General features: G+C 44.1%; 5 protein-coding genes across 10 annotated transcripts; 1 reads left to right on the top strand and 4 right to left on the bottom strand.

Annotated features, from left to right (window-relative positions):
- Window positions 1-1,530: 1,530 nt before the first annotated feature.
- On the top strand, window positions 1,531-32,908 carry CLSTN1 (calsyntenin 1). Of its 5 annotated transcripts, none has more exons than XM_015882645.2 (19): window positions 1,610-1,776; window positions 9,359-9,481; window positions 14,227-14,256; window positions 15,664-15,859; window positions 18,064-18,272; window positions 19,004-19,153; window positions 19,247-19,432; window positions 19,750-19,998; window positions 20,550-20,671; window positions 22,190-22,352; window positions 23,467-23,517; window positions 25,330-25,487; window positions 26,129-26,277; window positions 26,741-26,967; window positions 27,349-27,519; window positions 28,092-28,237; window positions 28,731-28,866; window positions 29,409-29,593; window positions 30,277-32,908. In XM_015882645.2, the coding sequence occupies exons 1-19, from the start codon at window positions 1,710-1,712 to the stop codon at window positions 30,469-30,471; spliced, it is 2,913 nt and encodes a 970-aa protein (XP_015738131.1). In that variant the 5' UTR covers window positions 1,610-1,709; the 3' UTR covers window positions 30,472-32,908. The 5 variants fall into 5 exon arrangements, with proteins under 5 accessions (XP_015738133.1, XP_015738134.1, XP_015738132.1 ...); XM_032448754.1 differs by lacking the exon at window positions 1,610-1,776 and adding an exon at window positions 2,371-2,392 and having other exon boundaries at window positions 30,277-30,594; XM_015882647.2 differs by lacking the exon at window positions 23,467-23,517 and having other exon boundaries at window positions 1,531-1,776; window positions 30,277-30,594.
- PIK3CD (phosphatidylinositol-4,5-bisphosphate 3-kinase catalytic subunit delta) lies at window positions 31,947-55,180 on the bottom strand. Its single transcript, XM_015882644.2, is given in 24 exon segments — window positions 31,947-35,685; window positions 35,951-36,083; window positions 36,368-36,513; window positions 37,511-37,634; window positions 38,052-38,219; window positions 38,751-38,829; window positions 39,255-39,364; window positions 39,610-39,788; window positions 40,646-40,745; window positions 41,003-41,146; window positions 41,310-41,431; window positions 41,809-41,976; window positions 42,167-42,226; window positions 43,101-43,231; window positions 43,629-43,725; window positions 46,497-46,718; window positions 47,073-47,162; window positions 47,463-47,512; window positions 47,515-47,611; window positions 47,922-48,101; window positions 48,740-48,969; window positions 49,231-49,459; window positions 50,661-50,824; window positions 55,095-55,180. Coding segments are annotated over 23 exon segments (3,138 nt in total). The 5' UTR covers window positions 50,802-50,824; window positions 55,095-55,180; the 3' UTR covers window positions 31,947-35,547.
- A 13,496-nt stretch (window positions 55,181-68,676) lies between these two features.
- LOC107323258 (forkhead box protein L1-like) lies at window positions 68,677-71,908 on the bottom strand. Its single transcript, XM_032448753.1, has one exon. It carries the CDS (start codon window positions 71,773-71,775, stop codon window positions 70,786-70,788), a length of 990 nt encoding a protein of 329 aa, XP_032304644.1. The 5' UTR covers window positions 71,776-71,908; the 3' UTR covers window positions 68,677-70,785.
- Window positions 71,909-72,105: 197 nt separating this feature from the next.
- On the bottom strand, window positions 72,106-95,771 carry TMEM201 (transmembrane protein 201). Of its 2 annotated transcripts, none has more exons than XM_015882676.2 (11): window positions 95,589-95,771; window positions 90,841-90,961; window positions 90,108-90,302; window positions 89,842-90,018; window positions 88,848-89,239; window positions 88,159-88,362; window positions 78,784-79,001; window positions 78,405-78,476; window positions 77,471-77,758; window positions 76,877-77,008; window positions 72,106-72,210 (listed from the first exon to the last, which is right to left on the bottom strand). In XM_015882676.2, the coding sequence occupies exons 1-11, from the start codon at window positions 95,690-95,692 to the stop codon at window positions 72,155-72,157; spliced, it is 1,959 nt and encodes a 652-aa protein (XP_015738162.1). In that variant the 5' UTR covers window positions 95,693-95,771; the 3' UTR covers window positions 72,106-72,154. The 2 variants fall into 2 exon arrangements, with proteins under 2 accessions (XP_015738162.1, XP_015738160.1); XM_015882674.2 differs by lacking the exon at window positions 72,106-72,210 and adding an exon at window positions 72,921-76,443.
- A 2,853-nt stretch (window positions 95,772-98,624) lies between these two features.
- On the bottom strand, window positions 98,625-114,043 carry SLC25A33 (solute carrier family 25 member 33). The gene is given in 7 exon segments (XM_015882812.2): window positions 98,625-99,622; window positions 100,228-100,511; window positions 101,866-101,932; window positions 103,599-103,699; window positions 103,957-104,034; window positions 107,881-108,060; window positions 113,828-114,043. Coding segments are annotated over 7 exon segments (921 nt in total). The 5' UTR covers window positions 113,836-114,043; the 3' UTR covers window positions 98,625-99,419.
- Between the last annotated feature and the right edge of the window lie 7,853 nt (window positions 114,044-121,896).

Here is a 121,896-nt window from a genome sequence, read left to right as displayed (position 1 = left end):
TTTTCCATGCATGGAGTCAGTGAGGGAGTCATGCTGAGCTGGACAGCCCTTCATACAAAAGAAAAATAGATGATGTAGCACGCTGTCAGCTGAAGCTGCGTTGGCAGAATGTAAGGACTCAGCTATCTGGCAACAGATGGGCTACAAGCTTCTTCTGACACGATCTGCCATCCAGCATATGTTAGGCTGAGAAACCAAGGGGGTTTAAGGCTTGAGGCTTTACCTTTAAAAAAAGAAAATGTCTTTGCTGCTGCTGAGCAGGTGGCCTACAGCATGCAGTCAATGGAACGGACTGACTGCTTGGTTGCTTGGTGAGGGGATGGCTTTGTAGCACAGGACAGGACCTGGAGCACCATTCATTGCAGCGGACCATGATGTATTTATCTTGAAATTCCTCTTCTCTGCACATCATCATAGTGGCAAATGTAGGTAAGGGTGGCTGGTTTTAAGGATGGAAAACCCTTGGTGCAGCCTCAGGAATATCCAAAGGCATCGTTTTGCCACTTTGACCTCCTGCAAATGGTGTCTTGAGATTGAAGTCACAGTGCTTTAGAATACACACCTCATCTCTGGGATCTTGAATGTTCTGGATTTTATTGTTATTTCCCTGTGGGAGTGGAATAGCCAATAGGTATGAAACACAAGCAGTTGTATCTAAGTATGATTTGGTTAAATTTACACCGTCAAAACTCTGTCTATGGCGTTTCTTCTCTTTAAGCACCTTCTAAGTGCAACTCTTGGCCGGAGAGCCAAGAGCTTTCCTATTACAGCACAGGTTCCATGTGATTTATTCCTATTCACTGCTATTTGTCTGCACTACTTTCAGATTTTCCCAGACAAAACTCTCAGCTCTGTGCCTCGGTACAGCTGTGGGTTGGAGGGTTGGCACGGGGGTAGCTGTGCACGGGGGCTCCATCGGGGCAGGGCCACCAAACACACACAGAATCACAGAATGACCCGGGTTGGAAGGGACCTCAAGGATCATGTAGTTCCAACCCCCCTGCCTGGCAGGGCCGCCAAACATACACCTTTACTAGATCAGGTTGCCCATGGCCCCGTCCAACCTGGCCTTGAACACCTCCAAGGACGGGGCATCCACAACGTCCCTGGGCAGCCTGTTCCAGGGCCTAACCTCTCTCCTAGTGAACTTCCCCCTAACATCCAACCTAAATCTTCCCTCTTTTAACTTAAAACCATTTCCCCGTGTCCTGCTATTGTCAGCCCTATCCAAGAGTTTACTCCCCCCTCCTGGCAGTAAGTTCCCTTCAGGTACTGAAAGGCTGCAATGAGGTCACCCCACAACCTTCCCTTCTCCAGGCTGAACAAACCCAACTCCCTCAGCCTGTCCTCATAGGGGAGGTGCTCCAGCCCCCTCATCATCCTCCTATGGGCTGTCCCTCGCCCCCCGCCCGCTCCGTTGGTTCGCTCCCTCCTCTTGGTAACGGAGCGCGGTGTGTGTGGGGGGGGGCGGCCGCCATTTTAGGTGCCGCGCAGCAACGAGGCGGGGGAGGGCGGGCGGGAGGGAGGGGAGGAGAGAAAAGCCGAGCGGAGCGGGGCAGCGCAGCGCTTCTCCTCCCTCCCCTTCCTCCTCCTCGGGGCCGAGCAGAGCCCTCCGCCCGCCGCACGCAGAGCGGAGCCCGGACCAGCGGGGGCGCCCCAGCCTCCCCGCAGCCGGGGCTGCGCGCTGCCCCTGCCCGCTCCGTGCTGCCATGCCGCCCCCCGCCCGCTGCCTCCTCCTCCTGCTGCTGCTCTGCGGAGGAGCCGCGGCCGCTCGAGGTAAACAGAACCGCGGGGGAGGCTGCGCTGCACCGCGGGGGAAAGGGGAGGGCGAAGGGTGCGTGATTCCCCCCGACATCGTGTGGCTGCGGGGCTGAGGGAGGCGGGGAGCGCGGTGTCCTCCGTGTCCTTCGTGTGTGCGGGGGGTGGGGGCGGCTGCACCTGCGGCGCTGCGCTGAGGGAGGGGCGGCAGCGCTCACCTGCACCCACAGCCCGGAGGTCGTTGGGTGCGGGCCGGGCCGTTACGTAACGCCGCCTCAGCAGCAGCACGGGCTGAGCCCCGCACTTGTTGCGGGGAAGGTGAAGCGACGTGCCCGCACTGTGCCGGGGTTAACGCTCCTCGAATGGGAATCAGCTCCTCCAGCCCCCGGGGAGCGTAACCTTGAGGCTTACGTAAAGATCGCCGTGCGGCTGTGGGCGATACAACCGGCACGGAGCCGCTCGGTTGGCGGTGGCCTTGTGGCCATCGATTGGTGTGGCGGAGCCGAGGCGCACATACGCATTGCGGGGCTGAGCCCGGCTCACGCACCTGAAGGTTATCCCGGGACCGTGGGTCGGAGCTGAGAGCCGGCATTTGGCTTGAATGCAGATTAGGAGCGTGGCTTTAAAATGGCTTGTGAGTGGATGGAGGGGAAGTTCCTTGATCTTAAAGGCAACTCGCTAGGGATGCGTCTTGCTGCAGTTTCCCCACGGAGGACCGAGAAGCTGTGTCTGTAATGAAGGAGGCTGCCAGCTGTGTAAATGTGGCCATAATTAACCTGCACAGCATCTCTTTAAATACAGCCTATTTATCCGTCGCTCTTCTTGGAGACAGATTTTTTACCACCCCAATGTGGAAACATGGCATTGCATTAATGTGCTCCAAAACTGCCCTAAAGAAACCTCAGTGTATCTGAAGGTGAAGGATGAGCTGAGGGAGCAGCTCTGTGCATCAGCCCTTCAGCTCACCCCAGGCTGTGCCTTCTATCTGATGCCCGGGGCTGCTCTGCATGTTTTGTGTTGCTAAACTTCATCACACACGGTTAAACTTCATCACACAAACCTGAGTTACCCAACGAGCCCAGGTTTAGCCCGATGCACACTGTTGCCTTCATTCTGTGGTGCTTTGATAGGCCTGTAAGGAGTGTTACAAGAAGCTCTATGTAATGGCAAGGGAACTCTGGAGAATAACAACATGAGGGAGAGCTGCTAGGGCTTCTCGCTTTCGTTTCCATGTTGTTAGGAGAAACATTTGTTTGGAAACATTTATAGCAAGCTTCCAGTTTTGTGCTGTATTGTTGGTTCCATTTCCTTCGAGCACAGCTCCCTCTATTTATAATCTGTGGTTTTAAAAGTCCTCGGAAATGAGATAATTCAGATTTATTTTACGTGGTAGAAAGTGAGTTGTGCTTGGCTTGGTAACGAGCAGAAATGGAGTAGAAATACTGGATTGGGAAGGTGAGTTAATTCTCAAGTCCTGTATAGCCCTGTGAATGGGGCAGAGTGGTGAAAACCATTTCCTTTTGTGATAAGGGAAAGGAATAGAAAGAGCTTTTGGTGACATTGAGGTATTTTCTATCAAAACGGAGTAATTTATCAGCAGAACTGAGTAAGAACTGGCATGGAATGGCTCTGCAGAGAAGGCAATGCCTCTGATGTCTGTCTGCGTCTTCCATCAGTTCAAGTGTTATTCCTCTGTGCTGCTTGGACCCCATCTCAGTTATCCTCATTTAGGCACAGTGTTTATTAATCAAGGTAACAGTATCTGAAGGAAGCTTTGCTACTTTGTGATTTATTTATTTGTTTTTTCAGGAAGTTACTTGGTGCTATGAAAGTCTTCAATCCAAACCACAAACCACACTGTTGCTACCGCTGCTTTACTGCAGATGTTTCTTTGGCACAGTAACAGCCTGTGTAATGTGGGGCTGGTGGGGAGATTTCCTTCTCCCTTTTAGAGGGAGGGGAAGGTAAGAATACACAAAAGCATAACGAGAAGACAGTCTGGGAGGATGTTGGGTTGAGTTTTTCCCCCTCTAAGCTTTTATCAAGGCAAAAAAACACTGAGAAGAGGCAGAAGTAACCAATGCCAAACCTTCATGTGATGCACGTTCTTAGAAAGGCATGGCGGAGAATCATCTGTTCAAACCAAGCAACAAGCAGAAAATATATCTGTTTTTTTCTATTCATTATATGTAAAACATAACTCTGCTATGGAAATTGAAATGGAGGAGATGTGGTGTTCTGAGCTAGCATAATGCACTGCGTGTTTGGAATGCTACAGTGCCAGTTGTCTTCTCCCAGATCATTGAGCTGCAAGCTGTGCTGTCTGCCAAGTTATCAGGAAAATTTATCAATAGGAACATGGCTGGACTCTTAGTTATGGCTTTGGCTCAAGATGTCCATGTTTTTGTAGGCTTTGGATCGCCATTTTCAGATCATTGGAAACATCCATCTCTCTATCTATTTAAAGGACAGAAGCTAAGCTCCGGGACTTCTGTTTCTAATGGAAGTTAGAAGGCCTGAAGTTAAACCCAGGCCAGGCCTCAGGACAGCATAATATGATGACCTCATCCCAGATAGTTAGAATTCTGGTATTTGGGTTAAGACAGCACTTGGTACTGCGAAGATGTAAATATCTGATAGTTTGGTGGCTCGTAGCTATGAAACTGTTTTGCAGAGCAGGAAAAAAACTTAAGCAGTCATTGACTTTTTCTGATCAAAAGCACTTACATGTTTTTCTGACCCTTATCTCAATACTTGTATTCCAAGAAGTCTGTATGAAACATTGTTTGTGATATTAAGGAGCATCCATCTTGTTGCATTATCATTATCGTCAAAGATAGAAGTGATATCTTGAAACATGAGAGAGTTCATTGAGTGAGAAGCCTTGGTCTTAAATCTTGTTTTGCACTTCTGGTTTCTTTGACCGGTGCTGCTTGACTCCCATTGGCTTCCATAGGAACTAAACCTCCTTAGGAGCCTTAAGAATGGATTATTAGAAGCCTCAGTGCCTTGGAAGAGCTGTCTTTCTGTCCTTTGTTTGGAGTATTAGGCCTCATCTCCCTGGCTTTTTGTTTAGACTGAGAACAAGTTGCTTCTAAAAGGAACGGACAAGTAGAGCCAGAAGTGCTGGCTGTACTGAGGTGATGTTTGCCCTATTTGTAAATAAGATTGCCTTCCAAGGAGTGAAGTTTGAAAATAGGACCTCAGAAAGTGATTTCTGCTCCTGCACTGTAACTAACAGTTATGGTTAAGGGGTTATGTTTTCTGTTCTTACAGCCCTTGGTCTGAATATAGTGCTTGGAGGATTATTGTTAATTATGTGGATTCCAGCCATAAGCACTGATAATTCATAAAGGTTAGTTACCTCATGCACCCAGTGTGTGACAGTTCAGCCCCCAAAGCATAAACTACAAGGGCTCCTTGTAGGGATCTGAGACAGAGATCTGGAATTGTGGGATCACTTGTGTTCAGTTTTATCCCACTGTTTATATGTGGCTAGAAGACGAGTTTGGGTAAAATTCTAGCTCTGATAAGACCTACTTAAAGAAAGAAATCTTTTCATTATCGCTGATTTATTTCACGTTGTTTATATGCAAGGTTAATCCTCACCCTTTTCTGCTAGAAAATGGAGGCACAGCCGTGAATTGCAGGCTGGTGAGGCTGGGGCAGAACAGAGCACGCCGCAATCAGCCCATGCTACACCCTTCCTTAAACTTTGCTTTCAGGGTGGAGAAAGTATGTTTTCCTTTCTACATCCTTTCCTCCTTGGCTGAGCTGCATTTTCCTCTGGTTACCTACTACACAGCCCTTGTTCTCTTACTGATATTGCTTGCAGTTTCATCAGAGCAGTACTGACTTATACATATTCAAGGTAAGGCCTGTGGAGGTTTCATTGTCTCTGGAAGGCTTGTGTTCTGTTGCACCAGGAGGCTGGTAGTTGTGCAGAAGATGCTCAGTAATCAAAAATGTGTGTCAGCCCTTGAGGGCAGGAATCAAGGACTGCTTACTCAGTTCATTGAGGGCAATTCATCTGAATCGACAGGGAATATCTTTCTCTTCTTGTGCACTTCTGGAATTTTCATGAAGTCTTTGAGCTGGATTTTAAAAGCAAATGTTTTAAGTTCATCCAGCTGTCAGCAGGTGATGAGAGCGGATGGAGATGTGTAGCTGTCAAACACTAACTGTTGTTATTGAGTTTGTGCAATGTGTTTTATCACTTAATTCACATGAATTTGTTTTGACATCGTCTCGATCTAATTCTGAAGATATTTACTGTGACTAAGCAGCACCATATACTTGAGATAATTATCCAGCAGGAGAAAACAAATATTGTCAGCTGCATTTCCTTCTGGTTGAGGTGCATCTAAATCTCCAGTTACGTAGATGCCAGATCCCACTTAAGTCAAGTGAACTTTTGACCACTTCTAAGGAGATAACTGAAGTCTTCGGAAGGGACTTAAAGGAGTACGTTTAACTTTAGTATGTTTACGTTCAAATAGTAGAACTGAATTCATTCCGTTAATTTAAGACTGTAGCTTTTGCCTGGAGTTTCCTTGCTAGCCCTGAACCCCACTGTCTTGTCAATTCGAGTTCTTGAATTCTTCTAAACAGCAGGAAAAAATGCTGCTAATTGATCTGATGGTTGTGTTTTGTAGCGTCAGCCATTGCTGTTGGAGGTGCATCCTTCCTTTAAGAAACATCTCCTTTCTGAGAACAGTCACGAGTTGTTCCAGTTGATATTAGTGAAAGTTGGTCTGTTCAGTATCATGTGGAACTGGATACATTCACTTGGAGCGAATGGTATTTAAAAGCCCCATGTTCAAGGCACGTATTCTTTCTCTTTCTTCCTCTGGCTTAGCAGCAATTATTTTCAGGTCAAATTGGCCAGGCTGCTCGTGCTCACCTTGCAGATGCACATTCAGCCATTGCCTGGCAGCAATAAAAGCTCTGGTGTGAGCTGTACTGCTCAATTTGCTGCTGGGGAAAAAGAGGTCGGCTATCTGTTCTGAAAGACATGTGGTCACTAACTGCTAAGTAGAAGGCAACTTGCCGTGATGTGCCAGGGAGGCTTCCTTCACTCGACTACATTCAGTGCTGGTTGGGATTTACAGCAGATTCCAATGGAGGTGCTCACAGATAGCGTGAATATTGTATTTCAAGGGAAGCAGCGTAGTTTATCCCACTTACATGGCAGGAGATTAACAGCTCAGGGCACTAAGTGTCAGGCTTGGAACAGACTGACTGTTTCAGTTTGCAGTTAACAGTGTGGCTGTGGACAACTTTCTCTGCAGGTTTCAGGAGTTTTGTAATGCTTTCAGAGGGGAAAAAATAAAGTGAGAGGGTAGTTGTCAGTCTAACATTTAATGTTATTTAAGCCAACTGACATCAGAATTGTTCTTGCTTCAATTCTGCAGTTGTTTCACGGGAAGCATTAATGAATTACTCATTAGCTTGGCCTCATCTTTCAAATGCCAGCTTGAGAATGTCTTACACCATGTGGTTATGCTGGAGTCAGGAGATCACAAATACGGATAAGGGGCCTTTCCTGGATATTCAGCAATTAGTTTGGTGTGCGATTTAAAATCCAGTGATGTTTAACCTTCATAAACACAAAGGGATTTAGGCTTTATGTTTTAAAATCCGGCGACGTTTTAGCCTTCCTAAACACAAAGGGGTTTAAGCTTTATGATTTTATTGTCTGCAGCACAATAAAATGACATGACTTTGCTTTTAACTGGGCCTGTTTGAAGGTTCGCTAGGCTTTGCAGATGCTTAGCGTGCTCATCATAATTGTGTTCATATGTGGTTATGGTACTTTAAGCTTTTTGTACAACTCCCTGTCCTACCGTAACGAGATTTATCATAGCTTGCTAAATTAGGAGAAGTTTTCTTAGTGCTTTAAATATATATATATGTATATACATAATCTGTACTTATACGCAGCTCCTCGTGTTTCTAACTACCAGAGCTGTATGAGTGAAGCACTTCTGTTATAGAGCAGGTTTGGATTAGGAGATGTGCTTCAGTTAGACTTAGACTGTAACAGACATCGGTGCCTTCCCTCCCAGGGCAGAATGATGTGTTGGACCCTTCGAATGTGAAGAAGTTTGCTTTAAAGCACCAAGTTCCTCCGATGGCGCTGCAGTTGACATTTAGCTGGCTGTGTGCTATGCTGAATATTGAAATCATGCCTGTGTGAGTGTATTGAGGCCATAAAGATAGCGTTGCCATATTGAGTAAAACCACAAGGCAGTAATTAAACACTCTTTGTGTTAAAATAGTTCATTGTGAATTCTCTTGCTGCCTTGTTGTATATGAAGAGGTTTTATCCTCTATCAGTTTGTTGCCACTAACCAGTAAAAGATGGCAGATGAAAGTGGATCAAGAGAATGTTATGGTTTCCTATGAGTTCCCCGCATCTACGTTTAATCATTTCCGTGTCCTTTTATCTCTCTTTAAATTTCTCAGGGTAAGTGCATGACAGACATCTTGAATGCATTTTGGTGTCTAGGTTAACACTGTGTCTCTGCCACTTCGACAGTCCACTTGTGTAATTCTGCAGGGTGAGGAAGCAGGGCTGAACTGCATAGCAGAGTACTTTCTTTCATGCAGACTTGGTTGTGATTGCACAGGCTCTTATTTTAGAGGTTGTAAGTACTGTATCTCATAAAGACCAAAATCTGGATGTTTTTTGCATGTTAGAACCTCTAGCAAAGCTGGGCAGTGCTTGGGAGGAGCTTCTCTGTCTCCTCAAGCAGCTACTAAACAGGTGATACAACAGATTGGGATACAACTTACTTAGATTTCAAGGCTTAGATATCAGAAGGGGCCTGAGGTTATGGTCCCATGCAGATGTTTGCAATCTGCATTGATCATATGCTGGATTAAACAAAACTAAAGTGCAAGTCCTGCAAAGCACAGAGGCACAGAACACTTGCTTTGCACCTCTGCAGCACAGATATGGAAGTGCTGTACTTGCTCCTTGTCCTTTTTTGTACCCTCTCCTGCCTTGTTTCCTTGCACTGACACAGCTCCACAGCTTCAGCAGAATTCCTGTAGCTCTCCTTTTGATCTCTATCTGCTCTCTTAGTGATAATAATAATAAACACACACAGGAAAAAAAAATGCTGAAACCATGCGTACTGTTGACTATTAGTTTCTGTTCCCTGCAGAATAATCCACCAACCAGATGCCAAGTTTTCCAGGCTGGAGGGAAGCAGCCTTTCAGTAGCCCCCTGGTGTCTCCTGTTGGCCAGTCTTTTCCTGTCTGCTGCTGAATATGGCTTTTTATGGCGTGATGTTTGGCACTGCTGAGAACAGCTCCCATCAATGTTAAAAGGTTTTTGAATTGCACTTCAGGGCCATCTTAAATCCCAGCATATTTAAAAGAAACTTATTTAGATCTGAGTTACTTTTGGGAAGCCTACAGGGACAGTGGACTCTTCTGAACATACCTGGCCAGGAATTTGTCTCAATGATTGAATTTATTAAAATACTGCTTCAGATTCAGAAAACAAAAATGAAGGTGGTGTTATAAGGAGCTTTTGAAAAGTCCTTAGTTTCCAAAATGTTAACCTGGATTTTCCTTCTTCCCTTTCAGTTAACAAGCATAAGCCATGGATTGAAACGACGTATCATGGGATAGTCACAGAAAATGATAACACAGTTCTTTTGGACCCCCCTTTAATAGCCCTGGACAAAGATGCACCTCTGCGTTTTGCAGGTAAATAAATAAGAAGTGGGATGCAATACAAACCTTGATGGCAAATACTGTGTATTTTCCCTAGCAACAGTGTCGTGTTTGTAGCTTATAGATCCTGGGAAATACCCATGCATGGACCATGGTTTTATTTGATATTTACAGCCCTATTCACATTCCCAAGTGGTGAATAGTGTATATTGCAGATACTCTTTCAATTGCATGTGTGTTACTTTTTCTGAGTTCTTTTGCATAGCATCTAACTGTTTCTTCAGTCCTTCAGGTTCCATATTTTGCAGCGTTGTTTGGAGCTCCAAAATGCATGTTTCCTTCTCATTCTGAACAGTTTTCTTAGAGTATTCAATTTGTGTCTTAATAGGCTGAGAAGACATTAGTAGAATTAAGATTGCATTTCCATTCTGCAGTATTCAGACCATGAGTTTCTGTGAAAATTCAGGCTTTCTGTGATAAGTTTGTGTAGCAGTTTGGAGAGTTTTAGTAAATGGAAAGCCTCTTCTACTCAAAGAATCACTGATATTTCACAGCTTGATCTGTATCAGAGAGCAGAGGTGCCAAAAGAGAACATGATTCTCAGTACTCTTTTTTTTTTAATTTCAGAAATGTGAAGCTTGAGACTTATTTAATGATGTAATGTATTTTGAGGCTGAGGTTCCTTTAGCTATGAGGTAGTGCTAGGAATCTGACCTCTGTTTAATTTTGGGAGGAACAGTAGTTTGAAACTTGGCTCTTTTGAAGTCTTCCGAAATATAAGCAGGTTCCTGCATCTGGGAAGGGTCTGAATGTTGTGAAGTGGGTTTGAGCCAGACTTGCTGCTGTGCAGAATATCTTCTCTGATAATGGAGTTTTTCACTGGTACCAGCTTAATACTGCCTGAGGAGATGTGGAAGCAAGCTGACTGTTCATAATCTTACAATCTCGTGTTAGATTACTGGAGTAGAGTTGAAGAGGTCTTTTCTTGTAGGTGCTGTTCAACTACATGAGCAGAGCCTCTCTGGACTGAGATTTGCAGCCTGAATAATGCAGATGAAACATCATTCCTTTTGCTTTATTTTTTTCTGGTTCAGATCAGAACACTAAAGCACAGTTAGTACTGTGTTTGCTTGAAAATGATGATTCAGGTCTCCTATCTCCTGTATATCTCAGTGGTTTAGCACTTTGAAGGTTTTTTCTCCTCTAACAAAGCATATAGGAGATGATACAAAAGTCATTTTCGGAATGTATGGTAATTTTTCACTTTTGACATAGGAGTGACAGCCAGCAGTTTTCTTACAAAATTCTGCTGTAGTGTTTGCTTGTTGTTGCTGTTTTTTTCTGGAATCTACCATGCAAGAATATTCATTCACTAACTGGATCCATTATTATGGAAAGGTGTTCCAATGGTTTGCAAGGAAAACCATGTTTGAAGAGCACTAACCAGCATCTGCAGGTATTTAACAGTGGTCAACACAGGCTTAAACTCTACACTTGCAGATTAGGTGGTTAAATAAATGTTTTTTATGTCTACCATGCAATGGAACAATACTTGAATCCGTCTTTGAGGAGAGCAGATGTGGGAGTGGTGTTGAATCAGCATTACCACTTTTAGTTGGTGGTGTGATAGCCATGTCCTAGAATGGAGAATAGTGTTGTTATTGTCCAGCAGCATCTATGTGGGTGTTTACGTGTGAGAAACCCATTAGGTTAGTGACAGCATGTTCTCACAGCAAAACAAAGCATTTTCAGGATTAAATGCCAATTTCAGCCCTAAGTAGTATATGGGTATTGCAAATCAGATTTGTTCACGCTTCAGAAGGTTGGATATTTTAATTAGCTGTGCCTCCTAATTGAGCTATCAACCCTTCTGAACTGTCTGTAGTTTTATAATATTTTAAATAATCTTTTGCTTCACTTTAAATTTCAGCATGTCAAAATATCTTGAAAATAGTTCATTTAAATGCTCTGTAGTACATGAACTGTGGGGCAAGGAGGAGGGATATCTTAGTACTTTACTCTGCTGCGGGTAGGATCCTTACATGCAGATATGCAAAAATACTGTTACTTAGACATCTATCTCTAGGATAACTTGGTGAGCTCTTGCATCTGCAATAATACATTTTTGAAGGCAGAATTTGAATTTAGATGTGCTGGGCCTGTGTAATTCATAGGGACCCTCTGGCATCAGTGTTTTGTATTTGTTATGGATCTGCCTGGGAAGACAATGACCTTTCTAGCTCTTCACTGGAACTTCTCTATGTTACAAATTGAGTCATGCTGGAATTTGATCATAAAATAAAGGGCAACAACATTTTCTATTGTATGTTAGCATAATTTATGTCTAAAATCAGTTTAATGTTTCAAACTCTTAGTACGGATTTTCCATTCACTGTGCAAAATAGAATTGACTTGGCATTGCATTTGAAACAAACTTGTATATGAATGTATATTGCTGAGGGTCTTACTAGCCAAAGGTTTGAAGTGTTTCCTCTGTGGAAGGAATCTGTCATAAGGTTCTTATTTCCCCCTGCCCTCCAAAACCTGGGGAAAAACACAGTCACAATACGATAGCTTACTCTTAATGATCTGGAACACAAGAATTATTTTTGTGGGGGTTAGGAATTTTTAACTCAGAGCGTGAGTATGAATAGAGCTTTAAAAATGGTCTTGCAGAATCTCAGTTTGTTCTCTTAAAATCAAATAAAATCCACCAAGCCTTTTGAGAGTCAGCCTCTCCCTGGAGATGTATAGTGCACATGGGCTGGTGGGTGAGCACCGCATTTCCACGCTGTGCTGCCAGCCCTTGTTTGGTTAGGGCAGGGAGCTGTGCTGACATCCTGTCTGCAGCAGGCCAGCATGAATGCAGTGCTCAGCTGGAATGGTGGCTGTAAGGAAACAATATGTGGAGAAGATGAATGCCACTGTGTAATCTGTGGATTTGATCTTGTCACATCCAAGGAGTAATTCAACAAACGTACATCAAATGCGGTATGCAGCCATATCTGTGAAGTGAGATAATTTTTCAACTGTAAGTACAGCTGAGTCAGAACACTGTGAAGTAAAGTTCTGTCCCACTGACATGGCGTTTAGCTGAACGGTTCCCAGTATATCAAATAAAAATCCAATTACAGGTCTATCTTTATTCTTGGAAAGGATAAGGAGAGAGAGAGAAATTCATTTCAGCGGTGCATCTCAACTTCAAGGTGAAACAAGAATAAGTGACGTGCATATATGACATAGCATGAAACCTTAGGGAGCATATTTGCCACTAAATACCTTGCATAGTACAAAGCTTGCTCAGTGGCATTATGCGTTTTATAACTGAGATGAAAAAGAACATCATCCATGTGTGGGATTGTTCATTTGTAAAGTTGTCTTAATTGTCTTGAAACAGTTCTAAATCAGTGTGTAATATTTTGAAGAGATGGAAGCTGTGCATTTGCTCCTTTAGTGCAATTTTCCCATAGGTAACCCTGTAATTCTTAGGTACTGTAACTTGTCCAGCTTGAAGTACTTTGCCCATGCAGAAATAAAAGGGATTTTTGTTAATCTCATTAGCGTGAAGTGGAAAATACAATTATGTTGGGTCAATTGTTGTTCTGGGAAATATCTGGCAGGCATTGATCTCTAGTACACCTTGAGCAGAAGCTTTGTGCCCTAAAAAGCATCTGGAGACAGATGGATATTAACTGAAGAGCTTGTTTTATGTCTTTGCTTGAAAGCCTGAATGTCTTAAAAGCCAAAATTGGAGTTGGTGCCTGAGCTAAAGTCCACTTCAGGTGGTTATGAAGTGACCAGTTGTTATCCAGCCTCCCTTTGTCCCACATGGGTAACTGCTACATTAACACACTTCTCCCTCTTCCTCCCATTACCAGGCTTTCTGCTTTCGTGTTCCCTTCATATATTTTTTCAGTAACCTTCATGTTTCACACCCAGTGTGTGCTTCTCAAGGTTAGAGGTCCTGGAAGGCGCAGGAGATTCCTTGCAGGTGGATTGTCAGTTATCATAAAAGTTGTGCAGCCTTTCAAGGTGCCTCATACAGTCATCTTACATCAGTAAAATGGTAGAGAGTGTTGGCTGGTCATTGAACCTGGAAAAGAAATGTACTGCAGTGAAAATACAAAGACTCCTCCTACATGCCCAGATTTCATAAACTAAAGCTTTTGTCTTCATTAGGGTCATAGCTGAGTGTGTCTATCTTTAATTCAGAACTGTTGCAGCACCGTCACTTTGAGTTTGATGCAGTACTTAAACTTTGCAAACGCTACAGCATATACTGATAAAATACGGCTTGGAAGCACAAACATCCAGTGACTGTTGTTTTTATCAAAACAGGAATACAAACTGGTTTTGGTTTCAGGATAGTAGCCAGAAGTTTGTTTCAAGTATCTACCCTGTCTGTAGATAGAAGAGTAGCGGTAAATTTTGATGGAAATTCAACTTTATGGATAATTCTCTATCAACATGAAATTTTGAATGTTTCTTGTTTAGCAGCTGAATTCTTTAAAGAACAAAAAGCCTTTAGATAAGCCTGCAATGTAAATCTCTCGCTTCAGAATTCTGCGAATGACAAGCTGGAGATAAAAGGTTAAATCATAATTAACATAACTAAAACTCTAAAATGGTAACAGTTACAACAAATCACTACTGGAATTGTAAAAGACTTTTTGTCCCAAAGTTTTTCTGTGTAATGTGTGCATCTTTGCCTTTTCCTTATTTGTTCCTTTTTCAACCTTTCCTGTATTACTGACTTGGGTTTATCTTTTCTCCTTTAGAGAGTTTTGAGGTGACAGTCACCAAAGAAGGTGATAAAGGGTTCTTTCTATCCCTTTTATGAATATTAACCCACTAACTTTGGTTATGAAATGGGGAATCAGCACTTAAACAGAAGATCCTGTCATGCTCTTTGTCCCATTTATTCTCCCAGTTCTTTTCTATTTTAAAGTATATCGATAAAATTGTTATGTAACCAAACCCTTGGTTAGAAATATCTGTACATCAGACATCCATTTGAACCACTGGGGATCATTGTACATTATGCAGGCACTGATGATTTGGGGAAAAGGAACATTTTCTGATGTTTTCACAGATAGTTTCCTTTTTTGGACATTGCTTTTTGATATGCTTGGTAAAATATAATGGTGCCAAAGCATTATTAACACCTTCTGTGCAGTGTGTTTCTTTTAGTATGTATTTAATAGCTTAAAATCTGAATCAAGTACATTTTAAAAATGATTGTAGGTGTATCTATAGTAGGAATGTATTCTTGGTACTGTGGTTCCACTGCAGTTATAATAAAATAGTGGTTTATGTTGGTAGAAGAGAATCCCTTTCATAACAAGCTATGCAGGTAAAAACGCAATACAGCTGATCAAAGGTTGAGCGGCTTTTGTTAGTGCAGCTGGATCAGCAAGGGCTCAGTCCTCATTACCTGCTGACAGATTGACCCAACTGCGCCAGCAAGGTGACTTGTAACGTAATCTCAAGCTCAGACGTGTTTTAGAATGATGTACAAGGAGCTTCATTTCAAGTGCATTAGGATGAAGAGATTGAATGGAATAGAAAGCCTACCAAATTGTCCCTTGTGAGAGCTTTCTCGATTAATAAATTTGGTCTGTTAGTAGATAGCTGTTGAAATGGATGCCTGAGAAGTTGGTATTTCTACCTTTCTCATTCGGTAGTTTATTTTGATTCCCTAATTTTAGTCAGGTACATTGCACAGGAAGACTTTGTTCATTGATCTCTTGACAGAATTTCTGTAATTAAGGTGCTGAACCTGTCCTTGAAGCTTTCTCATCCCTTGACTTGTAACTGTGCATTTTAACCTTTTGCTCTGGTCAAAATAAACAAGCCGCCCAGCTATTCCCAGTAGCTTGGCATAGAAGAGATTACAAGTGGCCTTGGCTGTGTGCTCTCATAAGTTCTACTCTTACCCTAGAGCTATCTCAAGTACTCCTGTGAAATGCCTGTCTACATTTCTCTTTTTCTCTTTTGTATTCCTGCATGAATGGATGCAAGTAAACGAGTTGCTTGGAAGGCAGACGTATGCTTCTTTTTACTAAAGTTCCCAGAAATCACCCATTTTAAAGCACAGTGCTCTTGCTTTGTCCACAGACCCTCACAAACCCTTGGCTGCAAACTATTTGGTCATTCATTTAAAAAAAGCGTCGTGATTTTGACCAGTTCTAACCTCTGTTGCTTTGAATCTGTAGGTGAGATTTGTGGATTTAAAATTCATGGGCAAAATGTCCCCTTTGAAGCAGTGGTAGTGGATAAATCCACTGGTGAGGGAATAATACGCTCCAAAGAGAAACTCGACTGTGAACTGCAGAAGGACTACACGTTCACCATACAGGCCTATGACTGTGGGAAGGGACCAGATGGAGCAAATGCAAAGAAATCCCACAAGTAAGTGAATCTGTGGTTGGCTGAGGGGAAGTTTGGTTTCAACTGGTCTCCTGTTCCTGGTGATTTACATCCTGTGTGTCTGGAGTAAATGCAAACCAAGTGTTAATAGTGGAAGACTTTTATATAATGGCAATATAGTATCAAAATGGAAATGAACTGTTTTGATATCTGTAACTGTATTCTCAGTGGTACTGCTTTGCCCTCCACATCTCTGTTGACTCTTGAAATATTTAAAATCAGGCTTGAATTGATACAAAGACTCAACATGGGTTACCAGTTATAACATTGTTTCAGAATTCAGTTTCTAAGACAAAAATCCAGGTTCAATAAGCCTTGACAAAGTGGAAAAGAATACATATTGCTTTGGTTTCCGTCGGCCTCACCCTAAAAAGCAAGATCAATAGCATAAGGTTCTTCTCTGCCTAGATTAAAGGATGGGAACAAAGCAATCTTTATCTAAAGAATAAACCACAATTTAATTGCTCTCTGGAAATTGACTTGCAAGTAACTGTATAACACCCTGGTGTCAACATCTGCCAAGCATGTGAAAGATTACTATCAGTGCAAAGCAAAGAGGGACACGAACAAGATGAGGACTAGTTTACCAGCAGTCATCTTGGTGACAAATACAGTTGCTATTCTATAGCTCTATGCTTCAAATACACAGCAGAAAGTTGTCTTGCTAAGGCTTACACTGATGGAAAATAGGTATCCTTGTTGAATTTTACTTTTGAAGAAAGATATGAAACAGAAAGATGGCAGTTATCATTTTGTTTGGTTGGCTGGAGTTGCTCAGTTCGATGTTGTAATACAGTTCCTTCTCCTCACTGTACAACTGAAATGTGTTTTTGTGCCTGTGCAGGTTGGTTGAGATGTAAACATCCTTCTTGATAGATCCAGAATGATGTATATAAAACTAAAATATGTTGTGCTAAAATATGTAGTCTAGAGAAATGTTAACAAAAGTAGAATTGGGAAAGTTCCTAATAAAAAAGCAGCCATTCAGTCTCTCTGGTACATATTCAGAAATACCTTATTTTAGGCATCTCAAGTAAGTGCATGAATGGTAAATAAATAGTTGAACTGTCTGGCACACAGGTGGCTGATCTTCTGCCTTTCTGAGCAGGCAAAGCACAGCTTCCTTGGTAGAGGTGTGATGTGTGTGGTTGCCAGGTGATGCAGTGTTATGGCTGTGCAGATTTCTCTCTGGGTAGTGAGCTAAGATGGCTGAGGTTGGTGAAGCTGTCATTGCAGCACTGCTCTGTGATCCAGGACTGTGTTCTGCAGTTCTTCTTTTGCTACAGAAAAATAATGGGGTTTCTAAAACCTGTACCTGCAAACCACTGCTGCTATTCCCTGCCTTGTGGCTGTTACTTTAGTGAGGAATACAAGCAGTGTTTGCTATAGAAAGCCTTTTATTGGTGCAATTGTTTGGCTATACAGGATAAAAGGAAACCTAAAAATACTTCTTAAAAACAAGCATTTTAAGTCTTTTGCTTTTACATAAGGACCACAAAGATTGGATTCTTTATTTACATTTCAGATACTTCTCAGTATTCACCTTTTCTTGACCCAGTCTGTGTAAGATTATTTAGCTTGCTGTAGGTGCTACAGTGCATCTTCCTATTGCAATTTTTCTTCTTCCATTTAAATTGTCTGATCTCTCAGTCCTACATCCAGGAAATAAATCAGTTTTCACTGACGTACAGCACTCAGTGCTTCATTATCAAAAGAAAGCTAATCAAAGGCACTTGACTGAGCTCCTAGCCTAAGACTAGTCATGTCTGTCATTCACGTGAAATAAAAATTGGATGTTTGTGTCACATTCTCTGACAGCAAAAGAGAGCTGAAAGAATTGTAGTGCTATCAGAACTAAATGCCTATTTTGTCACAGCTGTACTTTGTTATATTTCTGGAAAGTGGCAGCAACTCAGTAGTTGCAATGTTGGTTACCTGATTTTAAACAGCAGTAGTAAACAACAGCTTGGAACTACACAGAATTACATAGCAAAGCACATGGAAAATATTCGCTGCTTTTCCTGTTCGGGTACTTGAGATTTTTAGTCTCGTTAGTAGTTGGTGACATCCCTCAGGGAGCTTAAATTCTAGAGGTTTCATCTGTAAACGAGGTGTTCTGTCAGACTCCACACAAGAATGGGAGATCTGCAATGTAAAGAAAACTGACTTTGGTGTTTTATTTCCAGAGCAACAGTACACATTCAGGTGAACGATGTTAATGAGTATTCTCCCGTGTTCAAAGAGAAATCATACAAGGCAACCGTTATTGAGGGGAAGAGGTATGATAACATCCTGAAAGTGGAAGCGGTGGATGCAGATTGTTCACCTCAGTTCAGCCAGATCTGCAGCTATGAAATCGTAACTCCGGATGTTCCTTTCGCTATTGACAAAGACGGTAAGAATGTGATGCAAGACAGAGTTGGAATTACTGTCATTCACTGCCTTAGGCATAGGGCTTCAAATTGATCAGCATAAAACTGCAGCAACCCTGCTTTAACTCTTTCCTGTGATGCTTTCAAAAATAGGATTCTGTTAGTGTGTTTTTTCCATGTGAGATGTTTACATGTGGCTCTGAAGTTTACAGTGTATTGGGGTTGAAGTGTAGTGTAGTGTTTTGTTTTGTTTAGGTCATTTCCATTCAGTCTGTGATCTGTGGACTATTTCCAGGAGTCCAGGGGACCTGGCCAAGCAAAACAAGACAGTTTTTATCTGACTTTAGGTTGAATTTTTGAGGTATTCACATTTCTGAAGGTCTGCAGATGAAACAGATATCTGATAAAGTTTATTTACCAGTTACCACTTGTGAATAGTTTAATTTGGAGTAATATAATACTGTTAAATACTATATATATGTATATTATATAATGCAGTATAGTATACTGTGATGAGCCTGATAAGTATATACTTGTTGTTCTGTATATTTATACTTATCTTCTGTATATATATGATTTTTAAATATCTGGACCTTATGTCTAGCACTGAAAGCACAGGTAGTGAAAGTCTATTGTGTGTTGCTGCTAAAGTCTTGTTACCAGTATAAAGTACATAGGGTGGGTACCTGTATGGATTTAACACAGCAGTGACCCTGAAATATTCATTTCTTAATATCACCTTTTTTTTTTCCAGGTTATATAAAAAACACAGAAAAGTTAAGCTATGGCAAAGAGCACCAGTATAAACTGACAGTAACTGCATATGACTGTGGGAAGAAGAGAGCTGCTGAAGATGTATTGGTTAAAATTAGTATTAAGCCTACATGCAAGCCTGGCTGGCAAGGTTAGTTTGAGCTCCTTCCTATCTGCTTTGGCAGTGCCTTCAGTTAAACAGGAGGGATTTTTTTTAATGTTTTTTCTTTGAATAATTATACAGGTTGGAGCAAAAGAATAGAATATGAACCTGGTACTGGTTCTTTAGCACTCTTCCCAAGTATGCGTTTGGACACATGTGATGAGCCAATAACCTCAATTCAGGCAACAGTTGAGCTAGAAACCAATCATATTGGGAAAGGCTGCGATAGAGACACCTATTCTGAGAAATCCATTCACAGACTCTGTGGTAAGGATGCTTTTGTTCTGATAAAGTGCTTATTATGGGCTGAATATTATGTTAGAAGATGTGCAGTTTTATTAGTCGATGATGTGAGAGGGGATGCTTGGGTTCACTGTGGTGTTCTCATGCAGATCTCTTCAGCTGGTAATATTAGATATGTTTAATGTTAATGCCACATTATTCAATAGGAGATTTGCCTGATATGTGATGATAACACATAATACTGGCAGTAAAACTAATGCTCATTAAAAGCTGTTAGATATGAAGCTTGCTGTGATCTTTCTAGTTACTACCTTGTTTTCATGTGAGCATTTTTATTGTAGGTGCAGCTTCTGGCACAGCTGAATTGCTTCCTTCTCCAAGTAGTGCTGCGAACTGGACGATAGGACTTCCTACTGATAATGGTCATGACAGTGACCAAGTCTTTGAGTTTAATGGCACACAGGCTGTGAAGATTCCAGATGGTGTTGTCACAGTCAATATGAAAGAACCCTTCATGATTTCAGTGTGGATGAGACATGGCCCTGGAACCAAAGAGAAAGAGACAATTCTTTGCAATTCAGACAAGACAGGTTTGTCGATACACGAAGTATGAACAATCTAATTTGTTTTGGTTTTATATGCTGTGATAGCATCTGTGGGAACTTTAAGTGTTTTCTATAGATTTTTCTAGGTTTTTCTTGGAAGTGAAAGGAAGTGAACTGCAAAGCTGTTCTTTACTGTATTTACCTGTAGAGGTGTGCACTTAAATTACCTAGCTTCAGCTGAAATGAGTTAGGCTTGTTTATCTGACTTTATTTATGTTACGCATTTCATTTCATCATAGTAGGTGTGTTATTCTGGCAAAGAAATCTAATTTTTATATCTCCACAAATAGCCTTATTCTCAGTACTGCCAAAAATCCTTAAGATACACGTATCAGGCTTAGTGACAGCATTGACTGCAGTATATATTTTTTTCTAGATGGAGATACTGTCTCTCTTAACATATCTGGTTTGCTTGTGCGTTTTTTTTATCAATTACTGTCCATTTAAATAGGAATATTCAGAAATGGTGAATTTTATTTTTTTTTTTTTGAGTGCCTAATACTTAGAGAATGACAATACTTGAAACTCTTGTGCAGATATGAATCGACACCACTACACACTGTATGTGCACAACTGCCGCCTTGTTTTCCTCTTCCGGCAAGATCCTTCAGAGGGAAAGACATACAAGCCTGCAGAATTCCACTGGAAGCTAAACCAAGTAAGTTTGGAATGACTGGTAAAATGATAGAATACAGTGAAATACACTGGAGCCTGAACTCTCTAATGAGGTAATTATTAAGAAGTACTATTTACAACTCCAGACTCCTGATACTGACTTCTGTAGAACCCAGTGGTATTTACTTTGTGATGAGTGTCAGGGATAGATGCCTGTTCAACTTGATTTTAACTTGCTACTTGCTTTAGTGTTTTAATTAAATCCAATGGGATGCTCATGAAATAAAGTCCGAGTCATTGTCCTGAAAGGCAGCGAAGTGTGGATTTATGTATGAAAGTAAAATGCCAAACTTCAGCTGTTGTGTTGGTTATCTTCACTAAATACACTGTAACACAATGAATATGAAAACAGGAGGCATATGCATTCCAGTTTGTTTATAACAAAATTACTTCTGAGCATGCAGCGCTGTTGCTGATCAAAGTGTTTAATGGGATAAAAGAAGAACGTCTTAATACTTCCTCACACTGGAATAAAATCTGTGACCTTTTACACATTGCCAGAAGTAGGTACATATATTGTAAATAGAGATGAGCCGATTTGCATAATTTGGTATTTACTGCACAGAAATAGAGCAATACTCCTCTTAGGGATGCAGGTACTTTCCCCTGTTTGGGATAAGAGCTGTCTGTGTTCTTTCTGTTTGTCTAATCTTAGTTTTTTTACATTTGAAAGCAGGTGCTATAATGCCAAGTCTTTCCTTTGGCATTACTACAGTCTGCAGAGTTTATTTCTGTGAATTAATGATGATTACAATAGTGAAGAATCAGACAAAAGGGACTAAATATTTGATGTGCTTTTCCAGCCCTCTGGGTCTCACCAGAACTGACATGAGTTACGTTCTGAGATGGTTTGAAATATCCTGCTATGTTCTGTACAGAGCAGTGTATATTGTTTTAATGGTGAATGTCTACATGTGGATGTTTGCAAAATGTGCATCAGATCCANATATATATATATATATATATCACAGAATCACAGGGGTTAGGAGAGACTTCCAGAAGTCAACTAGTCCACTTTCTTACTAAAGCAGGTTTCTTTACAGACTGCCCCTCTGCTGCTGTCTGTCACACAGCAACAAAATGGAAAAAAAATATTGGCAGGAAGGCTCAACTATCATACCACTAATATCTGCCTCTGATGTTGTGGACCAACAAAATAAGGTAGGAGGCACTGCTTTTGGAGAAGCCCTCACAAATAAATATAAATATAAATATAAATATAAATATATTAAAATATTTTTTATTTAGATATAGATCCAGTAGGGAAAACTTAAAGGCTCTTGAATGAAATTTTCAGGTACTATTTGTAAATCTGTAAATGTTTTGAGGTGTCAGCTACCTGCTCTTATGCTAGAGCCACTACGAACTGAAACTTAATGTTGCAGCTGTGCATACAAAGAAGTTATAGATGTGTGTGTATATTCAGCTCGCAGAATATACTGTAATCCTTTTTTTTTTTTTTTTTAATATTAAAACAATTTTTCCTACTTCTTTTATTTAGGTTTGTGACAAGGAATGGCACCATTACGTCCTCAATGTTGAATTTCCTGCAGTAACACTTTATGTAGATGGTGTTTCATACGATCCTTTCCCAGTGACTGAAGATTATCCACTTCATCCTTCGAAAATAGAAACTCAGCTGGTAGTTGGAGCATGCTGGCAAGGTAACTGCTTACAATTGTTAATACATTTAATTAGCTTGTTTATTTTAATGCTATCTTTGTGGTTAGACTAGCAATGTGTAGCTAATCTTTCTGTTGCATGAAAGATAACTTCTGATGTTTATTGCTGGATATTTTGGGGTTTTATTTTTGTTATCTGATATTTCTTCTCTTTGACATTTTTTCCACGGGTTGGTTAGTTTGTTTACTGACTGTGTGTGTGTATGAATGGCAAAGCTACTCACAAGTAGTTCTACACAGAATTTTCTCTGGTATGTGGGACGATATGGATAGGTAACTTCTTAAGAACTAATGTAAGGTCCATCTTATACTTCACCTTATTATGGAAAACACTAATATCAAGTAGGTTGAATGGTGTGTTTTAGAAGAAGTGTTCTCATAAATGGAAATGTAACCAGTAGACAATTCAGCTAAAAGCAACACAGTGATGCTGTCTCTTGGGCATTTTATCAGTTGCTTATAGAAATCTGCTTTATTATGTACAGACTCTGGTTAAATGACAATATTCTGCAAGCTGTAAAATGCTGATTCATATTCTCTAGTTCTTGTGAAGTCTAATCTGCAAACCTTGAAGAAAAAGGTAGCAAGCATCTGACTGTGGAGCACTGATAGCTGCTTGCTAGAGATCCTGTAACAAAGCTCTTGCTTTGCAGTCCTGAACTGAAATGTTTGTCTTGCTGACTAAATTACATCCTATATGGTATGAATTGATCTTTTGGGTCAGAGAGAGAGCAGTGCTGAATCATTCCTGTTTTATTGTAGTTCAGAATGTAGACTGTAGTTGCAGTCTGCCATAATGCAGAGAAGTATCTTGTGGGTGATTGACAAATGGAAAACTTGGGACATTTCTATCAATTTAATGGTCTCAGGTTCTGTAATGTCTCCTAATGTCTCCTCCATCCTAGAGGATGGCTGTGTTGGTTGTTAGACCTGCATCTCATTGGTGATCTCATCAATAGTGAATTGTCTTGTCATGAATGCTACTTCTGAGGGACAGTGGTGGTGTGTGTTTACTGTGACCCAAGAGAGAATTTGCCAAACTGTAACGACCTGGTTGCTTCCCTCTTGTCCTGTTCTTTGTCTTGCTTTTCTACAGAATATACAGGAAACGAAAATGACAATGAAACCCTGCCTGAGACCTCTGCAGGTTGCTGGAGTTTTTTCCCTACTGTTTTATTTCATTTTTAAGCCAAGACATTGCTTCATCTCACACACAGCATGAAATGCAGGCATTGCATTCGGGCCATTGACCTTCACATAATCCTCTCCTAGGCTTGTTTCTTCATTTTGCCTTTATTTCCAGAGCTTTGCCAGATGATCTTTTTTCATTGTTTTTGTTTTTGGTTTTTTTTTTCCAATCAGTTGCACACCCATGTACAAATTTGCCACCGTTTGATTGCAGTGAAGTGGTGTAAAATAAGTTGCTGATGCAAAATTTATTTAGCTACAATTTGTTTAATCCAGTTTTGTTAAAATACAAATACACCTCATCCTATATGCATGTACATATATGCATAAAGGTTTGTTTGTGCCCAGCATAGAGTCAGTCTGTAGTTTGGAAAGGATCATTGAAATTGGATAATCCTGCTCCCTACTCAAACAATTCCTAATTCGCATCAGATTGCTGATATATAAACGATTCCCTCTCATAAATGACAGCAGATTGGATACTGATTTGGTGAGAAAACCCTTTTGCTCCCATTTAGGTCTGATTGGCTTCAGGGTTTTATTTTCTTAGACATTTATAGTGATAGTTCAGTGGATTTTTTTTTCGTCTTGATTTGAGGCAAATTTGTTCTGTATAGTTTGAATATCCTGAAATGATCTAAATAAAAGTGAGATGAGATTTCTAGCTGTGCAACATGTTTTAGTTTGGCACGGATGTGACTGAATCCAGGAGCTGGATTCTGGAGCTGTGCAAGTCTAAACTGGAAATAAGATTTGTAACATAGCAATTAACTACTGAAAACTTCTGAGTTATGTCAGGGATCTTTCATCGCCCAGAATCTTTAAAACAAGCTTAGACAGTCTCTTAGTTTATTAAGTGATGACTTTGAAATACAAATTTCCAGGTGGAGTCCTATGGCTGCCAGATCAGTCAGTGATCATTTGGTGTCATCTTCAAGAAAATGAAATATGTTGGATGCTTGGAAGACTGCAATTAATGTAGATGTGTAAAATTAAGTTACTTTAGTTTAAAATCCTCACTTTAATTCCATGCAGAGAAGGCACAGAGAGGACTTGTTAACTCTTAGATATCTCCTACAGGATGAGATGAATCATAGAATTGTTTGAGTTGGAAGGGACCCTTAGAGGCCATCTGGTCCAGCTGCAGTGAACAGGGATACCCACAGCTCAATCAGGTGCTCAGAGCCAGGTCCAGCCTGACCCTGAGTGTTACCAAGAATGGAGCACCCACTGCTTCTCTGGGCAACCTGTACCACTGCCTCACACCCTGAGTGATGCTGTAAAGTTTATTTCTCTCCTTTAAGTGTAAATAGAGCCTGAAATGATTGGCTTAGTCTCGAGAGCTAACAGCTTGAGGACTGGCGCTGTTGGCTCCTACCATGGTAGGCACTTCTGCTTTTATAAAGAACTCTGTATTTGGAGTTAATGCCTCATTGGGAGAATTCAGGATTCAGTTTGTTTAATTGGTTCTGAACACCACCTCGCTGTATGAGCAAAAGAAATTTTTGTTATGGAAGTAACAGTTCAAGATGGCTACACTGTCATGTTTTGAGGCCATATGCATGGTGAACTGTTTTAATTCTTTCTTTATGCTTGAACATAATGACAAGGTTAACACCCAGAATGGATGAAAAACTAACATGCATGTCTATAATGTACTGTGGAGCCACAAAGCAAATTTGTTGTTTTACAAAGGAAAAAATGGGGAAAAAAAATAATCCCTCAAAAAAACCAACATCTTTAAAGATTCTTCCTTTGTTTCTTTATGAAGGTGGTGAACTCCGCATGGCTCAGTTCTTCCGAGGCAATCTGGCAGGTTTGATGATTCGTTCTGGTAAACTGGAAAACAAGAAAGTGATCGATTGCCTGTACACCTGCAAGGAAGGACTGGATTTGCAGATTGCTGATGGTGTTGGCAAAGGCGTGAAGGTAAAGTCACACATTAACGAAGGGGGCTGTGTATGTTGCTCAACTGACTATAGATGCAAATTTTGTAGGTAGTTAATTAGGGCCATCCTAACTAAAATAAGCTTATTTAATTGTGACATACTGCATTAAAATTACATGAAAACTAGCAAATCTTTCTAGTGTGGACATGGTCATAGCGGATTTTAAGAGTAAACATTACTGTGTTCTCTGGAACCTGAGAAAAGAAATTGGATATTTGAAAGCCTCTGTTTTACCAGCTGCACCAGACAGAGATTCTTACCAATCAGCTTAGTAGAATTAATCCGACTTAGATATCTTTGTTCTAAAAATTGTTATTTTTCGTAGTAAGGTTGCATGAACAAAGCTGAATTTTTCTTTAATATTAGCTGTCTGTCTTATTACTTCATATCAGAACTGTCACAAGGGCCTATGTTTTCCTCCTGAAGAACAAAATACTCAATGTATTTGACTGGAAGAAGGAAATGAAGCACAAGACCCATAAATAACGTCTTCACTGCTTTGAATACAGCTGTAATTGTCCCCGCGCTTACCTGACTAAACAGGGCTGAACTTCTGTTTTAATTACCTGATCATTTTTCTGTTTGTGTTCCCTTTTTTTCCTCTCCCTTCTGTAATTTCAGATCCACATGAACCCTAGTCAGTCAGCAGTGACCATAGAAGGGGATGATATTGACAGAGTTGATAAGGCCATGCAGCACATTTCCTATCTGAATTCTCGCCAATTCCCAACACCTGGAATCCGGAGGCTTAAAATCACCAGTACTGTCAAGTATGTTCTAGTGCTGAAATAATTCTTCTCTATATGGTGATATTAAGGCCTGAAAGGAATGTTGATGTATCTCAGTTCTGATACACTAAAGACTTTTACTGTATGTACTGTCATATTTGAATATGGCAGCTGTTCCCAGTACTGCTGTTTTCTTCCTAAAAATATGGTAAGGAAGATGTAAGAGATGAGAGATTTATCACTGAGAGGACATACCCAGTGTCACAAGCTTCAATAAAGTTATCTGTAACTGTTAGTCATAGCAGAGAAAATGGGGCAAAATGTTAAATGTAAGTAAAAATTAATTGTAAGATTGTTCCCTTGCTGGGGAATTCTTCCAACACAGTTGATGATCTAAGACTCTTGGGTCTGAGATAGAGCTTTTTTTAATTTATTAAGCAATTACTGTGCATAATTGTGCCTCCCTTTCAAACAGCTGCCTTGACTGTGCTTCTGTATCTCTTAGGTGTTTCAATGAAGAGGCCTGTGTCTCCATTCCTTCTGTGGAGGGATATGTAATGGTCTTGCAACCAGAGGAACCAAAAATCAGCCTGAGTGGCATCAACCATTTTGCCCGGTCTGCTTCAGAGTTTGAGAGTTCTGAGGGTATTTCCCTCTTCCCTGAGCTTCGTATAATAAGCACCATTACACGGGAGGTGGAACCAGACGGAGATGGGGATGAAGATCCTACAGGTAACATCATTTCTGCTTGAAGCTCTTGCTTACCTTTATTCTATTCTGTGATCATGTTGGAGGATCTTCCTCTTGCAAAGTGGCATGGATTTCTCCTGCAGTAAGAATCTAGTAGGGGAAACAAGATGTGTGTTGCTTGGGAAGAAGCATAGGTACGCTGCTCTGAGCTAAATGTAAATAAGTCCAGGCCTTTACTTCCATGTAAATAATTCCTTATTTATCATTATACCTTGAATACTTGGTCTCTTTACTTCAGGCCCAGATCTCAATGTTTGACTTGAAAGAAGAGTTCTGTCTGCATGGGATATTTTATGGTTTGTGGACTCTTGTCTACTTTCCTTTGTTTCTGCTCATCTCCTTGGCGATTCCTCTACTTTTCAGTACAAGAATCTTTGGTTTCTGAAGAAATCATGCATAACCTGGATACGTGTGAGGTGACAGTGGTGGGAGAAGAATTAAATCAGGATCAGGAAAGCCTGGAGATTGACATGACACGATTACAGCAGAAAGGCATTGAGATGAGTAGTTCCAACCTTGGCATGATCATCACAGGTGGGACTTTATTCTTTTGCTCATGCAGGAAGGGTGTGAAGTTGGTGTGCTCAATAGATGGGTTGTAACACCTTACTCGAAACAGCTCATTTTTTAATTGGAGTTTCAGGCTCAGAGGTGTTTGCACTGTTTTGTGGAAAACTGATTCTAGAAAATAGGTCATTCTAGAATCTCCTTCCTTTGGAGGTTTGGTGTCCTATAAATTGCAGGTTACTTCCTAACTGTAGAAATGAAGTATACTTTGTCCCCTAGAAAAGGCTTTCTTCTTGCACAGATAATACAGTGCTGTGGAGTGTGCGTCATTCCTTTCTATTTTGTTTTCAGAGTGTGCTATGTATTCAAAAGAAAAGATTTTACAGATTGTCTGAATCTTGGATTTTACCACAAAGTAAACCCAAAAATCTCAGTAAAGCCACGTGTGTCTGTCTGTCATAATGGTGTTACTTTTTATTCTGCTGACTGAGAATCTATCTGCCAAGAAAACTTGTTCAAAGAAAGGGAGGATGATTTGTAGAGTGTATGGTGTTGTGGTAGGCTTTTGCAAAGTAATTGTTTTTCTTGTTTCTCTGCAGGAGTTGATACTATGGCCAGCTATGAAGAAGTTTTGCATCTGATACGCTACAGAAACTGGCACACCGCTTCTCTTTTTGACAGAAAGTTCAAATTGGTTTGTTCTGAGCTTAATGGTCGCTATGTCAGCAATGAGTTTAAAGTAGAGGTATGTAAGCTCTTCTCATTGCTCGGGGAGGTGCAGAGTCTGGAGGGATGGATGGATGATAGTTGTTGCCTCAACTGATGGATTATTGATCAATATAAATCATTAAGATTTTTGTCCTGTAGATATTAATACTTGTGCATCTTAAGCAGCATTTTATATATGTGATCTTAATCTTACATTTCATCTTTAAGTGAGGCAGCCTAAACGGAGGTGAAGCAACTGTGGGAACTATTGTGTTGTAGCAGAAGTGATAGCTCAGTGTGTTTGGCAAGGAAACATGAAATATACTATGTGACAGAGAGCTTGCAGTTGTTAGAAGCCAGCTATGCTAAGCATGGGTTAAAATGTAGAGGAAAGTTTTACCTTAATCCTTGGTCTGTAATACAGATTTTCTCTTTGTTGTTAGCTGAAGATAAGCAGCAGAATAAGAAAAGGTGTGTCTTGAAAGGTCAACTTGTATTTCTGGAGTTTAACTGTTTCCTTTTGTTCTTAGGTGAATGTTATCCACACAGCTAACCCTGTTGAACACGCTAATCACATAGCTGCACAGCCACAGTTTGTACACCCGGTGCACCACACGTTTGTTGATCTGTCTGGTCACAACCTGGCAAACCCTCATCCATTTTCAGGTAAGAATTCTCAGTCACAGAAGTTCTGCTGATTTTTTTATCTGGTGTTAAACTGATGCCAAGGCTTCTTGTTGCAGAGAGACTTCTTTTTTCCCCCCCCAGAGTTAAACCAGTGTGTTGGACTAATACATGTAAGCAGCTTCTTGATCCCATTCTGCTGTTGCCCAAACAAGGAGCAGCAGCTTGCTAGAGACTTATGAAATATCTCCCTGCCAGGAGGGCAGCTCTCTGGTGCACACATTGGAAAACAGGAGGTGTACTGTTCTTAGCAGGGACTGTAAGACCTAGATAAAGGTCTGTGAGGAACAGGGACGTTATTTCTTACAAATAGCACAAGGAAAGAATTGCAGCAATTCCCTCAGTGAGTTCTACAGTCTTTTTAGTGGCCTTATGCAAACTGCCTCTGTGAAGTCTATAGGCCTATAATCTTTTCATAATGCCATTTCCCTCTTGGAGGTGATGGGAACACAGAGTTAATTATTGTCATTATGTAAAAATAGCATATCAGTATCATTGAAGAAACTCCTTTTTTGTTGTTGCAGTTGTGCCGAGTACAGCCACTGTTGTGATTGTAGTTTGTGTGAGTTTCCTGGTTTTTATGATTATTCTGGGAGTGTTCAGAATCCGAGCTGCACATCAGCGCACAATGCGTGACCAGGACACTGGAAAGGAAAATGAGATGGACTGGGATGACTCTGCATTGACCATCACTGTGAATCCTATGGAAGTAAGCCTGGTGTCTCAGCACTTCACAAAAAGTGCCCTCTTCCAGTTGTAATTGATATGACTGTACGTGGACAGAGAGTAGAGCAAAAGCAACCATAGAACACAGAGAGGGCAGACATTAGCACTGTTAGTCTTTAATTGATGCTCTAAAATGACAAATAACAGGAGCAGTTATGTCTGGGGCATGGCAGGAATCGCTGGACTCCAGCATCAGGAGTTACAGGTTGGTGTCTAACACTGATGGTTCGGTGCTCTATGCTGCCTTCCTCACCATCAGCTTTTTATCCTGAAGTGTTGAAACACCATCTGTATTTCTGTATTTATGTTTCTGTCTGCCATGCTTGACATCTGGATTTTTAGAAAATCACAAGACAAATGTGCAACCTTAATGTTACTCATGCAATCATACCAAAAGATCCCTTTCTGGTAGAATTGGAAGTACTGGATTGTACTCAAGAGTGAGTTTGCTTAGAGTGACAGGACTGGTGGGAATGGTGCAGAACCAGAACTATTTTAATGAGCTTGCTTAACTTTTTATTTGCTAGTTGCCTAATTACTGCTGAACTTTTCAAAATATAATAAACTAATAGCTCTTTCTCAATAAGAGTACCTTGTGCTCAAATTGACAAGAATTAAAGGAATTATGGCCAGAATGGTATCAGCAGCTGATTTCTGTCTTAACAGACTTACGAGGATCAGCACAGCAGTGAAGAAGAGGAGGAGGAAGAGGAAGAGGAAAGCGAAGATGGAGAAGAGGATGACATCACTAGTGCAGAGTCTGAAAGCAGTGAGGAAGAGGAAGGCGAGCAGGAGGAGGACCAACAGAATGTTAATAGACAGCAACAGCTGGAATGGGATGACTCTACCCTCAGTTATTGATTCTAGCTGTTCCCTTTGTCTTTGTTTCTGCTCTAGAAGACTCCACTGTAATACACTCCATTGTTCCCAAGGATTCATGGTGTTTAAAAAAAAAAAATCATTCTGGCCAGTAGATTCAACCAACACACCCCAGTGTTTGTGTTCTGTCAGCTTGTTCTGGTGCTGTTTCTAGAGTTGTAGTTAGCACCTCTTTTCCCTCAGCCATGCCTCAGTGACTGGATTTTTTTACACTATGTGAGGAACCACCTTGCACTTTTTCGTCATGTCATCTCAGCTGAGTGACTGCAGATCTGTAGCCATTGCACATGAATTTCTGAACTTCTTTTTTTTGCTCTGTGAAACAATTCCAGCTTTGTTCCTTTTTGTCCTTCTGAAAGATGCAAAGATTTGCTTGTTGACAAAGGGTAAAGCTGCTCATTTCAGCCTGTTGATTTCTTTTAATTTTTTTCCCAAGTTAGTGCATGTGTAAAGTGGCAGAATGAGGTTAATATGTAGAAGATTAACAGACTTTTTAATATTTTGTAAATATATCGGAATTATGTAATTATGTCATTTGTGGTAGTGAAAACAGGGATTGGGGTTTAAAACATGCTAAAGTACAAAAAAAATCATGAAGCATGAAATAATACAAGTCTCATACTGCTGCAGCAGGAGCACGGGCACAGTTATCTAGTGTAGATGTGTCAGTAATGCAGTGTCCTTGGCCTTGACTGCCGTGTTCACTCATGCCCCGCTCTGGTTTTTCTTTTTTTATTTGGTCTCCAATTTCCTTTATATTGCAGAGGGAACAGACAAGCTTGTGAGAAACTGTAAAGGCTTTTAGGAACTTCTGCAGAGGTTCGACTGCCCTGCCTAACAGTTTGTTGGCTCGTTTTCTTGTTGTTTTGTCATTTATTTTTTAAATTTTCCAGTGAAGTTTTAGCAGAAGCACTGTTTTAAGTTATTGGGAGAAGAACACTACGTGGATGGTGGGCAGATCAGGCTGTGGTGTGCTGCCACAGCACCTGCTTACAGCGAGGCCGCCTGTGGTGCAGCGATGGGTCTGTTGGAGTTGCTGGTAGGGTGTATTTTGTTTAGTTGGTTGGTTGTCCCAATGGTAACTGAAGCTGGAAAGCCTGCGACCTGTGTACCTGCACCCCTGGGCTACCAGTCTACATAGATGGGTATTGAGGTTTTTTTTTAACTGTTCAGTTTTTCTCATTTGGGAATGGGAGGATTTGGGGCATAGCTGATACCATTCTATTAATGCACTCCTGCTCATTCCCTGTAGCTCCTTGTACAGTAACTTGGACTGTTGGTGTATTAAGCCTTTGTTTACATTTAGTAATTGTGTTTTCCTGCTGGTGAAACTATAGAATAAATTATCCAACCAGAAAACCTTGGGAATCACATTAATACTATTCCAAGTCATGGCTGATTTTGGTTGTTTCCAATGAAAGTTTGAACTTGGAATTGCAAAGGACTTTTTTAAAAAGAAATGACTGAAAGGTACGAAAAGTAAGTTATGACCCCACAGCAGAGAGCGCTCGTTGTCTGTAAGGCAGGACTTGTCCGTTTAACTTTATTTGTCCTATGCAGAGCCTGGAGTAATGAATACCTGCTTACTTGATTTGTTTTTTTTTATGTTTGGAAGTGGATTAAAGAGTAACTTGTTTTGCTTGTAACAGGAAAATAGGACTCCGTTCACTCCTCAGCACGGTAAGCAAAGTTCCATTCTTTATTTTGTATGTGATCTGCCCATGTTCCAGGTGCACACAGCCCAACTCACAGCAGGCTCAGTAGTGGCCAGCAGTACCAGCAGGGAAATGCTGCACTGGATAAGCCTGCTAGAGGAGCAAACCAAGTGGTGGGAAAGGAATGGGAGGAGAAGGGTCATAACTCAAAAAGGTAAAGGTTGGTCTGGATGTTTATAGTTTTGATTTTCAGAACAGATCTCTTCTCTAGCACGCATCTCGCCTCCTGATGTATGTAATGGGATCTAATGGTGGGTTTTACCTGGGGGTAACAGACTTGACTCTGTGGAGTGCCTTTTACAATACTAGATGGACCTGGAAGCAGGAGGGAGAACCCACCCAACGAGCTTACTGTTTTTTGTGTTGGTTTTTTTTAATGTAAAATTTTAGATTTCTAAAATGGGGAAATGGTTTTGACTACTTATGTGGTAATATAACTGCTAGTTTTAAGTTAACTGGGAAACTTTTAACTTATGTCTGACAGTTGTCTTGTGTTAATGTGTAGAAGACTTATCCTTCCATATACTGTCACTGTAGCTGCTGTATTTTAGACTAAAGCTGATCATGAGTTAATGGTAATACTGAGAGGTTGTGAACGTCCTGATGCAGTTAGTAGCCACTGTGGGTATAACTCTTCAGATGCATATATTGGTAAAGGGTCAGTTTGGAAAGTCTATAAGCTACAATAAATTTCTGGTTCTAAAGGTTGCTTGTATTTATTTCTTCCTGAATGGAATAGGATTGAATCACATCACCCTAACTGTGTATTTGTTGGACTAGAAGTAGAGTTTGGTTTTATTATTGCTGACCTCTATCACATGGAAGAGCACTTGGGCATCCATTGGTGTGCAATTTAATCCTCTTTTATTTATTTACAAAACACGTACCTGGAGCAACTGAGAAGTGAAACATGTAAACACGATCTTGTTACAGAACCACGGCTTGGCTTAAAAAAATACTTTTCTTTTTCAAAGGCAACAGAATAAGAACAATCAGTTTATACAGAGTTAAAATCACAAAAAAAACCATCTCTGAATAAATAGAAGGGAGGATCACGGAGCCTATTTATAAAGCAGAAGATACTTATTTACAGTGAAACATAAGACCTTTGAAAATGATTTAAGTTTTCATCTTCGGTGCAGTTCAACTTGCTGGGAAGCATCAGGTGAGCTGTTGTGTAAAGCTGGAGCCAGCAGCTCTTTGCTGCCCAGTGCAGCCATTCAAGATGCTGTCCCAGGGGTGTACAAGGGAGGAAATCCACTCAATGACTCATCAACATTTTTACTGCTTGGAGGGAAGTCAGCTTTGTTGATGGCGTAACCGAGCTGTAAAACTGTGCTGAATTGAGACACCTTTGGAATGGCTCAGCTCTAGCAGTTGATGCTGATACAGCTTTGTTTTATTGCACTTTTACAATGGAAGGACAGATGACAGGAGCCACTGCTGCTTTGTACTTCTGTAAGCAGGAAGGAACCGCTGTGAGCCTGTGATCAAAGTACCTGAGCGCACCCAGGGAACCTGCAAGGTAAGACTGCCTTGCTGCAGTATGACACGGGATCCAGGCTTCCCTGCTTACAGCAGTGTAAGATAACTGTGTTTATGTTTATGGTTTTGTAGCATGTTTTTTCCTCCCATGAGATTACTGTGGTTGCGCTGCCTCTCAGTTTGCTTGTGGCCTAATATTCCTGCACACTGTCTGCACCGTGAGTTAACTTAATAAGGAAACAGCAATGATGATAGCACCTCTTGAGGAATGTGATGATGTGAAGAACACAGGGAATGGAAGGGAAGCACAGCAGGGAACTGCTAAAGGAAGCAGATACTAAACAGACTACTTATCTTCCAGCATGACCCGTAGGCTGCAGCCTGTTTGATGCACCTCAGTTTGCTCATGGGAGGCAATGAGGGACAGCAGTGGCTCCTGTTCATCTGTCCCTGTGCAACACCAGTGCTCAGAACTGCCCACCAGGTGAGGACATTGGCTGGAGACAAAAACATGACACAGGAGAAGAAATACATTAATGGCACCTTGTGGGAGAGGGGACAGATTCTCCTTGGTAAAGAGACAGAGGCAGCTGTGACAACAGGAGAAGGATGGAGCAGTTTGTCCAGTGTAGGTACCAGCACAGATGACTGCACCTTGCTCTGTGGCTGAACTCCCCACTCACAGTCTTTGCACCCAGCTGTAATAACAAACAGGGCTGTGTACCTTAGCTGAGAGCATATGGCTGAAGAGAGCAGGGAACAAACTTCAGATGAACTGAGATGCAATTTTTCAGTACTAAACCCACTCATCTGGCACGCATCTATCTTTAAACAGGCAAGTAGACTGGCCAAATAACTTTACTTAAGCACCGAGTGGTACCATCTATCCCATCTGACACTGGGTTACAGTGTTGTATCCCAGTAAGTACATAAGTGCAGGCCAGTGCCCTCCATCTATGCATCAGAGGGAAACCAGGTGGCCAACCAGCTGTAACACCCCACCAGGAGGTACGAACAGCACCCAATGGTATGTTGGCACAATGCAATTTTAATGTTTTCAGGCTTAAAAACAGAACAAATGCAGAAACCAAGAAACTGGCTGGGTTTAACCTAAGGTCTGCTTTAAGGAAGCAAACAAATGTACCTAACTCAACTTAGGCCAACCCAAGCACCTCATCTTGAGGCATGAGATTTTAGGCAGCATTTCAAAGCTCTCTGGTCTCTGCAACAGAGACAGTGATGTGATGGTATGGATTTATTTTTTTTTTTTTTCAATTCTATCACAATGCAGAATAAAAAGGTTGTACAAGTTGGTTTCAGAGGAGATTTAGGCTGACCTACCTTGATATACACTGAAAATGGGTAGGACTGATCACGTAGTGAGTTAAAGCCTGAGCTGTAATGGTAGAGGCCTACAACAGCCGTGCTATAAGAGCTACAGCAGAGTATCTGTTCAGTGTTTAGCTGAATTGTCAAGAAAATAAAAATAGACATATTAGCACACTTACTGACTTAAAGTGTATTCAAACTGCCTGAACTCTTCCATTAGAAGATGTATTTGAAACTTAACAAGTTGTTAAGGATACGGCGCAACTACCTACCTTTCACTGCTGGCAGTAATTTGATTGCCTTGTGCCTCTCCCTTGTCACACACAGATCTAGTGCAGGCATGAATTGGGTGCTGATGGCAGTCCAACACCTCTCAGTGATGCAGAAAGGTGCGATCTCTGGGACCACAGGTGAGGGATCTGAACACGGCAACATTCATCAGTCTTATAAAACCAGTCTACAATGGTTGGATTCAGTGCAAGTGGTTGTACATTCTCTTGGATCAAGTGTGCAGGCTGACTCCATGTCTCTACTGTCTGTTATCTTTGGATACGTTATGTGCCAGCCAGTTCACTTTGGTTTTCCAGCTCTCTCGGAGGGCTTCATTAAACTTGAGTCTGAAGTGTTTTAGTGCCTCTTCATCTGTTTTACCAAGAGCGAGGGAATCCTGAAGGTAAGAGGCAGAATTCAGCATAGCCTCACTCAAAGTACAGCTGAGCCATCAACTGCTGAACTACCCAAATATTTACTTGTTAAGAAATTAAGTATTGAAAAATGCCCTAAATAGGAGACAAATAGCCATTAATTGTTTTAAACAGTTATCAGAGTCGCACACCATGGACATTTACTCATTTTTTGCTGTTCGGGTGCTTCAAAGAATCTTCCACCCTGATCTACACAAAGTTTCCAGCCAAAAGCTCTGCTCTTCTTACCTTCAGGTACTGAATGTCCTTAGAGCAGCTGAGCTCTGGCAGGCCAGCAGCTTTCATCAGTGCAAAGAGGTGCAGGAAGAGAGGACCGTGGCGCCTCAGGATCATGTAGGCTTTTTCACAATAACCCCTGAATCTGTTCAGAAAGGAAGATGAGGCACCAGTCCCTTGTGAAAGCCCTCTGTACCCCAAACAATGAGCATCACAAGGCAACAGTGTGCAGAATTATGTTTGCTACCACATCCTAAATGCTTCCAAAATGAGTAATGAGAACCTTACGTTCATTTTATACTAACTTCTGTATTCCAGAATGGTTGTTATTCTGCTCTGTACATAGCTCTAATGGTGGAAATAGTGGAAGTAACTTCAGAGAATTCACACCTTGAAAAGCTTACACCAAATTAAACTGCCAACACTTACCTTTCAAACTTCTCACTGTTGTTGGTTTTTCCTTGCTGGATGACGTGCACAAAATCATAGGTTAAGATGAAAGGAACTCGTTCTCTATTAATACCAAATTTGGTCTTGAAGTTCCCCAAAAAGTGACCAAAATCAATATGGAACAGCTGGAAATAAGGAAGAAAAAATTGTTTAATTGTGTTATTAGAGGTACCTGCCTCTACAGGACTTGGGATAGCTGAACAAAACGTTTTAGTTCTTTTTAATGCTGTCTTATCCCAGCAGTGCAGTCTGCAGTCCTGGACTCCATGTGAAAATAAGGTCTGTTTTGAAGCTGCAACCAAACATTACTTCTGCAGGTATGGCTTCCCCCAGAAAACAAACAAAAACTATAAAGCAAGTGAAGCATTCTCATCACCAGTGCCATGATGGGAAGGAAGGGCACAGCACAATCATGTACCGTTTGCAGAGCTGCTGTTAAAATATGTATACAAACCCCAAGCCTGCATAAAGCAGAGCATCAGCTCCCCCATGTGGACAAATAGCTGAGCAGCCCTGCATTGAAGAAAGCTGTGTAAGCTTCTTCTTCAGCGCTGTTTTTCACATTGCCAGAAGAGGAAATCCTCGATAAGGGCTGCTGCCAATCATTGCCCAGGAGGGGAGGTCACTGTCTGGTTAGGGAATGACACAATAGCTCTGCATTTCTTGTAGTGTCAGTGTGAAATTAAAACCATATTGATCACATGCAACCAAAGTCTTAAGAAAGCTATAAAAATCTTGGACAAATAACTGAGGCTCTTAGTGAACAACTACCAGCAGTCTGTAGTTCTGCTGAAACCAAGTAAGTCATCAGCCTGCTGAGTATACACAGCTCAGGTTGTATCTGCAAATGATTTTCAGTCTGGGGCTGCAATTTCAAATAACAGCAGCCAAATAAGAGATTACTGTGACGGCTGGTTGCAGTGACACCTGCTTAGAGAACATTCAAATTCTGAAGCTGTATTTACCCTCTCTGTGATGGAAGCTATTGAGAATATTTGTCCAGTCCGCCTCTGTTGGAAGCTGCACCCCTTGGCAGTAGAGCTGCACTGGGATGTTTCCATCCATTGCTAAGCAGCTTTCATTCACCTATTCCAGTACTTGAGCAGCAGTGAAGCCCCATACCTGCCCAGTTTCCCGGATCATGATGTTGTCACTGTGCCGGTCACCGATCCCCAGCACATAGGTTGCCACACAGTAGCCAGCACAGGAAAGAGTGAACTCCTCTATAGCTTGTTCTAAAGCATCACTAAGGAGGAAAAGATGAAAAGGGAATTTTACTTTGAAGACCAGTAGTTCACAGCTGGAAAGGCTGGTTTTAAAGCTTCTCCCCCACCCCGCAGACCTGCAGAAGGTCAGAATTACATGCCTGAATTACTTTCTGTAGCACTTTCCAGTCAGTGCAGCCATCCGTGCTACACAAGGAGCAGCTGGAGTAAAAACTATCCATAATTGGAGAGGTCAGGGTAATAATTCTGTCCCCAATCTCAACTGAACTAGTCCATATTAACTCAGATCCTCTCTGCTGGTTGCAGAGCTGCCAGGGATCTCACAGGGCAGGCTGGAAACACACATAACTGAAGGATAACATTGAGGAAAGCAGAAGCAGCTTGTCTCTCACTGGAAGGAAGCAGAGCAGCACTGAGTAAAAGCTAAGCCCACATACCCTGGGTTCTTGGATTTCAACCAGTTTAGCAGTGCGTCCTTGTTGAAGGCTGCGGTGGCGGCCATGTTGCTCTTGTTCAGCTGGATGTTAGCGATGGTATCAGAATGCATGACTACTTCTATCAGCCCAGTCTTGTCTCCTGTGGAGAGGCAGCCATAAGGAGTCATCCTGCAGAGACGAAAGAAACCCTTCTGCTGAAACCTCGCCTGCAATTGGGACATCTTGATTTTCCAGCTTTCCCTTATCTGCCATATCAAGAGCAAATTGGTAGAGAAAAACTGTCCTTTGACCTAAGCTTCAAATTGGAACCAAGCAAAATCCTGCAGTTCTTCAGTGTGTTGAGCCAGCAGATGGAACTGCATCACTGAGCACCCAACCACCTTCACCTCCTGTGCTTCAGAAGGGCAAAGGCAGCTGGGATGGAGGATCTTCCTTCTGGCAGCTTGTCTAAGCCAACTACCAAGCACTGATTTATTCTTCTGTCTTAAACTTCTCCCTCATAGTGCATTTAGTAGGGAATTCCCAGTGTCCCAGCTCTTCCTCCCCCCTTCTCACTACATTTCTACTCCTCAGCACCTTCAAACCTGACCATCTCACAATACTGACAGACCTGACAGAGACAAAAGCAGCTTGCAAGCAAAACAGTTGTACCCACATGACCGATCATTGCAGCCAGACATCTGTAAGCACATTACTCACCTCAGGTCCAGGCCCTCCTGCTTCCACAGGACATCCATCAGCTGGATCATCTGCAGAGTCAGCATGTCCTGACGAAGATCTACGCAGCATTACAAAGGAAGAAAGGTTCATTAATACCTCCCTATTTTCTCCTCCTGTTCTTTTGCAGGCTAAACTTGTTCTGCTCATGCAGCAGGATGCCAGAAGGGCCTTTGCCACCTCTGTCTTGCAAGCAAGGAATGTCTTCACAGTCGAATAATGTAGTACCAGTAAAGCTACTGCTATTCCTGAGTTGATCTATCTAATGGAGATAAACACTGCTTCACTTTGCCACCGCTCTGACCAAGTTTCTGAGCAAGTGAAACACAGACCAGAATTTACTGCACCTCCAGCCTGTCAAAAACCTCCAACACTCTGACAGTGTTTGTTGACACCACGTCTTAATGGTCCATCTTAGGCCCATTCACCACCATAAGCACCTGAGACCATAATGCCCAGAAAGCACATCCTTAAAGAAAGACTCACCATCTCCATTCTTGAAAATGATACCCACTCCACCTCCACCTGTCTCTTCATTATTAAAAACAATCCATAAGGGTTTCATTTTGGAATCCATAAACGTGCACTGATCCACACTAAAGGAAACAAAAATACTATCAGTGTTTCTACCTATTAGAAATCTTTGCATCTAAGCTGAAGTTTCAACAGCATCCAGAATTGCTAACAGACAGAGACAGCATGAAAATGGAAAGTCTAAGAGCTGAGAACCAACTGCTGTGAAGAAAGAGGGCCTCAGTGTAACCAGAAACCTGGCTCCACTGCTGAGCAAAACCTGCAGCACAGGAGGAGGATGAGATGTAGCTGTATTTATATGACTTACCAAACTTCAGTGAGGATAATACTGGGGTTCAGAGGGGACTGGAGGTGGGAAAGTGCTTCGAGGTAAGTTTCCTGCTTCATGCACACATGCATCATCTCCTTGGCTTGAGGCTTGGTGGCCTTCGGAGAACTCAATTTAACAAACTCATTCAGAGCTTTCATCTTGCTGAGTGCTTCTCCCTGCAAAGAAATGGATGAATAGAGTAGGGTTAATAGATAGGAAATGCCCGAAGAAAGTGCAAGAATTAGAAAAGTCCACTGTGAAATGCAGCAATTGCCTTCATCTCTTATTTGCTCCTCAGCGTGTGGCAGATTCACGAATTGCAACAGAACAAATTGAAACTTTCTGCCTTAGAGAAGTTCCTAATCAATTATGGGTATTTTGCTGAGCACAAATGCATTGCAAGGTAATGACTACAGTCCTAAAGACCGGGAATAATGAACAGTGTCAAGCACCAGAGGAAGATGTGAGGTGCACTGGCTACAAGCATAAGGATGAGTTCCATAGCCCCTGCCCCATAGCACTGCTGGGCAGTTCTGGTTATCCAAAAGCACCGCTCCATCCTGACAAGAGACACAGCATTAGTTTGTGGGCACATCTCAGCTCTGACTTCACGTATGCCCCATGTCTGAAGCAGCTACTGTGATCCTGGCAAATAAACTTTAGAGTCAGTAATGAACAGGATTACCTCCACATGGCAACTGAAGGAAAGAATGCACTGCTCCAAACCAGGCAGTGAATTTTAATGACACTCTACTAAATGGCAATTCATTCCACTCATCTATAAAAGCAGCCTGAGCAATTCAAGCCATCCTGGCCACATCTTGCAGTCTGGGACATGTGGGGGTGAGTAAGAGATGAGCAAAGTCACACGTGATGAGGAACTCCAGGCTCTTTAATAGAATATGCCAAAAACAATATAGCGGCTGCAAGGCTCCTTCTGTATCACTGACAACATTAAATTGGAAAATCTAAGAGCTGAGAACCAGCTCCAAGCAACAGGGATGACAACCTTATAGCTAAAAGCAATTCTTACCTGTTTCATCAAAACCTTCATATGGTGGGTGCTGCCTCTGCAATACGCTTCCAGGATCAAGCCAAACCTCAAGGCAACTGCAGGGACGTGCATTTCTGACCTAGAGGAAGGAGGGAGGTTAAAGCAAACCTGACTAACACAGCAAGTGCCAGCACAAAGTGTGTATGTGTGCAGTGGGGTTGTAGGAGATGTCAGATGCTGTTTAGATTCTATGCAGTAGAGAGAATAAATAGATAAATACCCTGGTATCCACGTGTGCCGACATGCTGTCTATCTCATTTCACAGTGCAATGGGGAATCCAGTATACCCTGGACTCACATGATTATTAAGCAACAGCCCAAAACATCTGCTCTTACCTGAGGTGCCAGAACAGGAAGTGGCCGATCTTACGGTTGGATAGTGCCCTGTCCAGCAGGAACTTGGTTAATTCACAGTCTAAGTAGGATTCATACTTGAGCACCTGGACAAGCTGCAGCAGATACTGGAACAATTCATGATCTCTGTGGACAGAAAGGAAGAATAAAAGATAACCTTATCTGTACTGTAATGAGTGTGCTTACATGACAGCACAGGAAAGGCTGCCAGCCTCATTCATGGTCCTCCTCCACAGCCCTGAGCACACACAGAAAGGGGCTCTGCCAGTCCCTCATGGTGAACACTTACGTCAGTTTCTTTAAGGAGTTGATAGCAAAGGAGCCAACATAACGATCAGGGAAGCTAAAATCCAACAGCTCCAAGGCATTCAGGACAGGCAGCTCTGGCCAGGTCTGAAGCAGGGAAATCATCTGTAATAAAGAAAAAAAGTAAAAATTATTGCTGGAAGAACAGATCCTTTGTGAGGTGGGAATCCATCCCAGTCACTACAGATGCCTCAGAGTCGGTTTGCAGACATCACATCGAATACCAGCCTCTGGAAGAAGCACTGCTCTGTAGCATAATAGTGTAGACTGGAAGGGGACCTTTAGAGGTTCCTGTTAAAGCTTTGGCAGTGAGAATGGATGGACGCTGCCCCTAACAGATAAGATCTCTGTGCAGAAGATTTGTTGACCACCTGCAGTAGGTTGTGGCTGGTTTCTCGCCATCTAATTCAGATCCTATTTCTGGCTGTGAAATCAAACAATTCATCAAAGATGCGCCCTGCTGCCAACTCCAGCATCCTCACCTGGGCCACATCTTCATGCTTGTTCCATTTGGTGATGGTAAGAAGCTTTGCCAAAGCTTGTGGATATTGGTCACGGATATCGTATCTCATCTTCCACACCAGATCTTTCTCATGCTCATAGAGCTCAGTGTGGCTCCTCCGCTCCAGTATTTCCTTCAGTTGCAGCTTCTGCTCGTGGGAATCACAGCAAAGAGCATACAGAGGGCTCAGCCTCAACCCAAAGGGCTTGTTCAGCCCAGAGAGATGCAGTAACAGTGGGGTAGAGTGAAAAATGCTGGTTGGGGGTAAGATGGAGATACGACTTGAATCTAAGAAGGGAGGCCTGCACACAGCAGAAAAGCTGATGCCAGAGACTCACCTCCTCTGGATCTTCTGGTGCAGAGCGGGGTAGTTCTCCATTCCTCCCCAACTCCAGCAGCTGGAACACAAACACAGAGTCTAAGAAAGGCTCATTTCCTCTGCACCTCCAGCCTGCTGTCATTTCACACATTTATGCTGCATTAGAGACTTGCCACCTCCAAAGAAGGGAATCGCCCCACTCACAGCCCTGATGTAGGAAGTTTACTCAGTGGGACCCTCTGCTCAGAAGTGAAACCCAGCTTCACATGATGCCCCTTTCCCCAGCAGTGACGAGAATCAAGTGATGAGTCCTTCCTCCCAAGAAAATCACATCTACACATCCACATGGTCCATGCACGGAGCGCTGGCCCACTAAACTCCATGTTAACAGGAACCACTCTAGGTTCCTACAATGGCGTGTGCTTTCCAAACAGCCAGTGCTGCCCAAGGAACCTTGCATGCTAGCAATCTGTTAGAGCTGCTGAGCCAGAACACGCATCACGAATGAGTCCCTGGCAGAGGGATCTCCTTCCTTTCCTGCAACAGGCACATTTCTTCCTCCACTTTAAAAGTGTGGCCAGCTGTAGTGACAGATGGAAAACTCTCATACCACACAGCATATTACCATTCTGTGCTGAAAGGCAGGGAGCTCTTTCACTCATTTTCCCCTTATTCTTCTTCCATTCTATAGAGCCCAGCGCTGCCTGCATTTCAAGGCAACTCAATTAAATCCATTTGCAGCAAGTGCCCATGGATGAGAGCAGTCTTACCTTAGGAATTCAGAGCGTGCAAAGCTATTCACTCAAAGATCCGTTACAAGTTAACAGAAAAGGTCATTTTTCCTACTTTCTATCAATTAATCAAGTTTGTTTGTATCTGGTCTCTGCAGACAGCTGCCCAAGTGTGTGCTCCTGCACTAAAAAGCCTCTCAAGAAAACATCTGTGTTCCCTACCTGCTCAAATGATGGATAATACACAGGATGCGATGCAGCATTGGGGAAGCAGATGACCAAGGCTGCTGCACTTTCTGTGTTGGGGTTGCATTGCACCGTGCCCATGGGGTTCAGAAGTTCACCCTTCTCATCTGAAAAGCAAAGTACATCAGTCCATAAACCCGAATATTCTGAAGCTTTGGTCCAGAAAGCAGAGCACAGGAACTGCCTCCAGCTGTCACTGGTCACTGCCTGGCCCTGAGCAGCTCACTTCATTTTCCCAACCTCTGAGCACTGAAGTATACGTGGCATCCTTAGGACATGAGCAGCCTCTTAAGTCATATGTGCAATGCCAGGTAAAACAAGGCCATCACTTTGGCATCACTATAATACGGAGCTGTAAGGGTACTGGAACTGCTAGCACAGAGTTAATGCAGCACCAGTATGTTACTCCTGCAACCTATTGGACAGCAATGGAGAACACAGGGCAGATCCCATCTCTGTGGCAGGAGCTAGAGACAGAAACAGCAGCATTAGCTCCTGACATACCTGGGAAGGAAGACCACATATGCAAGCAGCACTCCCCTGTTTTCAGCTGGTCCTTATAATCAAAGAGCATGACATTCACCCAGGCAATGGGGCAGTCCTGGAAAGCAAAGGAAAAAGCTTATGTGAGTGCTGTATTTGCAAAACTGAGGGAAGGAAAGAGCAGAAAAAGAATATGGGATATCCCTATGCAAAGCAAATCCCCCACAGCAGCCAGGACTAAAAAGTTTTATTATCTCCTTACTTTCCTCCAAGTCTGCAAATTGCAGAGTGCATCTGATAAAGGGAAGGAAAACTGTTGTCTCCTTTGTGCAATAATGAACACTACCTACCTACAGATAACAAACTTTATGCTGCCAGACCCAACCCAACCCTTTCACCCTCCTCCCAACAACAAGAAACAAAACACCACCACCCCACCAAACTAAACAAACAAAAATACCAACACCCAGAAGCCCAAGCCCAACTCAGTCACACAAACCAGTCTCATGTGGGAGGTGCAGGACTCCAGCAAGTAAAGTGACTGGGACATGGCCAAGAAAGAGAAACCAACTCCCTGCCACCAGAGCAAACAGACGCATCCACAAGTGACCTAAGATTTCCTGTGCTCAGGTTCCCCAAATGGAACAGTTTACTTCATGTAACAGCTTAGCAAAACCAGCCCTTTCACTTGGCTGCTCAGAAAACAAGGCTTGAGTGTAAACCAGCACAGAGACTGACTTGCAAAGACCAAATTGTAGTGAGACACACACAAACTGGGTAACATTTGAAGGTATTTACATGGAGGCATCTTGTTCCACCCAGATATTCCAGAGAATACATCAGGCTCCCCCACAAGATGCACCAAACTCAGTGGAGTGAGTTGTGTCAGCAGTTTTCCTTAATGAAACAAAATGAATCACTTCCAAGCGGCCTCTCACAAACCTCTGGTGTTGATTTGATTAGACTAAATCATCTTCTGCAAAATCCTATTTGAGACATCAGCTTTCAGATCTCGGGGAAAAGCCAAACACGACACCACCAGCAGTAACCTTGTCTAACAGACTGTGTGACATCAAACCACAGCACAGAGCCTGCCAAAAAAGCAAGGCGAGATTTTTGGTGGATAAAGTCCAGCAAAGAAACGATTCAGCATCGTAAGGACAGAAATATCTCCTGCATGACCTACAGAAACACTGAAAGCCAACCAGTGACATTAAAGCTCTGACTCATCCCAGCCAGTCTGCAGGCTCGCCTGTTTTTGTGATAATAAATGATTTAGTCCCACCTATCTGCTCTGCACAGTCCACACCGACAAACAACATGCATGTACGTAACCTCTGAGTACTTAAAGCAAAGCAAGCAAAAAGATACTTAATCTAATAAAAATCAGGCTGCACTTTGACTGGAACCTCCCTTTACCAATGGTTCTAAATGAGATCTGGGCACCCTGCTCAGAGCTGCAGCCCAAACGTGTCATCAGCTGCCCTGCCACAAAGCTCAGCTCCAGCAAATACCACGACTCTACAAGAAAAGCTCATCAGAATGCACCACTTTTCCCCAATACAGAACACACACCAACTACTCCTCTTAACAACCCAGCTAACTGAGCTGGTCTTGTTTTATCAATCAGAGCAGCAACATTTCCTTCTGACTGTCTCGAAACTGAGAATTGCTCCTATGTGACCACAAAAATGCAGCTTGTGGATGACTGAGACATTCTGTTCAAGGCAGACCTCCAGCAGGAGCTGCAGTGCTGCTGTTCTTCAGCTGTTTTATAAGAAAGCAAACCAACACACAAAAAGAAAACAATGTCGAGGTGAAAAGGTTGGTCCTGGTCTTAGCCTTCCAGTCTGAAAGAACCTGGAAACTGGTCCATGCAAATAGGACTCATGGGTCACCTGCTGCTCCCCAGATAGTAATGCAGTGTAACACTGAGAGCCTTACTGAGGTCAACACAATGAAGCTCAGCAAACCTGCCAGCCGTGAAGAGGAGCTGCAAGAACAGAGACAATAAAATCTTCCATGATTGCATTTGTCAGTCCCTCATTTCTCTGCACTCTAGAGAAGTTAATATGACTAAATCCTCTGCTTAAAGCATGGCAACTGTGCTAAAATGGCTGCAAAAACACTCATTTACAGAGGGATAGATGCATTTGTTGCTCACAAAGAAAACTCACAAGCAAAAACCTAGAGGTATCATGCTTACTTAAGGTATGACACTGGGAAACCAGCAATTCCAGTCCACTTAGATCTTCTCTCACTGAATTATTTCTATTAACCGGTAAGAAGTTTTGAAATAGAGGCAAAGAAAGCAAGAAATATCACCATCTCTCAGGTTCAGAAGCTCAGCACAAGAGCTTCCAAAGTGCTGTGACACTTTCCATCTGCAGTTTGCAGCACCTGGACAACAGCCTTCAAACCCTACACTTTTCTTGGACCTCACCTAGAGCTCTGCTGCAACCAGTGCTTATGTTGCTCATGTTCTTCCCCATTCTTATCTGTTAATTTGCTCCATGGAGACTTGCATAAAAGACCTTTCTAATAAAAGAGGATGCAGCATAGAGTAAGGCTTTAACCTCGTCTGCAAAACAGGGAAGTTGTGGAACTGCAAAACAGCAAAACTAACAAGTGATTCCTCTTTGCATGCATTCTGATATTGAGTATGTTTCTTAATAGCCTTTCTGAAGAAGAAATTACAGTTAAAACATCCTTCCCTATGGGCAGCCACTCCTCAGCTTCCTGTTCCTGCAGAGGAAGTTACTGGTGATCATTCTGTAAGCTCTTTTATTCACAAAGTCATCTGAAATCAACGGACACTTGGCTCAGAACGGTGTCCTGTGCCCTGCAGTTCTGGCCGGCCCAGCTCAGCCTCACACTGGTTTTACTTACAGCTTTCTTGGACTTCTTCTTGGTGGAACGTGCTTTCTTTGCCTTCTCGATGACAGCGTAGAGTGCAAAGCAGAGCCGTGCCATACGAGGAAGATCACAGATGTTAATATCAAAATCCAGCCTCTGCTTCCACACTGGCTCTGAACACACGTTCACTTCAGAGCTTGACACCGTTTTGCACAGCATCTCATTGCCATGAAAGAGACCTGCCTGCACCACCAGCTGCGGGGAGAAGAAATAAGAGAATACCATGAATCCACAAGGACTCGACCTGTCTGCAAAAACCCGACAAGAAGCAGAATGGAGCAGGGAATCCACTCCTGAAAATAGGATGCCCCTCTCCTGTTTCATTCCTCTAGTCTACCAAGATACTAAGCCCCTTAATACCCAGTTTTACTCCACCTCATTAAGAGTGCTGTAATCTTTTACTTAATGTAAATTTGCAAAAGCACTGCAAAAGGCTTGGGGAATTAATGGTAAGAATACAGGTTTCCTCACCACACACAAACAAGACAGATGCAACTGGGAAAGCAAAAAAGCCAAAACAAAACAAAAACTGAGAACTGCAGTACCTACCTTCATTCTCTCATCTGCATTGACCTTGCTGCCTTGCACCAGCTCGATGTAGAAAGACTGCTCCAAGGACCAGAGAGAACCATAGTTTGGCTAGAAGAAGGAAAGGGTTCTGATTAGAAATTGATGCAAAGGCTTCGCAAGCCAGCATCAGTCCTCATCACATGCTTTCAACACCAACACAAATGAGCACTGCACTGCAGGTGAGCAGTATTCTGACAACTAGAGCAGGTATGGAGGGATCTGGAAAGCTGACTGGAACCCCCAGCCCTTAAACCCAGGAAAATAACCTGCCCCAAGAGAGTGGGGAGAACCAGCTGCCGTTCCAAGACCTATATTAGCACCTCCATTAGCGTATTGGTTAACAGGGACTCAGTCATTGTGCCCCTTTACCTTTTTCTTAGGGAGTGGAGGAGGCTCACTGCCATCTTTGGGGGGTTGGTGATACTGTTGACCTGCTCATCTCTCATAGCAATGATAGTGGATGAGTGTACCATAGTCAGGTGGGGCGTTAAGCCTCGGTGCAGGCAGCTGCGAATGTACTGCAAAGAGAGGAGAGAGTCAGCATGGATGAAACAGAGCCAGGCAGGCATGAGAAGTCAAGCAAATCAGAACTGCTGAAGCAGAAATAGTGACAAGAAATTATGGAAAGGACACAGCAACAACCAAAATTCCATTTTAATGCACTTCTTGTTTTATTAAACCAACATCTCCCGAGTCTCACATTGCCATAGCCAAGAATGTGACCTGCCTTGCACTTGACATTTCATCAGCTGACCCATCAACCACCCTCCCACTAAAATGAGTACAAGGGGGACAGACTCTTTTATCAAAGCAAGACAAAAGGCTCACCTGGAACTGGTACAGGGGGTAGTTCCCATAGAGATATTCGTATTTCCCATTCACCTGCAGTGTGTAGTCCTCTGGGTTCTCCATTGTCTCGTGGCGGAAGACAGTAGCTTGCTTCTTGACAGCATAGCTCATTAATGTGATGGGGAACTCATTTGGGGAGATCTGGAAAGTGAAGCTCTCCTACAACCCCAACAACACAGCATGGACTGTCAAATACCAGCAAAGAGCTGAAATCAGCACAAGCAGCAGCAATAGCTCAGCTGGGAGGTAACAAGATTCCTGTTACTGACAATAAAGGAAAGGATAGGGAGGCCAAATTATCCCCCCCCCCCCACCAGCTCCCTAAGCAAATAAGTAGAGAAGTTTGTCAAACTGGGCAAGAATATATTTCAGCAGTGCAAGCACAGGGCTGGCAAGTAATAACATTAAGTCCAGTATAAACACGAACGCTAGTACGTGCGGCTGGTAGTTACTGAAAACTAAACTAAAATCTTCCTACTGCTGTTCCACCAGCAAGCAGACAGTGGCTGGGGTCATTGTGCTCAAGCTATTTTCCTAGAAGCCCCTGATTCATGCCCAGGCACAACATGCAAAACTCACATTAACCAAAGGCAGCAGGCAAGAACAGGGCCCCATAGGCATCACAGACCAATGCCTGCAAGCAGTCTATGCTGAGCTGGCTTCTGTGCTTCTCTCTGACCCATAAGCAAAAACCTTCTCATCATGTGTGCATACAGCAACTTCAGTCACCAGCCAACTGGTACCCAGGGGAAAACACAAACAGGTTAAACAATGCCACAGAAAAGTTGGTGCTTTACCCCGCCAGACTGAAACTTGACGTTGACAAAAATGTTCTTGACGGGTGTGTGCGAGAGTCCAGTTCCAAGGCCTTTGGCCATGGGCTCAAGCTGCAAGGGAAAGTTGTACTCCATCCAAGCTGCCCAGCTGAGCTGCTGCCGCTTTGCTGCTCTCTCCTCACAGAACTGGCACATTTTGGTGCGGAAATCATTCACCTCTGGATCCTGCACAGAGTCAAACTCGTGCAAACCTGGGTGGAGGTGAAGGGAAAAAAGATGAAATATGCACTGAGACATCACTCTGACAGGAGGAAAAGCTGCACTTCTCCTTGCGTTTCCATACACACTATCCCCTTACTACAAGCAGTATAGAGAAGTCTTGCTTAGTTCATCTACCACATCAGCAAGATTTCATTGCTATGCCATGAGTAACAATGCCATCCAGGACAGTGGCGCACATCATCCAGCAGCCCTGACACGCTGCTGCTGAAACCAGTGATGAGGGAACTGACCTTTCCCAATGAGCAGGCTGATTTGGGAGTTAATAAGCTTCTTGACTCTGTCACCTTCTCGAGCCACAAGCCGCAGTACGGGCAGGAAGGGTTGGATGTCACAAAGGCGTCGCTGCTCATCCTCCAGCTCTTGCTGTTCAGCTGTCTGGTTGATGCAGGTGAAGACGTAGGCCTCGGGATCACTGAGCATATGGTAGAGTGGCTCATACTGAGCGTGCTTCCACACCACCTGGGACAGACCAACAGCACAGTGAAACTACTGCCACTGCCAGAACCTCATCTTCCTCCTCCTGCCATCCCACAGCCTCCTCCACCTTCATACAGCATCCCTGCACCTGCAACCACAGGCTGTATTTTAAGCCAAGTCCAGCAACTCCAACCCCTGCTGAAGATCTGGGTAATAAATCTGGGTAGATTTATTTGCAAGTGCCTTTAACCGACTCACTTTTGTTTTCTGTGCTTGGCATTTGTTTCAGGCACGGCAAATCACTTCACCTCAGTATTTAAGTGACTCCCATGGAATACCTGGCAGTGAGTACCTGCTGACTGAGATCCTTGTTGACATTCCACTCCTTTACTCCCTTCCTAAGCACATGCTGTAGAAGAAGCAGCCCTGCAGCCCATGGGCCTCCAGCTGACCCAGTAAAACACAGGCTTGCAACTTAACAGCTGGAACCAATCAGCTCCACTTGCCTTTTATTTATTTATTTACTTTTTTTGGGCCTGAAAACTGCAGTATGAGAAAACCAGGAATAATCTGGCACCGTGCTTCTGTCCCTTGTGATCTGTGACTCATCTAGGCCAGGTTGCTGCTGCAGAGAAAACCTTTTCCATTCTATTTTCCCTCACTCTCCCCTAACCCCACTTTCAGCCCAGGGAAATAAGAAAGTATCATTTCTTTAACGCGTGGTTTTGCAACAGCATTTCATTCCTCAAATTAAATTCTCTCTGTCACTTCTCAGTTTTCACTGTTTGGTTTCTGTGATGCAAGAGATGGCAGCGCCGGCACCTTGAACAGAGTCCAGCACCTGAACTTGTCTATTTGGAGTGACTCCTCTTCCTTGAATCCTCATAGACAAGAACAGTGCTAATGAAAGATCCAGTGTTGGACTGGCTGAGGGAAGCAGCAATCAAAAATGCAGCCCAAGCCTTGTGCTGCCAGCTCATGTCTGCACTCATCCCATAGTCACTCAAAAACTAATTCACACCTCAGTGCCCAGTGAATAAAGCCCAACACCATTGGCAGCACCATCAGCACCCTGTTGCTGTCAGACTCAGCAGTTAGATGTGCATTTAGTGGGTTGCAGAGGCTTTCCCAAGAAGCTGTCTCAGCAGTGCATTAGACATTAGACCCCACACAGCTCCTCACACACTCCCAAGAACAGACTCTTTGTTGCAGGAAACTGCAGTTGAGTGACCAAGGCTGTTACCTGCTTGATGGCGCCCAAGCTGGCATTGCAGGGCACAGAGAGGTTCAAGTATATGCCTGTTGGCAGCAGAAAATCCACCTGGATGTTTTGGTTTTCCCCCTTGGACCAGAATTCCATAGGGCAGTAAATGCCCGGGGGCATCCTGCTCACTGCTTAGCTTCAACCTGCAAGAAAAGAGAATAAAAACTTCCAGTCCAGAGCCTTTAAGCCACAGGAATACTTTTGTTACAGAGGTGCTGCTGGTTCTGAGTCTGCACACATCATCCTCAAAACTAAACCAAATCGTATCCCACTGCGTAACACACCTCTGTAAGTATAGGAAAAGTGAAATCCAAGGCCAAGGCAACCACAGTAAGTTTGTTAATTCCATCTGCATCCATTCACTTCCCACTTGCAGGTACAAACACGGATAAACACACACACAAATGACTGAAACGAGAGGTGTTCAGCAGAGGCCCTTCGTATGGCTTCTCTCCTAAAGACACAATGTAAAGTCAGAGGAACCCTCAAGCTCCATCCATTTGCCTGCACACAAAATACTATAGCAATATAAAACCCCATTTTATCCAACTCTTTGCTAGTTCTACATTCATCCCTGTGCATTCCCTGAGCAATTCTGACAGTCCCTTATCTTCAGTCTACGAAAGCGAGTACTAGAAGTGCTAACTCCACTGCTTCAAACATGGCTTTGCAGCTGTCAGCTGGTGTCCAGACTTAGACACCAAGCAACACGCTGCCCAAGATTTGGGTCTCCCAAATCATGAAGTACTGCTGGCAGCTTTTTGTGAGCCAGCCCCATGCTTCAGCATGACAAGGAGCCCAGCATCTTATCTGCAGCGCCTGGGAGCACAGCACTTCCCCACCAGCAGTGAGGTAAGGATTCCCAGAAACAAGAGCTATGTTTTATCTGTCCTGCTTCCTCAGCACACATGCTGTATCACACAGAGACCGGATACAGAGACCACAAAACCACCCATGTGCCTTAAAAGGGAGGGAAGTTAAGGGGGGCGGAGGCAAGATCTACAAGCTTGAATAAAGCAAAACAAGCTTGCCCAGTCCTCTGCTCATTAACAACAAAACCAGCAAATGTGTACAATATCTGCTGCCTCAGCCCAATAGTAACAAAAGCAGCAAACTGCCATTGCCCTGCTGACAACCAGAGACAGAAGGCAATAATCACAATAATGGCCAAAGCTGCTTTGTCCTGCTGAGGATTTCTGCCCAATGCAACTTCCCATTAGACATGAAGTACCATGCCCATGGCAGCAGCATTACAAGGCCAAGATCCAGTCACTCAGGGCCTTGTCTTTCCAAAGACATCACACAGATATCTCAGGATGCACAGGGATTTTACCAGCAGAAGATGAGGTGGATGCTCCAAAGGAATGCTGAGTTGCAATGAAACTCAAATCTCTGCAGAGTGTAACAGACACACGTGAAATTACCTGGTTGGTATTGAACAAGCCAGCAGCCAACATAAAACACTTGAACACATCTCATATCAAACATGTATGAAGTACAGCTCTGGTGTTTACAACATATAACTGCTATTGAAAGAGGGGGTAGGGGGGAAGCAACAGGCCATCAGATGCCAAAGGGAGCAGCGTCCCACCAACCTCGGTGAGGCTGCTGCCTTACACAGGCACGGAAGCTGAACGCCTACAAGCAGATGACAGAATTACTAAACCCCGGGACTACAAAAAATACCTTTCAAGTTTATAAGAAATGAGTGGTGCAGAGCTTACAGGTGATGGGTGCAGTGTGGGAGACAGCAGGAAACTGCTTTCATTGCGGGCATCAACTGCAGGGGGAGGAGACCATGGGAAATTCTACGTGCACACACACACACACACACGTGCTGGGCAGGGTTTGAGCATACAATCAACACACGTAGCAGAGCTGAACCAACCCTGTGTTCTCACAGATGCAGTCAATGAACCTTCTGAAGGTGTCTAAGCTCAGGCTTGGTTTTTTGGTGGCGGTCATGGGGTAAAATACTGCAGGCTGTGGGGAAAGGCAACTTATTTGAGCACTGATGGGCAAAAGTAAACTATGAGTTTCCCTTAAAGAACAGACTGGTAAAGCTCCCAGAGCATGTCAGCATGGCCCCGGGGTGTGCAAGTCACAGCTGAGCCCTGCTGGAAACTTTAAGCGTGATGGGAGGTAGGATGGGAGCATTGGGGGGCTGCCTGGCAGAGCCAGCTGGATACCCACATGCAAGTGGCAGTCACCAGATTAATGGGACAGAAAAAACGTGCTGAACCTGCTTAACCTTACCCTAATGTAATCACACCCAGGATGAGGATGCAACCAATAGATGCGCATGGTGTGGGACTGGCCTTAGCAGCCCTGCTTGCTGGTAAGCACTGACAACCTGTCTGTCCATTCATCTGAGAACAAACACACATGGTAAAAGGTGCCAGAAACACCGGCTTGTTTGCAGAGGTGTAAGAGCTGCTGTGCTGCCCCATTCAAGGCAGCAGCTCAGAGTAGGGACAGTGTTGCACCTTCAGTGCAGACTTGAGTTGCAGCACAGCTCTGCCTCTTCCAACACATACACACAAACTGGGACTCAGACCACGATCACAGCAGGAAAAATAAACCAGCAGCCCTTGAGAAGATGAAGAGAAGCATGTGAGCACTCCTCACCACCTGAAGTTAATGCTTTCCTATGCCCAGGGTTCATTTCCTCAAACCATAACCCAGACTGTTATAACTTCTATTTGGTTTACCATAATAAGCCTTCCATCAGTTTTTGCTTTACAGATTGATCCTGCCACACAACTCCATCACTGATCCATGACCTCTCAGTGGTACTTTGCTGTTCCTCCAGTTCCACAGTTGCGCTGTTTTTATGATGCCTTTTATTAGAGCTTTCTGAGCCCCTGATTAATCACCTCAACTCATTACTTTGCATACACAAACATTAGGCTGAATCACATCTATAATGGAATCTGTTCAGGATAAAAGGGCAAGGGATGGAATCATGCACCCCAATGTTTCAGGCCTCTGAGCATCCCCTTCCCACCAAACAAAGCACCATTTACAGAGCACAGTCAGCACCTTCAGTGTACAGGGATGTCAGCAGAGAACAACCTTCCCATAGTGCAGGCTACTCTATCTACACGAAGCATACAGGGAGCAGGCCTCCAATAACTGCTAGATCCAAAGAATCTCTTGGCTTGTGCCCTTCCCTTTCTGAAACAAACACACCCACACTTTGAGCATTTACAATGCTCAGCGCCTGCCTTACACACACACGTGCCCATCAAGCAGGCTCACAAAGAAAAGTAACGGGAAGCAGAATTACACTAATGCAATCCAAACTGGAGTTAACCTTGTTTGTGTGCAGGACCGATGATGAAAGGGGTTGTCAGTAAGGAGAGAGATAGGAAAGCACAATGTATACAGGGTGATAACAACAGGCTGCAGTTCAGCGGGCTCCCAGCTGCACAGCAACTCAGCAAAGAGCAGCAGAGCAATATATCCATCACTCAGGCTCAGCAGGACCTCCAACCCAACCCAAGGAATAGCCAGAGGGAGGGAGAGAGCAGCACTGGTAAAGCAGCTCAAGAGAAACAGAAACACAAAGCCATACCTCGTCTGGAAGGAAAGCAGCACTGCTAGAGAGAGGCAGAGGAATGGGACAGCACCTGAGGGGGCCAGAGCCCTGCTGGAAACTTTAAGCAGCTTTTTAGGCAAGTCAAAGTCAACCGGCTCCGTTTACAGTTGTTGTCTGAGGAAGCATCTAGTGGAAAACAGCGCATTTAGCGGTTAAAGCAAGAGTTCAAAACCCGACAGCTCGTAAAGTTCCATTCCCAACCCCGACGGTCGTTTGATGCGTGACTTTGAACAACCGACTCCTCTGCGTTTCGGTTCTCTCACGTGCACAGGAGGACCTCGCTAAGGATGCTGCAGGGCTGTGCTGTGCTGCAGGGCTGTGCTGCTACCGCCTGCACGGGCACAGTCCGGGGGATGGAGGAAGCCGCGATAACGAGAGCTGCCTGCTGAAATTAGCCTGTTCGCAGCCGACAACACCAGACACCCAGATGCATCTCGCAGACACAAACAAGCCGCATGTTGCTACTGACCCTCGAGAGCCACACATCCAACTCCACACCGCAGGGCTCCCAAGGGAGCAGAGAGACGGCGGGGGGCACGGCACACACAGCGGGTACCGACGGACCGGACCCGGTACCACCACCACCCGAGGTGATGATGGCTGTTAGAGCTCAGCCCGCACAGCCCGAACATACCGCATCCTCCTCAACCAGAACCGCTTTTCCTCGGGATCTGCACGGGATGCCGGGGCGCAGCGCTCCATTCCCCGCGGGGAACGCGGCCAGACGGGGCCAAACATCCCCAGACCGAGGCGCCCGGATGGGGTTAAAGCGACCCCCACACGCCGCCCCATGATCCCCCCATCCCACTCACCTGCTCCGCACGCCGGTGCCCGCCGGGCTCCCGGCCCAGCCCGGCCCCGATGCCGGCGGGCGGTTCCGTCCCGTCCCGCCCCGCCCCGAGCTCAGGCACCGTCTGCAAAGCGCCGCCCGCTCCGCTCCGTCGGGCACCGTCTACAAAAGGCGCAACACGGAGACGCGATGCCCGCAGCCAGAAGGGTTTATTAAGCACATCAGCTCCGCTCTGTGACTCCCTACGCCTTCAGCAGCAGTTCGGTACCCAAAGAGCATCTGCTCATTTGGGAGATGGCACCTGTGCTCGGGCCACTCCAGCCCCACGCGTGTTAACAAGCACTTTTACAAGCCCCCAAATGAGCATTTTGCCTGCAGCCCTACGAGCTTTAGGGACACCGTGAAGGTATAAGCTCAGTTTGTTTTTTTTTTTTCCACGTTATAATCTAAGGGAAGCTCCTTATTCTCATGATCTGACTCATTTGGTTCCCTGAACATCACAAGTTGCCAATGCAGGATAGCTCAGCATCAGTACAGACTGTGACTGTCGAAACGTCCGTCCCTCAGCTCCGTTTGAATCCGCCACATCTTAAAGTGACCTTTCAAAGCTCAGAAGCTGCCTGTTTTAAACTGCTCCCAATGACATGTGCTGTGGGTATTTTTAACAGGCTGTTTACTGGAATTCTGCTTTCTGTTCCGCTATCTTTCTTTTTTTTTCCTCCTTCCCTTTCAACAGCTTTTCTGCTCAGCAGCTCCCAGGCCCACACGCAGCACAGCGCTGCAGGACATCTGCCTGCAAGGCACTGGACAACACGCTGCAGGGAGGGGGAAAGGGAACCGAAAGTCAGAAAGCAGCTGCAATGCAGCAGGATGGGAGATGGCCAGGAAGGGAAGGAGGTTTTACTGCTTTCCCTTTGGGTTATTGAAAGAAAAGTGCTATGGGGTTTGAAGGAAAAAAACAGCCAGAGGTATCCAATGTGGCACTGCCAGTGCATCCAACACGAGGCGTGCATGGGTGTTAAACCAGCACCTCATCTCCATGCCTTTAGTTACCAGTCTTTCATAGCTCCTCCTCTCAGCATTTATCCACACATGACTTTGCAGGTTGTTTCTATCTTCTCCTGGTTCACCATACACGTACAGTGTGCCCAGCATCCCTTTACACACAGTTTGGTGCACAAGAGCATTGCTGCTGGTTGTAGCCTGGATGGAGCAGCTGGCTGGATTCTAGAGGGGAAGGGAACAGAGGGAGAAGGAGGACGATAACAAGCAAATAATGTCACCATGGCACCTTGTGTTTACAGCACTGCTTGCAACTGCCCATGTTGCTGGAGAGAAAAGCACAGTGCCAGCCTGCAGCTCCTGGGCCACCAGATATTGGCAAGTTTAGTAACTAACAGCACGTAGGTATTCACTGCTTCTATGGGCGGAGCAGCAATAAGGCCAGGATTTCTAACCTCTTACCCTCCTCTTACTCAAAATAAATGAGAAAGAAAGAATAAAGCCACATTTAATTGCACCACAAAACAAACAGGAAGCCAGAGCAGTTTTAGGGGAGTTGAAACTATTTGCTCCATGTGGTTAACACTACCAAACAGGCGGGCAACCGCGTTTTTGCATCAGCTATGCAGTCGGTCTGCAAATATGGCAGGTAAGTTTGCTCTTATTTAAAAGTCAAAAGCAGCTTTCTTGGCCACAAGATGCAAAATAAGCTCACGGCCACAAGGAGCATACGGCAGTGATCCCCACCGGCTGCAGGAGGCGAGCAGCAACCTCACCAGTAAGAGCAGAGAGAAGCCCATAGTCACACACTGAGGATCACTGCTGCTTTTTGATCCTCACCTGAAGCTCAATGGCAGCTCAGTGCTGTGCTGCTGCAGGCTTCTCATCATTTGGGGTGTTACTTGGAACCCATATATATCAAGCCCTGGGCTCTCCTGAAGCTGGCAGTGTGCACACTGAGTGGAAGGAGCAGAGCTGAAGGCTTTAGTAATGAACTTCATAATCACTGTAGTATCAGCTCAATCAGGCTAAAGAGGAAGAACAGACCATCCTCACTTTGAAAATCAGTGCCAGAGCTCTCAGGAAAGCACTGACTAATCCAAACCAACTGCAGATCCAACACTCAGCTTCACTGGTGAGATTCAGATGCGAATCCACCATTTTAACATCAAGTTCTATATGATTCATACAGCAATCCCTGCCATGGTATGACATTGGAGGTAGTGTGCACAGCCTGCTCATCAGCATTATGGAGCAAACATCCACACCATGAAACCAGGCTCCCAAATAGCACAGGGAGCACAGCAGCACCAGCTCTGACAAACTGCCATCTGATGGCAATCCAGCACTGCTAACAACATCTGCTTTTCAGTATTAATGCATTTAGAATACACACACTCATTTGTACTGCTTAACCAGGTTCTAGGTGGAATGGTACCCAGGCTTTCCCTCCTTTGTCCTTGACATGTGAAAAACCTGAGATGAAGAAATGAATTGTCCAAAAGTTACAAAGGAAGAGAGTGGGAGAAAAAAAAGAGATTAGATCTTTAGTGTCCTTACCAAAGGGCTTGTAATGGAAATCTACTTGTAATTTTTTATTTCCCCCCCAATGAGAGGAGAGATTAGGAAACAGACTCACCACAAGGACTATGGGGTGGTAACCCCTCACGTTGGTCTCCGGAGAGAACAGAAACCAGCAAAAGGCTGCGTTGAATAAAACTGAGAGGAGAAATTCACCAGCACACCTTCTTAAAACGAGGACTAAAACCACCACCACCTCTCTCAAGGTGATTAGCACACAGCTCAGGTTCCACATTCCCAAGCTCAAGTCCCACCAAAATAGCACATCCTCAGGTAGGCAGAGAACAGAACAAGGGATCACAAGTTGCCATCCTTAACCAAGTGGGCTGGGGAATCCCACTTACAGAGCTTAAGGGCTTCCTGAACACCCACCCCCTTGCATCATGAACACCACATCCTGATCCATACATCCTAAACCAACCCTGAAACAGCTGCTGGTTTTCTCCCAGTCCTCACCTTCACTCAAGGAACCTTCCCAGCACAGAGAAATCTCTTTCGAGAAAAACACAGCAGTTATTTCATTGCTTGGGCTTTGGGTCAGCTGACCACACAGTGGTTTTAATATGAATTGTTTTTCTTTCACAAACAAGGCCATAGTTTGCTTGTTGTTATTGACACGAGAGCTATTTTGGAGCAGAAAACCACAACAAAGCTCTGCAAGTTTTTTCTCTTCATTTGATGGATGTCAAACAAATAGCCCATGGAGAAAGATCTTCCCATGAGCCGCTCAGAAGCTGATGGTGAATTATTAGGGGTAGGATTCAAGGAATTGAGCAGCCCATTTGTTCAAGCAGTGTTAAAGCCTGGGTCTCAGCAGGTGTGTGCTGGAATCCTTACCCAGGTGAAAGCAATGTCTAGTTTATGTGACTACGCATTTCAATGAAGGGCATCACGGACTTGAGAACAAAGCACTCCTATGCGGAGGAAATAACTGACCTAAACCTGAGTTTAGTTGCAGCAAGCAGCTAAGCTTCCTATCTTGATCATCAGAAATAGCCCAGGACTTCTAAAGGAGAAAAATACCTGGAGGCACTCACCTGAGGAGCTTATCAAAGTGAACCAGGGGACCATGCTCGATACCTCCTTGGTTGCAACTTTGAGGTTCTCATGAAGAAACAACTTCAATGTGCGCTGAAACACTGCACGGAGGAAAAAGTAAGTTCACATCATTGGTGGGGGTGCAAGAAGCACAACATCCCAGAGAGCACAAGGGAAGGTATTAGTCAAATGCTCGACTGGGGGAGATGCTGCTGACCCAGTTCTGTGAGATGCTGGGGACACAGTTTGGGTCACTGACTGCAGAGACGCGTGAAAACAGTTTGGGGATAAAAATACAACATAACACAAAAGCAAATCAACACCACCAAATCACCCCCAAAATTACACACACTGCTTCAAAACCCCAAGACCTGTTGCTTTCAATGCAGGACCTGGCATCAGGTGCCCACATCCTAACTCTTACTGGCACTGGTGCTGTGGTCTTTAAGTTGTTTCACCTGTTTCTCAGTATGCAGAATGCAGATAACGTAACTTCTGCCTCTCATGAGGCATTTTACAGAGCATTGTTGTAGTACAAGTCATCTGAGGTCTTCAACTGGTGGTGCTATAGAGGTTCAAAGCATCTGTGTCAACACAAGATATTTATTTCTTTACCGCTTTGAGGTAGGATTGCATCCGCACACACATTTCTCCCCTGCACAAGGAATGCTTTTCTGTATTTCTGCTGCTGAAAATGCAGAAACAAAACAAGTCCAACAGAAATGCAACACGTCTCTTTTCTCACTATCGGTTCTTCACGAGGGACAAACAACTTTCCTCTTTTTGTTTTGCAACTCATTTTCTTGGGAGCATTTCTTTTAGCAGAAAATAAGCCATCTATAAAACCACAGATTTCCATTATGAGCTGTAACTGCTCAACTAAACCACACTGTTTCATCTTGAGATTACTGCTGGGGGATTCTGGATCCTTTGCTGTCAGAAGAAAGGCAGCACCCACACTCCCTACATACAGAAACCCAGTTTAAGTTCACATGAGTGTGGGCTGTCCAAAAACAAATATGCAAAATTGGACCTCACTTTTCAACTGAGAATGTTAAAAATAAGCCCTTCACCTTCCCAGTATTGGGATATTTGGGGGTCTTTAAGAGCTGTTTCCAGCCAGACCGGATCTCACAGGCCCTGTGTGGGCGGCTGTCTGCACATTGAAGACAGATGCAGGTGCCTGCACTCAATACTTTGCACAAGCTCATGGGTTTGCTATGTTTGGGTGGTTTTTGTTTGTTTAGTTTTATTTGATGTGTGGGGCATATATTCAAAATTAAGCAGCACTCAGAACCCAAATCCTCTCTCTCTCTCCACAATAAACAGAATATCTGTATCATGTTACAAAACGAGGCAGATGCCAGTGACAAACGCTGCAAGAATTTTAACAGCCACCTGAAAAATCACTTAAGTCAGAACTGAGTGGCAAAGGCCGTTGCATGAGTCACCGTCAGCAGCAAGGAATGAAGGAACGTCCAGGGAGCATTTGATTCTCTCTTTTTCCTCCCAAAGCAGCAGTTTGGCTTGGGCTGAAAGAAAATTCTTCTTTCTTTTAATATATGTATATTTCTTACCGTAAGTAGAGTAAAATTTCCATTAGTGAAAAGGGGAATTTCCACCTGAGTGTCATTTCCATGGCTGGAGGTAAAGCTACAACTTTCACCCTGGGAAAAGCACTGAAGGAAAAATAATCTCTTTCGGTAGCAGGAAGGTGTAACATTTTTCTGTCTTCCAATTCTGGTCCAAAAATAGGGAATGTTTATTTTTATTAAGTCTCAAAAATACTTACAAAGAAGAGAAGATGTGTTTCACAGAAGCCAACATTCCAGCCAGCCTAAACGGAACTGGGAAACCATACTGGACAGCCATTAACTACGTTAAGCACTTACACTCTACGCTACAAGGGTGAGTGGCTCTCCAAGTAAAACGAAGTGTTTATTCTGATGGGGATTTGAGGCAGGCTGGGGTCCCCTTGCATCAGCAGGCTGCACTTGTGCAGCTCAGTTTGCTGCCTCAGAGGACTCTCGCATACCCCACCCTGCCCTTTTCCATGACACAGCCATGCTTCAGCCTTGGTTTCACCTCCAGGAAAGAGAAGGAACAGTGATGCTGAGCACTGGATCAGTTAAGAGATTAGCATTTGTGATGCACAAGTTATAACATCTGATACCCTACCAGACTGTTTTGTCTGATACTCACAGATCTTCTATCCAGTGATGCACAGACTGATACTATGAACTTGGGCCAGTGAAAAAAGCCAACAGTCATGGTAATGTTTTCATAGTGTTAAAACTGAATTTTACACTTTTCTGCCAGGGTCCCTCAGCTCCATCAGGTTGGCAGCTCCCCCCATTCACCCCTACCCAGATCCACAAGACAACAGTTAGCAGCACATTGCTGTGCTGGGTGGAAAGGTGCTGCCCAAGAGCGTGCATGTGGCACTTTGCATGCACAAAGAGATGAAGAGCATGCAAAACAGCACAGCAACACACACAAAGTGAGCTTTAGATAAGCACTGCATCTGCATTATTGACAAAAAACCCAACTCACTCCCACTCTCATACCACATCCTTTTGGGTTGCCTGGAATTTTTTGTCATCAGTAGTTGCAGAGTTTGCTGCTTTTCTCTGGGACTTAATCGATTACAATAAAAGGAAACAAAAAAAGGCAGATTCTTCCATGAAAATTGTGTGCCATTGGGTTTTTCTTCTTTCTGAGCATAGTCTGTGCATGGCCTCATCCCAAGTGCTGCCAAAACACCTCACACCCTGGAAACTCAGCTTTCTTCAACACCCAAAACACCATTTCCTTCATGTTTCAGGATCACCCTGCGAAGATATCAAGGTCTAATTTGAGGTAAGATAAGAAGAAATTAATTGAAAATTAAGAAGAGAAGAAAGTCCCACATTTCACTAGTGCTTCAATTGAATTTAACAAGTCATCTACTCCTAAAAAGGCAACAAAACCTTCCATCCTGGTCAGTGACACTGTTTAGAAATTCATTTATTAAACCAATTGAATGATGGTTGTTTCCACAAGCAGACAGCCTTAATTCCCCACTGAGGGTCTGCAGTCTACCTTTGTATTCATACTTTGTGTAGCTCTGAGAAGCAAAGTACCTAAGCAACTTCTCCATTTTCACAGATGAAACGCAACATACCACAAATCACTCCCAGCCAATACACCTTCACATACCCAACCACCCCATTCCTTGGTTACAGAATAGTAATGATAAGAGGCTGAATTTGATACAATTTTTACTTTCACAGGGTCCTCGACAGCCAGCTCCTGTGTTAGCACGACAAGGACACAGCTACCCACACCTCCTACACTCATCTTTTTTCAACAGGAAAGATAAAATGTTGGTCTTATCTAGGCTGCCTGGAAGTTCCTCTTCTAACCCATCTCTGTGCTACCACCAAGACCATCAGTCCAGCTTTGCCCTGACACCAAGAGGAACAGATCATCCAACAGAAGCTGCTGAACAGCACCTGCAGCCCATAGTGCCAATGGGGCTCTGCGAGATGATAAAGTTGCATTGAATTTCCTATTTTATTTCCTGGTTACTTGCAACAGGAAAAAACTCAACCTCTCACTTCCTTCCTCCTGCCCACTTGCTGGGTGATGTTTTGAGCAGCTGCGATAAATTGGCTACAGTCAGGAGCCAGATTTTCAATCTGCTATTTGTTCTAGAGACCACAGGTAGAAAGACACAGACAAATCCTCCCAGATAAAATGATGGCACGTCAGGGGTAAGAGGACAGTGACAGGAATGTACAGTTAGTAGAGCTCCCAAGCAGCAAGAGGCACGATGCTTGGCTGCCTAGAAGGAGATGGATGGGTCCACCAAGATCATTGGCAATGGGGGCAAGCCATTTGCTAGAGTACTACACTAGAGGATGTAACTTGTTTCTAATCCCCTGACAATGAAACCCTATTTCTAGGAAGTAGAGGTTTGAAAGAATTAGCAGGAACAGAGCACCAGAAAAGAGAACTATTCCATTCCACTATTTATATTGGTGTCAGCAGTGATTAGCTTCACTCCACCATCTCAGACTGTTGTGTTCTCAGCCAAAGAGCAGCTCTCACATGGAACAGCAGGAAGTTCTGTTTGCTTTGCTCTGAAGAGCCAGAAATGCCAGGACTTGAGGTGTTTCTCTGGGAAGCATTGGCTTCCACGCTGTCCAACAAGCTCTACAGTGCTGAGAAGCCTGTAGTACAAAGACTGTCTCCTGCAGTTCAGATGACTTGCAATACTGCAAACTGAACCAGCAATTACCAAGCTATGCAAGCTGCAGAAAGTAACCACAACAAAAGGCACAGTTGGCCCAGTGTTATCTACTCGCTAGAAGTGTGGCTCACCAGCCAGATGCCCAGCAGGTCACCAAGCCCCAAGGAACCCCTGACTTTCCCATTTCTCACCTGCCCCAGCCATAACCACACAGCACCCACCACTCACTGGCCAGGTTCCTTTTGGATGCTCCATGGAGCCAAGACAATCACTCAGTTCTCTAAAGGGCCTTTAAAGACATTTCCTCCCCAGCCCCAAAAGCCCCCCAACAAAAACATACCTGCTAATACACATGTGATTCCTGTTGTGGCAAAAGCAAAATGAATTCACAAGCCCGGTGGCACTAAAAATACCTCCTCAGACTTCTCCTTTTACAGCAGCATTTCTCTTTCTGGGCCATTTCCCAGCCTGTCACACTTGCCTTGTACCAGCTCTCACACTGGAGCTGTCCTAACACTGAGCTACATATGGGTTTTTACTGCTGGGCCATTATAACTTCTCACCAGAGCACCCACTTGCAGACAGCTCCATGCTGGCAGCATCAGAAGACACAGAGTATGAGTTGCCCAGCTACACTCCCTGCTTACTGCCTTGGGATCAGTCTGTAAGAAAATTAAAACCAGTCACATCGATTCTCACGTCACAGAAAAAATAGAGGAAAGGGGCAAAAGGGGGGAAAAAAAAGCACAGCAGAATTGACTCTGAACATGTTTTTCTTTGCTGTGAATAAGGAGTCAGCAGCTCTGATTGCATGTGCCCAAATTCCCCTAAAGTTTCCCTGAAACTTTCCATTACAGAGAGGCAACAGAGCTCTAGTAAAGACAGCCATTACTTTTCTGCTGATACTTGTTTATTTACTTGGGTGAAGATACAACTGTTAGATCTTATCATGGGTGACTGAATCACCCTCAGCTGCATATGTGCAGTTGACTCTCCCTGAAAGCAGGGAGCACATCAGTAGTTCTCCAGACTACAAGGGCTCAGAAGTCACCTGGCTGTAACGGGGCTTCACCCTATAATGCCCTTCTACCCTTTCAGGTTGGTCACCCCAAGTCAAGAGCAACGATCTGCTGAGAGAATTGGGTATACCCAACTGATGGGCTGTTTCCTTTAAAGCTGTAGTTTTTATGCTAACTGCAAGCATTGCACACATTTACAAAATAATACTAATAATCTGCTTAGGTAAGGTAAAAAAGAGATTGTAGAGAGGCAGGTAGGAGGCCAATCAGATGCAGTTTTCCAGGAAGACAGAAGAGCATCTGCTAAATCCTAGACAGAAATGTCTGGAAGACAAGCAGCAAGAAACAAATTGAGGAACACAGTGACTCTAGGAATTGATCTGGAAGATGTGAATGAGCATCACCATGAAATCAGCAGTGACAAAGTTACATTCAGCACACAGTAGAGTCACTGCTAAGCCTTATTAGCTGCATCCTTGTGTCACCGTAGACAGCCCTGCCCACAAAGCAGAGACCACAGCATTACAGTGCAAAAATCATTCACATGTTGCTGGTGCCTCTGGGGGAGCTGTAAAAAAGAGAAGGTAATTAAATCCTAATGGAAGCTTGCTCCTGTCAGTTGGTAACCAGGACTAAACCCAGTTCTTCACAGTTCTGGTAGCAGACCAGTTACCAAAAAAAAACCAGGCAACCCTTCTGCTGCTTAGCAAACACTTGCATGAGCTGTTCCTGCCTCTCCTGATACCACTGGTCAGACCAGGTACCACCAGTAACATCAGCTGAGAACAAGCTGTGAAAGTGGCTTTACCTGCAAGAGTCTGATGACAGCAAAGAGAGGACAACTCAAAGGCAACATCCCCTCTGACCTTGCCCTGTTCTAATCCACATGCAAAGCTCACACATTAATTTTCTACATCTCTCCCCAGTGGCTGATTAAAGGGGCATCTTATCCAATTCTCCTTCCTTTTCTATCTCCAACCCAGTGCTCTCTTTCCATGCTTTGGCAGCTGCTTCTCTCCTCCTCCCTGCCCATTTGCCTGCTGTTGTCTCACTAATTATTTTTTACAAGGCTCAATAATTGATGCAATCTTTCCCATTTTTCATCTTCATCCTACAGCACTGTTGGGCAAATGAGGAACTCCACGAGCAGCTGTGCTCTGCTGGCTGCCCATCTGCCTCTTGCAGAGAGGAGCCATTGCCACAACCAGCCTTTGAGACTCAGTCCTCTATTTACCTTCCTCTGGACCCTGCAGTCAAGTAGAGGTGCTTTACAAGTCACTTAGCAACATGTTAGCAAACCAATCCACAAGTAAAAGTAGTGTCTGGGAAACACTCATGTCACACATTGGACTGGACCAATTACCTGCAGCCATCAAGTTCCACACTTGCTTTTGAAGCAAAAGAATTTATCTTTTGACTCACTGCCAGACAGAGCAGCAACACTGACTTGATAAGAAAAATCAGTCTCTCGTTCTGCACTAGTCATACTGACCTTAAGCACGGGCCTCCTTGTGCCTTTCTGTGAAGCACATGGGGCTGAGCAAGAACACAGCTCAGATACCAAAGTGAACATGGTATCAGTAGACCTACATGGTAGAACAGCTCCCTCAACCTGCAGGTTATTCATCTAATGGAGGCCAGTTTTGGATTTAACCAAAGAGAGCAGGGAGTTACAGATTATAGATCTGGGAGAAATGGGAATAAATGTTTTCAAACAACGTTGGTAACAAAACTGTTGGGGTTAATTCAAACAAGACACCCCATAATGCAGCTCCTTCATCTGAGTGATGTCCTAGGGATGTCCTTCTTCACATTTTGCCTTCAGTGGTGATTCTATGTACCATCTCCCCCACTCACAATAAAGAGAAAGCAAACAGAAGAATTACGCTGACAGCAAAGCTCCTATGGCTTCATGGGGCTGCCAGGCACCTGGAAAGTAGAAGTCAGGGCTTATCAGAATTTTCGGTAATGTTTGGCCAAGATGGTTGCTCATTTTATACAAACGTTGCAAGAATCAGAAGTGATGATTCATTTTTCAGCCCTATCCTGACATGGGCTATGGCTGCACACCTAAGCTTAGGGCAAATTCTCACTTCATCCATTCAAGAGCGGCTCAGGAAGACAACTGCCAAATGGAAAGTGAATGGGTAGTTCTGTTACAATCTCACAGCATCAAGCAACATGTATTTGAGGAGCACGTGCATACCACAGCATCACCTCTCAGAGAGCCACTTCTCTGGTGCACAACAGCAGGACCTCACCCAGAGAAACACAAACACGTGCTATGCCTTTTCCAGAGCCAGCACCAATCTCAAGCATTGCCAGAGGCTCCTTCCAGCCTTCTAACCTCCATCCCCGTCCTCCTTCGCAGCTTGTTGTTTCAAAGAGCAGTGGTGTGAAAAAACAGGAAGCCATGCAGAAAAAAGTAAGAATACAGATAGAGGCATGAAACTGCAACAGCAACAGCTCCCCCGGCACGCACCCCACCTCCTCTTCCCTTCCCACCCCCTTACCACAGGCCACGTTTTTGGTGAGAAACACTGTACTTTTGCTCTTGACGGGAAACTGGTTACGGAGTTGCATGGCCAGAGAGCCACTGCAGGAGGGGAAATCCAGCAGCATGAAGGAAGTGTTTCTCACTTGATTCTGCAGGTCTGGGGGGAAGGAGACGGGAGTGTGGCTGATATCAAGAAGGGCAGAATAAACCCACAGGTTTTAGACCACTAGCAAGACTGCTACACGTGGCTGTTAGCACAAGTACTGGCACCTGCTGTCTGCTTCTGCACAGCAGGAAAGGCAGGACTGCATGCAATCTGTTAGCAGCTCTCTGCATTCACAGCTCTCCCAGTCCACCCTCTGTTGGCAACTTCTGCCAACAGGTTCCTCTTTTATTGGAGCCTTCATTGCTCACACCCTTATTGTTTCAGGCTGAGAGATTAAAAGGGTGGAGATGAGAAAACACCAGTTAGAGGCAAAAATACGGTAGCAGGGGAGAGAAATGCCAAGCAAAGCCCTGACAAACAAGCAAATGCATACAAGGTATTTTCAATGATATCTCAGCACATAACACCTTCTATTTTTATGTCGATCAATTTAATGGATAAAAGGAAAAGAAGCAAAACCACAAGAACTCTGCTGCTGCAAAGATGGGAAAGAAATATATCCAAGAACCATCTTGACCAGCATTTCTAAATACTAATGTTCAAAGCTTCAATAAATGAAGGTGGGATAAACATGCACAACCTGAGCCATAGCAGGTAACAGTTCATAATATGAAGCCATGAATCAACTCAACAATTCCATACTGAATGGCAGCTCAGGGTCACATATGGGTCTTAACATATTAAGACACTGGCACAGCATCTCTCCGCTCTGTACTTAGTTTGGATACTGACAATTAAATCTCCTTCACCTACACTAATCTAGCACTATACACAGCTGAACTGCCCCCCTTTTCTACTGCTAGTGACATATAGAAATATTATTTCAATTGCTCGAAATCAGTAAGGGAAAGAAGACAGATGTGAGAGATATAATGGAAAGGAATGTAACAGTCTGATACCCACTGGTGGGAAAGGGGAACGTCGTATTTTCATAGCCATTTTCAAAGACTCTGTATTGCTTGCACAGTGATATGCTGTGCTGCGGTTTATTTATAAAACTAATAAGAATGTTGACCGAGGAAGAAACTTAAGAAAAATAAGCAGAGGTTGAGTTTTCTAAACGCAGTCATAAACTCGAGAGAAAGAGGCTCACCAATAAGAGCCTTCACTACAAGCGGGATGCAAAACACAGGAGAGGCCCCAGTGCTTCGAAGCTGCTAGAAAAGCTGTGCAAACCATGAACAATCTCTCTGATTTAAATGCAGTCGGTGCTTCAGTTTTCTATTCCAACCACAGAAGCGAGAGGGCTGTGCGTGAGTGCCTGAACAAGACCAAGGGAGATTCCCAGCACCTCACTTTGCTGGCACCAATTCTTCCTGTGCTCTTTGACTGTTTGTTCTGAACTTTCAAATCACTGATGAGAAGAGGAGCTCCTACAAAGAGTGATTCAGAGCAGGGACTTCATCTAAATGATCTGAATCATCCCTTGGAAGAGACCATCCCTGCTTACAGTTGGAGGATCTCTGGAGAAGGGAGCCTGCTAGCACAGATGATTCACTCTGTGGCAATCACACCAATACATTCCTGCAAGAGATCTAACTGTGCGCCAATGGAACCGTGCCTCTTTTATTCACAGTAACCTTCAGAAGGGACAAAGGCAGTGAAATAAGGAGCATGAAAGTGTGAAAGCACAAAGCCCCTACCAGTGCAGTCTGCAATCCAAATAATGGGTCCACAGATATCTTTCCCATTCTACATCCCTGCAGTTCTAACGAGGAATGCAGTACATTCTGCCTACACCTGTTTGAACACTTCCATAAGGGCCATCACTTTAAGAAAGATGAACCAAGCCCAAGATAACAGGGAATGCCGCTCGGAACAAACCACTGCAGCTGAACATCCATTCCTATCTCCCTTTCACATTACTCCCACACATCCTCCCCGTTACATTTTCTAGAAGGAAGGAGATGCAGCCACCAGCACTAAAGACCACTGCAGCCTCTCTAGCAGCAATCCCTGGCCTCGGTGTGCTGGTACAAACGCACCATCTAGTGGCAAACACAAATGGGAAAGCTGCAGAACCAATAAAACAAACATAACCCTTAGCAATGTAAACAGGTTGCTAAAAATCCAATCCCTGTAAGAGCCCCAGACCCCGGCAGCAGATCACTCTGAACGCAGCATCCTGACACAGAACACCATATAGTACAGCAGGTGTGTGACTCCATCTCTCACACTGGATTTGTTTGGTGGGTGCACACAGGAGATGGGACCCACAGCAGGGAAGGCAGAGAGCAGCCTCTGATAGAGAAAAATCATCATCACTTACCCAATCCATGCCCTACCAGGTAACCACTGAACCACACAGAGCTGTGCTCTAAAAGCCATCCCAAATCCAAAAGACAGAGATAGATCTCCCTGCAGGGGAGCAGAAAACACAAAAAAACCCAGGAGCTCCTCCACCCACACACCTCATAGAAGCTTCTGGGCCTTGTTAGTGTGAATGGAGCTGCTGCCACCTGCCCTTGGCTGCAGATGAGCTGGGGAAAACAGGCACAGCCCCTCCAGAAGTGCAATCAGCTCTTGTTCTTTCTTGTGTGTGCAGGCACCCCCAGCATGGCAGTCTGCTTACGAGGTCCCTCTTGGCAGCCCCAGCCCCACAGCCCTTGTGCATAATTGCACGACAGATGTGGCTCAGCCTGTAGCCCACAGGTGCCAAAAAGCCAGGAGCAGATAGAGAACACAGGGGAGCCCTGGCAAGGAGGAGGAAATGGGTTGCTCTTCTTTTCCCCCAGTATGTAAAGCAGTGATGTGAAGCCATGCTAAATGGCAAGGAAACACAACTCAGCTGGAAGAACAAGGCGAGAAGCACACACACACAAACACCAACTTTCAGAAACCCTTCTTGTTTTCGTAGTTGTTGTGCACAGTGGAATTAATGACTGTCCAGAGGTCAGACTTGATACCCCAAACACAGCAGCGGTGGTTTCACAAACGTGCATTATTCATATATGACTTAAACCACAGCAGGTTTAGATCACATAAAACACTTCTCTGGAGCAAAACCCCAGAGGTCTTCGTTGACCCTACATACAGACTTCAATGTGCAGCAGTTCTTTCACAGCTGTGTTCTGCTGTATTGGTTTTATAGCATGGGGACACCAGGGAGACAGCAAGCAACATGGAGAATAACAGAACTGCATTATCTTTAATGTGCATCCTGTAGGAACAGCCTCAAAGCTGTCACCTGGCTGAATCTTACAGAATTCCCATGTTTTATTGACATCGCATGGTTAGAGTTTAAAGGCAGCATCCAGAATCGTTTCTGAAGTGCAAGAAAATGCAAAATACAAACAACAAATCTGGGTTTAAACCCCAGCTTCTATAAGGATGAACAAAACCAATCAACTCAATTGCTTTGTGAAGCTGTGAATTCCATCAAGGAGTGCTAAACAGTCCATAAAACATCATGTGTGACAAAGCGCTGCTCTGCACAAACTGGGTTTGAACTTTTCCTTAACAAACCGAAACAGAACCCTTAATGGAAGCATACTTTGTACCTGAGCCTTATTTCAGGGGAGGGGGGAAGCACAGAAACCACTGAAATTAAAAGGGAAAAACCTCCTCAGCAAATTGAGCATTGCTTAGAAGAAAAATGTTAAAATATAAATATAAAATAAACCCTGTCTGTATGCAAAACCTCATAGAGGCCTGCTTTAAACACAAAGCAATCAGATTCCCAGAGTTACTTCAAAGATCTTTGTGGATTGGTTATGTTTTTTTCTCTACCAAACTGAAAAACACATACATCACTTATATACATGTATATAAAAGCTTGAAATGAAGGCTCAAGAACGAGTTTAAGGACACTTGCAAAAATACTGTGCCTGTAGCAAAGCCAAATTTCACTTCCACAAGGACTGGCATCCCTTGACCTTCTGTATGCTTCCAGATACAAGAGAACACACAGGTGAGCTTGCCAAGCTCTGCAGCCACCTTAGGGTGGTCTTAAGGTTCAAACACTAATAAACCTGAACTGACAAATCTCTGCAGAGATGAGGTTTTGCAGACAGCTCTGCAAAACACAGCAGCACATCTCAGCCACTGAGACGCAACGGGGATCTGTTCAACCAACAAGAATCTTGCAGACCCATCTTCCTTCGCATGTTTCCTCCTCTACAAGTCCATACCCCAGGAAAATGGGCAGGAAAACGGGCAGGACGGAACCTGGAAGCCTCAGGGCAGCACCGGGGCTCTGCTGGCGGCCAAAGGGCGGCGGGATCCCGGCTCGGGTGGGCTCTGGGCGGTCAAGGCGACGCTGAGAAGCGGCCAGTCCGGCTGCAGTGCGGGTGAAGCCGAGCTCCCGTTGGGCAGCGCTGGGGATGGCATCGGGCTCCAGGCGGGCAGCGCTTGCGGGGACTCCGGGCAGCAGGGCAGGCTCCAGGCGGGCGGCGCTCGTTGGCAGCCCGTGAAACATGTCGGGCTCCAGGTGAGCAGCGCTTGTTGGGTCCCCGGGCAGCAGGGTGAGCTCCATGCGGGCAGCTCGGAGCAGCGGCAGCCGCGGGGCAGCGCGGGGCGGGCACCACATGGGCAGCCGGGGAGAGTCGGTGGGGGGAGGTTGGAGCGGCGGCGGTGGCGGTGATGGCACCCCGGGAACGCGTCCTGCAAGACGGGGTCCAGAGCCCATTCACCGCCGCGGTGCGGAGCCCCCGAGCGGCGGGGCAGGCGGAGGAAGCAGGGGTTGAGGCTGAGGTTGTGGCGGATGCTGTTCTGCCAGCCCTTCGAGCCGCGGCGGTAATAGGGAAAGCGGCCCGAGATGTAGCTGTAGATTCCGCTAAGCGGCAGGCGCTGCTCGGGGCTGGCTCGGATGGCCATGGCGATGAGAGCAGCGTAGGTGTAAGGCGGCTTCTGCGGGGCAGGGCTGCCCGAGGGGAGCTGCGCCTCGTCCCCCATCGCCCGGCTACACTCCGGTTCTGCCCCGCTGCAACCCGGGCCGCTCCCCCGAGCCTTTTTCCCTCCCTCCCCGCCCCATCCCCGGGACGGTTGGGGTCGCGGGCGGGTCAGGACGGCGCATTCCCTCGGCAAACACCAACACGGCGGCGGGTGAAGGCGGCAGGTGCGGCGGGCAGCTCGGGGGCACGGGGTCACAGCGATCCAGCCCTCGAGCCGCAGACGTGCAGGGCGGCCACCACCGAACCGGCCCCGAAATTCACCCACTGTGTCCATATGTGCCTGTAACAACTTGCAGTGGGATGGCAGTTCGCTGCCTCAGCCAGTGATTTGGTTAATCACAGAATGACCCGGGTTGGAAGGGACCTCAAGGATCATGTAGTTCCAACCCCCCTGCCTGGCAGGGCCACCAAACATACACCTTTACTAGATCAGGTTGCCCAGGGCCCCGTCCAACCTGGCCTTGAACACCTCCAAGGACAGGGCATCCACAACCTCCCTGGGCAGCCTGTTCCAGGGCCTAACCACTCTCCTAGTGAAGAACTTCCCCCTAACATCCAACCTAAATCTTCCCTCTTTTAACTTAAAACCATTTCCCCGTGTCCTGCTATTGTCAGCCCTTTCCAAGAGTTTAATGGATAAACAAACTCACGACTCACTCACTAATCTGGACGGCATCAATTCCTCTTCTCCAAAAGCTGCAGCACAGAACTGAGGAAGAGAAGGAGAAATGCTCAGTCTTGTTCTCAGCTGACCCCCATACAAACATTCCTCTTGGGTTGGAGGATGAGCGCAGCAAAGAGATCCAAGCTCATCTGACCACAGGCACATACATGAGCCCAAACAGCACCTCCATCTCCCCCAAAACACTCAGCTCCCCAAGAAATAAAATCATTGTAAGGTGAATTTTTTTTTTCCCATTTTTATTTTTTAAAGAAAAATATTCCTCTTTAAACACAAAGTATGAACTAAAAACCTCCGAGGAACAGTTTCTTCCCCCTGGAGTACAATTTAACTAAACTGTACAGTGTCAGAGCTCCCCCAACAAGTCCACATACATGACATACAGCATTTCTGTCACAGGAAATAAGGTTCAGGACTCAAAACTGTCCTCCACACCCTCTCTAGATACCAATTCCATTTGAAACAGTGATGGTTACTATCTGTTATGATATGCATTTATTCACATACATATATATACACACACATACGTATGTGTGTGTATATATATATATATATATATATAACTAAAATTCAACTCCATTGGCCAAACTGGCCCTTTCTGGCCTTCTAACAGATGTGTGTGATAGAGGTTAAGACCACGGTTATTTCCTGGAATGGTACTTGGAAGAAAAAGAACATAGCAGCATCCACAGGCAACACAAGCCCTTCGTTTCAGCTGCCTTGTTTAAAGGAACCCAGTCAGTTCAGCAGCGTTTATTGATGTTCCCACTACCCAAGAAGAGAGAGTGAGAACAAAACATTCACAAGCCGAATTTGTTGCTTGAGCAGACAGGCAAAATTCCAGTGAATCTGGCCTATGGATGCCAGCAATAAGTTTTTCCACACTGCCACAGCGACCAACTCCACGTCTAAGCTTTTAGGTAAAGGATACAACAGGGCACGTTCTGAAGAAGGCAGAGAATGGAAAAGGTCTGAAAATGGAGCTCATTTACATCCCACCTAAAGACTGTGGTTTTTACTAAGTAACGCTAAAATCTTTGTTAGACAGTCCATTTCATAACCGTCTCTTTAGTTCCAAACACTCCAACAGTTTTGTTTTTTTTTACAGTAGGAAAAACATTAGAAAAATAAAATTTCACCCCCAAACAACACTGTATGAAGATCAGCATCACCAGACAATGATATTCTACAGGGGAACCAGATCTTTCCTCTCCTCCAAACCAGCTTCATACAGAAAACAGCAGCAAGATAGATGCAGTATCTAGGAGCTAGATTAAGGCCAACAATATAAAGACAAACGTGAGTTCGGATCTTTCCAAATGAAGAAACCCTCCAAATGGTTTTTGTACATATGCACGCACACACATACACACATATACTCTTGTGTACTACTCAAGCAAAGGCTTCACATCTGTGAAAGCACCACTGGAGAGTATTCTAGCACCAGAATGAGAAAGTTGGTTGTCTTCCCTCTTCAGCAATGAAATCCAAAGTCTTTATATTGCTTTGGACAAGGTCACCAAATGCTCATCTAAGAACAGCTTCAGTGAGTGGATTCAGAAGTGCAGTAACAGCTTAAAGTGTTCCTGCTCTGGGCAACAAGAGGTGCATTCAGAGGGTGCAGCTCCTTGGTTGCTGGAAAGGAGGGGGATTTCTATATTGCAATCTGGTAGAGATAGAGACCAACTCAGGCCCCTGGTGAGTGTGATGGTAAATGAACTCAGCGCAGACTGGGAGGTGAAAGTAGGAAGTTTGCATACATGAAGTCACAGTGCACTTCTGTCAGCATAATAAAAAGCAAAACCACTGGATTTTCTGGCAGGCTTGTCTCTGCATAGGCAGCCCCTGGGTACGCTGTAAGTCAGGACAAGGATCCACGAATGGGATGTCACACATTACAACTGGACAACATCAAATGCAAACAGCACAGGTCTAAGGAGAAGCTTGTATGTTGGTTTGCTAGCATCTTGCCTATACACATGCTTGTGTGAGCCTGCACAAGTCTCTAAAGGGGATAAAAAGCTCATAACAGCAATGTCGTGGGTCAGGTTCAGCTATAAGTAACAATTCATGCAAGTTACAAAAGAATTAACTGTCAACCTGCAGCACGTCCAGTTATTTCTGCTGCAGGTGTTTATCCTGGATCTACACCTCTGCACAGGGGTGCTGGCAGTCAGGTCTGCAGTCTCTCAATGAATGCATTACCAGAGGCCTGTCCTCTGCATATAAGAGTAGGCAACAATGAGCCTCACTAACAAGGAAAGCTGGGGAGCAGTGGCTGGAAGTGGGCCACTAAAACAGTGCAGGAAGAAATGGAAGAGACAAAGAGAGACCTAATTTTTCAGAGCTTGAATCAGCAGTAGTAAAGCCCTGCTCACTTTGTTACATGGCGTGCTGATTAGGGTCTGGCTCACGTGAGGTACTAAGTGAGGCTGTGGTAGGATCTCAATAAAACATGCAAGTGAAATAATTAAGTGAAAGGAAGGGTGGTCAGCACTCCAGGGTGTGAATTTCAGGGTAGGGCAGAGAATTATCAGCAGAGAGATGCTGTGTTTCTGTGCACATGCAAGTGTGCAATAAAGGGAACAACAGCAGGACCAAGAGGAAGACACAAGAAGGTTAATTGTAATTCAAGATGCAAACACAGGACAGTGGGATGAAGAGAAAGGAAAGGATATTTGAGGTAAAGGAGACCAAAGGAAGAGACAACAGAAAAACTCTTAACAGTGTGAGTCCTGTTTCAGAAAATACATAGCTAATATGCCAGTGGGCTCTCTTTTCACCAGGTATCCTTGGCATGTTGGTAGATCTCTCTGTATTTGGGATTTCAGAATCAAGGCATAAAGACTGTTTTGGTTTTTTTCTAAGATGTATTAAATCATGTTGAGTGTTCAGCACGATGCTCCAAATGGCCCCTGAACTCCAAACCATGCTGATGACTCACCCAGAAGTGGAAGCACACAAATTAGAAGCTGCTTTTGAGAACCTAACACTGCTTTCTTTGGGTTAAAAAAAAACTACCTTTCCAGAAAGCTGAACTGTCCAGAAGCAGCTCTGGCATCTCTTGCTAAGAGCACCTTGGTATTTAATTATGAAATATCTTAAATAATTACTTTGCAAATCCCAGTATCAGACTAAGGGGTGAGTTTTATACAATGTATACAATCAGATCCTCAGGTACCTCCCAACAGAATAGATAAATGCAATTTGCAGCAAGAACAAGCTACGCCACTCCTGCTTCAATGAAAACACCAGAAGCTGGAGTTGGGAGCTAAAGCCCTTCAAGCAGGGATCCCTTCTTATTACAACTAAATTAATGTCTCTTGCACAAAATAAAATGTAGGTTTCCTCTTTCTAATGCAGACCACAAAAGGTTGTCTGTTTTGGGTTTGTACATCCCTACAGCAGCACTGTTTGTGTGCGATGTGTGCATGAGAGAAGTTCCTGGGAACCAATAAGATCAGAATGGCAGCTGGTGAGAGTAGCCTCAGGGCAGAGCCTGGCTGGAAGCACACGGTCATATGAGATGAAAGAATATGACAGAGCAGTCAGGGTAACCAATGTGATCAGGCAAGCTGAAGACAACCAAAGAAAAGTTCATTGATAATTGAGAAGAGTGCCAAAGGAAAGGGAAAAGAGGAACCACTGGCCAAAGAGCCTGAGAATGCTGTTACTGTAGACAAAGCCCATCACCAGCTACTAATCTGTGTGTCTTCTTCAGCTCATTTGTTCTAATTTTCATTTTAACAGCACCGTCAGCATGAGGTTAGTATGTCAGGACAAAGAGCTGAGGGAACGCTCCTTACAGTGTAGCTTACACCTCTTCTGGCTCGTGTCTCAGGTAAGTTCATTTGAAAGAAAGCATATAGAACATTTGAACAGCCTCTGGCCTTGAACCAGGGCTTTCCGAGAGCTCTGCTCACCACCTCCAGGGACAACCCTGTGATCTGTTCTACCTGGAAGTGATGGCAGCAGCCACTAAGGTTCCTTGTCATGACAGCTGACTGAACAGTTGTTATAAAAACACAAAATAAACAAACAAAAAACAACAGCATGCACCAGTGGCACGGCCATTAGATATGAAACCGTGGTTGAATTCATCTTGTCAAGGAGTCTTCTCAGAAGCAGGTGGGACCAGTAAGAAAGGAAGTGTTGGCACAAATCAGCGCAGGCTCCGGTAGACATAGGCTGATGTGAAGATAGCATTGAGAGTCAGACTCACTGCTAGCAGACCTCGGAGAGCGGAGTTACCAAAATGACCTTGGTAGAAGAGGAGAATACAAAGAGAGAAAGGAAGAGTAGGAGGAGATGTTAAAAGAACTGATGAGATAAATAACAGAGAACATACGCTGCATTCTCTCTTTGCCTGGTGATTTCACTGTAAGCAGAAATTTCTGAAGCACTTTTCCTGTTAGGAAAGATTCCACTGCACTCCTTAGCTCTATTTTCATTTTGTCCCTCTTCTAAACACCCACATCCCCACCCCTTTCCCTCTGTCCCAGTTGAGCACTCTGGCTGTAATTACTCTTCAAATGGCCCAAAGAATAGGAATAATCTTGTTAAAGATTAAGAATAGCAGAGAGGAACCACTTTTGCTACTGATTTCTTTGACCTTAAGATCAGGTTACTACCACAGGAAAGATCTCAGTTGCCCTCATGGTCACACTGAAGTGCCCATGGGACTTGCACTTACCTCTCCAGCCCACCAAATCTTCTCCTTTGGTAGTTGTATCGACCACACAGGTAGATGAGTGTGATGAGTGATCCTCCTTTCTGATGGAATTATTGCTGCAAATACTGCCTCCTTCCACAGCAGATCTCATATCTGCAAAAAGAAACACAAAAATTCAGAAGGCACCAGTGGAGGTCAAAAGCAGTACAATTTAGCAGCCTACAGGTGGCTGTGAGTAATCAATGCTTGCCTGGTAAAGTCATGAAAAGATTGAGATTTGGAACTGGAAGCAAAGGCTAAATTTGTTTCATAAGTTGTCTATATCAGCATCACCAGACCTGTGGTTAGAGGAGTTACCAAACAAGGCTAAGGGCAGTGGCAGTAGTATCCCTGCAGCACCACTCAGTGAGAACAGGACATCTGCTCTGGCAGAATAGTGGCTCTCCAGGCGAGTGAATTCATAAGGGAGCTTTGGTAGCCTAATAATCTCCACCACCTGAGTCTTTCCCAAAGGTTTCCCATCTACTGTATGGCCTAGATGATGTATGACTTTACTTGTAATCCAACTCTATCCTACAAATGCACTTCCAAGAGTGCAGCAGGCTGCCAACGTACCATGCATTCCCCGCTCGCTGTTCTTTTTGGGAAACGAGGACAGCTCAGTTGTAAAGATGTTGCTGTCTGAGTGGGTGTGCGCCTCTGAGCTGGTTGGGGTGAGCAGGGCCTCATTCTGAGATGGGAAAAGCAGCAGCTTCTGTCCTTTCAGGTTCAGTCGGGCAGGGCTGATGAGTGGCCGGCGGTACCGCAAGGAACTTGAGCTGGAAGTCACAGAACCAGCCACTGATGGTGCTGGAGAGGGGATGCGTGAGGGAGCACAGCTGGCTGACAGCAGGGAGAAGTGCTCTGAAATGGAAATGGCCCAAGAAGAGAAAGAGATCACAACTCCAATAAAAAAGGCACAGTTTTCTTAAACAACTGCTAAGGAAGAGAGAACAGGAATTGCAAACAACCAACATACCTGGCACTTAAATTCATAATTCATTCAGTTTCTCACTTTGCAAAACATAGAGAATTTCCACATACATTTTGGTACATTCAAGGATAATGTAACCTAGTTTGCTGCACTTGGAGTAGCACAAACAGCCCATGATCTATCTGGGGTCAGGAGTGCAATAAACAGGCTCAAGAGGGCAGAGCAGGCAGGGCAGCTAAATTAGCAGTTCTGTGGGCCAGGAAAGGAGAGCAAAACAGAAGAGTTGCCCTAAGAACAAATTAAAGCCTCATTTCAAAGCACTCTCAGCTCATATATAGATTAGGGAAGAGATCCTTGCTTTGTCTCGCTGATTTCAGTGTGAGCTCTCCCAGGGAGAAGATCCAAATCTTATTTTAATGCAATCTCACTCTTAGTTGGAACTATCTCTGCAGTATTTTCATCAATGCTTTCACTGGGATGTGAGCAGGGAGGAAAGAATTGAACTGGGATCACGCGTTTCAATCCACCTGCTGCAAATCCTGCAGAGATGCTTGTTCAGGAGCCTCAGTGCATTACCTGATGTGGGAGAGTCCTTGGACTGTGATGACTGCGAGGCCGGTCGACTTCCACTGAATAAGTAACCAGAATCTGAAAAGCAAAAACAAAATTGCTCAAATCTAGATGGCTCAGCTACTAGAGGTCTACTCTTGAAAAAGGTAACTGCATCATCTTGTCATCAACCTCAGAAGGGGAGGGGTTTTAAGTTTAGGCAGGAAAAAAAGTCTCTGTTTTCCTAAGTAGACTAAATGCCGGAGACAGAATAATGACTTTTTCCCAGCTGCAGGGGAACAGATCTGTCCAACAGTCTCTAAAAACAAAATAAGTGATCCTCCCCCAAAGTATGTGGAATGAAAAGAATCTAAATCTAATGGGTCCCTTCTTTCCACTGCCTTACCTGCTCTGGCCAAGGAGGGGATGGTACCCAGAGAGAGTGCTCTGTTGAGACGTCCCGGAAGAGAGGAAGAAGAAGTTCTGCGTGGGGACCTGAAGAGCTGCTGGTTTGTCAGCTGGAGAATACTGGGTGGTGTTGGGACAAAGAGAGACGTAGTAGAGGAAGGGAAGCCAGTCCCAGTGCCATTGGGAAACAGAGCAAATGAATCCCCAGAGAAATACCTGTAAATGACAAGCAAGACAAACATTGAGGAATGGACAGGTTCCAGCAACTCCTTCCCTCAGCTCTAACCAGGGGACCCAGAATGCAACAACCCAGCTAGAACAGAAAAGACTTTGTGGGTTTTTTTTGTACCAGAACTACAATGGTGGATGTACCTCCAGCATATGAAAACTTGGGTTTGTTACTAGGATTGTGTTAACTCTTTAGTGCAGGAATACAAGATACAGAATGCTCTGAGTTTATGGGCACATTTCTACATCTTTGAAATGGGGAAGGAAGAAATGCTTCAACTGTGCACCGACCTGTTCTGCAATACAGGCTGGAATGAACGGTGAGACTGTTTAGAATCTCAGGTCAAAGACTTTTCCCCTGAGAAAATCACTCTGATATAAACCATCAGAATGTTTTACAAAGCCCAAATACACAGAACACCAATAACAGAGCGTATCTGATATTTGCTACATGCAGTTGTAAAGCACATACTTAGAAATTTTGTGTCTCTGGGAAACAAGCAGTTATCTGCTTGTCTTTACAAACCAGAATCGGGGTCTTACCTCTGATGCCAGTAGAGAAGAGTGTTTTTATGAACAGACAGATAAAGGTTTAGGCACAGCTCCATTTGAAAACTAACATTCAGGCCCCTTTGATACAACTGCCTTTGTCATATTCCTGTTGGACTCACCACCATTATTTTACAGATAGGAAGGAGAAGCAAAAAGAAGCTAAGTAACCTGTTCAGGTCTCACCAAAACTCTATGATAGAACAGAGACACAAATCTGGCTATCCCAAACCTAACCTGAGGCCTAGGCTGTTAAATCTTCCTTTATCCATATATCATAATTAACCACTAATGTGTACTATTGTACTGGTGCAGAGGGAACTGTGCTCCTGCAGCACACTCTCCAGACAGTGCCTCATTTCTAATGTGTAAAACACCATCTCCATCACAGCCTCTGCTGAAGTTTCAAATTGGCAATAGCAATGGCAACCGTATTCCTAGATCTTTGTTTCCAACAGGTTCTTTGCAAGTGAAAGAAGGGAGCTGTAAAACAGTGCTACCAATCTGACAACACAAGATGAGAGAGAACTGACAAGATGCACTTAAAAGATACCTGCATCAGTTAGCTTGGTTTTTAAGTACTACTAACCTCTAATCTTCTGACAATATAACTGACAGGACGTGGTATTTTATGCAGTTGTTGCAGTCAGAACTGCTGCAGCACGTAGTTAATACATAAATAAACAATTAACTTCTGATACTCAGATTTTGTGATGCACCTTTGCGGTGGTTTACAATTTAAGGATCAGCCCAAAATGAACCATTTCTCACAAGCTGACACCAATTTCTATCTTCTTCCCATTCCTCCTTGCAGACATGTACATCAATACCCATGAGAGCAGTTCCACTGATCATGTTACCCCAGCAGAACCTGCTTTGGAGCCTCGCTTGTGTTCTCATACTCTCTAAATGAGTGCTTTATAAAGGGTGCAATGCTGAAAGTATGAGAACTTGGTTTTACTTTATAACAACTGAATGACATGCATGAAAAAGTCTAGAATTTGAGCAAGGTACCTCAGGGATCTCCTGCGAGGTTCTTTAATTAGAAACAGGCAATGATCTTGTCATATAAGTAATGACAAAGTACGAACAGAATATGAAGGGAATATACAGATATATTTTTAAATGGAGATACCAGACTTTGCAGCCTGTAATCAGACTGCAACATTTGGAGCTTTAATCTGATTCCTGATGAAAATACTGAGACAGATGAGAATAGAAACATGGTTTTTCTTCCATCAGAGAAAAGCCAGTAGTAAGCAGGGAGTGAAGGAATATATCTCTCTCAGTCTTGTGCTGTCAAATGATTTATGCATGTGCTGCTCTCTCTTGGAGATCAGAGATGTGATGCAGCAACATTACACAGCGCTAGCGCATGTAGAAGGAGCAGTTCAGATTTAAGATGATAATTTAAAATACCTTGTAAAACTACTTATCTGCTAGTACGAGGCAGACATCAACAATCCCGACCAGCTTAATCAGGCTGAACAACATCTGAGCCAGTCAGCCTCCTGGTGCTTGCAAGCAGGCCATGCCTTTAACAGCAGCTAGGAACTCATCAATCTTGCAGCAGAAAGTGCCCAACCTCTTCAGGTTCCAGAGGACCTGGGAAGGGTGTCATGCTTCACAAACGTGCAGAGTCCTTCAGTGCACATACAGAGACACATTTGCCTCACCACACATACAGACACAAACAGCAAATGGACATACTGACCTCCAAAAGGGACAATTAATTCCTACTTCTGTGCAGAAGGATCCAACTTTACACAGCTCCTTGCTGCACAGGAGAACAGCATTAGGATTAAGGGCTGGCCAAGAATGGCTTACACATAGCTCTACTCTGAATAAATTCCTGCTATGTGCACAAAACTCTTATCCTTCTCTATACACTCTTCTCAAGTGTTTGCTACTGTTGTGCCAAAAAACTAGATGCTGCTAAAAAGCAGCAGTGCTGTCACGGATGGAATTCTATGCCTGAGGTTGGTCAGCAGAACTAAAACTTCCAGAAGCAGAGGAAATAAAGCAAGAAAATCAAGAGGGTCAATAAGGCAGGAAGCAGTCAGATCACAGCCCTTTGCTCTCAGATTACTGCATTTCTCCAAGCCATTTGTGGACGTGATAAAAGCGGCTCTGGCAAGTGGAAAAAGTAACCAAAAAATAAAGAGGGGGGGAAAAAAAGGCTCTGGAGTCAGATGATTTGTGGAAATAGGGCCCGGAAGCCATTTATTTCAGAACTTAGTATTGAGAACATCAAAAAATCAGTATCTTAATTAGTGTTTACAATGATCACAGCGTTACTAGACAGTTGGGCACAATTCCTCTACACAGATACTTGAGGGGGGAAAAGAAAAAAACCACAACAGAAAATTAAAGAAGTGCATTACAAGGCATGGGACAGTACACTGCCCTGAAGAAGCACCTCCTGCCAGTAGAGCCTCCTCTCTCCCAATATCTCCCCCTCCTATCAAAGCTTGCATGCTTTTTAATTAACATTTTAACTGCAGATATGCTACACCACCCATAGAATAGGGAGAGAGAGAGGGAGAGAGCATGGGTCAGGTCAGACTACAGAGGGGCCCCTTCATGCTAGCACGCAACATGAAGAGTCAGGCAGCTTGCTGTACATATCCAGGTCTGTCTGCCTGGAATCAGCCAAGGTAGCACTTGTCAATTGTTAGGTAAAACGTTTCCTTTGGAATTAAGTTCCCACCGTAATTTACCTACAAACTATCCCTGTGTAACCATACTATGTTCTGCAGACAGCAAGGCTGCTGCAGCACAGTCTGCTTAAGCAGCTCATTGCTGCCTTGTTTACTGCTAGCTGCAAAACAAGCAAGTTTCTGTAAGCTGATACACGGTCACTTGTCTGTTCTGCTGCATTACGTCAGGCCACCAGCCAGTTCCATAACCTGTGCCTCTGGTCAAGGTGACAGAACCAGGAGTAAAGAGCAATATGGCAAATAAAAAACAGGGATGCAGGGACAATAATGTTGAGAAAGCACAGGTCCCAAATACATTAAGATTTTGATACTGGAACAGAGCTAGGAATTTCATTTGCTGAGTCTAAGAACTGTTTTCTCCTACAAGTCACTCTGCTTTAGGTGAAAAGGGAGGGATGAACTGTAGCTGAAAAGGCTCCAGCTGCCAGGTCCTGCACTGATACCTTTTGGAATACAGATGTGGTGTTTGACATCAATTGAAGCCCCCCATAACTGGTGGCACAAAGGTGTGTGCACATTCCACATCAACAAAGCACATTTGTTGGCAAAATTAGAAGGTTCAGAGGACCTCTTTCCTGCATGCATACTTTATAGCTTTGGTCCCATATGAGGCTTTACAGGGTGCTCTTGGTACACTTCAGGACTGAGTACTGCCCCTTTCATGCGAGAGCATCTGCTAAGTCTCAGAGAAGCCTTAGGAGTACATGCAGGTGATGGCACACCTGGAAAGAACTGACAAGTTACATGCAAGATCACACAAGTTCAATGGCAGCTATTTAAAAACTGAAAGCCACGTTCTGCAGCTCCCCAATTTCACAAGCAGAGTCAGTCTGGAGTAATGAAACCAGCTATTAATTTGATCAGTTTATATAAGTATAAATAATTTGACCACAATACATCCATATATGACTTCCACAGTATTTAAGCATGATTATTAGCTTCACATCATTTCAGCTTACTCAAAAAAATACTGAAGTTAAAATAAAACACTACTACACCATTTCTATATTCCTCTCCTGTCCTCACCCTTTGACACACCCAAGCTCAGTTCACTAGGGCATGCAAAACACAGACATAGGAAAGGAGAAGTTACTAGAAAGGAAGGAATGGGATATAAATATAGGCTAAAAATGTAAAAGGTCAGGAAGGGGTCAGTTTGCATGCACAGATATCAGGGAGGGCTTCAGGAAGACCAAAAGCAGCAGCAGCAGCAGAAATACTTACTCAGTTGCTAGCTTTGGGTCCTCACTTCAACCCTCCTAGTGTCTGCAGAGTCAATGAAAATCCAAGAGTACAGCCCAAGTATCCTCATATTCCCACCCACACTCACTGGTGGTAAATGCAGGACAAAAGCACAAGCCTGCCAGACATGCAGGCACTGCTGCCCCAAGATGCAGCTGCAACAGTTCCACTGAAGCAGAGCAATGTAGTGTTGTCAGAAAGTTCATCCAGGGAAAGGCACTTAATAAAATCACCTCGACCCCTTTATGCATCTCACTTTGCTGAGCAGGGTACAAGGTGTTTTAGAGCTGGAAGGCCAGCTACAGCTGCCATAAGAGCTAAGAAAGTCAACCAGCTGGAGCAGGCTTGATTTTAAGTGAGGCACAAACCCACTAGGAGTTCCTCACCACCTCAGCTCCACTCTGTAGTCAGACAAAAGCATAAAGCCAGTGTCAAAAAGCAGCACCTAACATGAGAGGCTTTGGGGGCCAATACCTTCTAATTCTGCTGAGTTAAGGTGTTGGCATCCTCTAGCCTGCATGGCTGGGAGAACCGTTAGGCAACAGAGCTGCATCTGGTGACCACAGGCTACTTACCACCTGTTTCTCTGTAGCTTTAAATATAAATACCTCTAAAGTGAAAATAAGAGGCTCAAAGCACCAATCAAGTGGTTCTGGATGATTTCTTGTCAGTGGCTTTTTTTGTATGTTACCAGCCCTTTGGTAGCTATTATTTCCCTCAGCAGAAGGAAACGTGTCATACAAATCAACACCTCAGCCTTGCAAGGACAGTGACACCACGTTCAGATGTGGGGCTTGCACCAGAATACTGAGCTGCTGACATACATTTCCTTCTGCTGGAGCCTGAGGGAGAAAGAAACCTGTCACAGATGGCATTTCTAACTGCTGAGCTATTTCTTAGCTGAACCCCAGGTTAAAGACATGAGATTGGTAAAGCACCTTCCTTACAGAAGTTATAGTATGGCATGTTGTTAAGAAGTGTCTATTTGGCATTGAAATCAGGTACTGCAGGAGTAGAGGCAGGAAAGGCAGCGATAGTTTCCTTCGAGTACTATTTTTTTTTCCAGAAAGAGACAAGAGTAGAATATTGATAACTGAAAATCACCTTCTTCAGACCTAAATGTCTACGAAGGAGCTCCAAGGACACAACCAGTACAGATCTAATATTAGCAGTTTATAAACCACTGGGAAAACAAACATCCTTTTCTTTCTTGCTTCCTTCTCCTCCTATTCCATCAGCCCCAACAAAACACGTAAGCAAGGCAAAAAGAGAACTTCTAAGAGACCAGAAATGCATTTGCTGCGTATTTGTTTGCACCAAATAGTGGGAAAATGAGCTCGAGTCTGAAGCAAAGACACCTTCCTTGGCATGAGGAGTCGAACTCCAACATCTGCTTTGTTATTTTGTTTTGCTTTAAAATTTTTTTTTCCAATTAAGAGTCCAAAATTCTTCAAATTGAAGAAAGCACCGCAGAGACCAAGGCTTCAGCTGTACAGGCTGGTCACAGAATGAAGCAGTTTTCTGGTGTTCTGCTATGCAATATTACTGCAACCTGTAAGCACACTTCACTTGTATTAATTTGAATAAAGTGAAGACAAAGAGTTCTTGCCTCAAGTATTTTTTTTTTATGCAGTGTTATCTGGGCTTCACAGTACAAACCCCATTCCTTCCCCCAGTTCTACTGACTGCCTGCTGAAGGAATTGAGGGCGCACCTCCCTCCTCCATTCCATTACAGCACTGCATAAGAAAAAAAGGCAAGAGAGGAAAAGACCAGGCACAGCAGAATGATGTAGAACAACAGAATAACAGTGTAAGAAGTGCCAGAGCTCAGAGCGCAAACACAGGGCATGTTTAAATAGATAGAAAAAATTAAAACATTGCTAAAAAGAAGAAAACAGCTTTTCAGAAGACTTGAGGGGCCACAGCAATAGGACCAAGCAACACTTGACACAGCCCTTTCAGCTCTTGTAAATAAAACTCCTGAAGAGACTGACCAGCATCTTTGCTGCCACCAAGTTTCCTTGCTACAGGGCAAGAAGATTCAGATCAATTCTATTCTTTCTAAAGAAATCAAGCATGATGTTACTGCAACCATTCCCACATACATTAACAACTTGTCAGCTACTTCCCCTCACCTCACCCCTTTTTCTTCTTCTAAAAGCGTGATTCCTCCCACTACTTGGATACACCTAAAAGCAGAGCAGCAAGGGGAAACTACCACTGCAAGACTAGCTGCTTGTGAGCTCACATGCTAGAAGGAACCTTCAAGTTCCATATACAAACTAAGTTCCATATCCTACTAAATCTCCTAATAGTGAGAAAAAGGAGACAGAGTGACTGTGGAAGTCTAAGCCAGTACTAAGGACTGTGCATATTTCAGGCTTTTTTTCTGCTTTGAGGAACTCCCGTGGCTCCTTGTAAGTATTTACTTTAGAGGAACAATTCTCTGAATTCAATAAATATCCATTGTCCTCGTGGAAAATAAGACACAGTAGTTGTTATTTAGCATTTTAGAACCCTAAGGCTGGAACAAGGAAAAGTGGAGCCTGGAGTTGGAAGACAAAGCTTTTGGGTTGGGATTGGTAAGCACCAGGAAACAGAAGGGCAGAACCAGGCTCTGAAGATGCTGGTTCCCTTTTGTGCACGTGTAAATAAGCAGCCACCTGAACAGCATAGTTTGTGAGCACCAGAACGGACAAAGGCATTGTGCTGGAGGTGGATATGGCAGTTATTTGAAGGCACCATTAAAAAGATACCTAAAGGAGAGCACACACAGGAAATAGGTTTCTGTGTCCCCTTCCAATACCAGCTGCTATGTTACAGTCACAGTATTTCAGCCAGGAGCCATACCTGCCCATGATACACTCAGCTCACCTGGCTTAGTGTTAATGGATCTCTACAGAGCTTTTTGTTAGTGCTACATTTGTGCTTTCACAGTGAATACTGGCTTGAAGAACAATAACTATGAAAGCTATGAAACAGATTCTGTTTCCTTAAATAAGGTTCTTAACATTTCACCTGCTTCTCCAGTATCCAGGAGCATCTGGATCTTTCAGTGGGAGATGCAGAAACTTCACAGTGAGAGCTCCATTCTTATTTTAGAGTTTTATGCATAGGAAGATCAAATCACCCAGCGAACATATCAGACTATTACCATGGCATGTTCTGCCCGCTATTCTGAATATAAGAGATTTCCTGGCACGGTGCTGTTTCCTCTAGAAAGCCCTTCTCCAACTGCAAGACCTGAATTCAGATGGGAAAAATCAGTGGAGTGCCTTCCAAAACTATGCACAAGATCATCATACTGCTTACCCATCAAGGACCCAACAAGCTCAAGCTTCATTCTGTGTATGCAGTAACCCAGACATCCAAGCTTTCAGTAGATGACTGCCAGGCCCCTTTCTTTAGATAGATGCATTAGTACCAACGCAAAGTTCCACTAAGACACCCCACACTCCCTCCAGTAACAAACATAATCCATTTCTATTGCTATGCAGTCCTGCAGCAGAAGCTCCCATCCCTTACTACAGCATGTCCTCCTGTGTTCTCAAGGACCTGCATTTCTTTTAAGGAAAACACTGACTGGATAAGTAGTGGTATACAGCACAAGTCAGCCATATAGCACAACACAGACTTGCTAGTACCATGTATCTCCTCTTTCTAAGGCCACGGGAGTAGAGGAACACAGTTTCATCCAGTTGTGCTTTTACACAGAGGCTCCTCTTACAAAAACAGAGCTAAACAACCCACACAAAGAAAACTAGTAAAGAAAACAACAGTCACTGGTAGAACTGAAAATTAAGCCTAAAAAATTTTCAGATATCTAACCAAGACGCTTTGAGCTATGTAACCTTTTAAAGCACCCATTAAAATATATTGAAGTTCCAGTCAAAAGGACTTCAAGACTCCTTTTCACTTAAGACAGGAGTCTCAGGAGACTGGCAGAGCAAGACAGCATGCAGTTAAGTGATGCCACATGGTGGAAGGCAAGAACAATGTTATGGACTATGCATGTCCCCTCCTTGCATGCCCACACACCATGCAGTGTTACTACAGCACACGCCAGGAGGACTCAGAATCCAGAGGCAAGTTTCCATCAGTTTGAAATTAAAGCGACCAGCACCATTAGAAAACTGAATGTGGCCCAGGCCTCATGGAGGATCAAGGAAGAGGATTCCTCTGTGACTGGCTAAAGATGGACAGGCAGTGAGAAGAACCAGAAGGACAGGAGAAGCCAGAATCTCTTTGGCTGGAGAAGCAGGATGGGAAGGAGTCTGCATTTATGGAGCAGTTTGTGAAGCACTTGCTGGAAGAACTGGCTTTGGGAAGGTTGGATATTTGCACTGCTGACGTAGGATTCAGAAGGGTGAATGGATGCAGCAGGAGAAGCTTCCTTGGCTAGCACCAGCAGTGGGAATGCTCCAAGAAGCTAGCACAGTGGGAAGCAAGGATGGCAGGAAAAAATATACGTATATATAAAAGAAGAAAAGATCTTCACTGCTTTTCTAATTAAAAAAAATAATAATAATAATAAAAGGGAGAGAAAATAAAAGGAGGAGAGAGAAGCACCAGTCGGACAGAGTTCATAAGGCTTTTTTCCTCCTTCCCCCAGCGTCACTGCTCTGGCTCTGACCTTCGGGGCCGGTATCTCCGCTGGCCCGTCGATTTCCGCGTTGCCACTGCTGCAGTGAAGCCCACCAAGCAGCATAGGGACGTGGTGCCAAATTTGGCCGTGTCTAGCCAGCTGGGTGTTTCCATCTTCAGGTACCTCTCAACTAAATGCAGGCTCATCACTATGAACCACAAGACTGAAGCAAATGCATCAATTCTTCGGAGCCTGCAATGTCAACAAAAAACAACAACAAAAAGCAAAAACAAGCAATGAAGATACAAGGTAAGAGTTGAAACTTCAACAAACCCCATCCCTTAGCTGTGAGGAAGGAGTGGGAAGGGAAAAGCTGGGGGAAAAGCGGGTAAAATTCAAAGGCTGAGCGGGCTACGTGCTGCAGATGTATCATCACCAGCCTTTCCCATTGCTGCGCTAAGTACCCACAACAGATCAGTCTTACTCTCCAACATGTTCCCAGTGCAACTGTGTAATTTTCCATTCACTGTGATTCCAGCTTAAACTGAATGAATCAAGGCACAGAAAAGAAGTTCTGCCATTAAGCTTGCTAGAAATCCAAAGAACATGGAGAACAGTGCCACCCAGTACTATTACTATGGTTGCCATTCTGGGGCTGACCCATGACTCACTGAGTCAAGACAAAACCGCCAATGCAGTTTCTCTTTAATTGGACCAGAAATGAAGAGCACACCCACCTGATCCGCCCAGCCAAGAACATTGCTAGCAGGCAGGTGAACAACCCAAGAACAGCAACTGCCATCTGATGATTCTTCCCGTAATCCCATGCAGCGCTCAGGTTCTCCACCATCTGTTCTGGGAGCATGTGGAGCAGCTCCTGCCAGCCTGCCACCGTCATGGAAGTGTCATTTCCCAAGTTTGCATGTGAGCCTGTGCCAGTCCTGTTCTGAACTGATGCTGGACTGGAAGAGGCAGGAGCAGGGACTGCAGCATTGAGTGAGAAGGGGTCGCCTGACCCATACAAGGCCAACAGAACCAGGAACGCACAGCTGAGGAAGGCCAAGAACCGCAGAAATATCACCTGAGCTGGTGTAGTTATGGAAGTAGTGGAGGAAGATGAACACAAATTCTGCAGAGGAAGAGAGAAACTTCTTGTTAGAAGCTGGAAAAAACAAACAAACACACAGTAACATTTTGAAATGGTGCTTTACTTAGACTGTAAGGTTTACTGAACAGTTCTGCCCAAGTCCCTGTCCATCTCTGTATTGGACTGATGCTGCACGGGACATGGTAGGGTAGCAAAGAACAGAGCTGCAAGCAGAAGCCAAGGTCTGCTGGGCACTGAGCTGAAGTTATCATAGATCACCTTCCATCATACTTATTTCTTTCTTCCTGAACTCTGTAGTCTCCTGCACTGTACTCATGACCTGGCTTTCCTATGTCCCCTTTTCTACCCGTCCAATGGTTCTAATCCCACTCTTTCATGATTACATTTCTGGCAGCCTCCTAAATGACAATAACAAGACAGAAGGATCATATTTAACAACAGAGAGTATCTATGCAAACTATGCCACATCTTTCTAAACTTCTGCCATGCACTTATGGTCCCAGATTTAGAGATCCCCATGGCAGCCACCAGCATTGATATATCCCCCAGCTATAAAATCAGGTGCAGAGGCACTGAGTTTTCTGTACTGTCCCCTATATTCCCTCTTCTCTCTTGCAACATACCTGAGCATAGGCCTTGTCTGTCTCACGGCGTTTGAAGTGGTGGCTGAGCAGCAGCGCCCGCAGCTGCCGATTCTGATGCTTTATGTAATATTCCACAGCAGCCTGGCATGGACGACACAGTTTGTAGGTCTGCTCCAGATGGTGCTTATACACCTCAATCTCCTCATCATATTTGCCCTGATAATAGGAAAAAACAAACAAGTAGGTGAGCACTGTGGATCCTTACCAGATATCATGCTCAATACTGACACATGAACAAGACTTACCTCCTCCCTTGGTGAGAATGAAGCGAGCTGTTTGATCTTTGTAGTTTGATGGTTGTTGCATTTCTTGCAAAGCAAAATTTGGCTGCTCACCCACTGCTGTGGTTTGGTGGGATCACAGAAAGTTGTAGCACCTGAAACAACATGGTTGAGGTGTTCCATGTATTGAGCGGGGATGGGTTTGTTGTAGTCTCCATTCTGAAAAGAATCAAAAAGAAACAAGGAGGGAAAGCAAAAGTGAGATCATAAAAATCAAGGGTAGGTAGTCTCTAGCTGAAAACAAAATCCTCCAAGCTCTGTACTCCATAATTAAGAAACAAAAAGAATAAGTGAAAAAGAGATATAACACTTCAGATGTTCTCCTCATCCACTGTTCTATACATCTACTGTAAGCAGTTGTTGGGTTTTGGTTTAAGAAAGGCCTTGTTATTCGACACCCTATGTGACACAATTAGTCTATTCCAAAGTTAATCATTCTATATTAAGAAAAAATAATATATCTTCAGAGATATTGTTGAAAATGACAAATTTTCTTCCTCTGCTTTACAGGGCAAATGCCTTGACATCACTACTCCATGTCAGCACATCCCTGTACACGCAGACGCTCTCTCAAATGTGAACAAGTGTACTCAGCAGCTGATTGTAGGCCCTCAACACAGAGCCACCAGTTATCAAACTGCTGGATGATACCACAGAGCTCCTCCCCAGCCACCCTCCAGGCAACTCATCAGGGTACCTCCTGGAAACCGTTGTACTGCTCACAGTTGGGGCAGTCCCAGCAGTTGCGATTCCCATACGGCACCACTGTGTCCTGGTTACAAAACCAGCAGTTCACTGTCACATGTGTGGGCTTCTTCCTGTTAGAAACAGAAACGTGTCAGGCATCAGCATCAGATCTGACGTGAAGGAAAGCAAGGGCTTTCAAACAGGGAGAGAGCCTGGAATAACAATCAATCTTCCCATTTAGCGTGTTTAACTGTCCGACTCACAGTAGTTATTTTAGCAAGGAAAAGAACAATTAGAGTAGAAATAAATTCCTGCTTGATGCTAATATCTCTTTGTGCTAATACAGTGGACAGGCCAGAACTTTAATAACAACCTTGTGAATAAACCGCTTCTCTGGCTTTTCCAGAGGTACATTTGGAAGCAGAAGTCATGTTCATAATCACCAGCATTCATATTCACAAAGAGTACAGTAGAGTATCTGCTTAATATACAAGATCCCAGGAACAGCCCATAAAAGCTGTGTATGATGGTATTCAGAAACCTAGAAAATGAGCTCACTGCTATAGTGCTACCTGCCTTGATTATTATGGAATTTTTCAAGGACAACTGCGTATCAAATTAGCCCAAGGTTCAGGCATTGTAAATAACTGTTTCTTCTAACAGATTTAGCTAAATAAGAAGGAAATGAGGAATTATCAGTCCTTCCCTGGTTTTTATACTCTGGAACAGAACAGATGAAGACTAATCTAATCACCTGGACCAGAAAGCCCTTGTTTTGTTTTATTTGTTTGTTTTCAGACAGTACTGCAACAGAAACAGCTGTGACATGGTGCCATTAGAGGTTTTGACAAATGCTCGAACAAAAAACTTCAGTATGTTGGCCCTTACGCCTGCCTGCTCATGGAGCTCTGCATTTGTCTTCAAACCTGGAGCAATTTCCAAGGGGAAGCTTCACATCAACACAGCCCAGCTGTCTGGGCTTAATCATAACCAGCCACAATCACACCTCCAAGGGAGGGCAGCTGCAGAGCCAAAGCAGGGACTGGCCTTGGTGGCTGTGCAGACAGACAGGTCCAGCTGCTGCCTGCCCCATTTGCTGCCCAGCTCCATAGGGCACGTACATAAATACACCGCTGTGACAGGCGAATGGCTGCTAAAAGTTGGCCCAGTCAGGAAAAAAACAACAGCAGGACCCCTCATAGTGATCTGTGCCAAAAGGAACAGAGCTGTGAGGCAAACATCAAACATCTAGAGCAGCACGGAATGCAACTTTGAGCAATGCAGCTCAATGAGAGCCTAGAGAGCAAACAGCAGGAGCTGAAATGCCCAAGTTGGGAGCATTCTGCTCTTTTTTGCCCTCTGAAATTCTCTCTGTCATTGCAGTGTTCTGTACAGAAATACCTGAATGCTGAAGAAATGTGATGTGGAGCCCCACAACCAAACAGGCAGGTGGTTCTCCCCTTAGTTACACAGGCTTTTATCACAGCTTGCAGCTGGATGCCTATAATAAAGATTCTTCCCAAGTCCCATTTCCACAGACCATGTCTTGAGAACTGGTTTGTAAAACATCAAATCCTCAAGCCTCCTATTAAATGTTCCTGAAGTATGAATGACAAGGATAAACTCAAAGCAAAGCACCAAAAAGAAGCTCTGCAAAGCCAGAGTGCATAGAGGATTCCCTGCCAGATGCTGAAAGGAAATGGCTGGAGCTACTAGGGTGACAGATTCTCTTCTCAAAATAGATGTACACTCCCACACCCCTCCTAAGATCAACACTGTCCACTTAATTCTTTGCTTCATTGCCAAGGGGGCTCAAAACAGTATGCAATCTGAGATAAAAATACAGCCACTGAAGCTGAAAGGCATGAGAAAGAAGAAAAAGAAGAGAAAAAACAGAAAAATAAGTGGCTAGTCCAATTACCCTTGAGCTTTCACTACCAAAGATCCAGATTAAAAAAGCCACACAATGAATGAACTGCAACACCTAGTGGTGCTAGTTTCATCTCACTATCCTAAGTGTGAAAGCTGTCAACATATAATGCATGGGATTCAGCATGCTAGCCTAATACAAATCCTACTGTGCCTTGAGCATTGACTTTGACAGCAAGCACAACCTAAATTCCATCCCCAGATGTAGGTCACTGCACAGCTCCTTGAACTAATAGAGGCACTGGAGCAAAGTGCTTCAATCCCTCCCAGCCTGCTGCTGAGTTATCCTCTAGCAAAAAGGAGATGCTGTACTTCAGCCTCTACCTGATTCCCTCTTCTGTGACACGATGGAACAGACAGAAGCAGTAGCAGAAAGTAGCAAAGCAGGATCTGAATAGTTAATACACTCAAGATCCTTACATCATTACCAAACAGGATTCCTCTTCTCATGCTTGAGGTTAAGGATGTGCTACCAAGGGTTAAATAGCTGCCATTCATTCATGAAATTTATGCAAAAGAAACTGCTACATCCTCGATTATTTAGGATAAAAAGCAATAATCCTCCCTTTCCTGAGGCTATAATCCTGTTGCCATAGAAACATGTGAGGAAAAAAATAATAATTAAAAAAATCTGGATATAGAAGGAAGAAAAAAAGGTTATCTGAGGCAAAGCCATGTAGGTGGGGAGCTGATTTTCTAGCAGCTGGGCAGGACTTAATAACAACAAAAGAGCGATTCTCAAATACAGACTGAAAGATGTTCAACTACCCACACCTTCAACTAAATCCACACAGCGACTGAGCATCATAAGCCAGAGCACACGGTGTTTCTGAAGTCAGACATTGTTATGACAGACAGTGCAAACCTATATAGGAATCTACCTGTGCTCAATGGAAAGCCATCTGCAAGGAGTTTATATTCCAATGCTGCATTAACGTGAATTAGCTTCCCTGAACAAAAGAGCCACCCTGCAAAATTAAACATGAGCAGCAAACAGCAATTGAATTCCTGCACGTCTGCTGTACCAACTTTAAACCTAGTGGCACACACACACTAACAAGGTAGAAAAGTGGCCAGGTTTGGACTGTTTTCTATGCACAGGGATTTTGCATCAATGAACTGATCCAGCTCACAGCCAGGGAAGCTCAGTTTCTGGGTGGCACTCACTGATCTGCAGCAATTCCAAGCTGTGCTGTCAAAAAGGGTCTTCCAGGGCAGACCCATTGTGATAAGAAGCATCCCAGCTGTCTGGGATCCAAGCAATGGTTCCTATGAGCAGCCTCTGCCACCACTGACCTGAATAGTCCCAGGAAAGTGACCCTCACAGGGTATTCTCTATTGGTCCTGGTAACAAGTCAATAGACAACAATCAGGTGGGGCACAAAAAATGAAGGGAAAACGGCTACAGTTGCAGGTCTGAAGTCAGCAGAGGACTTCCAAGAACACCAAACCAGCCAGTAGCAACGCTGTGATTGCAAACAAATCACAGTTCTTTCTGGCCCAAACTTGTAAAGCTTAAGGAGCTGCCCTGTTATCAGGGTATACATCAAATCCTTTTCCACCTTGGTTAAAAAAGGCAACCATGTAGGCTGCTGCCACAGTTACAGCAGTGTAACTCTACATGTTAGCACTGCTTTGCACTAGGTTGTTCTGATTTATTTCCCTTTCTATGCGAGCTGGAGCTGTTGTGGAAAAGTCACCTTGTTCTTACCTATATAGTATTTACTTGCTCTGAAAATGGAACTGAACTGTATCATAGCACTAACAGCAATAGCAACATCACATCTCCTTGGATCCCCACCTCTCTGATGGAGCTGCTGCCTTACTGACTGAAGGACTCATTTAACTAAGACAAGAAAGCAACACTGGAATGGTACTGAAAAACAAATACAGAGCCCTAAAGAATTATCAGCATCACACGATGGAACTATTTATAGCCCGACAAGGACTTGCTAAGAAATGCTTTCCATTCCAGAGGCTTTTTGACAAACTTAAGCACAAATTCCATCTCTTGCCTCAAAGGACACATTAGAGTTAACAGGGTCAAAGCCAGCTACCTGCTTCACCTGGGATTGCTTTAGGCCACTAAATACACCACAGAAGTGCCAATACCTGCTTACAGGCTAACATACCACTGATGGCTTATATGGCCATATAAGCTGGAAACACTACATAGCAGACCTGAAGCATAAACCTGACAAGAACCTTAACACCATGAGCCTGTAAGGCCTTCTTTTACCTCCAAAGGAGCACTCAGCTGATGAATAAACTGCTCAAGCCTGTTCTACTGCATGGTCTAACATGCCTCTTATTCAGTATATTCCCACATTCCAACTGTGCAGCCTGCAGAACTAAGCTCTGCACTTTTCATATCCTGAACTCCCTCATTTCAAACACTGGCTTTAACTGATCTAAGTTTGTCCTAAGATCAGAAACACCGCACACACATTAGAACAGAATAATGGTCGCTAAATAATTCTGACTTCCCTTGCTCCCTGCAATCACACCTTCCTGAGCAAGAAAAACGTGTCCACAAGAACCAAACCTCTCTCCTCAATCCCTAGCACCACATGCACGCTAACAACCACATCCTACATCCTGGAGGAAGGAAAGACGTTCTGAGCACGTTTTTAAAGCACATCTCCCGCTGCAGCCGAGCCCTCGGCGTTAGAACACAAAGACACGGAGCGATTCCTGGGAACACGGGGAAATGCGCCCAGCCCTGGAGGGTACAGCCAGGAAACCTCCCCCTCTCCCCGGCCCTCGAGGCCTCATGCCGCCGCCCGGCCCTCATCCGCCCGCCGCTCCCCGGCCCGGCCCGGCCCGTACCTCCGCGCGATGCGGTAGAGCAGCAGCCCGGCGGCGGCGGCGCACACCGTGACTCCCAGCCCTGCGGTGGGGCAGCGGGCCAGCAGCGCCCCGGCTCCGTCCATTCCGCTCCCCCGCCGCCGCCACCACCGCCGCTGTGACCTCGGCGGCGCCGCTTTGTACGCGGTTCTACCGCCCCCCCCCCGCCGCTCCGCCCCTCCGGCCCAACGGGGGCGGGAGCCGTGACTCACGGCGCGGCGTGAAAGGCCGGAGTCGTGCGGCTGTAGCGCCGTGAGTCAGCGCCGCAAAGGCCGAGATCGTGGCCGAGGAGGCGGGGGCGGCCGTCGGGCTCCCGGCCGTAACGGGGGGCGGAGGGGCCGTCGTGCCTGGCCCCACGCCCGGGGCTGCGTGCTGCCCGCTCGGCGTGCTTGTTTTCCTCTTCCCTATGGTTCTAAACTGGGCTCCCGAGGCGCCAGCCGTGCTGCAGCGAGCACCCTCTGCAGGGAGGATGCGGCAGCCGCAGCCCGGCCCGGCTGCAGGCCCAGGCCTGGAGAAAGGCTTCAGAATCACAGAATGACCCGGGTTGGAAGGGACCTCAAGGATCATGTAGTTCCAACCCCCCTGCCTGGCAGGGCCACCAAACATACACCTTTACTAGATCAGGATCGCCTCCCTGGGGCCTCTCACGCAGGTTGGAAGCAGGGGGCTCATCAATGATCAATACACGGTTTTGAGGCAGGCAAGGAAAGTAAAAACGTGGCTTAGAATTATGAAAGTGAAACCAATAGAGAAATGAGACGACTTCCAGAGAATAAGCTCCTCACCAGATGTGCTTTCCCACCAAGCCACCCTCCTAGAGAGAAACACAAAGCCCGGCCACTCATTCTCCCCTTCCTGCCCATCTGAGCTCCCTTTGGTACCCCATAAGCAACACGCTGCACCATGTGGCAATTGGAACAGGAGCTAGAGTGCTGTGCAGGCAGTTTGCTACCTGTGAGCCAGCAATTGAGAACTGCTACTAGGGCTTTCCCATCTTGTTATACAGTGCCTTCATAGAGAGAGACTGAACCTCAACTGCAAGCTGTTCCCTAGTCAGGCTCACCCAGCAGCTCTCCCTTAGAAAGCAAAGTAACCCATACCTGTTTCAGCTCTGCCCCTCTCAGCACATCCAGATGGGAGTCACTGTTCTTACAGAACTAGAAGCAGTTGGTTTGACAGTCATGCCCTGCTTTTACATGAAGGTGAGAGGTATGAGACTGATCCTGCCTCAAACTGCACAGCTGTTTTTCTGGTTAAAGAAAGCAAACAAAAGAACTCTTCAGTGCAACCAACGGAATAGCTTAAAATGTGAGCAAACCAAGTTGGGCCAACATTATGTCTTTAAAAAGCTGAGTGGCAGTTTAGAACTGAGTTCAGCTGTTTAATTGCAAAGGAAAAGCCCATCACAGACAAATACTGTGCTGGAAGTAACCTCTTTAAACTTAAGCATGGTTGGGGTCTTAACCCCATTTCTATCTCCACACGCCCATGCATGGGAATGAATTACATGGAAAGGGGGATGAACACTGACTGTTTCCCATTGATAAACGGGAGGGGGATGCAATTTTCCTCATCCTTCTTCCATTGTTTAGCTGAATTACTTAGGGATTGTTTTATAAGACCAAATGAAGGCGGAAGTGCAACCCAGTCATTTGGCACGTCAAGTCTTTCAGCAGGAACTCCAAGCCTCCTGCACTCTAAAGCTTGTCTGTTCTTTCTGCAAAGGCCCTCCCTTCCTACTGACCGTATCTGTATTATCAGTCCAACCACTGATGCATTGTTTACCAGAGGTTTCCTTCTTAAAGGAACTAATAAAGAACTTGTGCAAAAGTAATTAAAAATGCTGACAAGGGGCACAGTCACAATACAAGTATCACAGCTCTCAGTGAACAGGCCATTTAGAGGGATGTCAAGGCAGTCGTGGTTGGCCAAAGGCAGGCACATCTTTTAGCATATGGCTTTTGGGAAGTATCATTTAGTCCCCTCATTCTTAAACGACTGCTCTAAAGCAGTCTGCACATCAGGCTAACTCTGTCTGAGAGAGCTGTGACGACACAGGAATACTAATTCAAGACAGCAAAGCTCAGAAGTTTCAGAGCAGCAGCACCACCAGTGCCCTGGTTCTTAAAAATAGAAGCAGCACTATGTGACAGTTCTGACTTCTATAGGGAGAGTAAAGCTTTTGCTGCTCATCATCTCCATTAAAGATGGCATCATCTCCATGTCAGTTTTTAGTTACTCAAATGTTTCTTATTTTAGCTTAAGGGTAACATGATATATTCTTTTCAGTGAAACATAATAGAAATCAGCTATTTTTGCACTGTTTTGCCTCATAATGAGGCACATACACATTTTACCCTATTTGCACTGTGCTCCTCCATCACGCTGATGTCGAATATGACATCATGTACCAGTCACCAGCTAGGTTCAGCTAGGTTCAAATTCATTGTATTTCTGCAACCAAATATTAACCTGAAAGCTTTCTCTTATAAAAGACAGCCCTACTCACTAACATGCTGTTTCTTAATGCTCTGCATGATCCTTCCAAGTCCGAAAAACATCCCTGCTGTATATGCTCCTTGAAGTCAAAGATGTCCATGAACACTTGCTTATGCTCAAGAGCTCAACACCTGCTCAGATGATGAGAAGCTTATTGTTCAGTTCAACAGCAGGGAGGACTGAAGCTGGGCTCAAATGCTGCCGTGTTTGTTTCAGCTGTCAAAGCAAATGACACTAATGAATAGGAGAGAACAGAAGAACCAAAGCAAAACACAGATCTTCTGATTTAAGTTCTCAAATATGTTATCCTGCTCACAGCAATTATTACACAGACTATCTTTTAATTACAAGTTACTACTGCAATACCAGCAGTGAAGGTATTACTGAAATTAGAAGTACATTTTAATGTTCACAAGAGGACCGATCGGATCAACTATGTAAGATATTTTATTTATAACTGAAAGGTAAGAACTATATCATGAGCACTGTTGAAGAATTCCCTTTTGATGTTGTGTTTTTGGGGGGGGGGTGGGCAGATATTGTGTTAATGGGAAATGTGAGCACTGTTGCACAAGACCGGCAGATCCTTCTTATTTCATTCTCTAAAGAAATCAAATGATGACAAAGAAAATATCTACACAGGCTTTATGGGTTTTTTGGTGGTAACTCCAGTGACATGACCAAGAGATAACAGTTCTCAGTTCCACTAGCAGTGCTGCTCTACAAAGACATGAAATAAATTATTCTTGAATGCCGTGAAATCCAGAACTGCATTCACAGTCTGTAGCATTTGAGACCAATCTTATCCTCTCTTCTACTTTCCAGGTTCCTAGCACCAAAAAATAAGGAAAATCCAACAGAAAAAACAGCTCCACAGTAGAAAGTAGTGCTAAAAAATGACACGACAGTAGTGGTAGGAAGACTAAGTTTCAAACTTCCAAGCCAATTCTTCAGTTTTAATACAGTTTTAATGAACATCAGTCCAAGAGACCACTTGATGGTATGAGGTACATTCCTAGACCACAATGGCTGTGCTTAAGGAAAAGGACAAACATATACTTAAATTAAATAGTGTAATTTAATTTAGTAGCTGCTTAATTATCATTAAGTTAAAAAAAAAAAAAAAGTTATAATTAACTATTAATGTTAACAACTCAAAACCTTTCAGAAAGCATGAATCCAAAAGGAAAACATCCAGCAGGTGATCACAGACCTGTAGTTCTTCCACCAACAATGTAACCTGTATCAGTCATTAAGGACAATTTGTTCAATGAAGAAATTGGTCTACAGTCAGTAGCAGCAGTCTTGGCTCTGCTACTTTACACGGTCTTCTAACAGATACACAATTAACTCATACGTGGACAACACAATGGCTGTGTTTGGTATTTGCCGGATAAGCTGGGCAAAAAGTCCTCTATAGAAGGCAAGATAGCCTTCCTCACGTGCTATCAGCCGTGCTGTCTGAATGAACGCCTTGTACTTCGTGCCTTCTTCTCGCAGTCGTGTCCGTATGACCTCTACAGAAAAGTCAAACAAGAGCCCAAAGTTAGCAAGACTTGCACCTTGTCAGAAACACGCCAAGATCAAAGAAAGGTATGCAAGGCCCAGGGACATTAAAACTTCCCTGCACCCACTGCCTGCTAGCCAGGGCTTTCAGACATGAAATCCTCCTGCATGCAGTGTCCTCCTTCAGGCAAGAAGGAAAGTCAAAGAGGGGTGCCCTTCCATGTGGAAGAAATGGATTATTTGCTTGGTCGAGCTGCTACAGAATGAAACACTTCACTGATACTCACGTAGCCAAAATTGCTCTATAAAACCACAGTGACATTCACTCATGGCATTCACTCATTTATCCAGACACACCACTCTTCACTCGTTGAGTGTTTCTCACCACTCAGTTTGCATGCATGCATCCTTTTCTGAGTTTGAATTGCTTCAGGTGTGAATTCAGATAACCAGATGATCAGAAAACAAACCTTCACCAATTTATTCACCTATTTGTTCTTCTAAACAATTACTCTCAAATTCCACAGACAGGAATTTTACAACCATAAAACTCATCGTTTGCCTTGTATTAGAGGCAACAGCTGTTCTGCAGTCACAAAAGGAAAAGTTAACGTACCGTGTGGATAAGCAATACATGAGGCACAGCCCTTGGAAACAGCAGCAGCAAACATCAGTCCAAAGAAGTTTGTGGAGCTCCTTTCGGTTCCATTAGGAGAAGAAGAGAGCAGCTGGACTTCCTTTAAGTGCTTTTTTAAACTTTCATAAATAGCAAAGCAGATAATGGTCTCAGAAATCCCAGCATAGGAGGCAGTCAGGCCCCTATAGAAACCACGGATACCTTCCATCTGGTAAACATATCTGGCACACTGCAGTGCATTCATTGGTTATGAACCTCTGACTCTAAAAACAAAAACAACAAAAACCAGAAAATATAATGAGCCCAGAATGAGAACAAAGGTTAAAACAAAACAACACAACACCAAAAATAAACCAACAAGAACTGATGGCTTTCAATCCTTTTCAATACTACAGAATGGTTCACTACCAAGTTTTACTTCAAATATCATCTAAGAAAGCTGCATAGAGCAGGACTATTATGCTGAGAATGCACACTTGGCTCTGCAAATTCATACATATGTGTAATAATTCCTACAGCTCCAGCGCTAACTAGTCTGTGACAGCTCACATCAACGCTTTACAAGTACTGAAGAGATGCTGCTTTATATTAAGCTACTAATTCCACTTAAAGCTATCTTCAGCAGGCCAACAGACATAAGTCTCCTACACGAGGAAAAATCTTTCATTTTAATAAGGCAGCATTCTGTTCCAAGGTGACACCCTGTGAAGTGCTGGAATTGAGGCTTATACATTATTTATAAGTGATGGTGTCTTAAAGGATCTTGCTTATTTCACATAAGACATCCTTGCAGGAAAGAATCTCCATTCGAAGGAGTCATGTTATTACCTGTATCCTTCATTGCTTCAATATCTACCAGTGACCGTGAATCGCTCAACTGGAAGATATTACTGTCCAATTCCCTCTCTGCCTTCAGGAGGTACGGTTAACTGTGATACAGTGCTGAAGGAAGTATGAGAACATTAAACCACTGCAACAGATTCTTGCTGCCTCTCGAACACTTTATGCAATGTTCGAAAACAAATCCTGCTTCATTAGAATTTGAAAAACATTACTCTTGCTGCTCCTAACTGCCTATCAGCAACCGTGGTGTGTTGCTGTAATACACGTATCTGTATGGTCTAAGGCCAGCACAGGAGATGTTGCCAAGTGGGACAAGGACTCCAAGCCATGTTTGGCTTCCCACGTGAGCTCCCCTGACCTTTCCATATCCTCTATTACTGCTGTATCAGAGAGCTTCAGTCACTGATGTATTCAGCCTCAAAACCAACCCCTGAGGTTCAGAAGACTTCTTAAAGCAGGATCTGAGGTCTAATTAATGCTATGCCTAAATTTACTGGAATTTTACAGTGGAACCAAAACATGAATCTAACTCAGGCTGGAGGCAGATTCCACATCCCTCTGTAGAAGCTGTGAGTCAGATTAAACCAACACCCAAAACCTAAATATCCAGCATGACCAGGTTGGTAGCTTCAAAGATGAAAGTGAGAACTAGGGAAATAGAACAAGATCTACCAAAGTCTAAACAGCTACCAGAAAAAAACATCTAAGTTTTTCAGAGTTTTCCAGAGGCTCTCTTAGCCATTTAGCAGCACCCCATCTCCTTCAGTTACTTACTTTCGTTCCAGCTGCATTCTGGTTTTCACCATCCATATAGGATTCATCAGGGAATTTGTGATAAAGGCTGAAAAAGTGAAAAGAAAAAGAGAAGTACAGCTGAATTCAGGTCAGTCTATTGCCATTGTTCAAACAAGCATGAACTAAATAACACTGTGCAGTGACAGCTCTAGTTACCAGCTGCAGAGGTTTCAAACATACAGGTGTGTAGCTTCAAACCTGTCTCCAGCCAGAGAAATATATTAAGGTATCAACCAATGGCCTTAAGGGCTCTTTCCTTTTTGTACCTAAGTACTTTGTGTTTCCAAAGACTGCTGCAGGCAAGACAGCTTACTTACTGACTGTGCTTTAGAAAACCAGATAGGGGAAACATGCATTTATTAGTCTCTTGCTTTCCCCAAGGCTCTAGGTGGTGCCATTGAGCTGTCTCATTAACTGAATCCACCCACAACTATGGGGTTAGTTTGGCAAACGTTTTCAAGGATCGCTCTGCTGACTGATACTTGAATTAGTGGAGCTGTTCTGCAGTATTCTTCCAATAAAAACAAGCTATTTCCTTATCCTGGGAGGAAAAAATACAACAAACCAAAGTAATTTGGCTAGAACAGTATCAAAAGTTTGCTGATGTCTATTAATTTTTGCTTTAAACTGTCCAGAGATATTTTTGTAGCATTTCAGCTGGAACAAAAGTTTATCCTCAGTTAGCAAACAAGAACCCAGAAACATTTTGAGGTGTCGAACAGTAAAATGGTTCCTCTGCAAATAAGGTAAGCTCAGAGCTAGCAAACTCCTGGGATCAAGCTCTGTGAAGTCTATGTTTGGCTTCCTCCAAAAGCTGATTTTAGAATATTTCACTAACATTGAAAGTCTTCAATTAGAAAGACATTCAAGCACATGTTTCTATCAGTTTCACTTGTGCCAGCAATTCCTAAAACCCTTCCTCAATGCTCAACGTGGCCGAACCATTGAAGTTTAAACAAATAAAGAACACTGCCATAACTTAGTCACAAGGGTACTGTTGAGAAAGCACTGTGCCAACAGCGTATGACTGTATTGTCAACTGGTACATTGGCACAAACATGTGCAAAAGCTTTGCTACAAACTTTAGATAGGTGGTTATTCAAATTGGATGCTAAGAAGAGCAAATTTACCCCTTTTTAGTCATGTTATGAAACACCAAGTTAAACTCTTCAGAGTGTGTTCCTTAACAGTCTCCAAAGCAATCCTGCCAAGTACTCCTGTCTGTTTGTGAGAGAACGAGATGTTTCCAGGCTCACAGATTTTATTTATAGTCTCTGAACTTTGGCTCATTAAGAGCACCTTACATATATTGCTGTTTCATGATCTCAGCTACATCTCCTGATCTCACCCTTTTATGGAGATGATTGCTGGATATATTTCCTGGAAAGTAAATCCTCTATTATAATGTTTTCTAGATCTAGAAGCTTGTACAGATGTCACAATTATCCACAGACCACAGTCAGGAATTAGATCTATCAGCCTGGACTGACAGACTGAAAGTCCAGTCTATATCTTATGATAACTTCCATTCATTTTCTAGCTACTGAGAGAGACAGAACAAGACTTGTATTGATAACAGCTTGGAATACACAATTGAAAAAATTAAGGTGCATCTCAGAGCCATGCAGATACCAACATGGCAGCTGCTGTTAAGGGGCTGGATGCTGGAGTATTGCTGCAGACTGTATGGAAAGTGAATTACAAACACATACCTGCAGAACCTGCAGAACAGATGTGCACAATGTTGCTGTTGGGTACAAAAATGCCATTAAATCGCTCTTTGGCTTTGGAGTAGCATGCAAAATAGACAGCTCTGTGGAAAAACAAACAAAGAACAGAAGAAAAGCAATATAATACGCATGACATCAAGTTAGGTACATTGCAGTTATTACCTGCCCTAGAAAAAACAAGACTCTCTAAAAAGACCCGAAAGCTGTGCAGTCTGATGCTTTGCAAAGCACAGTTTATGGATGGGATAATTCTATGACCTATTCTTCTACATTGTGAATGGGTTACAACATTTGGGTTGATGCTTTAAATGTGTCTTTTAGCAACAGCTTAACTATTTACCTCGATGGTGCAACTCCAACCAAGTTTGGACCCAGACCTCGGAAGAGTGACCTTGGTCCTTCTTTTTCCAGAATCGACCTTAAAATAAAAGCAAACAGAGGAAGAAAAGGGATAGTATTTAGGTCAGAAGTTACGCTTTTTGTTCTGGCAGACAGTCAGCCAAACAAACTGTGCTAAAGAAGTCAGTGTTAATTGTGAACTTACTAGTTTCCAAACTGCACAAAAGAGTTGGAAGAAAATTAGCAGGATTATACACTACTGAATAAACACCACTGTGCTGTAAGACTTCAGTGCACTACAGGTGAATGTGTGTCATATGACAGAAGGTTATGATTTCCATTTCTGAAAGCTGAAAGAAATCAAACTCAATAGCTTCACAGAGAACCCAACACTAGCTGACCGAAGAACAAAGAATACTTTTGTCACTCTGTATCCAAGAAATTTAAGCAGTTGAGGAGTTTGCTGCCTGAATAGAGGCACAGAAAGATTCAAAGCTACCAGCACTCTTTCCCCTTTCACTATTAGTGGCATTTTTTTCCCAGAGTGGAAGCTGAGTGCTGCACCCTTCCACAAGCTGTTCTCCCTGGTAGTTCAGAGTAACTGTCCTCATTTTGAGGGCATTCAGAAGAGTTCATAGCATCATTCTAAAGGATGCTACAAACTACAGAGTTTGCGTCACCAGATTTCATGACCAGGTGTAAAGCAGGACAACAACCACATAATGTCTTCCTGTAGTTCTGCAATTGCTACAGCCTAAGTTTCCACAGCCACTTCCATTTCTTTCTCCCCATATCTTGGAAGACATGTTCATCTAGGACTTCTATGATAGTCCTGTCAAGCCCTGTGCTTGCTCAGGTGCCTCACTGAAAAAGACTTAATCTTACACAATTATTTGCCCTATTAGCAGAGGACACATTCAGAAGGATTGAATTAACACCCAAACACCGGTAAACAACCAAGTATTCACCAGTGAGAGCCAGGGATGGTCCAGTAATCACTGGGGCTCAGTGCACAATCTGCTACACTAGACCTCAACAGAAAGAAAGGCTCATCACGTGAAAACCATGCAATAAAATCCAGATAACACCAGGTTCCAGGGGAAGTTCACGTGCATCTGTTTGTACTGTCCAGTTCTCAGAGTTTGCTTTCTAGGTCATTAGCACTGTTGGGAATGTTCCATGCAGATTCCCAAAACAAGCTCATTAGGCAGAAGAAGATGCACAGGAGCTCCTGAAATGTGGTGGGTTTTTTTTCTGCAGTGAAGTAGAACTTTCTGTGTAAACTCCAGAGCTGAGTGTCTCCAAGGAGACAGATCCACCAACTACTCCTTCTTTGTCATTTAACAGTCACGACTGCAGCTTCCAGCTGGGGTGACTCATGAGAATCTTAAAGGGATTAGACAAAAACAGCCTGTCCTTCTGGAGTGCTTCTATACAGCAGCAGGCTTAACCTGCCCTCCTGAGTACCTACTTTTTTTCTATTTACAGCAGTTAAGGGGCTTTCATATATTCAGCATCATTAAGTCTCATAGAACAATTCTATATGTAGGGCTCTAAAGGGCTGCTTCCTCAGACATAGTTTTCCTAAAAGAGAGGATCTAAGTCACATCCAGTTTGGCCAGATATGTACAGTCAGAATTGAGAAAGGGGTATGAGAGTACAGGAGATCTAACCTACTCCTCTTTCTTCATAGGTTTGTGTTGCATCAGAAAGATCACAATCAATAGCACCACCTGTACTTCACAGACACTGTCAGCAAGGGAATATCAGATTGCATGATTTCATTCTCACTTCTTAATCCTCTGGACTAAATAGGTCAAAAACGTGGTGATAGATGCAGCTGAGCAATTCCTCAAGTCAAATGAAACCAAGGTCATAGACAGCACAGAAATTCTGGGGTGAAGTGAAAATCAACATTTGTCAACCAAATTTAATGAGCTTAATAAATACATTAAAAGGTTGACTTAATTTTAAGCCATTTCTTCTCCCCCAAAAGGGAGATCTCAGAGAAAAAAAGGACATATTAACTAATAGCCTCCCATGTCTAAGTCATTATTTCCTTTAGTAACAGCTGCCTTTAGTCCAGTGCTGCAAGGCAAAAAAGTAAAAAGGGAAAGGAGAAGAAAATCGAAGGCAATTGGCACTGAGTAATATTTTTGGTCACGAATTGCTGTAGATTCACCACTGATTATACAAAGTGTTTGGCATGGGAAAGAAGCTCTGTTTATAATAGAAACTCAAGTCCCAGAATGACTCTAGGCATCTCGTTCTGCAGGGAATATGAGTTAGCACTGTACTGTTACATAACTGTGCAGCTTCTCCTCAGGCAACCTGCCAAGTGTGTTGGCCTTACATAAATCATTCAACTTGTTTGCTAGTCAGTATTTTCTTTGGCATTTCTATTACCTGATCTAAGCAGGACCATTCTGCGTTACCCAGTGATGTGCTCAGTGATCCAAATAAACTCAATGCAGTCTGAACCATAACTTTGGGCTGTGGTCAATGGCTCTGCGTCCAGGTAGAGGCTGGTGGCAAGTGCTGTTACCCAGGAGTCTGTCTTTGGACTGGTACTTTTTAACACCTTTATCAGGCACATAGATGATGCAATAGAGTGCACCCTCAGCAGGTTTGTGGATGACACCAAGCTGAGAGGCACAGTTAATACAGAAGGAAGGGATTCCTCCTGAAGGAACCTCAACAAGTTCAAAAGGTGGATCCATGTGATCTTAATGAGGTTCAAGGAAGCCAAGTTGGGCTGCATCAAAAGAGGGGTGCCCTGACAGGTTAAGGGAGATGGTTGTCCCTCTCTACCCTTGTAAGTCCCCATTCAAAGTACTGCATTCAGGTCTGGGGCTCCCTGATAAAAAAGAAGCACAGAATCTTTTGGAGTAGGTCCAGAGCAGGGTCACACATATGATCAGAGGGCTAAAGCACCCCTCATACAAAGACAGGCTGGGCTTGTTCAGCCTGGAGAGAGAAGGCTCCAGAGAAACTTCACTGTGGCCTTCCAATACTGCATTTATAGACAGGGTTGCCCCTTCTTATATGCTGAATTCAGCACTTGCCCTTTTTAAACTCCCTGTGGTTGGTGATTGCCCAGCTCTCTGATCTGTCCACATCTTTCATTCAAGACCTCCCCAGTAGGGTCAGTTTTGAAGATGGATCATTGACTGGTATGCATCACAAAACACAGAGAATCAGAAACCTCATTACAACACTGGCCCATTAAGGAGGGGGAAAGGCTGCAGACTCTCACCTTTAAATGAAGCTCCAAAAAAGGAGAAATCAAAACTTTACTTCATCAACCTGTTAAATAGCATGGGCAGCAATAGTAACAAGTATCATTCCAGCTACTCAAGGAAAACTGGGAATGGCTCCAGGAAAGCCAGAGTGCATAGTTCATTCAGTCCTTCAACCACAGTGCCAAGAATTGGCCCCAACTAGAAAGGATTACCTGCTCTGTTGTTCAAAGTCTTCCTGTTATTGAAAGAAAAAAAAAAAAAGAAAAGAAAAAAAAAACCCTTTTCTTCCAGAATATTTTGATAGTTCTTGCAAGTTAAAGCATGTTAAACATAAGGCTTGGAGTACACAGTGTGTATTGACTCCTAGAACGTAATAACTACAAAAAAACCCCTCAAAAGTAGATTAAAAATAACACTCCCAGACACTTACCCAAATCAATGTGCTTTAGAAAGCTTCTGAGTGCTAGAAATAATTCTGTGGAAGCTTAAAGGAACACTCAGGAACTTTATGCAGATTTAAAAGAATAATTGATCGTTCTACTGCTGAATCCAAAAGCCCAACTGACATGTATCCTTGCAGTGCAATTCTGGAGCAAAATATGCATTCCTTGTTTGAACTGAGGAATCAAGACTCAGATCAGTAGTGTCAATTAATATCAAAGGACCAGAGGAACAGTACTCACTTAAGAACACTACAGAGCCCAGGTGTAACAGATGTTGGCCTGACCATTCCTTCACCACTGATGGTCCCAAGCTGGACTTGTGGGTAATAGACAGTCCGAAAGGCTAGTTTTGAAGACTGGAGCCTCGTCTTTATTACTTCTAAGGGACAAGTAAAGATGGCGCCAACTGTTCCGCCACATCTGTAAAACACAATTTAAATAGAAGACAGTCAGTAAAATATAGCTGCACGGATACAACAAGTCACAAGAGCACTACGGCATAAATAAAAAACTGAATAACTGACCCCAAATGCTCCACACTGTGGATAAATTAACAGGAAGCAGAGCTGTTTCCACATCAGGCAAGGGAGACTGTTCCCAAGCCCTGGGGGAAGGGTGAGGGTTTTTTTACTGTAGAGTTTCACACAATTAATTAAATGTTCTGTACCACACTGCACAAAAAATAAGGTTCCAAACCCTCTCTCATGACATCTTTCCCAGGAAGGCAGGCTAAGGCTGACATTGAGGATCATGCATCAGCTTCTTACTGAGATTGGGATGATATCTGAACGTTCCACTACACTGATGCAAAGCCACCAGCAGCCATTACTTCTATCACATTAGAGCTGCCTGTTCTGCTGCAGAGGCCATGCTCATCTTAATGCAGTCAGTGTGGCTCAGAAAAAGGACTCTGGGCCAAGAACACACAAGTGCACGAGACCCAACTCTCATCAGCGACCTTGGTCAAACATTTCGCTCTGTCGCTGATCCTCAACCACATTTGAACATCTCTTCTGCGAAACCTGACAACTAAACACTATTCTGAGGATGGCTAAAAAGAACAAGTTAACTTAGATTTAGTTTTATTACACTAACATGTTTTGATTTGGGAAGACTTGCGAGTTTGGTTTTCTGTTGTTTTTTTTTTCCTTTTCCAAAGGCGTTTCCTTTGGAACTGACAAGGAGATGTTTGCTTTGTTTGAACAATTATCTAAGTATGTTATTCCTTCAAAAATCTGTGTTTAGACTTTCCTTGGAAAACAGCAAGAGTCAACAGCTTCACTTCTTTTGATGTTAATGTCAATTTGTGATTTAAGTGTCTTTCCATTTCAGATACAATTATCCAAAAGAATAAACTGATATGACCAAGCCTGACAATCTGATTGAACAGCAGCACTTCAATGAGTTTCTCCTCTAAGGTCTTTCTCCTTCCTCTTTCCTGATTAAGGGAGAGAGAACCAATTTGAGAAAATCTTTACATTGACTGTGACAAATCCTGTAAGAAAGTGCTTTGCCTTCATCTCTTTCACACCACTGAGATTTGAGTGTTGAATAAAGTCACAGAGCTGTTTATGGAACTAGGTGTGTGCCACTTGGATCAAGAATGACGGTGTTCACAGAGACCTCATCAGGATGTTCTGTGTACTGAAGGAGAGCTTGGACACAAGCCTTTTGTTCTGTCAGTACCACTTCAGTTTATCTTTCTGTCTTGTTAGATGCTCCTCAGGTCGCTCTCATGCCTCAGCTCAGATCTAAGAAACAGGAAGGTCAGGAATTGTTCCTCCAGCAAAACTTTTCACATTCCCAGATCTCAGACCTTTAGATCCAAGGACAAAGTGTTCTGAGGGTTCCCTTTGTAGATCCACACTGTCACTCTCCCCTCTACATACATCCAATACATAAATGTATACAATGAACACTCGAATGATCACCATACTCAGGAAAACAGCAAGTCTGAGTTCTAAGAAAACCACTTGATTTCCTTAATTGCTAATTCACCTACACTACTGTGTTTACTATCCTCATTTATAAACATCAGAACAATACTCTCATTGTAATGCTCCATAAACTCAGAACGCTGAAATTCCATTTGCCTTTTCTGACCCACCAGCTGCTCAGGCTACAGTGACATCTTGCCATCACATTTTTGAGCCTCCCTGGCATGCTCCCTCCTGCATCAGCTGTCTTCTTTGCTTCATGGCTCCCTTCTTGAATTCCATCCTTTCAGTTTGATAATCCAGTTAATTTATGCCGACTTGAATATTTAAGTACCTCTGGGAATGTATATGCAATCCCTTGATATTCAACACAATGAATCACTATCTGCACCATCAGTTTTAACAGATCAGAGTTAATGTTGTCAACATGCCATTTAAGAAAAAAACATTATCTAAAGGAGCAGTACTCAGAATGTCAATAGGATGCATAAATCATGCCCCAAATATAAATACACAGCAGATAGTTCAACTAGGGACTTTGACGTATTGGACATCTTGTTCAGATGAGCAGATTTTTCTCCACATGGGAATTTGTTTCCATCATATCCTGGTGTTGCTCTGTTCCCTGAAAGATGGCTGAATAACATGCTGTGCATAAAAGAAACACTTTGTATTCCTAGGGTGTTCCAAATACCTTCATGTGGGAAGGAAAAACAACAGCCAGCCTCTCTCAGCTACATAAACAGCCCTAACCCTGAAAGATTCAGCTGTGAATATGCAGCCAAATACACTTGATTTGGGAAGATGGAGGTTCTGTCCTGACTGCAGCTTTAAGCCTTAATTCTGATTAGGATGAGGTTTTTAATGAGATACCATGCAGAACTGCAGTTCCAGAGATGTGAGCAGCGTTCAGCACAATTACCCTCCTGCTAAAAGCCCAACAATCTCTGCATCTGCCTTTAGTCAAGAGGCAGAGACGTGCTTAGAAACAAAACACCAGGGTATGCCATCTTTAACAAGTCACATAACAAGGGCTTCCCAGCCCTGCTCTGCATGCATCACACACACACAGATCCCTTCAGTGTGAGACACCCAACAATGCATCAGCTTGGGCCTATTGCAAACTGCCAGAAAAATGGTATTTATACTTCAGGCTACAAATACATCCCCTGGATATACGAGTAGCCAGGTGGATTTTACCACTGGAGCAGTAAAACAGATCTCTGAGTTGTCATGTTCAAACAGAGGAACTAAGAAAAGCACGTTTCATTACCCCAAGCCAAGGGCTGTTTATGGAGATACTGATATAGAAGATGCCAAGTAACTTAATTAAGAGCAGGGATTATTTCATTTGGTGCTACTGACTGGGCCCCTCTGATGGATGCAGGACTGCTGAATTCAGTGGCACTACCAGCACAAAGCACTGCACTGCAGCATCACTGCATCGGCTTTCCTTGAAGGCAAACTAAGATGAGCCATTTTCCCCCTGATTTTCTTTGTGATAGGGATTTCATTCTGTTTTTCTGACGTGGCCATAAGCAGCGAAGCAGGTTGCATGTTTGATATTCAGTATTGCATCATCAAGAGTGTAAACAACGTGAGGTGCTGTATTCCCAGAAGCCATAGAGAACTCACCTTTAAAACAACACAGACTGTTCTTTACAGTTTTGAGATATTAAGCACCTCCAGCAAATAAAGCTGTCACCAGGTGTGTGCATTGCTACCAGCACTTGGCATTCTTCAGCCTGATGCACTGTTGCTGATCATCATCAAGCAGATGAGAACCTAAACCAGATATGGGGCTCAAAGACAGAAAATCTCCTTATCAGCTTAAGAGCTATTCTGGACCATATGCAGCATAACAGAAACAAATACTTCAGGTCAAGGCTGCTTCTCTCCATTCTACAGATAGAAATATTGTCTCCCACATGGTTTGTCAGTATCAAATCACTTAACAATCCTTTCCGGAATACTCTTCCAGCTCCTTTCCAGGTGGCTTAAAGCTTTGCTTGGTGTCTCAGGTCGCCTTCCACAGCAACAGCAGAAAGGAGTTACAGAGTTAAGCCTCAACAGCAGACAGAAAAAGTCACAAATGTGATTTTGTTCATAAAAAGTTTCTCTAGTCTGAGCAAAAAACCTCTTAGTGAGGTTCAAGAACAGACATCACTCAGAACCTGTACAAAATAAATCACTGTAAGGAGTTGGTTCAGTTTTTGCTCTGCCTTTAAGGATCACTTTAAGGCAAATCCCTGTAGCAAACAATATTATTACAGCTGGAAAGACAAAATGGAGTCACCTCTGCTGACGCCTGAGCCAAAGTTTTCCCCAAACAAAAATAAGCAAGAACTCCATTGACTTCAGCAGAGGAGGAGGAACCCAGACTTGAAAGCAGCTTGCATTTGTTGTGCAACATAAACATAATCCTATTTGTTGCTTCTGAAACCCTTCCTGCCCTCAGAGTCCTCTTCCCATCAATATCCCAAGACCTTTTGGTCTGCTGTCATTACTGCGAATCTTAAAATGAACAGACAAACAAGAGGAAGTCAATGACTCTGTTTCTATCTGTAAGCAAGTTGACTTGCGTTTTTTATGCACACTTAAGGAATTGAATTGCATTTCCTTGAGATCTGACACACCACCCCACACTCATTTGGCAGGAAACTACCAATAAATCCCTAGCAAAATGATTGAAGTGAATGAGCTCCTCTAGCTTCACCTGTAAAAAAGTATTTTAGCATGGATGGCTCAGCATCTTGCACAACTTATAATGTGGTCTGAGCTTCCAGCATTTCTTCTACAGGAGGGGATAATTCTATCCAAGGTCCTGGTTCTGCAGGTTCTGTATGGTAAGACATCACAATACAGCTTGTTTATTATAAGGGTACTCTAAGACATGATGTGCAAACATAAAGGTATTGGAAAGACTGAGGAAGCAGGTGGGTAGGTAATGCATTATACACAAATAAACCCTTATATGCACAGGGCAAACACCTCAGCATCAGCTGGTGCACAAGCAGAAAAACTGTATTTGCTATCTCATTGTCCTTTCTGTAATACCACAGTCTGACAAATGACGGTGCATTTTTCTATGTCTCCATAACACGTTCAGAACAAGGATCAGATTCAATAATAAATCTGCAAAGGCCTGTATGCCCTAAAAGCCCATCTCTCTCCTCCACGCCACACTTTCAGTGTTGATTTAAAAATGGATCAATCTTATTATAACCAAGAAGCCAGGACGATATTTTCTGCTGTGCTTCTATTCTTTCCAACCATGCTCTATCAAAACCAGCTTGGACCTAATGACTTCCCAGCTACAGAACAGAAGATGTCTCCTAGAGAAAGAAGAGACTGTTACAGAATAACTAAGCAAGATGTTGAATGTTCAGGGCTAAATTCAAGCACCAATGAGTTTACAAGTCCAATTTATTGTGTGAGGAGTTATATGAGGACACCTGGAGCTCTGGGCAGGCATGGTTACTATCCCAACTGGCTGCATGGGTACATCCAGGTCCAGTTTCTTGCACAGGATCCAGCAGAGTGAAAAAACAACAAGGAGACAGTACTTACAATAGCAAAACTATTGAAGTCATCAGAGGAAAGGCCATGTGCCTGAAAACCTTGCCTTTGTTGGCTTTAATATTTGTATTAAATGAACTTACTGCTTCATGGCCAACCTCCTCTCTCTGTCTAGCAACAGAAGCAGCAATGTCTGCTATTTAAGCAGATCAACTCCAACAATAGATTTCATGTGGGCTTCTGAACTTTGTCAGCTGGCAGTCACTACAGATATCCCACTGCTCAGTTAGCTTAAACCATTAAAGAAAAGATTTCTGACACAGACAGAGCCACTACATGCCTAATAGGTGGGTGGGATTTTCTTGCTAGATTTTTTATATATATATATATATTTAATGTATACATCATAGCGTTTTTACCAGACTTCAGCTAAAATTAGAGGCTATCTCACAAGGGTGGGCATTTTTGTCTATTTCATCCCAGGCTCTCAACACAACAACAACCTCACAACCCCTTGAAAGAGCAAAAAAGCTCTTTTTTGCTCTTATTAAAGACAAAGCAGCAGCCCAGCACGCCAGGTCCATCATGCAGCGGTACCAGGGCCTTCTCTACCTCTTCCTTTCCTTCTCTGCCTCTTCCTTTCCTTCTCACTGAGAATTTCTTTCCTTCTCACGCCCTATTCGATATAACCCCAACCGGAGGCTCCCGCACATCGCAGCCCACACACTCACCCCTCCATCCGTGCGGCCACGGCCCATCACCGCGCACCGGGCCGGCAAGGCAGCACCGAGCCAGAACCGAACCCAGCCGAACGAGATTTTGAATTAAAAGCAGCCCATCGCCGCGGCACCGCGAACCGCGAGCCCTTAGAGCGCATCGGGAGCTGGGAGCGGAGCCGGCCTCCGTTCTTACGGCCACCGAGCTCCCCTCGGGAGCAGCCCCTCCGCACTCACCCCCCGGCGAAGAGATGCAGCAGCGTGTTCTCCTGCGGGCCGCCCGCCATAGCGCTGCCCTTCGGGTTCCGGCTGCACGGCCGGTCCCGCTGCCAGCACAGACGCGCAGGAAACGCCTCCTTCCGGCGGCTGCGAGTTTGCGTGTAATGAGTGGAAGCAGCGCGACCCTAGTGCGCATTAACATGCAAGAAGATCAGGAGTCACATAAGCACACACGCATTGTGGATGTCCCATCCCTGCAGGCATTCAAGGCCAGGCTGGATGTGGCTCTGGGCAGCCTGGTCGGCACCTGTACAGGCTGGGAGGAGTGGGCCTTGAGAGCAGCTCGGCAGAGAAGGACATGGGGGTCCTGATGGATGAAAGACTCAATATGAGCCAGCAGTGCGCTCTGGCTGCCCGGAAAGCAAAAGGGATCCTGGGCTCCATCAGGAGAGGGGTGGTCAGCAGGGACAGGAAAGTGATTCTCTCTACTCTGCTCTTGTGAGGCCCCATCTGTTGTACTGTGTCCAGGTGTGGAGCCCTCAGTACAAAAAAGACATGGAGATTTTGGAAAGGGTCCAGAGGAGGGACAGGAAGATGATGAGGGGGCTGGAGCACCTCCCCTATGAGGACAGGCTGAGGGAGTTGGGTTTGTTCAGCCTGGAGAAGAGAAGGTTGCGGGGTGACCTCATTGCAGCCTTTCAGTACCTGAAGGGAACTTACTCCCAGGAGGGGAGTAAACTCTTGGAAAGGGCTGACAATAGCAGGACACGGGGAAATGGTTTTAAGTTAAAAGAGGGAAGATTTAGGTTGGATGTTAGGGGAAGTTCTTCACTAGGAGAGTGGTTAGGTCCTGGAACAGGCTGCCCAGGGAGGTTGTGGATGCCCCGTCCTTGGAGGTGTTCAAGACCAGGTTGGACGGGGCCCTGGGCAACCTGATCTAGTAAAGGCGTATGTTTGGTGGCCCTGCCAGGCAGGGGGTTGGAACTACATGATCCCTGAGGTCCCTTCCAACCCGGGTCATTCTGTGATTCTGTCATTCTGGTCTGCTGGTTGGTGACCCTGGACATAACGGGGGGTTGAAACCAGATGAGCATTGTGGGTCAATGCAGTCCCCCACATCAAAACCAGTTTAAGGCGACAATGTTATGCTCCCAGTCCCACAGAAACAAAGCAGGCCTTCTCACAGCGCACACATGTGCACAAACACCCAGCTGTGGAGAGCTGGGATGTGGCAGGAGGTTATTTCCAACCCACCAACAAACTTGGGAAAACAGCTCCTAGATCAAATGGGTTGGTGAAGCCTGAGCAGGTTTACAGCATGGAAACAGGAAACCTGAGGGGCAGAAGAAAATGTGTTTGACATAGGGGGCAAAGAGAGGGAAATCAGTGTTTGTGAACAACAGTGAATGGGGCATATGAGAGGTCTGGTCAGCTGTTTTACAGGCACAGAGAAGCGGGGGAATCTGATCCTGCAGAATGTGCGCATGTGATGGGTGCCCTTTCCCTCAGCTTGTTTTTTTCTGTTGCTATTCCTGTTCCTTTCCTCTCTCCCTGCCCTTATGCTGTACATGCTCTGCAAATGTCGCTTGGTAACTGGGCAGTGGGCTTGTCTGCAAGGCAAAGGGCCAAACAAGAGCAAGTGCAGCTGCCAGATAGAAGGGAAGAGCTCTTTGTCTTGGGCAGCAGCCCACGCAGGGAGGTGTGAGGGAGGCGTAGGCTCAAGGCAGCCACTCATCAAACAGCTTCCCAGCAAACTGCCTGGACAAGGACTTCTAGCAGGGCTGCCTGAGCCCTGAGACCCAGGGAAGGATATGTCCAGAGCTGAGCTGCTTTTAAACACGGCCATTTGGAGTCGGTTCACTGCCTGTCGCGGTGGTGTTACGAATGCAGGAGACAGATCAGGTTGTACTTCCCAGTATTAAAGCTGTAGGGACAGATTTCCATTTCCTTTGTTTCTATGAGGCTAAGGTAGGACAGACAAAGGTCAGAAAACCTTAGGCTGTTTATAGCCTTTGGTCTAAAGTGTGTTCTGCATCCTACGATGTCTTACAAATGTTAAAGAGAATCAGCTATAGAAAATATCCATAAGGGAAGCCAGCAGCACAGCACCTCCCTGTTCCCCTTCTAACCCATGACACCAAATCTGAGTTTAGCTGGTTCTTTGCTAGCTTAGGTGAGCAACAACTGATGCTACAACATTGTTTTCCACTAGGTGGCAAATGATCATTATGAAATTTACTGCTTACCCTATTTACCATTGCCAGCAGCAACGTGGTAGAAAAGACTAACCTAATTGTATTGTCAGGCTCAGTGAGGATTTGTTACACACAGCCCCAGTTAGGTGCCTTGACCTAGCAACCTCAATATGCACAAATGTGTAATAGAAGCTTGTTTGCCTGGAGATTGATGCCACCCAACAGAACAGCTGCTTTCCTGAGCATGGTTAAAGGCTCCAAACATTTTTGTCATGCATTGCTGCACCAGTTCCTGGAGAACCTTTAATTCATGTTTATACCGGCGGGACAGAGGAGGTTGTAAAAACTTCCTGGAGAAACATATAAGCTAAATTTGCGCATCATTCCTTAGCCTGAGATCCGTGTCTGCCTCCTAGACTAAATACTCGCAGCTGCGCTTTCCTCTACCACTCGTTCCCCAGCAGAGAGCGCTATAAGATCAAAATTAGAAGCAAAACCACCTTAGGGCAGGAGGCATTAGGCACACAAGATGGTCTTGTGCATTTTCTCTGCCTGCAACTCATTTTACCTATATTAGACTATCGTCCTCTCTGGACAATTCAGAAATACCCTGCCTCGTGGCTCCTGTTCCTATCCATGAAACACATCCCAAAGGAGATTTGATTTCTAAAAAGAATAGGTGGCAATAACTTTTTCTGAAGCTCACAAAAATAAACCCATCAACACTGAGCACCCCACTGGTTTAAGCTGGACAGCAAAAATATTACCTGCTTTTTGGCTGTCATCACCTTTACACTCATTTTCTTTTTCCAGGTGAAATGAAGAGGTATTTTGGCTTGTATCTGCTCGCCTCAAGTGAGTGGACTGGCTTTCCTTCCTTGTCATCGTCTTCCAGAATAGATCTGAAAACAGGAGAAATATTTACTTATTACATGCATGTCATCCAATCTCTCACACCATTTCCCATGCTGCTGGGATACTGTTAGAAAGTCGATCTCTTTCTTGGTTCAGCAGTCTGCTAAATTTGAGTTCTTGGCACACTAAGAGGTGTCTGCTCTTTCATCACACAGAGCCCTTCACCTATGGGAGCTGAAATAAAGAGCTCTGCAGACTGTAGGTATTCACTCCAGGAGCTACAATGACACACAGGGAAACCAAGGAGGAAGACCGGTTTTGTGGTTATGCTGTGACTATATCAAAGCAGCAGGAGAGTGGGCCAGATCTGGGAAAGTACTGTGTTCCAGACACTGTTTTTATAGCATGTAGGATATTTCTAGGGAATTTCATGGCGATAAATGTGCACGGAAGCACTGTGGCCTCAGCAAATCAGACACCACAGGAGCCACATCAGGGTGAGTTCCTGAAGTACTCTCTTGCCAGTACAGCACGAACCCAACCAGGAAAGGGTTGAGCTGGCTGTTCACGGGACTTGTTTTGTCTGGTGGCTTCCTACAAACTGGAGCAAGGACTCACCAACTTGTTCCACATCATTAGCAGCTGGCAGCTTCCCAACCATTACCAGCCTAGTCTGGATTCCACCCAGCAGCTTTGAGATGAAAGACACCGCAGCACCACTGCACTCACTGTTTTAGGTTCTAATCCAGCTCCCACTGAAGTCAGTTACTCTTTTTCCACTGACTGCAGCTGGAGCCAGGTCAGACATTTCTGTAACAGTTTTGTCTCAAGTCCTCAGAAACACTGCTTCAAAAGTCCAACACAACAGATAGATGCTTGCAATTTAGCTATTTTCTGGCACTCCGTTTAAAACCAGCAACACAGATGAGCGAGATCACAAGGAATTATGTTTCTTCCCTGAAGATACTAAATGTCTGAACTGAAAGCAGTCAGAGCACCTGGTGAAAGGAATCTGGAAGGGTGCACTAAGTGGGTGTCTATCACAAGGCGGATACATATCTGAATCTCTGCTCTTTTCCAAAGTGCATCCCTGCCAGGAGCACCATCAAATAAATACCTCTGGTGGTGATGAAGACAGTAATAGCACTCAGCTGCCCCACGAATGGCTGAGGTCACTGCTCATACTTTGAGGGGTGCTTTGGGAGAAGCGTATGTCTAAAAGGGTATCCAAGCCCAGGGCTGTAGGAACACACAGAACATGTATTTTTATAAACACAATAAGGAGACTTTTCACCTGGCTATTCATTCTGTCATCAAAACTGTGGCAAGAGTCTTTAGAGTGATTTAATTAGCATCCTGAAGGCCCTAAGTATACACAAAGCATTTGAATTCCTTCTACCTGTTGTATCATGCTGTTGTTACTCTTGTGTTATGTGGGGAAAGCTAAAACACAAAGGCAGCCAGCACAAAATGAACAAGCAGGGATGAGGCCAGGGCACAGACTGGCTTGCCCAAAGGTCAGCTGTCTGTCGTAACATGTGTCTCCCAGTCAGCAGCGCTCAGACACTACAAACAGAGAAGCCTGGGCTGCTGCAAGTCTTGGCTGCTGTTCCTAAACATCTTGTCATTGCTAAGACAGACTTAGTTCCACTTTCAGGACCCTGAGGACAGACAGACTTCAAGCAGCTGCTACCATTTTAAATACTGTCATGCAACCACTGCAGGGCTGACCCAACACCAGGAGCGACAGACTGTCAGCAAAAGAACAAGAAGTGCATTCAAGAGAATGAGAAACTGGGTAAAATTAAAAATGACAAAAGAAAACCATTTTTTTTTCCTACATAACATGGAACTGGATTTAGGAGCCTGCAGTAAGAGGATGCCACTGAAGCCAAGAATTTACCGTCTTTTGTTTTCTCTCTCTGGAAGAATAGGAGGTTTAATTGGTTGGAATGAGTGACTGAGGGCTGGGAGAGTGCTGAGTTAAGTGGGAGACTGAAAAGACCTCCTGTGTGCAGTGCTGAATGGCAGTGCCAGCCACTGGATGTGTGAGGAACACCTCCATGTCCTCACAAGAGAATCCCTGGGGTCTTGTAGCTATGCTTACTCTACAAGTGAGGAAAACCTGTAGTACCTCAGTAATTTTCCATTTAAAGGCCAAATGAAATTCCTAGAGGCCTGTGAGGAATACCAGGAGACAGCAAGAGCCTTTTCCCGAGAACAAGCTATACAGAAATGCAGTGGGTGAGCAGAGTTCCTCCACCCATGATGGTTCAGTGCAAACTTAACCAAGAGAGCCAAATAAAGGCTGAAATAATTCTGAATTCTGGGGAAATGGCATGGAGAGCAAAGGAAAAGAGGAACATCATCGCTCTCCCTTCATCCCCATAGCCAGTTTCTCTGCAGGCAAGACTTGGCCTAATAGGAAACATATGGGAGGACAGCCTGTGATCCAGGGCTCCAGGACAAGCAGCTGAACCACTGAGGAGCTACCTGGACTCCATTCAGCAGTGAGCTCAGCAATCAAATATCTCATGAATGGGGAGTGGGTTGGGTGGGAGAATTAAAAGGTACAGGGTTCTAATTCAGTGATTCCCACCCTCCCAGGGCAACATGCCAATCTGAGAGGAACTTTCCAACTCCAGCACAGCAAAGTGTGAGAATCACTAACCATGCACAGCATCTTCCAGGCAACACCTCTCCCTTTACCTCCCTACTCAAACTGAAGCGTTTAATGTGGGCTCATATTAAGCCACTGAGGTTCCAGTGTCCTAGTCCAGCCCATTCTCAAGCCCTGAAGCCTTAAGGTGCTCCCATGGAGTGAATCTGCAAGCAACAGACCAACAGCAAAACCAAATGCCCTTGAACTTTCATGGAGCTGAGGGTTGAGTTTAGAGGGTGAAGCTCAACCCCTCTATGGAATTTGCTGCAGGCAGATTCTCCTGCCTTCCCTGAGGACAGCAACAACCTTCAAATAAACCCTTCGTCATCCTTTCCACTCCATCTTTTTTCATCTCTTTCCTTTTTGTCCAACCCAAATACAAAGCAATTGTAATCAAACCCGGCACTCTACAATTAAATTAAATACAGTTAAATATGTGACTTAACAGGCCATAGTATCATGGTGATAGAGTGCATCACCTACGTGCTCTCTATTCTCTACATGGAATTACAGCAGACACAAGGTGGGGAAATTTTCTGATACGACGGTGACCTACACATCCTTTTGTTGTTTCTTTTTCCCCTCTGCTTGTGCTTCTCTGCAATTTAACTAACAAAATATTTCCAAGAATGCAATAAAACATGCTTCATCTCAACAATACCTCTCACATCCCAGACTTTGCACATCATCACTTGATTGAATCTTTCCCTTAGAAATAAAAAGGTTTAAGAGGAAAAAAAATAGTATAAGTAAGGGTGGAATGCACAGAGGAGATGACCTCAGTTACCAAACACTCTGCTGTTTTATTAGCTAACATCAGCAACGTGCCTAGCAAAATGGCTGCCCATCCCATCAGATTTATTACCTTCCACATATGCTTTTTTATTATCATTAGCTTAGCTTTAAATGATCTTTTCCAACCTTTCCTGTCTCTTGGTTTTTGCTGTCTTCACTCCAGAATTAAGCAACATATGTGCAAACAAGCATTTTCCAAGCCTTACCATGCAAGGTTCCTTGAGTAATTCCAGGGCTCCTTCCTTTACCTCTTCCTTGGACTAACAGCCCAGCATTAGGATTAAGTTTTATAGAAAGGAGAGCTACGATTCAAACATACATTTTCCTGCTTTTTTTATTATTATTATTCAGTGGATGAAGGTTTTCATTTAAATATGCTCTGTAATGTAACAATCTGGATCCAAGAGCAGGGAGCCAATACAGATCTTAGGGTATAGCAATAAATCCCACAAAGATTGGGTGTCCTATTGTTATGGCTTTATCGGCCTTGCGTCTTTTCCCATAAACCTGACACCGCTGATCACCAGATCCTTCCAGAAACCCCCCTTCCAGCCCCAGAATAAGCTGCAATGCCCTGAAATATTCCAGGATTTCTCCTGAGACCAAATCCAAGAAGAATGTGCAGGTCAATGAGTTTTCAAAGCTCAGTTTTTTTCCCTTTTTCCTGATGCTGAAGGGCTCCATTGGTGTATCTGCTATAATGAGCACCCTCAGTCACATCACCTCCATGGGGTGATATTTGCACAGGGAACTTGTTAATCTTCACTGACTGTGGGACCCTCTGTGAGATGGGACTCTGCTCACCGTCAGTCAGAGGTTGCTCTGCTGTGTGTGGTGCATGCAATACTTTGGAGCTTTGGAATGTTAACGATGTACACCATTATTACAACTCCACACTTCTGCACAGACATTGGAAGAGCTGGTGAGCCATCACAGACCAAAGTGCCCACAGCACAGAGACATCACCTGGCTCTATTTCCCTTTGCCAATAGGCCACAATAAATGACATGGAAGGGGTGAGCTGCCATGGACCACAGGGGTTCTGTAGCCAGATTTATACTGTGGCTGCAGACAGCCTGGATCAAGCTCTGTCCTGCATGTGGTTAAGAGAAAAGCAAGGGAAGGAGAGAGGAAATGAACACAATAGAGAACTTGAAGTAAAAGCATTTTATATCATCTCCTATAAAACAACCCATAAATCCCTGCCCTCCTGCTCCACCCCTCACATGTTTTTCATTTTACTGGCTGGCTGAAAAGCAGAGAAGTATAGGGTACAAAGCACATATTCTTGGTGGGAGAGGCTCCCCCTTTCTCTACACACTTCCCATTTATACCTTGTCTCTATGCCTACAGCACAG

The sequence above is a fragment of the Coturnix japonica genome, chromosome 21 (assembly GCF_001577835.2).
Source record: "Coturnix japonica isolate 7356 chromosome 21, Coturnix japonica 2.1, whole genome shotgun sequence".
Lineage (NCBI taxonomy): Eukaryota > Metazoa > Chordata > Aves > Galliformes > Phasianidae > Coturnix > Coturnix japonica.
This window is presented reverse-complemented; position numbering and strand designations above follow the sequence as displayed.

Coding starts and splice junctions, on each gene's coding strand:
- LOC107323258 (XM_032448753.1), bottom strand. CDS start 71,775: ATGGACACAGTGGGTGAATTTCGGGGCCGGTTCGGTGGTGGCCGCCCT.
- TMEM201 (XM_015882674.2), bottom strand. CDS start 95,692: ATGGACGGAGCCGGGGCGCTGCTGGCCCGCTGCCCCACCGCAGGGCTG. Junction 89,240..89,841: donor CAGACAAGGCCTATGCTCAG/GTATGTTGCAAG, acceptor CTTCCTCTGCAG/AATTTGTGTTCATCTTCCTC. Junction 79,002..88,158: donor CGGAGATACCGGCCCCGAAG/GTCAGAGCCAGA, acceptor TGTCATTTACAG/GTATTTCTCTGGGGATTCAT.
- CLSTN1 (XM_015882645.2), top strand. CDS start 1,710: ATGCCGCCCCCCGCCCGCTGCCTCCTCCTCCTGCTGCTGCTCTGCGGA. Junction 28,867..29,408: donor AAACCCTCATCCATTTTCAG/GTAAGAATTCTC, acceptor TTGTTGTTGCAG/TTGTGCCGAGTACAGCCACT. Junction 29,594..30,276: donor TCACTGTGAATCCTATGGAA/GTAAGCCTGGTG, acceptor CTGTCTTAACAG/ACTTACGAGGATCAGCACAG.